Below are 103,345 nucleotides of genomic sequence, written 5' to 3'. Positions count from 1 at the left end.
CAGCAAAATACCCACATCAAGAAGGTAAACTGCAGAATTTCACTATCAGCTCCAGAAAAATAATGGCTGAGAATTATCCAGAGCATTTCTTAAATACATGAAGTAAAAATCATTGCCCAAGTAGTAGCTCCTTTTGTAAATCTCTGACACACATCTGCAAACACGATACGACCAGTTGTGAATGATCCTCTGACCCTATGTTTCCAACAGCAGCATAGTTGTCCCTGCTTACTTTTGTATTGTTTTGGTTTAGTCGTTAAGCTTCTGTCATCTATATATTAAGAAGTGGAAGAAAATTGTCTTGATGTTATCTCTCTGTATTTCTGCATAAAAATATATTCATTATCACAAACCTTAATATACTCTATACAGTTATTCTTGTTAAAATATGAAATTTTGGTAATCTTCTTCCCCAAAACTTTTTATGTGTTAATGTGTGCACAATTTGCAGTAGCTTTCTGCAACATAACTAAGACTGTTGTTTTTAATAACTGACATAGAGGGACTTTTCCCTCCCCTGTTTCTACTCTGTATGGTGAAAAGAACATATTGGACAACTTACTGCTTCCTTTCATATGCAGCAGTGATCCCCAAGCTGTTCAGCTTAATGGATCAGTCTTAAAATTTCCTGATGCCCATTGCCTGCTGTTACAGCTTTCTTATTTGATAACTATATAAACATTACTAAATACGATTTGGGAGGGCAGTTTGAGAAGCATTCATCTAGCACTGCCTTTCCTTGTGAATCCCTTCAGAGTAAACCACTCACAATGAATTTATATCAAGATAGATGATGGAACAGCTAAGCAGCTAAAACTGAGCCTTTGGGTCTTAAACACTGGCTCAGTTTTCAAACTGCATAGCAAACAAAGCAAAAATATTCAGGGAAGTAGTGGTCATAGAAGCAGAAACTAACAACTCTGCTTCCAGTTTTGCAGGCTTAACACTTGTTACAGTGGGATTATGAAACACTGTCACTTGTTGAGTAGCATAAAGGGCCCTTTAGACTGAGTGGAACTGAAATACCCCATTAATCACTGCTTTTTTTTCTGATATCTCTGTTCTCTGAGATATGCTTTGTGTTGATTTGCCAGCACTGATGTACTTCTTTCAGATCCAGCAGTCCTTAGGTTCTGTATGCAGAGCTTAGAAAATCAGATGCTTGTAAAGAGCAAAACCAGCCAAAATTTTGATAAGGAAACATCCTAAAGAGCTGTTCTTCCATCAACAAGTTTTTTTTAAAGGACTGGAAGCAGGATTTCTGCTTTTAAAACCTGGCCTCTGGAGGAGGTGCTGGTTGCAGACAGTCACCTTATTATTTGGCAGTTTACTGTTGAAGGCAGATCACTGTACAAAAAAGAACACAACTTTATGGAGCTGGGATGTACAACCGGAGCAGCTTTTGGATTGCACAAGGGTCCAGTGCTGGTCCCAGAAAACCCAACCAAAAACCAACCTAAGCTCACCCATTCCCATGCCTCAGCTGTTTACAGTCCTGTTTTCTATGTGCCCCCTCATGTCTAACAGTCCTTATTCAGCATTCCATTTTTCTCTTTATTAAAAACAATCTGAAGAATAGGAAAACAGTCCATTCTAACAAGCCTTTAAATGACAAATCACGCCTAACATTTAGTTAAAAACTTTCCCTCTAAACATTGTGACCTACTTCTGTATGTTTTCCTTTACTCTGAGCAAGACTTTCTTCCCATTTGCACTCTGGAGTCAGGCATGGTAAGAGTGGCATGCTACGGAAACGTACATGAGCTCTGTCTGATCAGTATACTCCTGATCAATGTCCTTGCATCTACTTTTGTGCATCTCTTCTGTTGTCTCTAGATGCCCAGCTTTGCAGAGCAGGACGTTTCCAGCATATATTGTTTTATTCAATACAGCGCTTTTTGCGTATAAAAGGGAAAGATGAAATCCAACTTTTCCACAACTGAATACATCTTGCAAGGGCTAGAGTCAGATGGTGCTATTCAAAGGAGTGAAGTTTGAGAAAAAGGTTTTTTTTTTGGTTGAGTGTGTTTTCATTCATGGATTACGCCTACTATAAATAAAAGTCACAGGATTCACTAACTTATCCTTTCTATTTTCTAGCTACTGGTGGGTGCAACTTACTCCAACAGCTGTGGGTTCATAAGAAACTGCACATGTTGTCTGGCTTCTCTGTTGAAATTTGGTAAATGCTGTACCTTACCACCAAATGTATTGTTGTACTGCTGAGTTCTTAGATACTGTTCTTGCTGCAGCTTTGAAAGCAATAAGAGATTTTCAACGTACATAGTTGCCATATGTTAAACAATTATTTTAAGCAGTTCCTTTTATATATGAATTGTGGATTTGATGATTTTGTTGTATGAACCAGAACTGTATAAAAGCTCATGAGAATGTTTGGGAGGTTGATCTACAAGAGGTGATGAGCTCCCTCAGTGCCACACCTTGGAGATGGCTGGTATCCCTGAGAATCAGGCAGTCTTGTATTTATGTTAACAGTATTTTACTAGTTCCAGGACTGGAAATACATACCACATGTATGAGGTATTGTGTACGCAAAGCTGCTAAATGCTGAATTTGTTGTTTGTTTTGATAGGGCATTAGTGATTTCAGAATGAAGAAAGGTATCTCGTGTTAGAATTATCACCGACTTCCAGATTTTTGAAAAAACTTTCTGTAGTCAGGATCATTCCTGGTTTCTGCTTTTACTCCAAAAACCTGTAACAATGTTGGAGCACCTTGGTGCACAAGTTGATTTATTATTTTTGTCTCTGTAACCAATTTAGTTGGATGTTAATAAACCATACTTGCAAAAGGTCCCAGAGCACCCTGACTTTTTCCCAAGGGTTGTAAGCATTTTCATCTTTTAAGTCTAGCTGCTGTAGTGATCTGTGCATTTTACACTTCCCAAAATGGCAAGTATGAAAGAACTTCCATCTGCTAGAAGCCTTGTTCATCACTCTCACAGTCTGTCCTGTAGTTGTGCAGTGTTCCAGTTTACCTGCACTCACTATACAGCACTGTCGCATGGCTGTTATGCCTGACACTGGGGCAGGGCAAAAGGGGTAAGCTGATGAAATTCATTTACAGCTAGAAGTTGATTTTTAAAAGCAGTTTTTAGTAGACAGATGTGTGCAGCATAAATGTTATGCTTTAGCATGAATATGGAAATCAGAAACCACATGTTCTCTATAAAACAACTTTAAAAAACATGGAAACAGAGTATTTACTGGATAAAATAAATCACTGGAAGGAAATGGTATCAGTGTGGTGTTTTCTCCCTTAGAGATGGTGATTCAGGACAGCTCTGCCAGTCAGATCTCAACTACGTCACACCATGCCACCATATGTATATAAGATGCAATACAGATGGATTAGGATCTTGAAAAACATGGGAGTACAGTGAGTGTAATTCCTGAGCAACCTATAATTCCTGACTGCAGTTCTGCAGCACTTCCTAAGCATAGCGTGTGCAAAGATTTGGTGGGAGGGAGCATGGAAGTTCCAGGAAGAGCTGGGAAAATTGGATCAATAAATCTGTTACCACACAAAATATCCTCAGCTGTTGTACATGGAGGAATAAGGATAGAGACTGAAAGAAAAAGTTTTTGTAGCAGGCAAGAATCAGCTTCTGGTTTTTGAAATCCAGCCATTTTGGTTCTATATTGGATGAAGAACTTTGGAACTTGTTCATCATGTCAGTGGGAATCACTTTGTTGCTGTTTAATTTCATAGAGATCTAATGTGCTTAAAATGGCACCTGAAATAACCAGCGTTTAGTTCAAGTTGCTGGGAAAACAGCAGTTTACGGAAGCAGTAATATTTTTGTCATACTCATAAAAGGGAGAGGAAGATGGCACAGTGTGTTCCTTATTGGTGCCTAATCACGAACACCTAGGGCAGTAGGAACTTCTCTTGCAGAGAAATGGGTATGGAGTCAGTTTCTCTGGATGGCCCCTTGAGCTAATGACATGCCAAGTACCAACAATGTGGTCAGCCATACTGAGACAAAACAGGCTGTTCTGCCCTATAGAAGAGTCAGGTAAGCTTAGCTGGTACAGACCTTGCATTCAATTTGTGTTTAAGGTCAGTTGTCTATTCATTTACAGTAACCTTTATTTTAAAGTCATTTTGTTTACTGCAGAGTGATTTACACCATCACAGCATGAGGAAAACCACTGACAGCTGAGCAAAGCTTACTCTGCATCGTAACGGACACGTCTTGCCTTCTTTTTCTTCTTTTTTATGCCTCTGTTACATTTATTTCCTCTTGCAAACATTGCTCCCCATGCTCAATTTGTTGATTTTTAAGTTAGACACGCTCTTGTGCAGGGGATGCATAACAATATGTAGGGTTATGCTGAGTTTTTGAATGGGGTTAAAAGCTGGCCAGCTACCCGATTCTGCTGGATACTTATGCATTTGCATCTTTGCTTACTCTGTACCAAAGGAAATATTTGAAATTGCTGTGTGCAAACCCTCATTTGAGGTAAATCAACATTGCTCTACTGAGCTGAGTATAATGGAGGCTTAAGTTAACTGCAAATTTGACTCTGTGGGCTCATTTATGGAAGTTTTTACAGGATCTTGGAACAATAATAAATTCCTGGGAGACGAAATGTTGTGTAAGAACATCAGCTGACGTTTCTGTCTGTAGTTTCACAGACCTCAGGAATCACTGTCTTTCTCTAAGTGTTAGGGCACTATTTCTCTTTGAGGATTTTCTGAGCTGATGTTTCGCTTGCTATTTTACTGAGACCAGAGAACCTGAAAATAAGATCTTTTTTGGCATAGTTAACATTGGTTTTCTTTATTAAAACTTCTTCAATAAAAAACTGCTTTCCTAAATTACAAATTTCTTACTTTCTAACTTGTGTTGGAAAAAAACAGGAAGCCATGGTAAAAGGCTGCAGTAAACCTAGTTTGAATTACTGCAGTACATGCCTTGAAAAATCCTTTCCTCCTTCGGTTTTATGAGGGTATGTGTGCAATGTCTAGATTGCTGCCTAGAGCAAGGAAGATTATGTAGATCTATCAATAGATGAGAACCTGTCTAATAGCTGAGAAAGATTTACTGTTTTGTTTACTCTTAGGTTTGTTATTATTTCAGTCATTGACAGACTGAAGATGGAGTGAACTCAAGAGATACTTGTATTCAGTGTTACTTGCAGTTCAGCCAATGAAACCCATCTTGTGAAAGCAACTAGAGCTATACAGGTATTTTGGATGAGACAATCAATTTTCTTATGAAGTTCAAAAACAGTGCACCAAATTTTTAAGTCCTTTCATGGCAGAAACTTCTACTGAGGAATTTGCTTGAGAAAAAGCACCACAAGCAGGTCAGTTAGAGCAAACTGAGTTCTCTAGTTATCAGAGGATGCCTGTTCTTAACTTCTTCCCTTTCATTTTGAAGAGAGAGTAAAACTTCAGCCAAAGTTGATGGAGGATAGGGAACTCACAGATATTATAGTCTCACCTTTTGTGAATAACAGAAACTGGAAGAGACCTGCAAGAGACATTGCAAGAAAGGCCGTAGTAGGAGCTTCACTGTATTTTATCTAGCTGCAGAGCTCCCTAAAGCTGATGCTCATGGGAATGCTTTGGTCTTGATACCATTGAGGATTGTTTGAAATGATGGGGGAAAGGAATGAGAGTAAAGAGTATACGTTGTTGAAATAAGATTCTCAGTATTGAGATGTGCTGTCACAAGGTCCTAGCTAAAAGAATGACTGCAGTTCATGCTTTCCCAGTACTGGTTGCTCACAGTTTCCTTTCATACAAACACTTCCTTTCAGGACACAGCTGGTCTTCCTTCTCTCTTAGAAATTGCACTCTCACACTGTGGTGTACTGGCAGTGGTGAGGCCTGACGGTAAGAACCAAATAAGCCCCAGCTCAAGCTGACTGTGACCAGTTCTGGAGAAGGAAGCACATTCCTGTCTCCTGGTTGCAAAGAGAGTAGTCCACACAAGGTTACTTGCATCACCCATTATAGATGCTACTTGCTCAAATCAGTGTGTCGTTCAGACAAACAAGGGCAGTGTAAGCAGCAAGAACACCAGTTTCAGTCTATGATAGAGGAAAATAGAACACACTTTTAATTGTCAGAGAACAGGCTTGTCTGCCAAGAGAGAACTGACCTTGCTGTCTTTTGGGGCAACACTTGCATATAATAAAAGAAACTCCCATGCAATGAGGAGCCCACAGAGTTTTCAGCCACTTGACAGCCCTTGCTCATTGTTTCAAAAAGAACTGTGTTCTTTTCATCCTGCTTCCCTTTAGTGGGGAAAAAACAGGTATGCTCTTACCCCAGTGTCTATAAGACACTGCAAAGAAAACCCTTCAAGTGCTGAAACTGGAGGGCAGCAATAGCAAGCTGAAAATTTAAATGGCTTTAAGAAGAAACATGGAGCCTTGGTTTTAATACCCATCTGGGCTGAACTGTCAGCCCTGTGAGAAATAGGGTCGGTTTTCCCTTTTGTCCTCCCTTGCAGCATGCATTTCCACAGCAGAAGGTGTAAAGAGCCCCTGGAAGCTCCTGCTGCAGAGACCTTGGGAAGCTGCCCTGACTCACTTGTAGTAGTAATGCAGCCTCTCAGGACCCTCTGGGGCCTGTGGCTTCTTTGCCACTTGTGGTCTTCTCAATGCATGTGCTACTTTCACAGGCTGTAGCCTGCTTCAAAGGTCTCCAGACAAAATTCTCAATCTCTTTGTGGGTACTTAAAAACACATTTACTTTGTTCTCCTGGAAAAAGCCCTTTCAAATTGCCCTGGAACAGGAACTGCAGTTGTTCAGTTCTGAAAGAGACAGAGCTGACAGCAGGTAATGAGAATGGGGGCTAAGGAGTTGCAAATTAACTGGGAAATAAAGGAGGCACAAAAAACAAAAGGGAGAGACAAAACTTGTTTTAAATCATAACAAAGCTATTGCTACAAATGTAATAGATGAAATGTGTTTGTTGTTATCCAATGAAATATTAAAGTTAGCTTCGGAACATGTTGTGAGGTTTGACTACAGCTGGGGCTCCAGTTCTGTGTCAGTGTATACAAACACCATCCAGCCGTCTGCCTCATGAGGAACATCAATCGCACGCTGCAGGTTCTTTGGAAACTTCTGCCCAAACCATTTGCTTCTGCAGTTGGATAGTGAGTGCTGTTGAGGGCATACACACCCATTGCAGGGATGCTAGAGGAATTGTGTGAACCAGAATAAACATAGGGAGCTGATCGAAGAAAACTGTTCTTACAGTCAGCTTTCCTCTCTCCAGGCAGCTGCAGTCACAGGCTCTTCCTTGCAGGCCATTTAACTCCTCTTGTTTTGCCAGTTTTGTCTTACACTCTACGTATTCTTTAGGTCAATGGCTCGATGTCCAGCTGGAGACTGGTAACGAGTGGTGTCCCTCAGGGATCGGTGTTGGGACCGGTCTTGTTCAACATCTTTGTTGGTGACATGGACAGTGGGATTGAGTGCGCCCTCAGCAAGTTTGCCGATGACACCAAGCTGTGTGGTTCAGTTGATACGCTGGAGGGAAGGGATGCCATCCAGAGGGACCTCAACACGCTTGTGAGGTGGGCTGATGCCAACCTGATGAAGTTTAACCATGCCAAGTGCAAGGTCCTACACCTGGGTCGGAGCAATCCCAGGCACAGCTACAGGTTGGGCAGAGAAGAGATTCAGAGCAGCCCTGCAGAGAAGGACTTGGGGGTGTTGGTCGATGAGAAAATGAACATGAGCCGGCTTCAGTTTGTGCTCACAGCCCAGAAAGCCAACCATATCCTGGGCTGCATCAAAAGGAGCGTGACCAGCAGGTCGAAGGAGGTGATCCTGCCCCTCTACTCTGCTCTCGTGAGACCTCACTTGCAGTGTTGTGTGCAGTTCTGCTGTCCTCAACATAAAAAGGACATGGAACTGTTGGAACAAGTCCAGAGGAGGGCCACGAGGATGATCAGGGGACTGGAGCACCTCCCATATGAAGACAGGCTGAGAAAGTTGGGGCTGTTCAGCCTGGAGAAGAGAAGGCTGCGTGGAGACCTCATAGCAGCCTTCCAGTATCTGAAGGGGGCCTACAAGGATGCTGGGAAGGGACTCTTCATCAGGGACTGTAGTGACAGGACAAGGGGTAACGGGTTCAAACTTAAACAGGGGAAGTTTAGATTGGATATAAGGAAGAAATTCTTTACTGAGAAGGTGGTGAGGCACTGGAACGGGTTGCCGAGGGAGGTTGTGAATGCTCCATCCCTGGCGGTGTTCAAGGCCAGGTCGGATGAGGCCTTGGGTGTCATGGTTTAGTGTGAGGTGTCCCTGCCCATGGCAGGGGGGTTGGAACTAGATGATCTTAAGGTCCTTTCCAACCCTAACTATTCTATGATTCTATATGCTTTTCTTAGTTCTTCCATTCTCCATAACTTTAACGATGTCTGTAAATAGCAACATTGATACAAACTGTGCTAACTTTAGGATCATGTGTTTTACTGACCTAAAAATGTGACAGGAGAGCAACTATGAGTGGAAGTACCATGTATTATATCAATGTGTATTGTGTAGTCATTTACGATCAGTTGTACCTAGCTGCCTGTAGTACTAGGCACTGTGCAACTACACTTTAAACAGTGCCATGTGCTGTATAGTCATATTTTAAAGAACCCTGCTACAGTGCTTACACTCCGAAAGGTGTATGTGTGCAGAGACACAGAGGTGAAGTGCCTCATTTTTTGGAGGCTCAGTGACAGGTATCCTCTGTTTGTAATGTTCCATTGAAAAATAAATCCTAATATTTGTTATTTTAATACAGTTTGACTCTAGGTCCTGTTCTGATCACCTGCTAATGGTCAGCTCCATCTCTCAGAACTGAACAACTGGAATTCCTGTTCCATTCCTTTTGGCTAATTTATGAGGAAGGCCTGCTACTGAATAGCTTGAACAATACAGCAGCCAGCTGGTTTTTGATAAAACATTAATGAGCCCAGATGGTTCATAATAAGCTATTATGGAAAAAGACTTTTGAGACATTCAAGAAATGTTATCTATTCCTAAGTCTTCGTTTATCATTACTGTAACAGAAATAATGTTCTGTGGCTGCCATCTAATCTACAGTTTAAAGTTAGAAGCACTTAGTTCATGCAGCTTCATGCAAACTGTCCTCCATGTTATTGTTGGAGAAACCACGAGATGACTCTTTAGGGAGCCACAATCTGTGAAACATGATCCCAGCCTACCCTTTCTGACTATTTTCTTAATATCATGGTGAAATCATCAACTAATCACAAGGCTTTCATAAATGTTTAGAAAGTTACAGCCACCGTACCCTAAACCACATCCATTAGCGATGAGAGCTTTCACAGTGACAGAAGGGAGCCCTGTGCCACAACACACATGCTACAGGAAGGCAGTTAGGACACTCTCCCATTAGTACTTAAAGCACCAAGATCTGGCTGAGTTACAGCAAAAAGGCTATGCTGATTTATACTGAACACATCTGCCTCCTTCTGCATCCCAGTGTGGCACACTCCAACTGTCCTTCAAAGGGATTAAAAGATCCAGACATTAACCATTTTTTTCCTCATATTGGTCCCTAAAGGTAGCAGAGATGAACCTGACACTATAAGATAGCCTCTAAACAGTGACCAAACTCATCTCACAAGCAAAATCTTCAAGTGGTTAAAGATGTCACCTTCCTATCACTGCTGCCAAGGGCCAAATGGGCTTGGCCCACGTAAACAGGTAAGGAAATGCAGCAGAACAGTGCTCTGGCTGCTATGAATTCACAGGGTCCCCCCTTGCTTCCTGCACCCTCCTCTGGTCTCCCCTGAGCAGGACACAGTCAGTCACTCTCTGTTTCCTAAGCCTGTCCCTAGCTGCTGGCAGCATGGCAGGGCTGATGACAGCCACAGCAGCAGGAGAGTCAGAAAGCTGTTGTGTGCAACGGGAAATGTTTTGGAGGACTGAATGCTACAGGCAAAAACTACAGATCATCCCACCAAAACAGCTGATGAATTTTAATGTGCAACACAAATGAGGTTGATCTGAAACAAACAAAAACTGCTGCTCAGATCTTTTATTCTTGCAGAATGAAACGGGGGGGGGGGGGGGGGGGGCGGGGGGAAGTTCATTCTTCGGCTGGTGATTTGGCTTATGCTGCTGGACACCTTTAAAAAGAGTCGCTACCCAAGTATTCTTTTTTCCTAAATAGAAGCCCAAAACAATTTCACACTTTCTTCCCATTTCCTCCACAGAATTGAAGCCAGCAGACCCCTCTCCAGCCAGTGTGAGGATTTAAAAAAGCCTAGCATGCAGCAGCAGGGAGCTCTGGACAACCTCCTGACACACCAATATACAGGCAGAATTTCAGTGAGCACTTTCCAGCCAGGCTGAATGCAGCCCAAACAACTCAGTGATGGCTACAAGGCATTATGTACCATTAGTACTGCTGTTAATAGTGGCCCTGTGAATGCACTTAGAAAAGCTTTTTAGGATAGAGCATGAGACAAAAAAAAATATTGCCATTAAGAAACCCTCCTTTGCAGCCAATTTTGGACTTACAGCCCTATGCCAATGGTTAAAAAAACAAGGCCATATTATGCCACGATACAAAACAAAAAAGTAATGCCAAACGCTGACATGATGCAAAGCCCTTTTCTGTACCTGGCAGAAATAACCATTCTGCAATGCTGACATCTTGTGGTGGCCCGCTCAATGTTTTCTTACCTTACTATTACACCTGGGGAATTTCACACACAACTATCGTGCTGGTTTTTTTCATTTCAGACTACTTTTCAGACTATCTTTTGTGTTGCTACTCACTTCTGTGTATTACTGATTTCTTTAGTTGTGGCTGTGAAGTTCTGATGTCAATTGTCTCACTTATTTACTTAAATGAAGTAGCCAAATCTTGTCCTATACCAAAAGCGAGTTGTCCAAGAAGTAAAAAGTTTCTGGTTTTCTCCTTCTGCTCTTTCTGCAAGATGCTCTTCTCATGCAGCAATAATGCAGAGAATCTTCTAATGCAGAAGTGACGTACTTCATGCTCAGGAGATGGAGTGTGTGGCAGACAGATCCCAACACAGACCACACTCAAATGTGTATTTCTCCAATACGATGTTCTCTCTGCTGGCATCCCATGAAGGCATGAGCTTTGACCGCACTACACCTGAAGGGCATTTCCACAAAGACTGAAGGCTCAAGGTGGGTGTTCAATCCCAAATGTCTCCCATTTGCAGCCAGTTTTGATAATAGTCTTCAAAGCCTCCAAGTTAATTGCTGCATAGCCCCAAAACTGTTTTATAACACACAGACACCTATGTTTCTCTTCTAATTAGAGAAGCATCTGAAAACTATCCTGTATTGGCTTGTGTCTTTCAAGTGGATAGATTCCTGCCCAAAACTTTTTCTTGAAAAGATGGAAATATTGCTGGTGTGGGCACCCTTTATTTGGTGTGCATGCAACAGACGGTAACATCCTTAAAATGACTAGCAAGTTTCACTGGTTTTATTTGTGTCCTCCTTCCCCAGTGAATATTTCCATGGCAATGTGGTTCAGTGCAACTTCCTGCCTCGACTTCTCAAAATATGCTTTAGCAGACACTCGCATCTGAAATGAATCACACGTTGCCACTCCCTGGAAAAACACATGATAGCTGATGAAATATGTGCTATTACTGGCCACTGTGGGAGATTATTGCTGGAGCTAGAGATTCTGCAGGTTGGTGCTGCTCCTAAAAAGAGTTCTCTTGAGGATGTGTGGGGGTGCTTTTCCTCAGGATGAGGCTCCAAGAGTGGAGCTTTATATATATAAATATATATATATTATATTTATTAGTCAATAAGAGTAAATTATCACAAATTCAGATACTTACTTCATTCCATTCAGGCTATTTGCAAGCAAGTGCAACCCCAGAAGGGAAATCTATTTATCATTAGTTCACTAAGGATGTCATCTATGGGAATCAGAAAGGGGCGATGGATTAAATCTGCTGAGATTAATTGGAAGTTTTGGATAATGAATGTAGTTAAACAGAATGGAAGAAATGGATGCTCTTTCACTGTATTACCTGCTACCTCTCACCTAGGACTGTTCATTTAAGGACATGCAACTTTCAACATCCATTTGTTCCAAAGCCCAGGTGTTACTCCATTAAGAGGTGGTGATGTGACACTCATGACTGTACCCTGCAGCTTTAAATGCTCTCTTCAAACCATAAGGGAAGTACCTGGCCTCTGGCACAGTTCGCTTGAACAAGATTTCTTTGATGTCTATTATCTTGATAAACTACTCCTTGCGTTTCTGCAGACTCATCTGTTTTTCACTGGCTCAGTCTTTTGGCATCACAAACAAGTTGTTTTATTCTCATGTTGCACTGCTTTCAGAGGGCTGTGATACAGTGAGGCAGGTCAGTACTTCATGCTGTGGCTCATGAACCTGACCCTATGCTTCACTGATCATATTGCTCATTCTCTGCAGTGCTCCTGTTCAGGGGCTCTGGGCTGGGGATTTTGGCTTCGAATCACAAAATCATAGAATGATTTGGGTTGGAAGCGACCTTAAAGCTCATCCAGTTCCAACCCCTGCCATGGGCAGGGACACCTTCCACTAGAGCAGGTTGCTCCAAGCCCCATCCAACCTGGCTTTGAACACTGCCAGGGATGGGGCAGCCACAGCTTCTCTGGGCACCCTGTGCCAGCGCCTCAGCACCCTCACAGGGAAGAACTTCTTTATAGCATCTAATCTAAATCTTCCCTCTTTCACTTTAAACCCCTTATCCCTTGTCCTACCTCTACATGCCCACGTAAAAAGTCCCTCTCCAATTTTCTTTAGGCCCCCTGGAGGCACTGGAAGCTGCTCCATGCTGAACAAGCCCAGCTCTCTCAGCCTGCCTCCATAGCAGAGGTGCTCCAGCCCTCCGAGTACCTTCATAGCCCTTCTCTGGACTCAGTCAAGTAGGTCCATGTCCCTCTTGTGTTGGGGGCCCCAGAGCTGGATGCAGCACTGCAATGGGGGGGGTCTCATAAAAGCCAGGTAGAGGGCGATAACCACCTCCCTTGACCTGCTGGTCACACTGCTGATGGTGCAGCTCAGAATGCAGTGGGTTTTGTGAGCTGCGAGCTCAACGCTGCCACCGGGAAGCTCCTGTTTGAACCAGGACAACTTTGCAAGGCCAAGAGTGCCAACCCTGAAGCTGCACACCTGCAGCCAGGGCTGTTGTTTCCAGCAGATTCTGCACACAGGCCACTGACCCTCTGCACCTGTGACCATGGGTGAAGTGAGCTAGGTTTGAGAGGACGTCTCAAGAATTTCCTTTATATTTGTGTCACAGAATATGTCAGTCAATTATAACTAAAGAGAAGAAGCTGCTTGTATTATTTGACAGGAAGCAGCCATACAAACCCAGCTTTCCATCGCCTTGGGGAGCTGATCGGCACAACCGAGCCCTCCACCTCAGCCCCTGGCAGACCACACAGCCACACTGGGCAACCCCTACACGGAGACCTCCAGCTGGACGCCCTGCGTGCAGCCACCTCACGGCAGCACATTCAGCCCGCCGAGATGATGAGGCACAGCCGGCGCAGGGAGGCACAAACCGCCGCGGGGTCTCGCAGCCACACAGCCGCGGTGCTCCTGCCCCTGCGCTGGACCATGTGCTGGGGCAGCAGCCCGGCGCGGCAACATGGCGGCCACGCCTCGACCAGTGCCCCGGGCGCCGCCACCGCGCCCTCCCGCGCGGCCTGAGCACAGGCGGGGCTTGCACGCCTCCCGCCTCACCACGCCGCAGCGCGGGCCGGAGCCCCCTCCGGGGTGCGGGGGCACCCGGCTACACCCGGAGCTTCTTCCCCGGTACCTCGTCTCTTCGCGCGAATCGGGTCGGTCAGACTGGGCACGCCCCGCGGGCGGAGCTCGCCGCATCCTCGGGGCCCGGCGGTGGGGGTCGCCGGGAGAGCTGTGAGTACGGAGCGGGCCCTGGGCCGCAGTGGAGGCCGGCGGGGTCTTGGTCCGCCGTGTGCCCCGACCGCACCAGGGCAGATGGGTACTCGGGAGGAACCGCCGCGGTCGCCTCGCTGTGTCGGAGCTCCACTCTTCTTCCCCGCCAGATCCTGCGTGCTCTCTGGCAGAACAAGGAGGAATGGCCGCAGTTCTCGCGTGGGGGTTTTGTGTGGGGTTTAAGCGTTAAAGGAGTGGTGAGGGGTCTCTCGCTGAGCTACCTCAGCGCAGGCCAGGACGAGGTGGTCAGTGCTTTGCTCATGAGGGACAAGGGCAGCTTTGCGCTGAGCCCAAGGTGCGCAGCTCGCGCCACAGGCCTCGCACCTCCACCTCGCAGGAGGCAGCTGCGTAAGGCTGCTGTGTCGCCCTTGGGTGCCATGAGCCACTGTGGTTCTGAGCAGCGTCGAGCCTCTGGAGGCACATGCTGTAAAGCCATCAAGACACAAAAGAGGGCTACCTCCAGCGCTGAAGTGTATTGGATGTGTTTGTAAGGCACCACAGACACTCAAGGACTGAAATTTCTTGTGTGAACATCGCTGCTAGGCTTTGCGAATTGGCTTTTGTGGCTGTTTTTTAATTTAAAATCCATAGAAAGAGGAGGTGAAAATAACCATGAGGTTTTGTAATCAAACATATGTCCTGCTTGTCATCACTTCCGTGCTTCAGTTGCCTTTTGGTGTAAACTCTGAGTTCACTGGGATTCAAAGGCTGTCACTTTTGCTGCACAGCACAGTTAACCCCCAGCAGCTGTCCTGGCACCGTAGCTCCTGCGTGGTCACCTTGGGCTTTCAGGGGCTGTGTTTCCTTACTGCTGGGATTGGCAAGGGATGTGTTGGCATTTCGTAGCCCAGTTGTCACCTTCTTCCCTAATTCCCTGTGTACTGTGCCCCTTGTGCTGGGTAGTGTTATGTTAAAGGGCGAGGGGGGGCGAGCTTTATTGTATTTTTTTAAAAGTCAGTGTATGTATATACAGAATGTAAGAAATGTCAGGCAACTGTTGAGAGCTTGCTTTTGTGCTGACAATGCTAAACACTGATTATTCATAAAATGTTTCTTTGGTTCTCATGTCTCACTATATTGAGTTAGGGAGCTCTGATAAAGAAAAGGGATATGATTTGTTTATAAGTAGACAATGAAGTTGCTGTAAATATCTTCACTTGATCTCATCCCTTTCACTGACTGCCCTCCCTGTAGCCCAGGTCCAGGCTAATTTTAAATTCCTTGGTAGCAAGGAAGGTGCTTCTCCTTTCTTTTCTGCTTGCATGTCTAGCTATCAATCTGCAAGAGTGAAATCACTCTGACAGGCTCTTCCTACCAGCTTTGATACCTTCCCTTTAATTCCACCAGACCAAGCACAGCTCTAGCAAAATTTCCAGAGGAAGAAGCACCAAAGGCAGAGTTTTCTTAATGCTGTGTCCATAACTGCTTCATGTCCGTTCAGTCAGGACTCTTCACATCCTGGTGGCTGTATTAACTCCCTGATGTCAGCTAATGCACATTCAGTTGCCCTGTGTCTTTTTTGTGTTGTGAACTAGTGAACAAGGTGTTGGGGTGCATTTTAGAGTTTATGTTAAAGGCACCATATCCAAAGAGACATAAACAGGAATTTCGATAGGATATTCTTGCTTTGCAGATATGGCTGCACCAGCAATTATGCTCCCTGCAAAGACATTCCCAGTCCAGCAAAGTGTGGGAGACACCAGCACTATCATTGTGAGGCAGAAGACAGTCCCATCTCTCCTGCCTGGTGAGTCTCAGCAGTCCTCATAAGCACTCTGGTGTTTCCAGGGTGTCCTTTTTGCTAATCAGAAGCACAGTGACTGGGAGTGAAGACAAACCAGCATGAAACAGGTTTGCGGAATGGTTAGTGGTTCTTCTCATGAAATTTAGTGAGTGTGTAACAACACCAAATCACAGGAACTGGTTTTTGCAATCTGTCTTATCGTAAACTCAGAAATTGGTAGGCTTTTATCTTTTCAGAGGCTATGCCTATGTGAATTGGGTATGTAGGAGTGAGGTCAGAATGAATGAACAGTCATGTAAAGCACAGAAATGTTAGAAGAAGGTTCTGCTAGGGAAGAGCAACTAGATGGTCCCTTCCATTACACATCGATCATCTGGCTGGTGGTGAAATATCGTTTCATGCAAAAGAAGTCCCAGGGAAAAAGAAAACTAGTTTCTGGGGCTGGTGGGGGATTGATTTGTTGGGGGGGTGGGGTGGGATTCTGCTGCAGTGAAGCTGCATTGCTCATTCTGTTAAAGTGTTCTCACTGAGGTTAGTGTCAGGGAAATTCAGGAGGATTAATTTAAGAATGAAAAAAATCAATCTCAGTTCAGAGTTTTGGAAAAGGTCAGAGAAAAGACTGCTGGGAATTTCTTTTCCACAAGAAAGCCATTAGGAATATTCTCAGTACATATAGCTGAGCCTGTGCTGCAGGTTTGTGGCAGCCACAATTACGGTGGAAGTCCCAGAAGGCTCTTCAGTGAAATGTTATTTGGCTTTGACATTGTTGAAATCCTTTCCATGCAGGTGTTGTTGGGAAATATCCTTTACTTGCTTATATAGAGAACTAAGTGTAGGCCACAGGGGTTTCGTGAGGAGGTAGACACTCAACATGAATTGGTAAATACTGTGTGCAGTGCTACCTGAAATGGGATTTGGGAAAAGCTAATGGAAAATAAATTTCCATCTACAAAAAGGCTTTTTTTTTCCTCTGTCCTCCAACTGATACTGCAACATGGAGCCTGTGGACCAACCACTAACAGTCTTTATTCAGTGTCCATTTTCTCTCAATAATCCTGAAATACCAGGTTTTGCTTGAAGTCTGTTCTAATTATTCTGGCTTGTGTTTGTAAATGACAAATCTAACATTTCTGTGAAGCAGGTAATTAATTACAAATGTGTGGATACCCAGCTGAGACATCTTATGATCTTAGTTAAATTTTCTAGTCAGTGTCAGATGGGGGATTCGAAGAAAATGCTGCCAACTTTAAAAGAAAATATTTAATTATGGAAATATGATTAGGTCAAATAACAGAGTTGAAATAAAAAAATAGATTTTTCAAAAAACATCAAAAATTATATTATTAGGATTGTGTGTTTAGCACTTGTGAGTAGTCATTTTTACCATTTCTCCTGTTTGTTTAGCCAGTGTCCCTTATTGAAAAGGTTCCTTGTAGATACAGCGGAGTGCATTGCTTGGGATAGAGAAACCCTTACACAATAAGAGGTGCCATCATTTCTTAATTCAAGGCATTTAAAAGCTAGAATAAGATAATGTATGTAGCAGTTTAGCAGACACAAATAACAGTTGCAAGTGCCATATGTTCAATTTAGCTGTAGTTATGCTAATGAAAAGCAGAAAATTGGGAAACACTGAATGTAGAAAGGTCCAGAAAGAACAAAACTAATTGGGACTTTCCAGGGGCAGAGTTCAGAAACAAAACTTAGGCACAAAGATGCCAGCACAATTATTTGTTGCTTTTTATAGAGAATTGTTATTACCCTTCCATGTGTTTACTTACTATTCAAAGGATCAAGATAATTTGTGTGAGTAATACCCCCTAATTACTGTATACAGAGTAAGATAACTTTGTTAGGTAGTAAAAGAAGGTTTTGTACGAGGAGGCAGAAATCCTCTGCCACCGGCCCAGTGCTCTCCTCATCCCAGCCAGTCTCTGTGGGGTGCTCATTAGCAGAAGTGTTTTCTTGGAATTTCAGGTAACCTGTGTTAAGTTTTTTCCTCCCCAGCTGATTAATTACCTGTAAGTGTTCTTTGAAGGAATTTTTCAGGTGTACAATGGAATATGTATGTTCTCACCCATTTGTTTTTTTAACTTTGTTGTCTGCATGACCATAAATTTAATGCATTATTATTGTAATGTTTAAGCCTCGCATTTTGTGTCTGCGTTGCATTATTCTTTGCTTATTCGCTGTTGCTTATTTCAAATTTTAATTAAAATTCTTTCATCTGTTCCTATGAAAACCTTTTTACTTTGGGATAAGTGGTTTCAACTGTTATGATTCCCAGTTCTAAGTAGAGAAGATGGGGTGAAAACATTAGCTGTTCCTGCATTATTATCTGTACTATGAAGAAAATCTTAAAGTGACAATATGCATATTTATACCTTCCAGCTGCAGTTATTGAAAAGCAGATGTATTCTTTCAGGCTTCAATTGATTCCCCAAGATGTTTGCAAAAGCAACAAAGAATTTTGTGAGAGAAGCTGACAGTGGAGGTGACTTAATCCCTGTCTCCCACTTGAACGCCTCAGACAAGCTGCAACTTATGAGCTTAGTTACGAAGAGAAAGAAGTTCTGGTGCTGGCAGAAGCCTAAGTATCATTTCTTGACAGTCACCCTGAATGATGTGCTTACTGAAGACAAACCAATCAAACCAGGTAAAGCCATACTCGGGCAGCAGTACTATTGCAGATAAAAAGAATGCAAAGCCTGATCTTTTTTGTTGGTATTCTCAGTCGTGTTACTAGGGGGCTCCTTTCAGAGGGGTGCTCTGAACTATTCTCCATCCATGGAAATGAGATGACTGGATCTTTTATCACTTGATTAGTCATTTAACTAAACCCAATAATAATAAGTGTTAAGAAAAAATAGGTAATCTTTTGCCTAGATAGACTACTGAAATTATGTGCCAAAGGTTGTCAAGCCATGCAGTCCTACTGTTTAACAACAGTGCTATCTGTAGGCACAGGGACTCTAGAATTGCTGGGGGATTCTAGTCTGTGATGATAGTGAAATTATACTGTGCTCCTGATCAAAAAGCACTGGATAAACAGCGTCTTGGTGGTGACAGTAGCCCAGGGAATGTTTGTACAGGCAAGGCCAAGCAAGTTTTATCTCTACTTCCTTTCTTCTTGTACATACTCTTAAAAACAGTTGACCCTTGTACTTCGTTCTTCATCCAGCAGCAGTGGTCCTAACCAGGTTTTAGGATTAACAATCTGGAATCCCATACTTCTAGGTGTGGCACAATTCCACACAAGGAAATAGATAAGTCCCTAAATTGAGATGTTAATTGTAGCTGGCTTGGAAGATTAGCTGGTGCTGAGTCAGTTATAAGTGCGTAAGATTCAGAGTTGTTTTAAGCCAGTTGGATGCTTCTGTTGGTTTTCAGTGAACTTTGGACAGCCCTGTAATGAGATATGTCAAGATAATGATAAGATACTAACCCTGCTGTACAAGCAGGTCTGCTTTGCAGTTTTTCTTTGTAGCTGAAATAAGTTTCAGTCATTCTTTATGACTTTTCTATAGTGTCTGAGGTTAGCATTTCAATCACTTTATGTTTTCCTAAAATGGCAAAATATAAAAAGTGGCAGAGTGAAGATGATGAAAACGTAGAGGAAGCAGGAGTTGCAGAGCTGTAAATTTCATTATTTACCTGCTCAGTACTGTTGGCCTTCACCAACTTGTATTTTCTGTAAGTTGCTGTTTTTCCAATCAATTCAGGACCATTTCAGCACTTCTCATCACAAGCAGAAATCACTTTTATTGCTTTCCTAGTAATCGTGGAGTCTGACTTTGCAAAATATGTGGGGAAGTTTGAAGATTCTGTTCAAGGGAGCATTGAAACTTCATTTGGAAAGATCAGCCTGGGAGCTGGAGGAAAGGACTATGTGGAAAACCAGTCCTCATTTGGAAACCTAAGGAAGCAAGAGATTGACTTGCAGCAGCTTATGAAAGACGTCAAGGACAGGTATGTTTTTAATATAGGTGCTGTAATGGCTGGGAAAGATTACTGAGCTGAAAAGGCTTGGGCTAGCTGTGATCACCAAACAATTGATTCTGCAGTGTTGCCATAACTTGAGAATTGTTTTTAATGTAAGCTCTCATTTTTAGGTGATAAATCATACATACAAAAATGAACATTCCCAGATTTGGAAAGCTTCATGGTCAGACCTTTCCCTTTCATTTTAAAAACATCTCTCTGCAATTTCGTCTTATGTATTTGCATGAATTGCCTTGTGGAACAAAAGCCAAATCCTCACTTTGTTGGGGGACTGTACTGAGGTAACAATCTAGGAAAAAAAATGGATTGGTTTCCCTATGTTAGTGGTGCAAATGCTATGGAAATTGAATTCAGTACTACTTATGTTATTGTAGCAGGTTTTATAATTGTGTGTGTGTGTGTGTGAGCAAGCCACTGTGCTAGAAAATTGGATGATTTGAAGTTGAAGGAATAGCAAAGGTGAGCCAGCATGGTCCACACGTGTTCTACTAGTTGAACAAAATGTAGTTTATAGATCTACATAAGAATTAGAATGGAGAACCACCCACTGTAGGAGAATATCAAGTTCAAGACCATCTACAGAACCTGAAGGTGCACGAGTTCATCGTGAACAAGACCTGATGAGGTGCATCCGTGGGTCCTGAGGGAACTGGTGAATGCAGTTGCTAAGCCATTATCCATCGTATCTGAGAAGTCATGGCAGTCTGGTGAAGTTCCTACTGATTGGAAAAAGGGAAATATGATCCCCATTTTTAAAAAGGAAGGAAAGGAAGACCCAGGGAACTACAGGCATGTCAGTCTCACCTTGGTGCCTGGCAAGATCATGGAGTAAATCATCCTGTAAACTGTGCTAAGGGACATGGGAAATAACAAGGTGATTGGTGACAGCCAGCTCATGGCTTCTTCACTCAAGGCAAATCATACCTGACAAATCTGGTGGCCTTCTATAACATAGTGACAGTTTTGGTGGTTAAGGGAAGAGTGACTGACATCATCTACCTGAACTTGTGCAAAGCAAAGTTTGACACTGTCCTGCATGGCATCCTTGTCTCTAAATTGAGGAGGCATGGATTTGATGGATGGACCACTCGGGGGATAAGGAATTGGCTGGATGGTCACAGTCAAAGAGTTGTGGTGAATGGCTCATTATCCAAGTGGAGATGATGATGAGTGATGGTCCTCAGGGAGCCTGAGGGTTGGGACCGATCCTGTTCAGCATCTTTGTCAGCAACATGGACAGTGGGATTGATGCACCCTCAGCAAGTTTGCTGTCGATACCAAGCTGTGTGGTTCAATTGACATGCTGGAGGGAAGGGATGACATCCAGAGGGACCTTGACAGGATCAAGAGGTCCTGTCAGTGCAAACCTCATGAAGTTCAACAAGGGCAAGTACAAAGTCCTAGGTCAGGGCAATCCCAAGCACAAATACTGACTGGGCAGAGACTGGATTGAGAGCAACTCTGAGGAGAAAGACTTGGGGATTTTGGTTGATGAGAAATTGAGCATGAGCCAGCAGTGCACGCTTGCAGCCCAGAAAGCCAACTGTATCCTGGGCATCATCAAAAGGAGTGTGACGAGCAGGTCAAGGGATGTAATTCACCCTCTCTGCTGTCATGAGACCCCAGTTCAGTTCTGCATCCAGCTTTCCAACACGAGGGATGTGAACCTGCTTGAGCAAGACCAGAGGAGGCCATGAAGATGATCAGAGAGCTGGAGAACCTCTATGGAGACAGGGTAAGAGAGCTGGGGTTATTCAGCCTGGAGAAGACTGCAGGGGGACCTTATATCAGCTTCCAGTGACTAAAAGGGGTCTTACAAGAAAAATTGGAGAGGGACTTTTTACAGGGGCATGTAAATGTAGGACAAGGGGGAATGGCTTTAAACTGAAAGAGAGATTTAGATTAGACGTTAAGAAGAAATTCTTCCCTGTGAGGGTGCTGAGGCGCTGGCACAGGGTGCCCAGAGAAGTTGTGGCTGCCCCATCCTTGGCAGTGTTCAAGGCCAGGTTGGACAGGGCTTGGAGCAACCTGCTCTAGTGGAAGGTGTCCCTGCCCATGGCAGGGGGCTGGAACTGGATGAGCTTTGAGGTCTCTTCCAACCCAAACCATTCTATGATTCTATGATCTATTGCTCATTGTTATACAGTAATATAGCTACAGTAGTAGCTGAGGGGAGCTATAATCTTAAACTTGAAAGATATGCAACACTTCCTGTACAACTCTGAAATTGTGTTTATTTAATCTTGCAGTAAGACAGTCATGGACCAAAGCCTACTTGGCAATCAGATGGTAAGTCAGGGATCTACTCTGTATTGCAGGTCTTGGCTAGTGGGAGATGAGAGTGGTTTGTTTGTTAATAGCCTTGTACCTTAGATCTGTAGCAGGTGCTGTAATGCATTTTAATAGCCTTTGCTGATGCTTTGAAGATAAAGATGATAGGTTTTTGTTATCAGTGCAAAACTTGTTAGGAGCATTGTAAATTTGCTTTAGATACACTGATGTTCTAGAAATAATCCATTTTCACAGGCACAAGTGACTGCTGTTGTTTGTATCGTGAGCATTCACAAGTCAACAGACTTATTCTAATAAGGCACCCTGCTATCTCTGCACTAAATGCTTTATTAAAAGCAGAAAATACTGGGCTAAATGTGCGTACCAGGCCTGTAAAGTTAGTATGCATGTAGTACCAGAAAAATGTCAGGATTTAGGTAGAGTCCTATAGAAGAACAAATAAGAACAACTTTGATTTGATCAGTAAGCTTTTATTTAGCTTCCTGCAGTGAGTTACCTTTCTGTTCAAACAAATAATCCTCCCATAGCAAACCAGATTTACTTCATCACATCTTGGGGTTATAATCCTGCATGTAACTACATACTTAGAAAAATAGCGTCTTTTTGTGTATGTGTAAAATCAGTAGCTCTGCACCGATCTGAATATAACGGTAGATGAGGTTAATGTATGTGCCTCCTAGCTACAAGGAGCTAGTTCTTAGTTCACAGAAAAGATGCTCATAGCTTATTAAAGCTTATTATGCAAAGTGTGTAATTGATACCCAGTCAGTCTGGCTTCTGCCAGGTCACTGGAAATGATGAGGATAGCAGAATGTAAATTTCTTTTCTTCAGCATAATGCTGGAGCTCACTGGAAATTGTGTTAATGCCTTACAAATGAAATCCCAGATACTCATTCATAAATATTCTGTGATTTATGGTGGATTCTGTCCAAGCTTCTAGTTTTTGTCTTGTTCATGGAGCATTGTGTGGAATACAGGAATTCAGCATTCTGGAGTGCTGGCGCCTACAAATTAGTGATTTTTGGATGCAAGGCATCCAAAGATAGATGTTTGCCCATCAGTACTTGTGAGAGGAGAGTCAAGTAGGTGTTTTTGTTGTCATCTAAGGACATACATTCCTTATGCTTGTTTGATCAGTTACTGTTCTGTTGATTATTCCTACACATATAGTGTAATTAAGTTGCATTTCAAATGTTGTTCTTGTATTAGGCTGTTTAAATGGAAGTTGCAGGTAAATAGCAGAAAATTCTAAAACAATGCAGCTGTGCCTTCTAAACTAAGTCATGTGAGTGTTCAAGGTTCAGCAAGCCAGAAGTCCTCAGTGGCAGCAAATCGGGCTCCTGTCACTTCTTAGGTGAACCTTGTGAAGGAGAGTACTACTGATCTTTTAATTAGATTCCAATGCCGCATTGCCTCCTGCTCTGAAAAGGAGTAACAGCTGAAGGGTGCAGGATGAAATCCTGCCTGGTTTGCAGAAGCAATGACATTGTAAATGCAGAACACACTTATTAACATAATACACAAGTTAAAAATCAAGTTGAATGGTACTTTTAGGTATATAAACTCAGCATATTTTATTTTACATTATTCTTTTTCATACTACAGTGTGGTTGCTAAATCACAGAGTACTGTAACATGCTGATTTTGGGTCAGAGTCATGTGCCTTTAACCTGGTGAGGTTGCTCTCGATTTAAGAGTATATTCCATCTTCTTTTTTAAGGCTTTCACCACTCCCTGCCGTAAGATTCTCATAGAGAAGCTGATAAAGTACGGGCTGGATGAGCAGACAGCTGGATTGAAAACTGGCTGAATGGCTGGGCCCAGAGCGTGTCGAGCAGTAGTACAAAGTCTAATTGGAGGCCAGTGACTAATGGTGTACTCCAGGAGACAAAACTGGGTGCAGTCCTGTCTTCATTAGTCATCTGGGTGATGGGATTGATGAATGTACTCTCAGCAAGTTTGCTGGTGGCAAAAAACTGGGAGTCCTCTGTGAACAGTCCAGTCAGAAATCCTGCGTCTGAAAGACCCTCAGTCTCTGCTGTAGAGTTTACAGCAGGCTCCTGCTCTCTCTTCTAACTGTGAGAACCTGCTCTGTTGCCAGATATTGTCTGTTTTCTCTTGCCTTCCATGGTTTCTGCCTTTCTTCCTACATTTCTTCTTCTAGCCTGCAGCAGATTGCATTTGTGCCTATTTTCCACTACTTTCCTCATGCTAGAAGAAAAAAGTTGAATAAAAGTGAAGAAAGATTTTGCATTATGGGAGAGTGGAAGTGTTCAATCCAATTACATGTGGAGAGACTGTGGTTGAAACTCAAAGAAATTCTTTTCTGTTCATATTTGACCTGTAGAGCTTCCAGTACAGTAAATCACTGACATCAGGAAGGTTATTTAAGCAGAACAGACAATAAAAAACCATAATCTTTATCTTTTAAATGATCTGTCTTTAGACAGGCACATACTCTGTGTGTTGATAATGGGACTTAGCAAACCAACATCTCATTGTATTTTATATTTTCTTAAGGTCCTTTCCAACCCTGACTATTCTATGATTCTGTGATTCTATATAGTAACTTTTGAGTACTTCAGCTCAACTTCTGAAGGCGGGAAGGAGTACAGTGATGTAGTACATCATGTAAGTCATGTAAGATCTGTGAGGGCTCCTGTACAATAGATGGTGAAAGAGATAATGAGAGTGATGATTGTAGAACAGAAATAAAAGCTCTGAAATGTGACCTGTGAAATAAAAAATATGCATGCAACTTGTGTGGCTGCATGCACGTATTCTCAGGGATTTAACTCAACCAGCTCTTGTTATTCAGATATGTTCTTGATATTCAGGGTGTAATGCTGGCAAATGAGCTCAGCTCTTGCAAAAATACACTCACAGATGCAGTGGCCATTACCCTGCAATACTTTAAGCCCTGTCAGACTTTAGCCCTGTTGCATTTTGCTCTTGACGATTTTCAGTGATAATTTAGATAAGCTGGGTATTTGTTTGCCTCATGTTGTCTCTTGTTTGAGTTGCTGAGAAGAGCAGAATGTTTTACCTTCCACAGGCTGTGCTGCAGTAATAACTTATGATGTGCCCACACACAATCCTGGAGTCCAAGGGTTTTATGGTAGAAAGTTCAGTGCCAGAAGACTAGAGGAGAGCGTCTAAGTGTTCTGTCCTAAAATAAAAAGTATCTGTAGCTGTGGTAGGGGTATGTGTTTTAAAGCTCTGAATCTCATACTCACTAAACCTAGTGGGAAGAGGAGAGCATTTCTATTGGCTTTACAGTTGAATATATCCCACTGAAGTAATTTGAATCTTGATGCTGAGTCAGTGGCTGTGTCTCTGACACACAATGCAGCTCTGTGTAGAGGACCCCAAAGGTACCTGTGAGATGTAGTACCTGTAGGAGCGCTACATCAGGGATGGAAGCGGGTAGCTCTGTACCCGTGTTTTAGTGTCTCTGAGTAGCCTCCAGTGCTGTGGCGGCTTATGCGGCATTGTCTCAGAAATTTCTTCAGCAGGCCTGTTTACCTGTCTCTGTCTTCTGACTGCTTCACTCTGCCACTCTGCTGTTAGTTCTGCATCTGAACCTCAAAGTCAGGAGCATGAGGGAGTCTGAGCCAGTCCTACCAGGGACATAATCTTAGAATGAGCTAGGTAGGAAAAGACCTTTGGGATCATGAAGTCCAACCATTACCCCAGGACTGGCAAGTCCACCGCTTAATCATATCACTGAGGGCTTCATCTACACAGTTTTTGAACACTTCCAGGGATAGTGATTTCACCACCTCCCTGGGCAGCCTGTTACAATACCTGACTACCCTTTCACTGGAGACATTTTCCCTAATACCCAGTTTGAACCTCCCCTGGCGCAGCTTGAGGCCATTTCCTGCTGTCTTACCATTTGTTACTTGGAAGAAGAGACCAGCCACCTTCTCTCTCCATTCTCCTTTCATGTAGTTGTAGAAAGCAATAAGGTCCCCCCTGAGCCTTCTATTCTCCAGACTAAACACCTCAGTTCCCTGATGTAAGAAAAGGTCTCTTGAATTGTTTTGGTCCTTCATTTTGATAGATTGAAATCATAATCTATACACTTACATTAATGCTCCATCAAACCCAGCAAATCTCAATTTAATCTGCATTTTTCAACTTTTGATTATTTTGTTTCTTCTGCTGGAACTTTCAGGAATATCTGGTGAGTTTGTCTTCCTTTAAAGCAGGCAAAAAATGTATCATATGAAAGCAAATGACAAATTGCTTTCGTGCTTCTTCATTGCATTTCTTCTCCTGTGGTTTCTTAGGTCAAATGTTAAAACTGCAAGTTCTTCGTGCATTAGTTTGTATTTTCAAGATGCTTAGCATACCTCTTCAGAATCATAAATAATTACTGTGAAGCGCATGATAGGCTTGATGGTCTGTTATGGTGATAACTAATAGCTCTGGCTTGGCAGACACACTTAAGAGCAACGGTGTTCGTGATTGCTTGACATTTCTTCCATTTTTGCTTAATCCAAAGATTCATTGCATTCCAAGCATAAAGCATGGCTCTGCACCAAAAGAGAAAACATCATATTAATAAGCTCAGGAATTTTTGAGGTTTTTTTTCTGGTGGCTGTTGCATTGCTTCAGAGGTATTTTCTTTCCCTTGGTTAAACAATCAACTTTAAGGTTTCCAGACAGTTCATTCCAACTGATTGAACTTTTATATAAGCATTAAGTCTCCAAAGATCAAAAATTGCCTCAGGATATTTTTAATTTAATAAAGACCCAAGCTGACTTCAGACTTATGCAGACTGCATAAATCCAAACCTCTAGAATCTAATAAATCTAAAACTTTTTAATTAAATATGAAGATATCTCTATTTAAACAAGGCCGAGTCAGGCATTTCTTTGTCACATTTTTGGGGAATTGCCATTTAGGTCCATGAATAAATGCCATTTACAGTAATAGGGAGGAGAAAAGACTGAATAACTTGAGCCAGGGATAGGAATCTTTTAATCTTCCAAATGTCTTGCTCAAGTTACCTGTTTCATAGAAAATCTGACATCTCATCTGAGGACCTCCACTGAATATTTTGCAAAAGAATACTATAATTGACACATTTTAGTGAATTAGATACAGTTAAGAAGTTGCTTTAACTGTTAACCAGGAAGCCTGTTAACACCTGGAAGCCAAGGTAGTGAATTTTGTCATCTTTGCTTAGAAAATAATCCTTTCTCATTGTTTCTGGGAGTTCACTTTCTTAGATGGAGCATAAGAACCTAACTTTAAGAAGATCTCCTGCAGCATCTAAACACACACTGAATTATGGTGTGACGTACGGATGACATGTTAAGTTGGAGGCAGCAGCTAGAGACTTGAGGTCCCTCCAACAGTTAATTTTTCTTTTGACTGTGACAGTCCCAGTCATTAACTGCAAATTGTGAGGTTACACTGGGGAATAGCACAGGAGTTTATAGCGGGTGGTGGTTTTTTTCCAATCATCTTTTCCAGTTCCAAAAATCCATGAAATCTCTTCTGTTTTCTCATCCAGCCCTTTGAAGTACTTGGTCAGTGCTGATCTGACTCAGCCAGCTCAGGGTCTACGTGAACACTGAAACAGATCCATGGCAAGGTGTGAGGGTTGGCACTGAGGTGATCACTCTCCTAGTGTGCTGTTCATCCCTCAAGGAGGAATTCTGGTGACTTGGAATTTGGTGGTAGCGTGTCAGGGCACTCCTTTGCCTGCACAAGGGCCTTCAGATGCCAAACCAGCAATTCCTAGTGGTGGTCACCCCAAGCTGTCCTAGTCCAGGTGAGTCTGGACGTCAGCTCTTGGGCATTAGGCCCATATCACCTCCTGTGCTGAGAAGCACTTGATGGCATGCCTGTGACAGGTAGAAGTATGTACAAAGACAGGAGTGATGGGAATGACTGGTGACAAGGACATAAATGAGACTGAGTTTGGCCACATGGCTGGGAAGTGGTACTAATAAACTGTGAGAAGGAGGGGAGACAAAGGGTGGGAGCCATGAACAGCTGGTGTCATCTGAGGATAAAAGAAGAGAAATTACACGAGGTGGGGCTGGTGAGCTGGCTGTGGCACAAAGCTGAGCTGAATGAGGGGTGAGGAATGGGACTCAGCCTGGTCAGGTAAGAGAGAGAAAACCAAGAACTATTGTAAGGGAAAATAGGGCTTGATTACAGAAAGAGAAACTAACTGGACTGGGAGATTGCTTGCTATTTATTTCCTAACTTCAAGTAGCTTGACTGCAACTTCAGTCTTTTTAAGCAGAGCTTTGTGGTGTGTGGATAATACTATTATATTGTGTGCTTATGTATTACACTGTTGTAGGTATTTTCATTATGTGTGTGCATGCATAATGTATCCAGTAGTGTGCTAGGCTGCAGGGAGTTCATAATACAGACCATGGGCCTTTTTTCTTTTGTTTGTGTTCCCCAGTAGCCTTTCGGGTAGAAATAATTCTTTGGAGTAAAAACTGCAGGGTGAGAGCCATTGACTTACTGGCACTGTTTGTGCTAACATGAGATTGAAGGGAATGGTTAGCCAGCATCCCCTGCCATGGCATTGTTAATGTCAGTGTGAGTTCACTCTACCAGAGGATTCAGTCCGGTGTCTATGAGCCTGGCTGGTTGTTTTCATAGTACACTGGAAGCTTAAACTTACCAGGCTTACTGTAGTTCTCCCTTTCTTTTTTTTTGCTTAAAAAGTAGCCAGGCAACTGCCATTTTTGCTCAGAGTGAGGAATCAAGAATTCAATACATGTGTTAGGACTTCCTGTGGAATACAGATATCTACTGCTACCGAATAACAAAAGAGGGCATACTGATTTTGAGGAGGCTGCTCATACAGAAGCCATTGTTATTTTTACAATAAAAGCTTCTTCAAGCAATTAAGCAAATGTTTTGTTCTCAATTCAGTATTTATGTTGTTAATGGCATCTTTTCTTTTCAGAACAATAAATCTAAACAGTAGTTTACTGCAACAAGTAATGGAAAGGAAACGTGAAGTGCTGTGCATCTTGAGAGAAAAGATAATAACAACTCAGAAGTGTACGATAACTGAACACATCCAGACAGAAGAAAAAATCAGTGGTGTGGTGGGATGCAGCACAAAAATAGTAAAGGTAAAATTCTGCCAGGACCAGAACATTTGCTGATTATCTGAGAAGAAATTATGCTTTCTCCAAATAGACTTCTGAGTATTTTTCATGCTTCCATAGTATCTTGAACTCACTGCACTGCTTATTTGTGATACGTCAGAAAAGTAACACGTTTTCCCATTGCAGTGGCAAAAGATACCATCTTTTAGTATGAGCCTGAAACGTGGTTTCCATCAATACCGTCAAATTGTGATTCAGTTTCTATGTAGATTCCTGCCTAGAGCAGAACATGAACCAAACATATAACAATTCAGTGAAAGCTGAAGAGTAAAAAGCAGTGCTGAAGCAAATTTATTTGATAAGCCGAGTAATCATTCATCAAAAATGTTTGCTGTGTCTACTGAGTTTTAATATTTATAGAGAAGCTATTTGGTTTTGATCATGGAAGCAGAGATTAACTGCATTATAAGGGTATCTGAAAAATTGCCTATGAATTGAAAAGGAATTACCAAAGTCAAAACATATGCTCATTCGTAGTAAGTTTATTTTAAGTTGCAGATTAATCACTTCTGTATACAGGGTGTCTCTAGTAGCAGAGATCTGGGAGTTGCAGTTCAACAACCCTCTGTGCAAGTGCAATCTTCCTGGTACGAGGCTCCAGTGGGGTAAAAGGGGTGTCAGGATAAAAAAGGGCAGGGTGGGATAGTGAAGTCCGTTTCCTAGTGACACAGTGTAGCAAAACCTGCACCTGGAACTCAACTTTGCCCTAGGAGAGGGTAGCTAAGAGTTTGAGAGCTGCTCTTAGCATTGTGCTTCTCTCGCTGCTCATGTAATTCCTTTCATAGATGTCAAATATAACATGTGCTTTAGTTAGACATCATGGAGAATGGCACAAGTTCTTTCTCTGTATTTTTTCCCCTTTATTAATTCTGTGTTTAAGCTACATAATAACTGAATAAGATAAACAGTGAATAAATCTGTCCTCTAGGTTTCAGTGAGTGAAAGTGGAAGTATGATGAAAGATTCTAGTGTGATTCTTGAAATTCCTCCTGCAACCACTATTGCCTACGGTGTAATTGAACTGTTTATAAAGCACAGTGGCCAGTTTGGTAAGTATAAAGGTCATTTTCTATGGTACACCGTTCAACAGAGCTATCTGTTGGGCAATGATTTTTACATTTCCCTGTGGTTGAAGGTGATGATGTTGTTTGGCTTCCATTGCATTGACAGTTATTTGTGCTGTGAAATGCTGCTTTCTAAGTTAGTAATGCCTTTTCACCTGTTTGGATAAATCATAAACTTGGAATAACTTAGGTTTCAGGGGACCACAGGAGGTCACCATCTAGCTCAAGCCCCAGCTCAAGGCAGAGCCAAGTTCTGAAATCTGATCTAAGTTCAAAGTTAGATCAGATCTCATATCCTTGTCTATTCAAGTTTTGATTATCTCTAGAGACAGAGATTCCACCACCCCTCTGGGCAGCTTGTTCTCATGTTTGACACCATCATAGTGAGCTTTTTTTATCCCTTAATAGGGATGAGACTTTCTCTTGCTTTAATTTGTGTCTGTTGCCTTTTGTCATCATGCAGCAGTCTGGCGCTGTCCTCTTTTCATGCTTCCATTGGGTAGTTGTAGATAGCAGTAAGGTTCTCCCTTAGCAGTATTTTCTCCAGGCTCAACAAACCCTGTCTGTCAAGCCTTTTTTCACACATGATGATCTCCAGCCCCTTGGTAGCTGTTTGCTGCATTGCTGCAGTATGTGAATGTCTTTTACTGGGGAGTCAAAAACTGAACACAACACTTTGAATGCAGTCTCGCAGATTGAAACATCACTGTCATCGATCCGCTGGCTATGCTCTTGCCAGCACAGCCCAGTATGCATCAAACTTCAATAGCTGCAAGGGCACGCTGCTCAACGTCTTGAATTTGCTGTCCAGGTCATCTTCTGCAGTTTTGCTTCTAGCTACCTGGCCCTCAGCCCATGCTGTTGCCTTCCCCTGTTGGCAGGGAGAGAGAACTGAATATAAATCAAGTCAACTAGGAATGTTGAGACGACAGTCATGCTAAGAAAAGAATTATTCATAAACTGTAGGACTGGAATTTAATCTTTTCTGTCTATTTTACATTTTCATGTGTATTCATATATATTCTCAGAATGGTTACAGAAATGTCCTTGTCGTGTTTTCTGATCACGCTTTACTTACTTCAGTAAGTAATGAAATTTACTTACTTATTTACTTATTTCAGTAAGTAATTTTCAGGTGTCAAGTCAAAACAATGTTGAAGTTGGCTTTGGGGGGAAGTAGTAACTCTGCTTTGTAGAATCGCTTGGGGTTTTCTTTCTTGTCTGCCCTCAGTTAAACTCTCTGACCTAAAGAAGGTTTCAGGGGATGTTATGCAAGAAGGAAGGAAATCAGATGGACTGTGTAAAGCTGGAAGTTGAAAAGGACTGATGTGGAGAAAAACAAGAGATACATTGAAGAAATACTTGAATTGCAGTTGAGATTTCAATCCAGGATGCACTTTATTTGCATAAGAAATGTAGAAGGTACTCTCCATCATTTTCCTTTAACTGACTTCTGATATTAAGGAGTCTGTAGGTTCCAGAATATAAGTAAATACCATGTAACCTGTAAAAAAATTCTCTGAGATTTGGAATGTCTGTGATGTAGACTGAGCACAGAGATAGAGCAGAGGGCATTGACTTCATGATCATAATAAAAGTGTAATTCAGAGTAATCAGGTGCAGTTAAGGCTATCTGACTACACAGGTGTGGAGCTGATAACCTGCTTATGTCATTTCTGGATAGAAATCTAGAATCCTTCTTTTTCCTTTTTTTTATGTTTAATATATGTCTTCTAAGCTTCAAAACCAGCCCAGCATTGTTTTATGTCAAGCAACCTATTGCTTGCCTCTTTTTTTAATATGCTATCTTCCCTTGCTTGAGCATCATTGAGAACATAGAATCATAGAATAGTTAGGGTTGGAAAGGACCTTAAGATCATCTAGTTCCAACCCCCCTGCCATGGGCAGGGACACCTCACACTAAACCATGCCACCCAGGGCCTCATCCGACCTGGCCTTGATGACCGCCAAGGATGGAGCATTCACAACCTCCCTGGGCAACCCATTCCAGTGCCTCACCACCCTCTCAGTAAAGAATTTCTTCCTTAGATCCAATCTAAACTTCCCCTGTTTAAGTTTGAACCCGTTACCCCTTGTCCTGTCACTACAGTCCCTGATGAAGAGTCCCTCCCCAGCATCCTTGTAGGCCCCCCACAGATACTGGAAGGCTGCTATGAGGTCTCCACGCAGCCTTCTCTTCTCCAGGCTGAACAGCCCCAACTTTCTCAGCCTGTCTCCATACGGGAGGTGCTCCAGTTCCCTGAGCATCCTCGTGGCCCTCCTCTGGACTTGTTCCAACAGTTCCATGTCCTTCTTGTGTTGAGGACACCAGAACTGCACACAATGCTCCAAGTGAGGTCTCACGAGAGCAGAGTTAGAGGGGCAGGATCACCTCCTTCGACCTGCTGGTCACGCTTCTTTTGATGCAGCCCAGGATACGGTTGGCTTTCTGGGCTGCGAGCGCACACTGAAGCCGGCTCATGTTCATTTTCTCATCGACCAACACTAACAACGAAATTAGGGATTTTAAGTACGGTGGAGCCAAACTTTCAACTTCTTAATGTCTGAGCAGTGATCAGCATCCGTTTATGGAAATAAAAATAGCCTTTGAAGTTGAATCCAGAGACTAATGTAGTCCTTTCACATGAGACTGGAAGTGACCAGTTGCACGTCGTAGCATAACGTGATTCTCTTCTCAGATAATTACAGAGTAAGGTGCATTAAGGTGCTTTTTTTGCTTCTTTTCATTTGCCGCTGACAGCATGTGGGTTATCCTGTAAGAAAAGTGGTATATAAAAATATAAGGCTAATGTGACTGGACATGCCTGGACATTTTTATAAAGAAATGAAAAAGAAATAAAAAGGAGTGTAATCCTTTTCTGATCCCTTTACCTTAAGTTTTTCCTGTAATCATTCCGTTTTATTTCTGCAGCTAATTTTCCACTACATGTAAAAGCTGTTCATGTTACAGGCTTTGCAGTTTTGTGTCCCTGGAGTCTTACTAGAAATCCTTTTGTTCTTACTTTACAAAACAGAAGGTAGAGCAGTACCCCCTGATTTGCTTTGTTCTGTTCATTGCTGTAAATGCGATTTGCTTCCTCTTAAATGACTATAAATTGAACAGTCCTAATCTTTTCAGCTTCTCCAAGCAAAGGAGTCTCTTTGCCTTTGATTGTTTGCATTGATCATCTCTGGTTTTCTTCCATTTTTGTTAATGTTTCTGAATAACTAACAAGATCTAACTGCGCTGCTGGAGGTTGGTCATCGATGGGTATAACAGAATTCAAGAGAGAAGACATCACAGTAGTGTGTATATTTTTTCATCTGCTTATTTTCGCTTTTTTTTAAGAGTATGACAAAATTAATGAGCTAGAAAATTAATTAACAGCCCTACTAGTACAAAACATTCACAGTCCTGTATTTTCTTCTGAATTGAGTCCTGTCTGAGATTTAACAGGGTCTGTGTCTTCTAAAACTTTTCATGATGCTGTGTATTGATTTCCCTTACTAGCATCAATCTGCCTTAGGAGGGCAGGTAGTTTATTAGCACTATCTTCTGTCTTCGGGTGTCGTGTGAAAGCCTTGTTATTATCAATGGAAGTAACATGAGCTTGTTCACCATACAGGGCCTTAGCTGCTGTCTGGGGTCTCATTGCTTTGGGAAGTTGTTTGAGTTGTGTTAATTGCTTTCTGCTCCTCTAGCTCATTCTTCTCTGTGAATGGTTATGCAGGCATAAAGGCCTCTGTCGTGTTTCTTTCTCTGTGGTAGAGATTTCTTTGTGTACTCTCCCTTTGAAAAGCTTTTTGCTGATGGAGTGCTCTCTGTGCTTTCTCGTCTGCTTTGAATGTCCTTAATTTGGTGAGACAGACTCTTGCAACTGCAGGAAGGTTATATTTGGGTTTTGTGCCTGCTATGTGTGAGCACTGTGCTTGATTAGTTACTTCTTTCCCCTCCCCTTTGCTGTCAGGTGTTACTCTAAAATTGAGTTTCTCTTGTTAGCCTCTGCAATTTCCTCAGGCCTGCTACAGAGGGCCAGGGGTACAGTTTCAGGTCTTGCATTTGAGATGATAAAAGGTGATCAAAATATGCGTAGGGCTTTGATTGTACTCTACATCTTTGGGGCACAATATTGGACACATGAGCACAGAACTCGATATTCCTGATTTCTCAGCATAACTTTCACAAAGGCTTCCTGTATACCTGAGGAGTCCCTTGGCCTCATCAGGTTGGACATTGGGGTGGCAGGAAATGAGGAGTCCTGTGTGGATCAGGTAGTCCAGGACATCATGAAGACGAGGCAGGAAGGGTAATCCAGCCATGTGTGATGTTTTTTCCATGAAGCTACTGTAAAGTGACAGTATATTTCAGAGTGAACATGCCTGGGGAAGTCCTTTAAAATCTCTGTAAAGCCCCCTATTTTCCACTCATCTGGAGAATTTGAGGGTGGACCTGTAGCTTGGCTGAGAAAGGGGAATCCATAAGTGCCATGACCAGAAGAAGCTCTGTGAGGGACTCTCAGAGTTCATATAAAACTCAGAAAGTGCTTTCACGTCTCCATCATGAGTGGCCCCTTTAGCCAGCATTTCAGCACATTTCTTACTTGGCAGAAACGTGAATAATACCTGAATCTCTTGTAAGCAGCATTCAGGTTTACAGTGTCAGTGAGAAGTTTTCATGTTATTTGCTGTCTGCATTACCTTAATTCCCATGAGCTGGAGTCACATTTTGGAGCTGCACCACAAGATCTGTCTGTGCACATTATACCAAACATCAGGGCTGCAGTAATGCTCAATAATTCACATTCATAGCAGCCACTGGCATTTTTTCTATCTACAAGAGATGAGCCATGGAGAAATCACGTACAGGAACACTAGGCAATACAAGCTAGCACCTCACTCAGGAATTACTTATGCATTTTATTAATTTTGTTGTTTCAATTGAATTTCTAATTACAGAATTCTGTCTGCTGGATGAACAGCAAGGAGGTTTTGAAAAAGAAAGCACAGAAGGCTCAACTTGTCCTCATTCAGCACTGTTCAGAGATGCTTTGTTTCTCTATCAGCCAGATGCTGTTGATAATGAGATGTACTCTGGGGCAAAAAACCTCATTCCCAGTGATGCTTCTTTAAGTGTATTGAAACAAGGTATTACCAGAAATGCTTTACATTATTATATTACAGTGAGTTAAGTGACGTGATAGGAGAAAATAATCTGGTACAATAGTGGGTAAGAAATTATGTTAGTTCATTTTAATAGCTCTTATCAGGAACTCTAAAGGGAATGCACTGAAAGAATGGAAGAATTTACTGCTGCAGTAGGTATATACAGTGGACTGTTCCCGAGGAACATCCTGAATCCCTTTGTCATAAATATGATCTTACCAAATCAGGTGTTAATGGCAGTTCTGTTACATTCCAGATGAACTCTGTAAGAATAGCAATGATTTATGCTTTCATTCAGGAAGGGCTACGGAAAATACTCCTTCATCATTTTGAAAATACCTCAGTAAAGCTGCTCAGTTAAAGGTTATTTTAAGTCTCAAAAATCACAAAGGCATCTCCCCCCTTCACTTAGCCTCATTGTTTTCTGAGATGTTTTATAGAGATCTTTGGTATCAACTACAGCTGATGAAATGAAAATGTGATTTAAATGCAATTGGCCAACTGGTATAACGGGCCAGGCACAACTTGTTTATTGTAGGCATGGAGGAGGAAGAGGCAAGTTTGTCACCAGAGGACTGACAAAAGGGGAAACAAATCAAGGCTTCAACACAGTTTACTATTCTTCAGTTCTTGGCAGAGTTCTTACAGCTGGTTCTAATGATGAACATCACTTTTGTTGTCTCTACATTTCACCCTTTGGCTGTTCAGTGGTCTAACTGTGACCAAAATAGGTATTTTAAGATGGTTCGAGACCATCTTAAAAACCTAAACGTACGCAAGTCCGTGGGACCTGATGAAATTCATCCGCGGGTCCTGAAGGAGCTGGCGGATAAAGTTGCTAAGCCACTGTCCATCATATTTGAAAAATCATGGCAGTCAGGTGAAGTTTCCGATAACTGGAAAAAGGGAAATATAACACACATTTTCAAGAAGGGGAAAATGGATGATCCATGGAATTACAGACCAGTCAGTCTCACCTCCGTGCCTGGCAAACTCTTGGAGCAGATTCTCCTGGAAGGCATGCTAAGGCACATGAAAAACAACAAGGTGCTTGGTGACAGCCAGCATGGCTTCACTAAGGGGAAATCCTGCCTGACCAATTTGGTGGCCTTCTACGATGGGGCTACGAAACTGATGGACAGGGGCAGAACAGTTGACGTCATTTACCTGGACTTGTGCAAAGTGTTCGACACTGTCCCATATGATATCCTTGTCTCTAAATTGGAGAGACATCAATTTGATGGGTGGACCACTCGGTGGATAAAGAACTGGCTGGATGGCCGCACGCAAAGAGTTGTGGTCAATGGCTCGATGTCCAGCTGGAGACTGGTAACGAGTGGTGTCCCTCAGGGATCGGTGTTGGGACCGGTCTTGTTCAACATCTTTGTCGGTGACATGGACAGTGGGATTGAGTGCGCCCTCAGCAAGTTTGCCGATGACACCAAGCTGTGTGGTTCGGTTGATACGCCGGAGGGAAGGGATGCCATCCAGAGGGACCTCGACACACTTGTGAGGTGGGCTGATGCCAACCTGATGAAGTTTAACCATGCCAAGTGCAAGGTCCTACACCTGGGTCGGAGCAATCCCAGGCACAGCTACAGGTTGGGCAGAGAAGAGATTCAGAGCAGCCCTGCAGAGAAGGACTTGGGGGTGTTGGTCGATGAAAAAATGAACATGAGCCGGCTTCAGTGTGCGCTCGCAGCCCAGAAAGCCAACCATATCCTGGGCTGCATCAAAAGGAGCGTGACCAGCAGGTCGAAGGAGGTGATCCTGCCCCTCTACTCTGCTCTCGTGAGACCTCACTTGGAGTATTGTGTGCAGTTCTGGTGTCCTCAACCTAAAAAGGACCTGGAACTGTTGGAACAAGTCCAGAGGAGGCCACGAGGATGATCAGGGGACTGGAGCACCTCCCGTATGGAGACAGGCTGAGAAAGTTGGGGCTGTTCAGCCTGGAGAAGAGAAGGCTGCGTGGAGACCTCATAGCAGCCTTCCAGTATCTGAGGGGGGCCTACAGGGATGCTGGGGAGGGACTCTTCATCAGGGACTGTAGTGACAGGACAAGGGGTAACGGGTTAAAACTTAAACAGGGGAAGTTTAGATTGGATATATGGAAGAAATTCTTTACTGAGAGGGTGGTGAGGCACTGGAATGGGTTGCCCAGAGAGGTTGTGAATGCTCCATCCTTGGTGGTGTTCAAGGCCAGGTCGGATGAGGCCTTGGGTGCCATGGTTTAGTGTGGGGTGTCCCTGCCCATGGCAGGGGGGTTGGAACTAGATGATCTTAAGGTCCTTTCCAACCCTAACTATTCTATGATTCTATGATTTGTTGTCCTGAAATAAACTCTGTCTTTCTCTCATGGAGAATGGAAAGGAATAACTGTGTCTGCATGTGTATATAAAAACCAGTTATTTGTGAAAGAATGCACTGTTTGGTTTGGTTTAGCTTGACATATGTTTGCACCTTTCCTGCGTACAAGGCTTGGAGGTTTCTTTTCATTAATTAACCTGAGCTGTCTCCTGGAAAAACCCTAAAAATACTGTTTCTACTAAAGATATTTAAAGTAGGTTTCCTCTTCTGTTTTTTGTACAGGCAGTCGTATGATTGCATCAGGTACAGCAAGTATCTGCCTGAGGCTGGGTCGGTTTTTCTTTTTTCAGTAAAGTAATTTTGGGGTACCAAAGGCATCTTTAAAGAGTGCGTATTTCTTGACCAGAGTGACACGAAGGGAGATTTCTATGAAACAAGGTTAACAATGCCTGTGTGTCCATGTTTTTGAAATGCAGGAAAACACATCCCAACCTTCCAGTTGGCATTATTCACTTGAAAACTTATTTTCTGTCAGCAAAGCTGTAATTTGATGTCACAAAACATTTTGTTTCAGTGTCATAGTTGAGCTGTGGGGAAAGAAGTGAACTCTTTTGTGCTTCTGTTGTATCTATTGTCATGGATTCAGTTTTTCAATCAACAAGAGATTTTTGTCCTGATTTTTGTAATAATGACAGGGTCAGGGGTGAAGAGTTGTAATTCTTTGATGTACCTGATGAAATACAAGGACAGTAGCAACTGAGGATCGCAATGGGAACTTTTAGTTCTGTGGCTGAACTTGTACCTTTGACTTCGTAATTGATATTAACCCACAGATTAAGAAGTGAAGAGCAGAACTTTTCATTCTGCCTTATAAATGGACATTTGCTGGAGATGAACTTTCAAGTGAAAAACTTAATATATGGTTAGTTCAGTTAACATTAAGATACTGAATTCTAAAATCTTGATCCTTCGTAGCTGCTCCTCTTTCTTAGAATTTTCATTGATGCTTCATTGGCTTGGTTAGGAAATAGAATCGGCTGTGTTTCAGCCTTGCCTTATAACTTGTGCTGATGGAAATCAGGATGTCAGGATGTGGTGATAAATGAGCTTATGAAACACACAGCAGAAATGCTAACTGTTTTCACTGGCACTTGTGCAGAAATACTTAGTTTTACTTTTTACTGCTTTCTTGGGAAAGATCTGTCACGGCTGAAGGCTCAGTTCCAGCCCTTTGTGAAGCTGCCGGAAGACAAGCGAAGAGCTTTATATAAAACCCTTTGTGAGCTCTTGGTCTGTGAAGAAATGGTGACTGCCCTGGAGGACGTGGTAAGACAAAATTCCGTTTGTTCCCTAAAAGCAGTTTCCAAATAGAGCTGGCATTCTCCTTTGCTGGAACTTTTCTCTCTTGAAGAAGTTTACTTACTCTTTTGCTTCCAGGTAGATGATATCTGCATGGGAGACAAGCCAGACCTGAAGGAGTTAAAACCTGCACAACAACAAGACCTCCTGGACTTCTTACAGCTCATAGGGTGCAGGTTGCAGAAGGAGCTGTTGTTGCAGAAATGCCAGCCTCAGGATGAAGAACTCTTCTCAGCTGCTCACCTTCTCATCAGTGCTATCTCTGGTATGTTGTGAATGAAGAGAAGGGCCATTTTTTAAACGTAGTTTACTTTTAGAAGCTCCCTCTGTGTTAAAGCATTTATGGCTCCTTTTGAGCAGTTGATGAGCTGAGTGGCTGTCATTTGTTCCCTTCCCTTTTTATGAGTTTGGTGTACCATGCTTAGCATTCTTGGCTGGCACTTAAATTCAGCCCTCAATCACTGACAGATTTTGCTTGTAAAATACACATTCCTCCAGGATTGCTTAACTCTGTTTTCCTCTGAGTGCAGGCACTTCCAGTTTGGCAGCTAATTCCTGTTCCTACAGCATACGGAGCTCTTCCCGCCTAAATGCAGAGAAATATAAATTAGGAGTTGTCTTCTGTGTCACAGTGTATATTGGTGAGGTGCAAACTATATTTAGCAGAAATGCATTTAACGTGAGACACTGCAATTAGAGGGTTGTTTTGCAGCTGCTGGAACAGGAGATTAAACATAAATGTCAAACAAATGCCATCCTCACAATCTCATTGGCACCACAGTGTTAATTAAAAGCTACCTGCAAAGTCCAAACAGACTTTCCTGGCTTTTTCTCCTCTCTCTCATATATAAAGAATTTCCTGACATTAAGATAACGAAGGGAAGTCCAGTGTGCTATTAGTTAGATGTGGTAGTGTGCAGCAAAATGTCAGTGTGCATCCATTTATGCACTGAACCCAGGTAGAAAAGCTTAACTCATTTGTGGAGACAGAAAAGAAATAGAAAACAGAAACCTGCTGATGTGGTAACACTTGTCAGATGCTATTAACAGAAGGGGGCAGTTAACTGAGCGTGTTGTATTATCACCTGGCTTTGGACATAATGTCTGCTGCTGAAGTCCAAGCATTGTTAATGTGGCTTGATCAGGAATCAAAGCTGGTTTATGCCTATTGCTTCTAGTAGGATTTACAGCTTCTAGTTGAAGGGCATCACAGGGATCACTTAGTCTGTCTCCGTGCCCCAGCAGAATCTCAGCTGTGTAATTTCTTCTCAAATGTGTTTTTGCTGAAGTCAGCATCTCATACAGAGTTTGAGAGCAGAGGTTCTTGTTTTATTCAAGGCCTAAATAATTCATCCAGCCTGCAGGCTTGGAGTGAAACACTGGGAGATGCTTATGGACGAGACAAGAATGATGGGGAGGAAATCCCCTTTCCTACAAGCTGCCCTTTCTGAAGGGCAGAGATAGTCGGTGTGGGCTTGTACCTACCCATCCCCCATCCCATTTTATTCCGCAGTCTTGGAAGCTGGCAGGAAAGGGCTGGATCAGCTTCTTCCAAGCATCCAGCAGAGCAGTTATGACAGCTGTCCTCAGCATTGAATCGCTTTGCTCTCCAGCATCCATTTCACAAGGTGCTGTATGTGCAGATGGGCCCCAAAAATGTAGCTCACCTGTCTTTGCTCAGCAGGAAAACTCCATCTCAGAGCTCACTGTTAAGAAAACCCTTTCCAGCAGCCAGCCTGGTGCAGTGTTCACTGGAGACAGTCCTCCTCTTGTATTGTTTCCTCCACAGAGCTGCCTGATAGCACTCTTGTCCTGCTGCGTGCCTGCTGTGATCTTCAGGTGGTTCCAGCGTTGTGTTGTTTGGTGAGTAATCAAACTGTGACTCTGTAGCATGTGGGCCCCAGCAGCAGTAATGACTCTGTCCTCTGCCTTTATCATGTTTGTCGCCCAATAAAAAAGACGTTAAGCTCCAGTGTGGATTTCAGCTGTAAGCATTGCTTTGGCAAGGTCAGAGTCTGACAGTGGCAAATGATGCAGGTTATTTACTGCAGATGGATCCCAAACCTCTGAAATGTTTCTGTATTTGGGAGATTTCATGGGCTGTGAGCAAAAGAAAATTGTAACTTAAGCTCAACTTTTAATTTACTAATAGTGTCACTAGGTTGCTTTAAAGTCTTGGTGACACTAATCACCTGCCCTTGGAAAACAGGAATTTTCCATTGATAGCGTCAGTGCTTGGGCCACGGCAAATTCTGAAGTTCCTAAACTCTGAGGCCATTCATTGGAACTGCTGAAAGAACAGTGCAGGGGTTTTCTTTAAGCTTTTTAAGCACACTGACAAAAATAATAGTAAACACCAGTAAATATGCATGTGCAGGAGGAGTGCTGCTGTTTGCTCAGAGCAAGAGTGAGAGCTCGATGTGATTGATCTTCAGTGATTAAGGGCTGGGGGGGGGGGAATGTTTGTGTCTTTAAGGAAATCAAGGCCAGGTTGGACAGGGCTTGGGGCAACCTGGTCCAGTGGAAGGTGTCCCTGCCCATGGCAGGGGGTTGGAACTGGATGAGCTTTAAGGTCCCTTCCAAACCATTCTGGGACCTGCAGTGAGAGGTTGAACTGGAGAAACGGCACTGTAGGAGAGATGTTTCTCCTTAAAGGGTGCCATAGAGCTTTGGTTCCGGATGAGTACATTGTACTTGTCAAGGCTAACGGTAAAGGGAATCTTGCCCTTTTCCTGCTGCCTTGTAAGCTCTTCCGTGAGCTGTGTAATGGCAGAAGCAGCCCTACTTGGAAAACGTTTTTGATGTTTCTGTGTTTTGCTCTCTCTCATAAACACAGCCGAACATCACTGCAGCTGATGGCACTGTGGCACTGAGCAGTCCTTTGGTGGCAACTTTCACTGACAAAAGAAGATTTGACATGGTGCAACGGCTGTTTACTTCATCAAACATTCATTTGGAAGTGACAGAGTCTTCTATGAAAGCTGTAACTATGAAAGAACCTAGATTCTTCCCACTGGTTCTTTATGTTGCACTGCATGGATTTTCTGCTTTAAGTGGAAATGTGTAGGAGTTTTGCTGCATTATTGCTCTAGCCTGTTCTTCTGTAGCTCTGCAGTGTAGTGTTGGTGTGTTTGAGCTAAGAGTAGAGCCACTGGGTTGAGTGCATAGGACAGTCCAGGCAGGAGTTATGGTGGCCAGGCTGGGCTCTGCAGGCCCGGGGTGAGCACTCTGCAGTGCCTCAGCGCTGCTGCTGCTCTGCAGCTTCACTGAGACCTGTGGCTGCAGTGGGAAATGCAGAAATAAGGGGTGAAGGGGGGAATCAGAAAAGACAAGCCTGGAACAGGAATTGAATGTAGCTGTTTTGGTCATTGTCACATCTGTGGGGCTTTAGAACCTGATTGTTTGCATTTATATGCATGGGCGAAAACTGTGAGGTACAAACTGCTTTGTGTAAGTAAGCAAACCAGCAGGCTGTGGAAGGCCAGGGTCTGCAATGCAGCAGCTGCTTTGCTCACTTAGGACTTGATGTAGGGAATGCCTTCACTCTGGAGCAAGCAGAGTGGAGGGCTCTCGAAGAGGTACTTGATTAGGGTTTCAGTTGTTCAGTGTAGTTTGGCTTTACAGATGTGAATTGCACTACAGGAAATAAACCATTTTCTTTTTCCAAAAGAAAGAGCACTTTGGGGCTTTGTGCCTCTGTTCAGCATTTCAGTTTTCCCAGAAGTTTTTACCTCAGCAAGTTTCTGCTGTTTAAATTGTGTCCTGAACATTCTCTTTGAGGCACAGCGATGCCTTTCAGTGTGTGCAAACGCCACAGAAATGATCATTCTACCTGTGTGACATTTTAAGTGCAGATGTTTTGATTGTGTGGCTAAAAGCGAAGTGTTGGTAAAGCTGCCCAGGGCTGTGGGGCTTGGAGCTGTTTTGCCCCTTTTTTTTGTTGTAATTTTTTTGTAATCATGTGGATAGGACAAATGCACCCGTGACCACTGTAAATATGGGCTAAAGTAAAGTAAAAATAAAATAAGTAAAAATGGAAGGTGATGTTCTAGGTAAGTGGAATGTCAGTGCTTCTAGGCAAGACAGACAAGCAGGCAGCTGTGTGTGCACGGAGGTGACCAGTAACCAGCCCCTGCAGCTGAGTTGGAGGCTTAAGTCCTGCCTTCAGCTTTCTGCTCTATTCCCACATGCTCTGGAGCAGATTGTCTAAGCCTGACCCCTGTCAGTTCAGCTTTCCCTGGGGAAGTGACTTTGCAAAAAAGCCCTATAGTCCCTTGCCATACCCTGAGAGTGCCTGATCCCTGGCATGCTGGGCTGCTGCAGGTCCTGTGTCTCATCTGGTCAATGAAGCGGATGGTGTTGCCCAAACCTTGCACTGGTGTTATCTATCTGGAAGCAGCTTTCAGGAGCGTGGAAGCACATTACTCTGCTTCCAGGAGGATTTGTGTTTGTGTGAATGCCTTTTGCTAACCACTTCTCAAAAGTTGCCTCTGTAACTGATATATCAACGTTATATCAAAACAATAGAATAACTTACAACCTCATGCACGTAATTTTGTTGTTCTTTTGGGGATTTCAGTCATGCCCTTGCCCTTGAATGGAGGTGGCAGATGGGTATGTGGGCATCCATGTAATGCTTTGATCTTCCTTAAAGAGCTTGATGTGCACTGTATGACATAACTGCTTTCAGGGTGTGCATGCTGTGGTGTGTGGGTAACAGAGGGGATTTGTGTGAAGATAAAAAAACCCCAAAATGCTAGGTGTTCTATGGAAACATCATTGAACGGAGAGGTTGTGTTGCTTTCAGATGCAGATTAGTCTCTTGCTTCACCTAAATCCACGGAACAGGTTGAGGCTGAAGGGTATGAAGGTTGCTGACAAAGCAGAGGTGAGAGGGGCTGGTGTTGGTTCTGGGGCTCAGGAGCCCTCACAGCTGCAGCCAAGGAGGCTGCTGTGCTCTGTCACAGGGTAACAGAGCTGCTGCAGCCCTTAGACAGACAGGAGCTTGGGGAGATGTTGTGTGAGCCAGTTTTCATCAGTAAAGGAGGAGATGCAGATAAAAGGCAGATGTGTGCATACTGCCTCTTGATGGCTTATTTGGCTCCAATTCAGATTATGACAAAAAACAGTCATCAGAAAAAAGCCAATTATGGATGTGTTTTTTTTTTTTAATATTAAATCTTTATTATATACAAAAATATTTGTTGGGAGTTAACAGAATCTCATAATTTGTACATTAACATTTTTATGTTTGGCTGTGTTGTGAAAATATTAGCTGTGAAAAAGACAGGGGGGTTAGAAAACAAATCCCAATTTAAAAATGCCCTACGCAGTAGCTGACTCTGGCACATGAGGTCAGAATGCAAATGCGTGCCCATGGCCTGCTCCACACTATGGACTCAAAACACACTCAGGTGCTACATCAGTGTCAGGTTTACATTAGAAAGTTTAGCTAATAGCAAAGGGGTTTATTTTCTGTAGGATGTTTTCAGCTAAAGAAGGTATTTTCTATCCAGCAGAGTAGTTTTTAAAGTTTAACAAGTGTCTAATCCAGTTTAATGTGCTGCAGAAAGAGAACAAAACACAACAGGAGAGCTTCCACCAGGCAAAGCCAGGTGGGAGAAGAAGAGGCGTGGTAAGGAAAATTGGTGACAGACTGCTAATAGCCATGGAAATCCAAACACTGCCCTGGGATTTTACAGCTCTTGGCCCAGTGTGGAGCAGGAGAGATGTCCTTGGACCACATGGCACAAATGTGACCCACAGGCAAGCTGTGGCGTGGCAGGAGGGAGCGGAAGGAATGCCAATTGGCATTTTCAAAGGGGGAAAAATACATTTCAGCAGTTCCCTCCATCTGTAGTTGTGTACAAGACCTAAACCACAATCCATTTTTTTGCAGGCAACAATACTACTGCACACCTCTGTGTGCCCCCCCTCCCTCCCCAGCACTGCACGAAGCATTTTGCTCTATGCTCAGTATCATATAAGAGGTCAAATAATGGAAAAGTAATTTGAACTTCTGGAAGCAATTTTCCTGTATTCCAGGTAAATGTTGGCTACTTATGGAGTAATAATTGGATGAGTATGAGGTCAAAGCTGGACAAGCTCGTGATACTACAAGGACAAGGCTAAATGGGAGGTGTGTTGCCAAGACAGTGTTAGCCTGGCATGTCTGTCAAGTAACCATAGCCAACCATTGCCCTAGCAGCAATGGGATCTCCATACCAAGTAGCATGAGAAAAGGGTTCTGATACCAAAATTCCCCTATACTTCAAGTGTAATTTATTCTGTAAAATAAAAACATTGCTGCAAACGTGCTGGGAAAAAAAACCAAATTACATGTGGATGTGAAACTGCTGAACAGCCTTCACTGAGCTGGAGTTTGTTTCTAAGCCCCTACAGGTAAATTCCAGCTGTAGCATTGACCGCAAATGAATTGAGAGGTCAGCAGCTTAGAATGTGACAGTCTGAGGAGAAGCACCCCACCATGGAGGATTAAGGTTAATTTGCAGGTGCTCCCTGAAGTACTGGTGGTACTTACCCCTACATTTTATTTATGTATGTTTTTGTGCACGTGCACATAAACACAGCTGTAATGTCAGGAAGCCAGAGCTGCCTCTGAAAATTGATTTAGGTGTGCTTTCACTCTACTTAAGAATTAACAGTAAGTTAAGTAATAACTTACTTAATAGAGTAAGTTACTTAGCAATAAGTTATACCAGTCTTAAATATCAATGTTCATTTTGACTGCTATTTCCTCTACAAGATACAGATTGAGAATCCCAGACTATTCCCAGCGGTGAACTATTAAATATACAGAAAAGCAAGAAGACTAGGCCTAAAGACTAGGTCTATAAGAGAAACCTAGGAAGAAAAATCAGTTGGTGACTGTCAGCTGGAGGGGTATTTAAGGCAAGAGGCTGAGCAAGCTACCAGCCCCTCGGTCCAACAACCACTACCTCAGCATCAGTAACTAATCCCACCACTCGTGCACAAGTGGCATCATAAATTTGGCAATAACAATAACTGCACTAACTCTTGAGAGTCTGGGTGAGGCAAGAAACCCTGCATGAAACAAAGGGCCTGTATATATCTACATGGTAGGTGCAGATGACCTCCACCTGTAGTTGGTCTGAGAGCTGCACCTAAAGGTGCAGCGAGTGGCAGGGAGTCTGCTGTGGTAGGCACGATGGATGTACCAAGAAACAGCAGCTGCCTCGAAGCTAGTCTGAGTGAAGCTGCAAGCTCGTGCATAAGAACAGACAATAACCCACATCTCTCCCCTTTCTGCAGTGGGGCTTTCTGTGTGATCATTCTCCACTGCTCCTTAAGCACAGCTGAGAGGCAAGCTTGGCTCTAAGGGGAACCTAGCCAGGAGTGGTCTGCGTTTCAGAGAGAAAAAGAACCTTTCTGATTTCTTCTCTGAATCAGCCTCCTCAAAATAAAACCAAACCAAACTGAGATGACTTCCTGAATACTGAGGCAATCTGTACAGCAAGTATTTAGGTAAGATTTCAAAAGATGCAATGAATTAAAATTGTAACAGAAGCTCAGGAAAAAAGTGTCACATTTTGAGTCTATCCAAGATGTGACAGTTTAGTATAAATAAAGGTTCAGAAGTGATGAGCTGATCTGCCATCCTGCCTCACAAAGCTTTTGTATGTCCAAGTACACAGAGCTGCCCTGATGGGAGAACACGGCACAAATTAAGGATACTTCGCGGGTTACAAATCCGATTTCCCTTGCCTCTGTTGAGTTCTGTGGTTCTGCTCGGATTTTACCTTCATTTGCTGTTTGCAGAACTTCTCCAAAGACAAGACCCTTAGAAATCTGTGAAAGATGCCACATGCCATTATAGCCATCCCACTAAACTTCAACTGACTGCATCTTGCCAGATGATGTAGAACCTAAAGCAGACCTGTAAGTGTAACCTTTAGAGACAGCAAGGAAATCACTTGGGTACACATGCATCAAAGTATTTACATCGAAGCTGGGATTGGTGCACACTTGAGGGAAATTTTGATGCATTTAAGGAAATAACTTAGGGCTCTCGGCATACCGACTGTACTTTTATGTGAAACTCTTCGTTTACAGGGCAACTATCAGCATTTCTTCTATCAGTCTATATGTACAGAATTTTACAGCACCTCATGCACTGTCCAAAACAGATAGAAATTACAGATAAATATAGAATTTTTAGATTGAAATATCTGTATATTTAGAAAAATATGCATTAGTAAACACAATAAACCAGGTAGAGAAGTGTACCTCTTCTAAAGTCTCACATGCAGGTAACATTTCTGGGTTAAGTCATGGTAGCTTTGTAATGTGGTAACAGACATGAGCATTTTTTGTTTTACCATCCACATACATACATATACACAGACAACTATTTGATAATTTACGTCTCTAAACTATTTAAATATTTATCTTGTGATACATACCACATATCTTAAACATTTAGCAGCATCTTCACCTCGCTCAGACACACCTAGTGTTATCATTAACAGTCAACCTAAAAAGGTCTCCTGCTTAGCATCTGGAAAATGAATGTTTATGCGGAATGATATACATGAAATTATTTTAACTCCTCCAAAACACTTCAAACAGCTCTTACATGAAATAATTGTCCTTTGCTCAAAACCAGCCTTTCAGTCTTTCTCTCTTAATTGCACAATGCACAGATCTCTAACACCTGCTCTGGCATACCCTGACTGTTGTCTAGATGCCTGAAACAGCACCAGCATTCTAAGAAACACCAAGAATGCTCTATTTTTAACTAATTCTCATTCTAGTCATCCCACCAGGTAGTGACAAAGGAAGCAGAATACCTGATGAAAATCTGATTTTGCTGAAAACCAAACCAAACCACAACCCACCACCACAAGAAAACCAACCCCCTTCCCCCCCCAACATTATAAACCTGCCAATGTGAACTCCCACTTTTCAAGATTTAATGGATACATCTAAGGAATGTGATGTTTAGGTGAGGATTTTCCCCTTACCACCTGCATGTGGGCATCCAATTAAAACCTGCAGACACTTGGATACACTAAGTAACAAACTATAACCTAAGCAAGCCATCTTCTCCTATTGCTTCAGAATTGCACTTCCCAGTAGCATCTACACTACCACCACCAAATGGTCAGCCACTAGGCTCCACTCTGCTAACTGCTGGATTTTGAAACACTGGGAACCTGCAGCAAAAGCTAAAGCTTTAGCTTTTAACAAATACATGGCTGGTTGGAGATGGCTGCCTAGGGAGGCTCTTGTGACAATATTCTCCCTGGGATGGAAACAGAAGGAGCAGAGGAGTTTTCCTAACTAAACCTTGGTGCCCATGTTTCATGTGTTTCATCTGGTTAAGTAAATTTATGGAAAAAAGGATGAAAATAAGTGATAGTTGCGATACAAGCTACTATGGTGTGGAAACAGAAGAATCTTCTCATTCTGTTCATTAGGGAAGAGTAAGCTCAGCCCACTTTTGGCATCACATATAGATTATTTTCTAACTTTGTTTTACTAACGTAAAAGGCATCGTATCTGACCAGATAGCACATCCAATTTACAGCATATGTAGCTCTCCTATTGTACAGTAAGTAAACACAGTTTAGTCACGCCCAGCATGTAGTGCCAAGAGTAAATCATTAGTCACGCAATGGCTTTGCTGTTGTTGCTGCTACATACAACACTCAATCCATTTCTCAAAGCAGCCTCTGAGTGATAGGATCACAGAACATATCTCCTGGGAAAGGAAAAGTCTCATGCTCGTGCCACATTTAAAAGCTTTGCCCAACTTAAACAAAACCAGAGGAAAACAGATCCTGAAAAATGTAACAATAAACCAAAGTAGTGGTCCAAATTTTCCTCAGAGAATTGCAGATTCAGTCTGAAAGACCAAGATCTCAGTACCAGGAGCCACAAGGATTACCTGTGCTATAAACAGCTTCAGCTAACGGTTTCCACACACATTAGGATCTCAAGCTCTCCTTGCCCCTTTTACCCCACAGCGACCAACTTCATAGGCTTTGCAAAAATCACCTGTAGTATATGGGTGTTTGTTCAGAGGGGTGTTTGAGATTTACACTTCTCCAATACTGCATCAACTCCATTTTTCTTTTCCTTGTGCACATAAGTCTTGAAGAGCCCCAGGAAGCAACACTGCTTTACAATGTCTAAGCCTCTTTTCCTTCAGAAATAGTTCTGATGAAGTTGCCTTTCAATAACATTCCATGTCACACTTTGGTGTTGAGAAAGAAGTCAGAAGCCAGGTGCCTGTCACCAGATGGAAGATAAATTAAAACAGATGACTTCAGTTCAGACACCTAATCTGGTAAGTGATGGTGAATGTTACTATATACAACAGCTGACATTACAGTATAAAATAGGGTCACAAAAAGAGCTAGTCTTAGCAAGGAGCTGCATTTTCATTTTGTTCTTATTAAGCAGAAATTTACATCAGCATAAGTTTTGATCAATGAACTTGAACCTAATGCGAATTATATCAATGAGCCTACTAAGGGAAGAACTGTCATTAACAAAAGGAAGTATGTTGTAAAACAAAAAGGTACAAACAACATCATTGCTTTTTAGCAGTAAGCTTCCAATTCACAAACTAGCTCATTAAAAATGCAATTAAAACCAATGCAACAGAAAGCACAGAAACTCTACTACATCACGCTCCTAAAAATACAGCAGTTGATCACATACAAATATTCCAAAATACAGAACCCAGCTAGCTAGCACAGAAAATTAAGCCAAAGATCACCATACAAATATCAAACAATGCCCTAAGGAAAGAAAATGCCCCTTTTTTTTTTCCTTTTTTTTAAGCAATGTGTTGTCACAATGTGAATGAATACTCCTAAATGTTAAGCTTCATTCTACAAGGCTCCACGTTACCAAGTTCTCTCCCAGGCTACTTCCCCATTATTCCAATTGCATGGAGTTACCCTGTGTACCAGCTTTCTAACGTCAGTCCTTCAGCCATAACAGGCTAACAGATTGGCTCTCCAAAACAGCCTCATAAGCAGCATGCAAGGTATTGCTTTACGTTATTTGAAGAGACACGTGTAAGGGAACCCACACAACAGTTGCTGAAATCAAGAGACACAAAGAATTTGTGAAACATCAAGAATGCACCAACATTAAGTGGAAAGAAGCTGGAGCAATGGAGCTGTGTGTTTGTTGCTGCTTTTAATACTTAACATTCTGCTCCCATGAAGTTATTATTTTATAAGGAAAAAAAAAAAAGGAAAGAAATTAAGAGTTCTTTCCTAATAACAGCTATAGACTTTTGACTGGTTGAACACTGACGTTAACAAGGTTTACAAAATATTATTTCAAGTATCTTTTTTAATCACAGTGAAAATGTAAGACCAAGATGTAAGTGTTGAAGTGAATGACTGAAAGTTTCTTAGATGAAAAAGGCAAAGGTATGAAATCAAAACATAGAAAAATGCTTAAACGCATTTCCTTCATGTGATATGAATAGAAAGGTTACCTGTAAAAAGTTAGAAAAATTAAAATAAATTACATATTTAAGTACACTTTCCCTTCAGCATTTCTATAAAAATTCAGAACAGTGTACTTTGGAATATACACAGAGTAAAAATGCACAGGTGCCGTAGTCATCGCCAGTATCTACACAACGTCACATCAGCGTCTTGCTGCAGCTGAATTTGTTACTTGAGCTCCTCCTGGGAAACCTCAATATACCCAACTAATTGGGACCCACTGCGGTTCCAGCCTCAGCCTCTCGATAGCAGTCTGCAGCTTCTCGAAGGCTTTGTCTAGGTTGTCATTTACAATGGTCAGATCAAAATAGTGGTTGTATGCTCTCTGGATCCGTGCACTTTCATCCACTGTTTTCTTCAAATCAGTGTCCTGGTGAAGAGATCAGAGAATTCACCCAAGTTGGAAAAGACCTCCAGGATCATCAAGTAGGTTTTACAAGTTACTGAGAACATAAACCTTGGTGAATCCTTATAAACATGCAAGAAGTATCCCTTCATTACCTATAACTAACTACTTAAAGAATATATTTAAAAAATAATGTTTTCATTTACAGTAAATCCACATAGAACTTCAGCTAAAACATATTGAAAGGGTTGAAAAAGTTATGAGCTGTGCCAATAATGTTAAATATGACAACCAAATGTTTGCAAATCTGGCAATTCTTTAGAACATCAATAGACACACATGAACCAATGCCCATCAGTTTGTATCTGCAACTGACATTCCAATCAGAATGAAAGCGATGCTTTAGGAATGACTGAGTCAATCACTTATGTAAATATATTTGTGCATTTTATTTCCACAGAAAGCACAAAAAAGGTCAAGAATTTAAATTAGTGGGAAGTTAAAAGACAATGAAAGATACATTTCTAGTAGAAAAAATCTCCAGGATACTTATTGCTTTTAGAGGCTACATTTCAGCCTTGCTCACCTGATGTCAGATCCTGATTTGTGAACTACTGCTGCATTAAGTTCTGATATGAGCTACAAAATACATAGGGAATTTATATCCCTACATTACAAAGCCTTCATGAAGTGCTGTCACTGAACACTTTTTTATGTTCCATTAGTCCTACATTCTTAGAAAATCCCTCTCCACCTCTGCACAAAAGCCATTTTTTCCTAAGCTGTTCTGAGATTTGTCCCCTTGACAGTATTTCTTTTAAAATGTTCATGTCCTGATACAGTTGTAAACAGAAAAGGCAAAATGAAAAAGTAAGCTTCTGAATAGCCTCTCCTTCCCAGTAAATGAAGGAGATGAGCAAATGTATCATCGCAACAGCCACAATTTTTGCAATAGAATAGTTTAGGATGCTAGAAATAATGTAGACAGATCCACTAGCAAGCAGAACATAATACTTAATGTAATAACATATACTTAACATAATAATACAAATGACATTTGTTTTTCACTTGTTCAGGAAGTACACGAAGATGAAATGGGAAATCCTACTCTTTATATATATGAGTACAGATACAATCTAGAATGCATAAAGATACATAAATGTACATTTAAAATGTAACTATACTCTTTATTATTCATAAGGACAAGTAAAAGAGAGGCAAGCATGTGCCTTAGGGAATCAAATATTAGGAAGTGTAGGGAATTATTTTTTATACTTGTCTGGACAGTTTTAACCTTGCCTTCTTAACACAGAATCACAGAACAGTTTGGTTTGGAAGGAACCTCAAAAATCATCCAGTTCCAACACCCTGCCACGGGCAGGGACACCTTTCACTACAGCAGGTTGCTCAAAACCCTGTCCAACCTGGCCTTGAACACTGCCAGGGATGGGGCAGCCACAGCTTCTCTGGGCACCCTGTGCCAGCGCCTCACCACCCTCACAGTAAAGAGCTTCTTCCTAATGTCTAATCTAAACCTACCCTCTGTCAGTTTAAAACCATTCCCCCTTGTACTATCACTACATGCTCCTATAAAAAGCCCCTCTCCATATCTCTTGTAGGCCCCTTTTAGGTACCAGAATTTTCTCTAAGGTCTCCTTGGAGCCTTCTCTTCTCCAGACTGAACCATGCCAACTCTCTCAGCCTGTCTCCATAGCAGAGGTGCTCCAGCCCTCTATCATCGTTCTTGTAGATGCATTGCAAAATTCAGGGTTCATACGGAGCAGAGAGGAGGAAAGGCAGAGCATCCACATAAATACTAGAATCTGTAATTGCCAGAATCCACAACTAGGAGTGACAATCTCTGATGTGGTTAAGAGAATGGGATCTCACAGGTTTGAAAAGAAGGAAAGAAGAAATTAAGAAAAAAAAAAAAAAAAAGAAATAAAGAAGACTAAAAATCCCATATTCATTTAGTGGAAATTAAACCCCCAGCTTGGTTTTATTGCTCTGAATGCATTGTCAGCATTATACAAGATATTGTTACTAAGCTGCAGCAATATTGTTGTGAGTTGCCAGCTAACCATGGCTTTTCTCAGCTGGGGAAGCTGTACTACTCCTTAACTGCTCAATCTGGCTTTTTTGCTTTGGTCCTGCAGCTGGTAAAGTTCACGTCCATATAGAGGATTTATAATTTGCTGCACTGAGGAAGCATGTCTCATTTCTCTCTACTACACACGGTGTCTCAGAAAAGGAGAGAAGATCTAAGGAATAAAACATGCCACTTCACTTTATATAACAAATCCAAGGAACTTAAAGGGAAGAGAAGCTGTTCAACACTTCCTATTCCAGCAGCTCTCAGGCATTCTCAGTGCAGCATGTGCTGCTGCGGCAGTGGAAACAAGGCCTAGTTGCGTTCTGTTGTTTGTTGGTTTGGTTTTTGTTTGTGTGTGTTTGTTTTCTTTACATAGGCTGCAGTATCTTTCCTAAGGATTACAGATTCCATTTTTAAAGCACACTTATATTACAAGACAAACCCAAAGAAAACTTTTTTTGGGGAAAAGATGTGGAAAGTAAAGGACAGACATTTACATAAAAGAACAACTCCCACCATCAAATATCTCCCATTTGCTGCAAATAATCAAAGGTGACACTTCACAAAGAACACATTATGAGTAATTTGTGTAATCAACGCTTTTCTGTAAGAGGTCTATTTTTAAGAAAGAAGCAATCTGCTTTACACATAGTACTTGATTAACTTCTACTAAGTAATCAGCAAAAAGCCTTGCCTTACTTTTCTTAAAGACATTCATTGCAGAACAAATTCTATCTCAAATGAAAGGTAAAATCCAAAAATAATAATATCAGAACATCCTGTTCAGAGCAAACTAAATGTGAAGTAATCTGCTTACAGTGAGAAGTTTGGTTGTAATTCCAGCATCTACCACAGCCTTGTGCATAGCACGCAGAGTCTCCAACTCCGGAGCAGCAATAAACACCACATAGGGCATGAATTCAGAAGTCCTCAGTATTTTCAGGGCCTAGAAGCAAAGAAGAATTAAAAAAAATCCCAAAGTCTGAGAATGACTCACCACATGTCACCGTTACTTAAGGGGCACTGCAGAACTAGTCTGTTACAATAGGCAGAAACACGTAAGTGAAGATTCCTATTTCAGAAACTCCTACATTGCTTTTTGAAATGCTCAACATCATTCTTTCCTTGGCTAAAAAGATTATTTATGACTCTGTAAGCTTCCCCTTCTACGCAGAATCCTTGTTGGCTTCTTTCCATCTAACTCATTCCAACTAAGTGCCACAAACGCAAGAATCCAGTTGATACTGTAATCTTCAAACCACATAAGACGACTTCAAATTCAAAGGCACACCACTTCAACATTATACTCCTACACTTCTAGAGTAGCATTATGAACGATATACCTGTGGATTCACATCCAAGATGCAGGTTCTTCCTGTCTGAACAACTTCAAGGATGGAATCAATTTTGGTGCCATAAAGATTTCCTTCATATTCTCCATGCTCTAAATATCTGCCAGCTTTAATATCCATCTCCATTTCAGCTCGTGACACGAATCTGTACGCTTGCCCATCTTTTTCATCATCTCTGGGCTTTCGTGAGGTAACTAAACAACAAATTTAAAATACAAATTGAATTTCTTTTTGCATTTGGAATACAAATATGAGGCTGAATTGCCTGTGAGGGAAAGTAAAATACATATTAACATACAATTATAATTGTTCCATATACAATTAATTATTCTAATGTAAGTTTCAAAACTGAGCACAGCCCCTCCTGTTCCCTTTATTTCTCTTCTTTCCTATATGTTGCTTACCATTTGCCTATTTCCTTTGTATTACTCCTTCACACCATATACAGTACTCATTAATGTCATCTTTTTAATTATTCACTTAATATAATATTAAAGTGACTTCGAATCAAATGAAAGTTTAACTCTCAAATGCCAAATATGCTTCTGAAAATAACTGAGCACACATCAAAATCTGCACTGTCCTGCCCCCCAAGCCTCAGCAATACTTTGCTCGCTGTATTTGCCCTGTTACTCAGGGCAGAATTACCTGAGCTAGCTATAAAGAAAGTTAACTTAAATATCAGAAGAAACTCAGACACTGCAGCAGAAAATGAATGGAGGCCAGCTAATGTTGTTTTCCGGGACAACTTTCCCTTTGAAGGAAGGTGAATTCACTGCAGAGATTAAAGCCAATTTTGAAGTAAAACATTAGCAGCTCTCTTAGGTATTAGCCATACTGTGCAGTGCAGGCATTATTTAAGCAAGAAAGTGAAAATAAAGTAAATAAAATAGAAGTATCAGGTTATTACCGACTTCACTGTCCTAACACCATATTATTTATCCATTCTTTGCATTTAATCAGATTTGAACTCTAAAATATATTAAGTGCTTCAGTGAGTGGTTCCCTTTGTAATACTTGTATCATCACGAGGTGACAATCATCACTTGGTGCAACTTGGTGATACAAGTGGAAAGCATTTGCCCCCTTCCAGTAATTCCTATCAACTTTGTTATTATTGAGAACTTGGGTGAAATGATCTTCTGAAGCTGCTAGCAATAAAGCAATAAACATATTACTAGAACATCTAGGCTTTAGCCAAGATTCTACACAAAGATTAATACTGGAATGGTTAATACAATTAAAAAATCATAGCAGTTTGAGACAAATTTTGAAGAATGAGCTTTAACAGTTTATAGCATACAACAGTATATATATATTTAGATATAACATATATATATGGGAGGAGAAAGACAGAGAGAGGATATATATAGCGAAGACTCCATATACAATAAACTGTGTACTGCATGTGCATGATTAGATTGTCAGATTGCTAAGTTGAAATTTTTTTTAATGCCTTTGAAGGGTGCTCAAGAGCTCCAAGTAAAAGCATTCTAACACTGTGTTGCTTTACTTACATATATTTAAATATCTATATAGTATTTTAGGGAAAACAATAATTCTGAGGGCTTTCTAAAAAGGGAATAAGGAATTTTATAAGTAATGAAAAGTTTCTTCCTATTTTGCCAGTATGAAATAATGAGATTCCCAGAGGAGGATTTCTTTTACAAAATTAACACTTAGAAGTCAGCCTTGTTGTCAGTTACACATAGCAATTCTAAGTGCCAGTTTTGGCATTAAAGATTCAGCAAATGAGAGAGACCGGTTCTCTCATGTCGCACAGTATATCTTTCAGACCTCTCCCTCCTCCCCCTATTATCAGATCTACTTGTTGCCCACTGAGAACTGAAGGGAAAAGAGTGGGTTTGAAATGCTGAAAAGCAGCTGGAAGGAGGAGAATAATAATGAGGCTTGGGTGGACGTCTCTGGACAGCAAACAGGAGGGGGCATTAAAGAAATAAAGATCTTGTGAATCAGCAAAGTAACCCTCTGGAAAGAAAGCAAGAAAACAACGCTTCAGTAAGAGAGGAGGGTTTTTTCTGAAGTTGATAGGGAGAGAAAAAAAAAAGAAAGACCGTGGGCTTGAGGCTAGATGTATTAAGACATAATAGTATCATACAAATCTTGGAGATCACACACGCTTCAGTTTTATTGGAAGTGTGTTGCTTTTCCCTACATTTCTGATACTAAAGAAACAATTTATAATGCCAAGGATGCTTCTACAGATGGAAAACTCCACGGCACACCTGAGAAACTCCACCGGCTGTTCATTACAGAAGAGTGTTAGGAACTTCTAGAATCCTCTCAGTAACTGATGGTGACCAGCACTGAAGAAACCTAGCAGACTGAAACACTGCACATACAAAGTTGTTTTACTGCACCATCAGCAACATTTAACTGGTAGTGACAAATATTTTCACTGTCATCATATGTTAGTTCTGTTGCCTGAGAAGATGAAGAACCTTTTGTTTTCCCATGCTACATAATTTTTATATTCTGACAAAATTTCTCCTACCCTGAATCACTGGGATAAACATCAGGTATTTTCCAGATAATCAGAGACTCATAGTACGATACTACGATAGAAGTGCTGGCAACTTACATGGCACTGTGGTTCCAAACCTAGTAGGATTCAGTACTATAAACCTGTTCTTCAAACTTCTTCGCCCCACTCCTTGGGCCCCAATTAAGACCAACGTTTTCCTCTGAAAAGGAGGCATTTTGGCTACTTCCTCATAGATCTGGATTTCATGACGATCAAATTCTGCATTGAGAAATGTACAAAACCAGTTAACACCCAGACAGTACTGTAAGAAAAAAATTAAGCAGTCACGCTATATATAAACAGACCATATGTGAATATAAATAGTATTCCAAGGGCATTAATTCTGACGCAAGCTTTCTTACTTTACATTGGCATGGGAATAAAATAGTTACCCTTTCATGGACAGCGTAAGTCACATTATTACTTTTACTTCCAGTGACAAAATCTGAGATTGACCACAATGGGAAAACTGATTAACTATTAGTGAGGTTTCACAGCATCACAGAATTCTTAAGGTTGGAAGGTATCTCTGGATGGCATCTGGTCCAACCCACTGCTCAAGTAGGGCTACCTGGAAATGACACTCAGGACCATGTCCAGGCAGCTGTCAATTATCTTCAATAGAGGGAGTCACAACAACCTCTCTGGGCAAATCCAGTCACCATCCCAGTGGAAAAAGTGTTTCTTGATGTTCAGAGGGATTATCCTGTGTTGCTGCTTGTTGCCTCTGGTCCTGTCACTGGACTTCTCTGAAAAGAGCCTAGCTATGTCCTCTTTGCACCCTCACTTCAGGTATTTATACCCACTGATGAGATCCCCCTGAGCCTTTTCCAGGCTGAACAGGCCCAGCTCTTCCAGCCTCTCCAGTCCCTTCATAATCTTTGTACATCCATATTTCTCTTGCATTGAGGAGGAGCTCAGACCATGTGAGGTGTGGCCTCATCAGTGCTGAGTAGAGAGGAAGGATCACATTCCCTCAACCTACTGGCAGCAAACCTTTCACTTTTTTTTCCTCTTTGTAACACACATTTCTTTTCTGACCCTCACCTACCAAAAGGTATACTCAGCACCATCATATCCTCACTGGTCATTACTGCTTTTAAATCATAAAAACTATCTATCAAACAAATTTATAATCAAATACTTTACTGCAATTCTTTCAGCTTTGGATCCTCTAGACTCTGCAAGTTCAGAAGGCTAAAGTACTCTGATGTCTATGTAATATTAAGAGATACCTGCATTTCTTGTAGTGAGATACATCATCTTTTTCTTTTTTTTGCTGCTTATTGTTCCACAGAAAGGCCCTAGAAATAAAAAAAGGAGACAAACTCATAATTTTAGCTGAATGTCTTTTTCCAAAGCTTATTTACATGAACATATGCAGGATTAGATTAATTAAATGTACAAGGACTAGTTTAGATTTTTATATATTCTAGGGCAGGAGATCACATGTATTTTCATTCACATCAAATGGTATAGTAAGAATTGAAGATAGAACAAATAAATTTTCTTAGAAAGCTTTGTAAATACCAGCAGAAAAATCTGTCAAGCATGTTTAATTTATTAACTTTCAGGTTATGCTACAAAAACAGAATAAAGAGCTTTTAAAAAAATAATAAAAATTGCCTTTCCCACCTAACTTAGCTTTTCATCAGCAAGTGGTAAAATTGATTCATGTATCTATGAAGATTAAGCATAGACTTCAGCTTTTGTCCTTCAGTCAAAGCCAAAATTCAATAATTAACATTTCGCAACATTCTGTGTATTCTCACACAGCAGTTTTCTAGTCTCTATGAAGGCAGAAAAAGCATAACAGATGGAGCAAAATCTACCCCTGAAATTCATTAAATCTCACCTGAATTATCCCAGTCCCTCCTCACAAAGGCCTTTCTCTTCTCTTCCAGGAACTGGCTGGGAATAAGCCCTGCGCTTCCTCCTTCTTTGACATGACTAGCCTGGGGGAAAACAAGAAAAATCACCGGTAAGCTGGGAGAAGCATATTTCTCATTGACATAGTGATGTCTGACTTTCACACTTCCAATGTTTCCCAAAGATGGTATCTATACATTTACTACTGAGACTTGGAAAATATAAAAACTCAGATTTGAGTATTAAAATTCTGTCTTACAGTAACAGTGTTCTCCTATTGAGTATTAAAATTCAGTAAACAAATAAAATAGATACATTTCATTACTGGTTCCATTAAGTTAGTAAGCTCCTATAGCCATAAACCTTTGGCATCAAAATGGAATTCTCCAGATATTGAATTCTCAAGTGACAAACCCCAAGACTTTCTAGTACACTGTAGACTTATTTTGTACTCTTGAGCTGCTCCAAACAGGAGCAGTGCAGCTTATTAACGGTCATTTCACAAACAGTCAATGTCATTAATACACGCCTAATCAGGCCTTAAGCTTTTTGCACTAACTAGAGAATTAAAATCTTAGTAACTGAAGTATTCCTAGTAATGAATGTTTGGCTAAAATTCTGTACAAAGTAATTTCATGGCTAGCTCAATTCTCAGCAAGCTTAACACATACAAACACACAATTATGAAATGTACACTTTTCTCCTCCATAACTGGTCAGCCTGCCTCTTGCTATCAGGAACAGTTTCCTTTTACCTACGACTGACTGATATTTTACAGTTAGCAAGTGTTCAGTAACAGTCTGGCATTTCTAGAAAACACAAGGAAAAACGATTTTTTTTCTCTCCAGTGGCGCAATCTGCATAGCAGGACTTGCAACACACTATACTGGTTTAACACATTTCATGTTTGCTACCCATAGAGTATTTATTTCTCGTGGGCTCCCACAAGTTACAACTGGAGGACTTGAAAAGCAATACAGAACACAGCATGCAAGCTAAATGTCAAACTACTACAGAGTTAATTGAAACTAATGAACTTGGCAGTAAGAAATTTTTTGCCTTCCCTCATACTTCTTAGTCTTTCTGTTGTTACCGTCACTGACAATCAACAGAATTCAGCAACAGTTGTTGATGTATATTCAGATATTTTTGTAGCTCTTAAAGAAGTCATACATCTATTGCTCTCAAGTAACATTTGGCTTGTTATCTAGCAAAGGGTGAGCAATTAAGGGGTAGAAAGGGAAATGAGTAATGCTAAACTTTGCCTAGATTGCCACTGCCACTTGCAATTCTGAGTATCTTGGTTGAGAAGAGTGTCAAAGGTTCACTCATCCCACTTTCAATGGCACTGATGATGTTTAATTGTATGTATAGTGTCTTGGAAAAAATAAAACCAGCATAAATACTAGATTACATTTCTACTGAAGGATTGAATGAGGAAGCACAACCTTAAAGCAGGATGAACTGTTAATATTTGAAATAGTGCCAAACATTTTTGATTATGAACATGCATGTTACAGCTCACATACACTGACCACCACTGTAGAAATAAAAGGTACAGCTTCTCCAAATAGCTATTCTCACCCCTCTTCAAATCCACAGGGTTAATTTCCCTCTCTCTCCTCAACTCTGAGCACTCAGGAAGGGGTTCTGTCAATGTCAGGGAAGGCTTACTACAATTAACATAGTCAACCTAACACTTTTAGCTAGAAATTATCCACTTAAAACCAACTGTGGAATGTCTAGGCTTTTGATACATGAACAAAGAGAAATAAATAGCAGTAATAGCAAAATGAGTGTTACAATTTATACCGTTCAATTTTCTCTAGTATTTCAACTGTTAATACCTTGATATTACCTTGAAATTGGATTGCAATGTAAGTATTTTTTCTTATATCTAGTTTTAAAGGGAAGCAAATCATCATTTAAAGAGTTTACTATTACAGCAACTACTGAAGATTTTAGGGGTTTCTTATTTTATTTTTTAATCTTTTTACAAACCTGCCACCAATTTGGATCTTCCCGGTTTACAATCTGAAGAATTTCTCCTTTAGAAAATTTCAAGCCTGCTTCTTTGCATGGGATGAGGTTGTCATTATATGGATTATAATCAAAATGACACTTCACAAAAACCTGAAATGGGTAAAAATTTACAAAGCTTAAACATTATAAAATGCATTCTGATTTCTTTGTTAAACTGAAATAATGTCTTTACCTACAGTTAGACATGATCAAAGTTGCATTTGGCAAGTAAAATACAATCTGTGGAAAAAAATGGCACATACCGGCTGAGAGAGTAGAATAATCAGCAGTGCAAGCCTTGGATGAAAGAGCTTCATGATAAAAATAAAACCCCCAACTGTTCTATTTGGACAGTGTATTCCAAAACACTCATTTCTGCATCTCAGTATATACAACTAAATTAGTATTCTGACTTTAAATTACTTAAAAATATTAAAAAAACTCTCAGAATGTTAGCACTGTATTCAAGGCTTGTGGAATCTTAAGAATTAATTTGGCCATTATATCAGTGTTTTAAACCAAGCAAGATATGTGACTGCTTAAGACTCAAATTTGACGCAGACGAAGAAATAATCAAGTTGCATCAATAGACTGGAAACATCTTTTGACTTTTTCCTACCAGGCTGGGGAACAAAGGAAGCAGTGCACCTGCTTCGAATACAGCATATTCCCTCAGCATCTACTTAGTGCTGGCATAGTCTGTTACAGTCACACAAGCACTAGATCCACTACTCGAAGGAGTGTCTTATAAGATGTTTCAGAGGCTTAGAGGACTTGTTTTGGAGGAACAAGTCACCTCTGCAGTGGAGAAATCTACAGCAACAACAGAAGGATAAGGAATTGCCACCATCCAAACTCCTACTTAAGTTGGGGAGTTCAAGCTCAGCTGTTGAATTCAGTATGTTCCTGAATACTATATGAAAGAGATTACTTGGACACTGACCATGTTATAAACACATGCAGTTCACTGCATGTTCAGTGTGATTGTGGCTAGATCAGCAGAGGTCACTGGATGTCAAAGAAACACGATTTATATGTAGTATACAAATGCTCATCAATTTTAGATACTAATAAAGTTTTTTTATGCAGGGATATTAGGTGTGGTATTAGTCTACAGCGTAAACTCACTTCCAAAATGTAATTAAAGGTGAATACAGGTATACACAGTTTAGACTTCTTGCCAGGATTAAATACATAAAATAATCAAAAGATCTAAAAATAATCTTTTGACAGGAACTTTAGAAATGTGCTACTGACCTGTTGAGGAATAACAGTGTCTCTGTAGCTGGGGAGAATCTTCAGAGTGACACTGCCACTAATATTTTTCAGCAGTTCCTGCAATTCTTTCGGATTGTTTCCAACCTCATGGCCATTCACCTCTTTAATAATGTCACCTACATGCAGAAGACCTTGTCGATCTATCATTCCACCATGTAGAATTCGTGCTATTACCAGATCATTGTTCTCAACTCTAAATGTAACACCCTGAAAGAGGTATGTGACAGCTAGTTTACCACCATTTGAATTTCATTTTACCATTATCTCAAGAAAACCATGTGATTTTCTACCTACCCCAATACAACAAGACAGTAACAGTTACTACAGTGTAAGAGTGCCTAATACACAGATAAGCATCAGGTGACACAAAAGGGCTTTCAAACAAGCTTTTCAGATGACTGAACTCTTCTTTACTACATGCAATCCTGTCATTTTGTACCAGGACCAAAAGGGACTCTGTGTTAGTCAGTCATGCTAGCAAGTCATTCAGCCTTGTGACTGCTTGTTCACCATCCCATAATTTCTTAAAAAGAACAAATATAGTCTTGCATCAACCTCTCAATAATGATCTTATCACCCATTAAATTACACAACATAATAATGGAAACAATTAAAACATAATGCTAGAAATCAGGCACATGAAAACATTTTCACTCAGACTTTCAAGACACACATATCTTCAGTGACTTACCAGCGGTTCTCCTGCTCTTTTGTGAATTCCAAGGATACGAATAGCATCTACTGGAACAATCTGGTTGTTCACTGAAGAATTATTGACTTCTGGGCTAGAAGGAGGGGAATCATAACATTTTGAAGCCACAATATCATGTGCTTCTAAGAGTGACTGCAAAGGAACAGAAAAAAAAACTTTTTTTTAAACCATGATATAACCATTTCCAAAAGGATTTAGTGCTGAATAACCACTGAGTCTGCACTTTTGGGATCAGACCATAAAACTCTTAGTTCACATGGAATGGAGCAAAAATTGACATACAAGTACTCACATGGACTGATAAGCCTATTATCTTGGTAAATAGGCTCTCTTTTGGAAATACGAATGCTTCTTCTTAAGGAAGCATAGAAGAAATGCAGTGAATTTGGGAGGAATATGTGATCTTGCAGAGAAGACTGAAAAAGGAGTATCTAAAATAGCTTTCCACCTAATGAGACAGTATCTGCAAATGGTTAAAGTAAACGAACAACCTTCTGCAAAAAAAATGAAGATAACTCATCATTAGATACTTGTGCTTAATGTAATAAAATTTTCCTCCACAGTAATTTGGATAATTACAGGTATGCAAGGATTTCTAGCAATCTGCAGAATGAGTTTTTTCTGCTTGCATAAAGCCAAGGCAGAATTCTAGCACCAAATGAATCCAAGTTGACAGAATTCACTTTCTGGAAGACAAGAACTCAGCCCTTGTAGTTAATGGTGTTTTCCCCAGTCCCTATACATAAATACAAAGCAAAAGGAGGAGATCCAAATAATCCAAAATATCTTTGGAAAACAACGCAATTTAGACTTGATTTTTTCGTAAGAGATACTTTAAAATTTAAAGAAAATATTTATAAGACAATACATACAGGTAAAGCAATATCAGACAGTTTCTGTCTAGAAGAGGAAAAGAGACTCCTATAGCCACCATCTATGATAGTTGTAGATAGATTCCTATAGTGCAGAATTCTCACTGACAGATGCAGAAAGAGGAAAAGAAGCAAGTGGAAGAGATGTCTACTAGGCTTCAAACAACATAGTTTTGTCTCAAACAGTGACCTGATAAGATACAGTCTTAAGTCATATCACTGACTGCTATCAAATAAGTAGCTAAAATGAGAAGACACAATTAGGGACAATCACAGATATCACAGTCCAACCTAAAAGTTATGCAACCATATTAGTTTAGTGCTAACCTCAACATGCAAGCCCTCAAAACATCACAAACCTGAACAGTCATTGTCATCTGCCCATCACACAATGACCCTGCTGATACTTGAACTTGAGGTTAGAAGGAGAATTCACTGATTCTGCCTCTGCCATTAAGACTGTAAAGACAGTCTTTTGCTTATAGTGGCAGCTCTGATACTGTGGACAAACCAAATCAAATTAAACATGAAAAACAATCATTTATTTAAATCAAGCAGCTGTCAGATGGTAGCAATTTCGAATTCTTCGTTATCCAAGACACATCCAATCCAGAAACCATGAGAACAGATCTCTATTTGCCAATGTTTGCAATAAACATTTCTTATCTTTCTACATTTCCAACATGAAACCAACTCACATCAAGCACACATTTTAACGCAGTGCCACTGACAAAACAGGTAGATACACCAGTATGATACTACCAGTATTCTCTTTTAATCACATGCTAGAACAAGTTGTTCCCAAACTTTCTGGCCACAAACCAATAGATTCCTTGTGGAACCTTACACCTAACCATGCCTCTAGAGCTCCCTGCCTTTGTGGTCATATAATTTATGGATTATAATCTGATCCACAGTCAAAACAGACTACTAAACTAACAGTCTCTGTCATCCTGTTAAAATTAACATGCTCTGTGAGATTCTTCAGTTCTTAAATCTAATCCCATTCAGTATTCTGATCCTATTGATTCACTCAGTTTTACGGACAAGCACAAATTCTTTCAATTACTACTTAACAATCTCTCAATCACAAAATCTTTACCCTGCTATTTACACAACAGCTGAGTCACAGAAAGACTATCAAAGACCCTACACTGCTGCCCACAATTATAAAATGGTTTCTTTAAGTAAAATAGCTCATTGGTTTCCTTAAAGCAAGACATAGGTAAATTCTTACCATCCCATACCTAACTCTCAGTTCTGAAATTCAAGGATACCATACCAGTGTTACGAGACTATTTCTAGCCTGCCAGGTCACAGCATAGAGTCCTGAAGGACACTGAAACAAAGTCACCTGGCAACAAGGGCTATGTGTCTCTATCTGCTGCTGGACTGCTCTCCAATGTTTTACCTCACTCAGTACTTCTTTCAGGAATATGGCTGAGTGATCTGAGAAATACAGTTGCATAAGCTTCACTTGTTTCTTTCTTATGGTATTGGTAAAAGTGATATCCTGTGCTCCTGCAGCTCCAGAGCTCCTCTGGCATCTGACCTTTCTCATACTGGTGCTGGAACACTTATAAAACCACTGCCAAAATCTGCAAAACAACAGGGACTGAATAATGAACAACCATAAAACAGTTCAAAGTTTCTTCTATGCTGCACATGTAAACAGGATCAGCTGACTATCCAAAACTGAGTAACTGCAGAAAGATTCTCATGATAAAAATAGCAATATTGCCAGGACACGACATTTAGGAGAACTCTCTGTGTATCACAAGAGATACTGCACAACAGACATGCAGTCCTGTGGCAGACAGCATGGCTCCTTTCTGCAAGATATGGTCATAAAAGTCATTTATAAACTTAAAACCTGTCAACTTCTTTACAGTAGTTTTCTGTGGCTATACTTATTTGACAGGTAAAAAAATAATTAAGAAGCAACCATTCTATGATTCTGTGAATTCAAATTCAGTAAAGAAAGAACCATTAAACATCCAAAGCTCTCTACAGCGTTGAAGCCAAGTTCAAATTCAGAATCTCTTTTTCCTAAAAAGATTCTCAGCTCCATCTCTACATGTTCTGAAGCACTGTCTGCCCTACATCATAATTATTTCCCCAACAGTAATGGTTCTGTGATCCATCAGAACAAATAAAATACAAATTGGGGGCTCGGGTGGGGGAAATACACAAGAGCAGAACAACTCTATGGTCAGGACTCCTTTCGTAACACTTCCAGCCTCAGAGGTACTTAAAATATTTCTGTTCTTCCATTATGCACTAAATATGGGCTTGTCTTATTTGATAACACTGTTTAAATATCAGAATTTAATAAATCGACAGCAGGCCCCTAACGTACATGTGAAAAGATGACATTTTTAAAGGTTTTTCTGAAAAAGTGAGGAAATCATTTAAGATCTTAGAGAAATCTGGGGGACTGGTAAGGAGGCACGAATATGTGCAGAAAATGACCCTATAAATTAAGATCTGTCCAGGAGGCAACTTAAAATCACTCTGCTAAATGGAACTTCTTAACAGGTATGATGAGCCATTATAAAGCTCACTATTAGCAGAAAATACTGGCTTCTTTTTCAGATGAAGTAGATTCAGCAGCATCTATTGCTTAGGATGAATGGCTTGTATAATTCTTGGGAAGGTGAAAGTAACTGAACAAGTTCTTTCATAAGCAGCAGAAATTATTCCTCTGCAGGTTTAACCACTCAAACAGTGCTCCTCCCTCTTCTCTCAAGGCAACGTCTTTTGCCACTCCTCTCTCCTGCTTTTCAGCTACTGGCTGGTAAGACTTGCTATACCCCTTCTATGCACTGCATGTGCCAGTGAGCCCTTAATACATACTGTCATGAAGACAAGACATAAATACTGTGAAACTCATAAGAACTTATCGTCTTCCAACACTTTGACCTCTGAGAAGTTCAGTTAAAACTAAAAAGGATAAGAAGTGGAAGGGAAGAAAAAGGAATGAAATGAGTCAAGGGAGGAACAGTCAGTCAAATACAACAGTATAACCATACATGCTCTGTACTCCAGAAGCCAGCCTCTCTCCAATGTTCCATAATTCAGTATTTTCAGCACTAAATTACATATTCAGATAAACTGTTGCAGTCATTACTTGTATACCACATTCGATACTTGTATGCTGAGGTGGGTTATAACTGTGACACTGTAATAAAGTGGTACCATTCATTTGGAAAATACAGAATTAGCCTCTAACCCAGTTACACAATAGCATCTGTAAAATTTTAAAAGAAGTCAAGGTGGCTTCTTTATACAGTTATTGAACTGGAGAAAGGATGCAAGCTACACTTTCTATAATTACAAGCGACACTGTATTTTTTCTTTCTTCCTTACAGGTCTCTCTTGCAGAATTTGGAACATGCCTCCTTGCACCAAATGAGGAAGAAAGGGTAACACTTAATTCTAGAGTATTTAATTCATTTTCTGTTTCCTTTTCAGAGACAGACATATAGCCTCCCCAAGCCTTAGAAAGAATATTGTATCCACATTTTGGTCTGCAAATTGTCCTAGAAGCTCTTCCAGAGTGGTCGTAACTATGGTATCAGTTAAATAAAAACAATCACAACACTGCTACTTTGGCCTGAGTTATGTTTGCTGCCTGCTTCCAGGTGGAGAATAGAAGCACAAAAGTACACCTTAACTTTAGGCTTCAGAACTGAATCACCTAAGATCTAGTTTCAAAAAGCAAGCAGATAGCTGCTTTTTGCCTGTACACAGTGGCCGAAACTGCTGTTTTTGCAAATGAGACTAAAGGCCTCATAACAGGCACTTACAAAATAATAATTAAAAAGAACCCCAAAACCAAAGTTAAAGCTGCTTCAGACCTTTTTTTTAATGAATTCTAATTCTGACAGAGTGAAGGTTAGGTTAGTTCTCCAAGGCAGCATATAACCATCAAATAGGCTTTTCCTTTTGTAACCAATTCTTTCTGTTCCATCCAGATTTTGCAGCAAATTAAGTAGGAAGCTCTAGAAATAGCTTCTTTTTCTTACATACCAATGACTTACCCAACAGGATAGTGAAAGAAGCAGCATGCAATCTTGTTTATAGCATGCAATAATCATGACATGAATTTTTAAACTGGTTTCCAAGGAAGAGTCAACAAACTGTGAACCAGTAAGTCTGATGTTGATACTAAACAAATGAGAAGTTGTTTTCATAAAAACAGAATGATTGGACAAAATGTATCATGGGGAAGCACCAACATGCTTTATAAAAGAAAGTCATGCTTCTCACATCTAGTTAAGTTCCTTGAAAGAGTCACCAAGCATAGCGACAAGGCAGTTACAGTTGATAATACAGATCAATTTCCAAAAGGCCTTTGACAGACTCCTTTATCAAAATCTTTTAAGGAAGCAAAGCTACTACTGGATAAGCAGTAAGGCTCTCAAGTGGTTAAAAGACAGAAAAATTAGGGCCAGGAATAGAGTATTATTAGTTTTCAAAATTCATGTCACCAGGGGATTTCCCACAGGCATCTGGGCTCAGTTCTACACCTGCCAATTCACTGACATGTCAGGTAAGTGATCTAGGAAATGAGGATGAGAAGTGAAATGACAGGGTTTGCTGAGGCTGCTAAACTATTCACTGTAATCTGCAGGACTGTAACCTGCAGGAGCACCTCATGAGCAATGGAGTGAGAACAAGGCAAATGAAATTCAACACGGGCTGCAAGGGAAAACACCATCCTAATTTAACCTATTAACTGACAGACTGAGAAGTGGTATCTCAAGAGGTGTAAACAGTACAAAACAAAACCTAAAAAGCAACCCACCTCTATGTTTACTGAGCCTAAAGGTACCTCTACTTTCCTGAGAGGGTGGTCGAACACTGGAACAGGCTTCCAAGAGAGGTGGTTGATGCCCCATACCTGTCAGTGTTTAACATACATCTGGACAGTGCCCTCAATAATATCCTTTAATTTTTGGTCAGCCCTGAAATGGTCAGGCAGTTGGATAATCATTGTAGGTCACTTCCAACTTGAACTACGCTATTCTATTTCTATTCACTAGCTGTTAAAGGGCAAACCAACTACCAGGAATTTTTAGGCAATGAGTAGGAGATGCAGTGGAAATTATACCATTTCATAAATCCATGCTGCTGTGAATGACTTGGGAAAACTTTATACAGCTTTGCTTCCCTTCTTTTTACTTGAGACAGACACACATATACAATGAGGACTCTGAAATCACAAGTAACATGAAAAAGCTGGCTAGGAAAAACTGTTCATTTACTTTCTACACAGGAACAAAGGGCTATGAAGTAAAACTGAGAGTAAACAGTCTCAAAAACAAAACAGCCACTTTGATGGCAGATGTTGTGAATACCAGATTTTCACAGAGGTTCAAAAAACAACTGAACAAGCTGATGGAACAGATCACCACGGGTCGATGATGCTATTTCCCACTCAGAAGTCTGAGCAACAAATCACTAAACTCTCACAACACATTTCGGAAGGTATCACTGCTGGCTTATCCTAGCCTTACAGCGCTCACTAGATGCCTACTGCTGGGGACAGAGAAGGAAAACAGAAGAGATATTTGTTAAATGGGCCTTTAAGATGCAATTAAGAAGCACTATCAAAAGATCAGAATAGAACTGTAAAGCTAATGTAGCATGTATGCAATTCCAAGTATGTTCTCTATAAATCAAGCAACAAAAAATGTGCAAGAAACAGCATAAATACTGTGACTTCTGCTCACCAGCTACTTTGTAACTTTCAAATTAAACGTGTAAGTTGCTTAAGCCTGAACTAATGGAACAACTGACACCAGCAGCATGTTGTGCATTTCATATTGTGCCTCCTTGTTAATATGACCACTGAACAGGAATGAATGCTGGGTTTGCCTCAGTATTGACCACTCAGCCTAATTAAAATTCTTATTTGATCTCAGTCTCCAGTCTCCACCACAAAGATTCTTTGCACAGTTGGTTTCTGGTCTTTGCCATTTCTCTCCAGAGATCATTGCTACAGTGTCCTTCAAAGTCAGTCTACTCCAGCACTTCGCTTATTAAATTCTTTTTCCTCTTTCAATTCACCCTCTGACTTGTCAGCTTTAGTTCATTTAGTGCTATGATTCTATTTAACACAATGAATCTTTGTCAGATCTGTCACTGCACCAGCTGGCCCTCAATTTCAATCTTTTTGCATTGTAACTACAAACTCCTCCAAACTCGTCCTTTCCCTTTCCAGTACCAATTTCTGCTACAGGATCAAAGACTTGATTAGCAGGTTTATCTACCAGTTAAGTCTCCAAAGGGTCTTTGAACCAATAGCTATGATGCCCTTCTGGGCAAATAAGAGCACAAGGGAGACCAAGGCACTGCTCTTCAAAAGAGGCAAAGGAACTATCAGCACTGAGAAGAGCTACCACCTCAGAAGCTGAGCTCTTAAAAATGTTCCTCTTCCAGCAGGCCACAACACAGCTTGACAGCATTTTCAGTGTCTATGTTAAACAGTAGTGCATCTCACTGTTACGTTTGTATAATGCATAACTAAAAATTTACAAAAAAATTGTGTATTTAAACCCATATACAAATAAATAAATCTATGATTCTATACCTGTTTGTCAGAAGCAGCACATTTATACTCTGGCAAAAGGTTTGCTTATGTTCTTCTATAGTATACCTAGAGCTAAATATTAAAGTCCCGAAGCCTGCCTAGAAAGTCCAGAATCTACCAAGGATTTACAAACCCTAATCTTCAAGGGACAGTACGGAAGCTGGTAGCTACGGCAGCTATAGAGAAACATCTGCTTCTGACAAGCATATGTCAAAACTCCACTGAAGCAGAGCAACAGTGAGAGGGATGCAGAGTCTCAAGCTGCACCGCAGATCACATCATAGAAGAATCATGCTCATTCACTCTGCAGACTGTACATCTCACACGAGTACGAATGCCAGCAGCTGAACTGGAATGCAGAATGGTCATTACCAGGAACTGAGCCCACCTGGAAATGCTAAGGGAATTGTTATGGGAACACCAGTCATATAGGAAGTAAATGTTTCTCCAAGATTTGTAACAGAAACTCCAGCGGATTTTAATACAATGGGTGAAGATATTCTAGAAGTAACATCAAAGAATAAAATCATGCTCACTCTTAACCCCACACGGCTTCTGCTTTGCCTTTCATTTGGAGTAAAATCACATATATTAAAGTTTGCTACAGATCAGGTTTTGCCTCATTATTATTCTTAGACTCATATGTGGACACAGATACAGTAAGTTGGAAATATACAGTAAAAAGGTGTCACCTGAAAATGAGGCTCCTTGAGTATTCCAACCAATTCCGCAATATTTTCATCTTTATTTACTAAAGGACTGATGTCTTCAAGAATTTCATTCACCAACTCCAGGTTGTTGTCACTGACAGCCTCAAGTTTAGAATCTTCCAGTCGCTCATGAGCCTGTAAGATTAAATATATGAGACTACGCTGTAAATAAGTTTCAAGTAGTTCCAATTTTTACACCTTTAAAATAATTTCTCGGTGCAACCTTTATCAGAGAAGCCATAAAATTCACATATATATCCGTGTATTTTATTTTTATAACTGCCAAGGATTTTGCATGTTTAATTATGTGACCCAAGAAACTTTTAAGCAGCCACTGTTACAGATGCTTGTATGTCCTGAGTTCCTATCACTTTTATGCTATATACACCAACTGAAAAGTACAGCACCTCAGATCTTTTCTGCTTCAGAACCCAGTCCAAGTACACCTTCTAGAATGACGACAAAAAAGGAACTATGGGGTCTGCTCAGAAAAAATAGAGTCCACTAGAGCAGCATTTACCCCAGCGTCTTCTCATTCAAACATCTTAAAAACAGCCAATTCTAAAGGAAAGTGTTGCACAGACAGAGGAAATGCTAAAGAAAAGTCTATAGCAAGTGGCTAACAATATCCTGGGCTGCAATAAGAATGCTGTTGTCAGAAGGTTGAGCTCTACTCAGCACTCTTGAGGCCACACTGGAGTACCGTGTACAGTTCTAGACATACTGCAGAGAGTTCAGTGAAGGGCCACAAAATGGCAAAGGGACTGGAGCACCTCATTTTAGAAAGGCTGAGAGTGCTGGGCCTGTGTAGCCTGGAGAAGAGAAGGCTCAGGTGGGATCTCATCAATGTGTAAACACCTGTGGGGAGGGTGCAATGAGGACAGAGCCAGGCTCTTTTCAGTGGTACCCAGTGACAGGACAAGATGCAGTTGGCACAAACTGAAACACAGAAGGCTCTGGATGAACATCAGGAAATGCTTTTTCCAAAGTGAGGGTCACTGAGCATTGACACAGGTTCGTCCAGACAGGTTGGAGTCTCCCTCCTTGGAGATCCAAAAGCTGTCTGGCCATGGTCCCAGACAACCATCTCCAGGTGACCCTGCTTGAGCAAGGGAGTGGGACCAGATGCCGTCCAGAGGGGCCTTCCAACCTCAACCATTCTGGGATTCTGTGATAGCTTTAAATCTCTTTCTAGAGCTACTGCTGCAGACATAATCCTTTCCTAAACACTGCAGATACTTCAATTCACTGAAAGGTAGGAGCTTTGAGAAACAAGAGAAATATCTCATAAAGCTTATTTATTGTGTTGTATCATAAAATTTACAGTGCTGTAATCATAAAATTAGGGAACAAGAGGAGGCCAAAAATAACTAAGATTTTCAATGCACTCAATTAAGAGTGCAACACCGTAGCAACAAGAAGTTCAAAAACGAACAATTGCTTTGCATGTGAAAACACAGAAAAATAACAATATATGTGGGATTCATGTACCTATACTTCCCATATCTATGATTTGAAGGCATGTGCGCACATGTATTTCTTATTAGTGCATTAAAACATGTTAAAATAAAATTTTGCTAAAACCAGAAACCTTTTTTTCCTGAAATCATCTGAGTATTAAATTCTACTTCATGTCTACAAAATGGTATTTCTGCAGGACTGATGATCAAACACTTGGAGGCTAACTTAACATAGAGAGAGACATTTCCAACATTCCCCAACACCAACACGCACAAACCAAATGACCATGATTACAAAGTCATGGGAAGCTTGGCACCTACACACATTCTCCTTAATAAGGGAATGCTATTTTGCACATAATACATACAGTAAACAATACTCTTCTATTAAAGTTAACTTCTTTTACAGAAAGTCAAAACGCAAACCTATTGAATTTTAAACATATTCCAACTGCAAAACCTTTGTAAGATTAGAGAATATGGGTCACCTTTTTTCTCACTCACTTTCTTTAAAATACTACCACTAACAGAATATAATCTAAATTCAAATATCCTCACCCCCCATTCCAAAATCAAGGCCATGTATATACCGGGGAACTGAAAGTTTAACAATGAACAACCTTGGGATATGTTGGAGTAGCAGGATATGGAATGGTATGAATAATTAAGAAAAAGGGAAAAGAAAAAAAAGAATACCTAACAGTACCATTATTTTTCATTTCAGAAATAGTGATCCTGAATTGAGTCTTTTGATGCATTCAGTATTTATTATACTTGCCAAATGTTCAAATAGTAAGGCTTTTGCCTCCAACAATCCGACATCCTAAATACTGGACTAAATGTTTATAGATTACTCCTAAGATGCTTTCTTGATCTGGGTTAGGCACCCACCTGGTATGCTGCAGGCTACACTACACTACTAAAAGCAAGTGTGACTGCAGAAAAGAAGATAAAAGTTTTGAGGTCAAAAGAATAATTAACATTCCAGATGAGAATTTTGAGAAGGCAGCTCAGTACCAAAACTGAGTAAAAGTCACACATGTTCCAAATTCAACAACTGTTTTCAGAAGAGCATAACAATTCTAAAGGCTAGTTTAAGATCAAACATAAATCTCACCACAGAAAAGACATGGACCTGTTGGAGCGGGTTCAGACAAGGGCCACGAAGATGACCAGGGGGCTGAGCACCTTCTCCCATGGAGACAGGCTGAGAGAGTTGGGCTTGTTCAGCCTGGAGAAGAAAAGGCTTCAGGGAGACCTTACAACAGCTTGCAGGCTGAAGGGGGCTTATAAGAAAGATGGCGACAAACTTTTTAGTAGGGCCTGTAGTGAATAGAGCATGGGGTAACTGTTTTACACTGAAAGAGGGTAGATTTAGACTGATACAAGGAAGACATCTTTTACAATGAGGGTGGTGAAACATGGGAACAGGTTGCCCAGAGAGGTGGGAGATGCCTCATCCATGGAAACACGCAAGGCCAGGTTGAATGGGGCTCTGAGCAGCCTATCTAGTAGTAGAAGGTGCTCCTGCTTACTGCAGGGGACTTGGACTAGATGATCTCTAGAGGTCCATTTCCAACCCAGACTATTCTATGATTCTATAAATGCCAGTAAATGACAGGCAAATCATTCATTTTACAGTGATCACAATTTCCTCTACCACCTCATGAAAAGTAGAATGGTACAGTGAAAGAATCATATCCACAAAGTCCGTAATTTCTACCATGATGCCTTTACTCCAGACAGAAAAAAGCGTGAAATGAACTTAAGACAGTTTTAAAAGATTAGCCAAATTTTGCATTGCAAAGTATTATAGACTTACTACTATGCTTATTGCTTGGCTGTATATCTTTAACGACTAAAAAGAAAAAAATAAGCTTGTATGGCTCATGGCACGTTTCCCCAAGATTCTTTTTAGCCTTTTTTGGAATACTTTACATAATGATTAGTCTTAATAACTCACTAGTAAAGGAAAATAAAAACCATTTGCGTTTCTGGCCTGGTCCGAAATGAATCTGCTTAAATAAGCTGACCATCTCAGCGTCCTGAGAATTGCCTATTCTGTTAAAACTAGGTCTTCTAATAGGAAAACAAGTTTTACAAATTTCTGGGGACAAACGGATGTATATGAAAGATAAACACTTCATGAAATGTGCTATCATTTTGATCTTGTCCTTATTTAGCTCTGCTGGTTGGGACCGAGATTTTGGGTATGATTCCAAAATAATTACAAAAGAAAATATGAGTGTGGTCATGCCACATGAACACAATTAAAACCTTTCAGCATTCTAGATTAAGCAAGTTTATAGTTAAGAACCTATTTCCATTACAAGCACTTTTTTACATCTGCTAGTCATTAAATTCCATAAAATTGTATTTGGCCATTAAAGCAAAAATTATTGATATAAAAAACCAAATGCTTTGCGATGAACTTTTTCTTCATGATAAATATTAAATTAAAGATGTCCTATGCAGCAGATACCAAAGATGGAAACAATTCTAAGAAAGAAAATGCTTTAACTTACTCTGGCCAATTTAGTACACAAATCTTTCCCTCTGCAGTCATCACACTAGCAGATGAGACACTTCCATTATTTCTAAGTTTATTACTATGCAATGTCTTCCACTTACAACCGATTTTTTGAACAGCTAAATAGAACTAAAAATTGTTATATGAATTCTTTGTGAGAGGTTTTCCTTTCCAGAGTTTTATACTGAGCAAAATCGCTGCACAACAATCCTTTAGCTTTACAGAGCATTTCATGCCTGCCTAGAGGGCATTGCTTTCAGATGTCTATTCATATTAAAGAGACAGCTATATTTAAGTGAACTGGGTTTTCCTCATGAAAGGATCTTATTTTTATGAAGATTAAAAATATAAGTTCTGAGCAATAGTGACTGCATCTCCTACTGGTAAGATCAGCTTCTGTAATTTGAATTACAGAATCCAAAGATTTTTTGTAAATATCTGTTGTGGTGACAATATCACCTTACATACTCATAATTGATGACTACCATCTATAAATACAAGATTTGCATAATGCAAGACAAAATCTAAGGATAGCCTATGTCTCAGAGAGCTGACAAGGTATCAGTGTGACTTTCTCAGATCCAGGATAGGGCATGGAAAGACTATTTCACTGGGCTGATCAGAAAGTCATTTTGAGCCAAAAACAAAAAGAAAACTTGCTTATGCCATGGAAGAAAGAAAGTTATTGGTCTCATTTTTGGCAAAAATCCTAAGTCAGGAAGGGTATGGGTTTTGCACACAACAGTGGTCACAAGACTATATTAAAACCAACTGCTTCTAATTTCAAGTATTTTGACATTTTCTTCATAAATAACATTACCACGTTATTTCTGGAGTCTCTGAATTTTTCTTCTTCCTCGAGAATCTTCCATCTAAAAATACATTAGCGTGCACAGAAATTGCATTATACCAAATCTTCACCTTCAAGTTTTTTAATAAGATGCACCATACATAAAGGCCATTTTTAACATGTATGAGTATGCCAATCCATACTCAGTGTTCAACACAGTAATTTAAGAGTTAAAGTATTTCCAGATTCTACTCGAAGCAGCAAGTTTAAATACCTTAGCAAGTGATCTTACAATAGGGTTTTCCATAATTCCTTTAAGAAAAATCAGGTCTATTTCTTCAGCGCCCGTGGATGTTGGCAGATCAGTAAGGTTATCCAGGACCTGCTGCATGGCTGCTGACAAGACAAAAAAAAAAAGTAAGTACTGGCCAAAGTAGACTTGCATAAATAATAAAAACTCTGGGCACCACCACAACATTAACTTTAGATATGTTAAGCAACCAACTATGTCTACTGAGAACAAGTGGACAGACTGGAAAAATAACCTTTTTTTGTTGGAAAGATGGAAATAAAGGATCTATCCAAATCTTTATCACCACAATCAACTTTAATCCAGGCCCAGCACATTCCTTTCAAGTCTTGCTACTACTTCAAGATTTAAAAAACCCAAACAAGTATAAACTATAAGGTAATCTTTCCAATACAATACAAACAACTCATTCATGATTCTTCATTTCATCTCTCTTTCAGAGGAAGTTTTCAGCCCTCATACATACACCAACCAACTGCAAATTTTACAATGCTTGTATAAGCAGATGCCACTTTTTAAAATGAACACGTAGTTCCTTGTTGTTTTTTTTTTTTTAACCAAAAATTTACTTTCAAGACACCTCTTACCTTGGGGACACTTCTGTCCATCCCCAGCAGTCCTTTACAACCAGTTCTGACGTACTACACTCCAGCACTAAGTGTAGACAGTGCAGTTGCTAACATCAACCTGGTAACACAACGTACTGCAATGGGAAGTTTATCCTACAATGCAAAATATATCATGCCTGTTCAGTACCCTCAGTGGAGATTTTCCTGGCTATCTACAGCCTTACAGATAGAGATGCAGCAACTCGGGTGGGAGTGAACAATGCTGACTAGAAGTAGTCAGATAATCCCACCATCCTAGCTGTCTTGTCCTGTGAAGTCACTGAGGCAAGTGATGAGAATTTGTTTATAACTGTGTGCTTCAATCCTCTCATTTAAAATAGAGCTGAACAAAGCAGATCTTTCATTAGGCAATAGGATCAGTATATTTATGCATTACAGAGTTCTTATGCATCTGGGCTCATGTGCAGCAGCCCTTACCTGAGATTACGTCAGCTAGGCCCAAGCTTGCAGAGGTGGATGTGAGCCAGCTTAGGCTGCACAAAAGGAGGCACCATTGATGAGTTATGATGTCCTTCACAAGGTAAATGGTCATTCTTTCCTTGTTTTCCAGTGTTTGACTATACATTCTTACCTTGTAGTGTTATCTTAGTAGTGAAAAACCTGTACTGTTCTTGTTTTTAACTGTATTCCTTTAAACTTCTCCTGAGTTACAAATCCATGCTTAGACACATACACAGGTGTACTAAAACAACCCTTCTGTTGAAATCCCCTAATAAGCTGAAAACATTAGAACAAGCCCCGTGTACTGCAATGTTCTTCATGTTGCATAGCAGCATATATCAAGTGAATTAGAAAGTCTATATGCCCCTTCTCCCACACAGGAATTTACCCTTAACTTTCCTCATTCCTTTATAATGAAAGCTATTATGAAACACTGCACAGTAACAGAACAAACAGCATTTCTCAACACCTACTTTCTAATTTCAATTCTTCCTAGAAATTCCATCCCAAGAAAAAAAATTCTGGCCATTCTGTTAAGTGGAGCTGACTTTTGAACAAGCAAATCCTCTTGTGTGCCACATTTTAACTACAGCAGTGTATGTCAAATAACTGCATTTTTTAAAAAAATCTGGTTTAACCATACATCTCACTTTCAAGAAGTGAATCTTCTGTGGAACCATGAGTAGGAGGGAAAATGACACCTTATACTTTCAGATTTTGAGGCAATATTTTTTTCTATTTTATAGCAGATAATGTGTTTTTAGCAATCATACATTACACAAAGTCACCAAATCAACCTGTAAATAGATCACATCTTCCTCTGATCAGGTATGTCCTGTACCTTGACTAGATCAGCTGCAGAGGCAACTGCCTTCTTTTATGTTTTCTCAATTCCCAATTACAGATTCATGACCCTTAATGCAGTCATGCAAGCAATAGTATTTGCAGAAGTAGATGTATTTCCAGCCAATGGTGCTGCATAAATACTGTGTTATAATAATAAGCTTTTTTTACATTTTTAACAGTTATGTAAATTGTTTTCAAGCGACATCAGGTTAGCACTTCAGTTGTCATAAATAATCTGACTAAAAATATAAAGCTTCCTTCAGGTCAAAGCATGCATCTCAACTACCAGTTGCAATTTCAGCACTTGATGCTGACAGAGGCGTGCATAAAAGACATTCCTTATATATCTCCATTTTAATAAGCTGTTTCTTATGTAACCCTTTCAGAAGTTTGCCTATCTTAGAATGATCTAATGAAAAAATAAAACCCTTACTTAAACTTCACCATCAAGGAGAAACCGCAAGGAGCAACATTACAACATCAAGCTTCACAAGAACTACTTTCAAGCTTCTTGCAACTAGACAGGGTATTTTCAAATTCACAAATTCTAGCATAAAAAATGCTTGAGCACATTTTAGCATTCTTGGAAAGTAGCAAACATCTTTATCAACATGCAGAATTTAAAAAAATCACAAAGGCAGGCTCGGATCCCAAGTGATCAGCTGCCTTCAGAAAACAGCTTCCTATTGCTGTGCATCTGACGGCTGCCTTCTCTCATGGCACAGCCATCATGGCAGGAGTCTTCTTAGCTATAAATAGCATAGACTCAATATTAGAAAGAAAACCAAAAAGGCATATGTAAGTTAGGATAAGGTACCTTTACTAGCCCTGGATTCTTTATGTTTGAACACAGTGTGGATCTCTGTATTGCCGCAGTGTAGCCAGTGCCCCACCTTAAAGGGAAGAGGTTTCTAAGTAGCTGAATAAATAAGCAACATATTGACCTACATACACCTTACATATTCATACGTGCACTTTCAAACAGTACAATTTATTCAAAGACAATTTAAAGCGGAGGGGAAAACACTTTGGTAAATGTATTACAGACCCTATTTTTGTTTATCCAATCAGCTTTTGGTTATTCATTTGTAGGGGAAACAAAAAAAAGAAAAAGAAAGAAAAAAAAGAAAAAGAAGAAAAAAAGAAAAAGAAGAAAAAGGAAAAAGAAAAAGGAAAAGAAAAAAGAAAAAGAAAAAGAAAAAGAAGGTTCAGGGGAGACCCTAGCACCATGTTTCAGTATTTAAAGGGTGACTGGAAAGATGGACGCTCTCTTTTTCCAAAGAGTCACATGGAAAAGACAAGGAGGGTAATGGGTAAAAGCTACTCCAAGGAGATTCCAACTGGACACAAGAGGAAAATTTTTCACAACAAGCAAAATCAGCCATTGGAATAATCTCAGGGAAGTGGTGGATTCCCCAGTGTTGGACACTTTCAAGATTCAGCTGAGAAGGTGCTGGGCCATCTTGTCTAGACTGTGCTTTTGCCAAGAAAAGTTGGACCAGCTGATCCTTGAGGTCCCTTCCAACCTGGTAGTCTGTGGTTTGATGAAAAAAGCAGGAGATACATTGTTTCCAGGCTTAATTCTAATTATCTTTCAGAATAATGTAGATACACACGGAATTTCAAGTAGCAATCTTTAAAACAATTTCACTTTTTTCTTTCCTGGGGCAAAGCCACCTTAGCTCTTTTAGACAGCTATTTTATATTTGAACAGCAGGAATAAAAGCTGAAGATGTTAAATGCTCACTTAGGAAAGTTTTACTTAAAAGATCAGGTTCTATCAAACAAGAAAAAGATGGAATGAAGGAGTTTGGAGACTGCCCAATCTAAATACTCAATCAAATATTGCCTTTTGAGCCTCCCATCTCCTCTCTGGCAAATCTGCCCTGGAAATGTTGATAGAGGTTATGGGGGTAGGAAGGGAGGGAGTGGCGGAAGACCTGTATAACTTAGATTTAATTGAGGCAATACAAGAACTAAGGACTAGAGTGAACAAACTGCATAAACCAGGTTGTCAGGAGTGCTCCTTATTGTTGAATACTTTAGTGCCCAATAAAAAGCAAATATGTGCTTCTCCTTCAGTGGAAAATTAATTGGGTCTCTTGCCTCTCTCATCCCATCTTTTAGAGAAAACTGGTAAGAACATACTAACTTTAAAGAGCTCTACTGTGCACCTCCTTCTCTTTCAGAAGACAAACCTTTTTCAATATTCAAAGCCTCATCTGGGTAAAATTTCAAATTATCATCACAACACAAAACGATCTGCTTTTGTAAGGACAGCAAGAGATGGGCATGGCTGACTACGGCAGTTAACAAAAGCCATCTAAGAACACACACATGACAAGAAACACACACTGACTACAGCCTCCAGACAGAACAGGAGGAACTGAGCAGCAGCAGCAGGCTCTCAGTTGAGGCAAGGTGTTGAAATAAAGGGATTCTTATGAAAAAGTGACAACAGAACTGAGTCTGAGCTGGGACTCCTAACAGAAAATGAGATTACAACGAGCCACCCTCCACTCCAGCCCCTGGCTTTGGTGACAGGGATTGTACATGCACATAGAATTAATTTCCACAGTCAATTTTCAAAGAACATCTCCATAACCATAGGAAGCTTACAGCCTCAAGCAAGAGTCAGCAGGAGCAGCCTGGTCTGCTGTGTACATGCATTGAACAATTTAATCCAACTATGCTTATGACCCCATACTCAGAGGAACTAGCTTGTCATTTGAATTTCATATCAAAAAGGGAAAGTGGGGGAAAACATGTCAATTGATCTCTGTGGCAAACACCATGCATCCTGAGGCATAAGAATGCAGAAATTCCACTTCCTAATGCAAATTGACTAACCAGAATTAATATCTCCCAATTCACATGTAGTTCTTTAGACAGTCAAAGGATGCTTCAAAGGTTTAATCTACATACTGTATTTTACAACAGTAAATTCAGATCAACTAGAAGTAAAAGATACTATGATAACTCTTCTCTTCTTGTATTTGTAAGAAAAAGACAGGTTTTCATAAAGCTCTCAACTGTGACTCTTCTGTCAAATTTGAATTTACTCTTTCTTTCAGTGCCTAATTCTTGTCTACATTAATTCTATCTAAAGGAAGGAGGAAGCATACATTTAAATAAATTTTCCAGACAGAAGACAAACGTGTCACTCACTGGGGACAAGCAGAGCTTTCTAGAGTGAATGCCTGGCACTTTTTTTAGGGTTTTTTTAGCTCTATTTCATTCTATTAGTCTCCAAGCTTACAAACTAACAGGAAATAAAAGAAAATTATGTATAATATATTTAAATAAACATATGCATATTTATTTCCACATAGCCTACTCATCTGGATAGGAAGGTATAATAAATACTTCAAGGACTACTGGTGAGGCTGGTGCTTCACTCGAAGTTTAGAAACTTAGATTAAAATCTCATCACATAGGCAAACTTTGGAAACAATTTCTTCTGTGATCTAGAACCTTTTCAAGAGGGATATACTCAAAAGAAAAGTTTCACAAGACACCCAATATACATAGACAAAAGATTAATTTGTAACTCATACAGCCCTAAGCCAATGACAACTGCATCCATTTCATCCATTTGTATTCATGTGATTTGTGGGGTTTCGGGGTTTTCTTGGTTGGTGGGGTTTTTTGTTGTTGTTGGGTTTTATTTTTTTTAATTGATTTCTGATTTAATATAAGGTGAAAAAGAAGAAATTATTTTGTATTGGCCACTTTTCTCCCCAGTTACAAATTACATTTTTGGCAGCCCAGGAGTGAGAAAAGGAGTACCTAGGAACAAGTTAACATTTTGAGCTAGAACAAAGAAGTTCATTCAATAACAGACTATTTCCAAGAATATATGAAACACTGACACAGCCCTCTGTTACTACTCTTAGAGTAAGTTTCAAAAAACAGGTTTTAAGACAAAAGTCTCTGGGAAAGCATTATGCAGTGAGCACATATAACATTATGTTTGCATTTTCACAGCCAACAACTGTATTTACTGAGCAGAGATCACATTTAGAAATACCTCCAGAGAAACACTATAAAAGTGATGTACAATTGTAGTTTAGCTCCTCTGCTCCTCTACGCCAGGCTACAAATCAGTTACATAACCCCATACAAGGTATGCCTATGTTGCTTATCGTAGAATGACACAACGCTACTTGGGCTCTTAAGCACCCAGAGAGTTTGCATCTACATCAGACAGCGGTTTTATCCAGGTTATTTGACAACTGCCAAGCAGGAAGTGTTAGGCCAATGCAGCTATAGCCCTTATTGATAGCCACCTTAACTCAAGTATTTCTGGGTGGCAGTTCACTGTAACATCATGGAGGCACATTTCCTAACCAGGACCCCTTCCTTGTTAAATAAATACAACGGATCTCCTCTCAAAAGACTGTAAGACTGCTTAATGAAGGAAGCTGTTGTCTACAGCATGCATACTTTATTGACTGCAGAAGCAGAGAAATTAATAGCACATATGGCAGTGAATTAGTGAAGGAAGGAGGAAAAGATAAGAATGAATGCTCCTCTGGATATTCAAATTCTACTCACTGAATTTTTGCATGTTGAAAGGAATTAATGTAAATGCTTAGAAATGTTAACTGATTTTTTTACTTCATTTTCTCAAAGTCTCCCGGCAAGCCAAGACTGAGCTATTTTAGCATAACTATAAATAGAAGCTCAAGCAGTCCCTACCCTTATCAAACCTAGCTCAACTACATCTTACATGCCCATTTTTCATGAGTCTTAAGGTCACAAAAACTATGGGGAAGAGCGAACAGCCCCTCCCCATCCCAAGCACTGTAGCCATACTTCTTTCAGGCTGTGAAGTTTGTCTAAAAAAAGATGAAGCACAAGTTTTCTGATGAACAGATGGACCACACAGCTGCATCTTTTGGAAAGGAAAGCACTATTTTAAAATTAATTCAGCAAAGATAAAAAGGGAACAAAGCATCACAGTTCCAAAACCAGCGGAATTAAAAGGTTAAGTCTTATTTGAATATACATATCATGACCAACTTTAAAGATATTGATAAGAGATACACTAAAATTATTACTGAGGAAATTGTGATAGGCGTCTCTTTATTAAAGGATTGTAAAGAAAAAGACTGTAAAGTACAAAGGCAATTGACTGAATTTGATGTTCACTAACTAAGCTTGATGCTTCGAAAATAAACCTATACATGTGTTAAATATTACCAAGTTTTCTGACTTTATTTTAATTAGAGAAAGACTGATGCAAGCTTCAGCCACAGATGATGATTAACTGATGAAGCACACACGTGCACACAGACAAATATGCTGAATATGCCTTTTCTGACAGTTTAAAGTTCTCTGCAGCAAACAAATGGTAGGACCTACAATGGCAACTCCTCTACTGTAGTCTGAGCCACCTACTGAATTTGCTTCTTCATTATGGTATTTGTGCCACACTGAAAGAGGCAGGAGAGCTTAAGATGCTTTATGAAAGGGTCATGTGTGCAATTATTTAAAAAGAGAATTCACTTTCCCATTTTTCTGCTTAAACAGTTTTCATGCCCCACTAAGAAAAATAGCATTTCTTACTGAATCACAGCATATGCAGCTGTTTGAGGCTAATCGGTTAAAACAAATGATTACTAAAAAGTAAACATTTTCCTCCCATAAATACATTCATGAAAATAACTGGATCAAGTTATGAAAGCTTAACTTAAGTGGGAAGGGTTCCCACAATGTCTCTAATCCCACTTCATGCTCTAAGAAGGGACAGCTATGAGAGAATACCACACTGCTCAGGCCTTTAGCCAGTAGTCGTGAAAACCTCTGAGCAAAAACCTCTCTTGGCAAATGCTTCCAACTATTTCCTAATGATTAAAAAGGTTTTCCTTATCTACAGCCTGCATTTCTCTTGATTTCACTCATGTCATCTGTCTCTCATCCTCAACGGAACAGGTCGCCCACAGAAGTCGTCGAGTCACCATCCCTGGAGACCCTCAAAATCCAAGGGACACAGGCCTGGACAACCTGCTTCAGTTGATCCTGTTTGAGCAGGGAGGTTGGGCAACATGATCTTAAGAAGCCCCTTCCAACCTCATTGATTCTGTGATTCTGTAATTATTTCCCAGCATCTTTCATTCAGATAGAAAGCTTTGCTCACTATTACTGTTTGTGAACTTTGCTCTTTCACACCATGTAAATATTACCTTTAAATAAATACTGGAAACTCACAATACTATACTGAAAGACAGAAATCTCCACTCTTTTGGTAATACAAAAGGCCTTAGTTTAAACCCATAAACACCATCAGTTCTGTTATGGATGCCCTGCACTTCTCCAGGGCAACTAAGGCAACACTGAAAAAATTATGCTACCCTGGTCATTTTGAGCAAAACAACAGATTTATGTCTCCAAATAATTACTTTGTGAATTGATTTTAAGTTGCTAATATGCTGTTTTACAGCTTCTAAATACTATTCATCAGAAACTTAATAACTACAGTAAATCTTTGCTGAACATTCGAACATCACTGCTGGCTGCCAACAAATAAATTTACTTCTAAAGTTTCTGAAAACTTTATACATTGCCCTGAATATATGAAGCCCTTGCTCTAGCTATTTGGATTAATCTTCCAAAAAGGTAGTACTAAGGAGACAAATTTTGAAACCAGTTCCATTTGCCCTCTAAATTGTATATTGCAGTTATTATAAAGAACAGCTTAAAGGAAAACACTACTTTTCCTCCTGCTATTACAAATGTTCGTATATTGCCGCTTGGAAGGAAAGAAGTATTTGAGCAGATCTTTGAGAAAACATCAAAGCATCAGCATTTCGATTCACCTGCCAAGCTGCACAAATATGAAGACCAAATATTCCAGAAAATGAAGAAATTATTAAAGAGCATTTAACTAATCTCTTGGTGGCAGTGGAGGTCGGTGATAATAGGAGATATTCTAGACTTTTGAAAGCCTTTACCTATAGCCCAGACAAGTAAGGCTGCACATGTAAATGCATCCATTGTAGGAAAAAACCGAAGTGTTCCAAGAGAAGACAAACTGAAAACAGTATTGTGCCTCAAATCACAAGCAGCAGATGTGTCTGAAATAAAATACAGAAGGAATTTAATGCAAAATCTTCAACCACCACACAGCACAAACGGGAACATGTAAAAGCAAGTCAACTAAAAACTTTTAAAAAAAGCCAAATTAAATTATTTCTTTTTGTAGTGTTCTTACTTTTCAGCTATAGATGTTAGGGAAGTATGTATTGATGTCACACACAGACTACTGTACTTTAAATGAATACTAGCATATACCCCAGATGAAATTTCAATTTTGATGAACAAAGACTGTACTCCCTCAGTTCTTCAACTACTTTAGTACTTCAGCTACTAGAGGATATTTTAAAAATTATTTTTAAATGAAGGCAAAATGCCTTCAGTGGATATGCAGTCTAATATACTACTTTGCACCCAAAGCTTCAGTATAAATTCAACAAATTTCAGGATGCATCCTCCACTGCACTCAACTGCCCTGGGTTCAGCAGTAGCAGTCATTTTTCTCCTTCTTAGTGGCTGGTGCAGTGATGTGCTCAGCCTGAAAACAGCGCTGATAACACCAATGTTTTTGGTTGCTGCTCAGTAATGTTTACTCTGACCAAGGACTTTGTGAGTCTCATGCTCTGTCAGGGAGGAGGGGAAGCCGGGAGGAAGCAGGGACAGGACACCTGACCCAAACTAGCCGAAGAGGCATTCCATACCACAACACGTCATGACCACTATATAAACTGGAGGCAGTTACCCAGAAGGGCTAGATCACTGCTTGGGTCTGGCTGGGTATCGGTCTGTGGGTGGTGAGCAGTTGTATTCTCTTCCCTTGTTATTTCCCTTATCATTATTATTATTGGTGGTAGCAGTAGTGGTTTGTGTTATACCTTAGTTACTGGAGTGTTCTTATCTTGACCTGTGGGAGTTACATTCTTTCGATTCTCCTCCCCATCCCTCTGGGAGCGGGGGGAGGAAGGGGGAGAGTGAGCGAGCTGCCACATGGCTCTTGTTGCCGGCTGGGCTTAAACCATGACACCAACTTAGAGAACAGGCTGAACTTAATGGATCAAATCTATCATCTTCTGGTATTTTGCAAAAAACAGCTGCATGAAGAAACTTGTATTCTCTGCAGTCACACAGGCAATTAATGCTAGTATTTATGAAGTCCAAAATGCCAGCAGAACAGATGCAACAAAGTACGTGCAGCTTTTGAAGTATGCCTTTTTCTGTATCTTAATTTTTCAACTCTAATGTGCATCCTTCCAATGAAACAAAGCTTTGTACCTCTGTATTTTTGTCACAGGACTCAACATTATTTATCTGTTGCAGGGTGACAGCCTGAAGACAGCATAACTGTCTGACAAAATACTAACAACATTAAGTAAAGATCATAGTCATATACAGACAGAAGCAAGTTACGTGTAACAAAAAAATAATTCAGTTTATTGCAGCACATTTCTTGGTGGAAAAGCTGAGGTGAAGTCCTGCAGAACCATCAATGCAGTTTTATCCCACTGATAACGTCATCCTATGGCCAACTGGAAATCAATGAAGAGATCTCCATAAATCAGATCCCTTCTTGACACAAAATTTAGACCTGAATGAGAAATAGCAAACACCTTCCCAAAGGGAAATGAGAATTCCACTTTCAATGTTACATGCTTCCATCTTGTTACTGGCCTTCAAACAACACTGACATAGCAGATGAAGGTGACATAGCAGACAAACATAAAACTTCTGAGCTGTATGAGGTCCCCCACTTCTAAGAACAGGCACCGCAGCAGCAACAAAGAACCAAGAAGTTCAAGTTCTGCTATGAACATGTTTCTTCAACCATTTGCACTTCCATCCAGGCACACTGTACAGGCATATTTTCAAAGAAGAAAGCTAAAATGTACAAGGATTGTAAGGTATTCTACTGTCAGTGCAATGGCTCAGACCAATACTTAGCTATTTTGTAATGTGGCTTGGGTTCATCTGCAAACAAGACAAAGTGCTTCTAACACACAAAACTGGATGCTCTGCTGCACAGCAAATTAACAACACTGTGCACCTCCAGAAACCCATGATGAATCTGATCACTAGCAGAAGATGTTGCTGGTTCCGCTGGAGTTTCCATCTCAGGGGTGCTTGCATCCTTCCATCTGAAAGCACCTGATCACTCAAAAGAATAGCAGTAGGAAATCATTAAAAAGAAAAATTCCACATTTCAGATAACTGTGTGTTTCCTTAATCTTGGTTAATAAGGAATTTTGGTTTAAACAATTCTTTCTGCCTCCTGTTCTTAACCCAGGTTTTTTTACATCTAGCAAACAATGCTCAGTTTTCATTGTTCTAACCTAAAGAGGGCAATCTGCTGCCCTACAGAGGGCAATTTCTCCTCCTCTATATTGAGTGGGAAAGCAGCAAGACCAGCATAATTCCCCCATACCTCTCCCAGTCTGCACCTTTTTCAATATGGATGGTCAGATTTGTGCAAAGAGTATCAGACAAGAGTCTCATGAGAGCCTTGCACAACACCATTAATACTTCCCTTTCCACTGATAAAGACAGATCAGAAGATCTATTCTGACTTCTCTCACAGTTAAATTATACTGTTAGCTCAATCTACTGGTCTGTCATAAAAGAATACAAAAGATCATTTTGAACCTCCATCTCCTCTAAACCTTAAATTTCTGGCTGACCAAACTGTCCTCTTTCTTAAGTGCAGAATACTACATGTATATTTCACCCCACTGCTATTACTCTAGGCTTCAAATCAGGTTTTGGCACTTTGGTTTTTATCCTCTTCTGCTTCAGTGAAGATGCTCAAGACAATGAATTTCACGAGAAACCACCTTTCATCCAGATATTACTTCTGCTTTTAATACTACCTCCTTCTATAGGTTTAAGTGTAGGAGACACTAAGGAATTCTAACAGTTAAGAATTTCATGATGAAGAGTTCTGATACTGAGTGAAGGCTGCATTAAAACATTCTCAGACTTTTTTCGTAACAACAGCAGAATGCCTTTTCAAATGAAGGCATCCAAACACAGCACTTTCAAAATCAGATTGCTCCGTTATGATGCAGTCACTTCAAAAATACACCTATGCCCTTTATACATCACACCCATATATTAACATTTCATACATGCCCTGTTTCAGATTTCCATTATTGTGAAGTATTTGTTGAATTATCTCTTCCAACCTAAAACACTGGAGTATGTAAATTAGATCTGCATCAATGCAGACATTAAAATATTTTTATTTGGGTTCTATTATAGATGTTAACAAGCATTTGAAAATGGCTCAGTAAATTCATATCAGAAAACAAATGCAAGACAGCTTTTTAGAGGGCAAAATAAAGCACTTTAGGAAATATTTATACTACCGTAACACATTCTTTAATAAAAAATGAAAGTTAATCTAATTTAAAATAGCAAATATATTTTATTATTATATGATTATTATATATACTTTTTTTTTCTAGGAGGAAAAAGACCCACTGTGTAAAACTTCCCAGGGATGTTTTCAGTTCAGAGACTACTTAATCTCACTGAAGGTCTTCCTCTGCATCGCACTTTGCAGGTAAAAAGTTTAAGACAGGAGTGAAACTGGAAAAATTATAGAATTTAAGTGAAATTTATCTCTGGTCCAGGACCTCAGTTTTTACTTCTACAGCATCACCTAGTACGTTTTCCAGAAGTTTCATCTGTAGTTCATTCCTTAACTCTAACGCTGCCACTTTCACTAAAATAAAGCCTCTCATGGAAGCACCAATATCTGCCCAAACACAGGTACTAGGAAGCTGTAAAAGCAAGTTGCTAAATTAACAAGGTTACAGTTTAGGGTGACTTGCAACAGGGGAAGAAGTTTTCTTTACTACCTTTGTCATATGATGCAGGTTCTTGTTTATTCTAAGCACACAAGATGAAGCCTTAACTACGAAGAAAAATCACCAAAACACACTCAGAATTTAGTAGCAATGCAGTGAACAGAAAATGGCTTTTCTAAATCTGTTTGTAGAACAACACTGCTCATGTTTTTAAATGGTGAAAAACACCACATAAAACCTTTGTACCTTAATAGAGATGGCAAAAACATGATGGCATATTAAATGCTTATCTGACCTGCAAGAACACCCAAAATGCATCTCAATCACTCATCTAGTTAAAGGGACTCTATCCTAAACTTTTCATTTAATGCAGTCAAGATTTACACTTTTATCCTCAACAGTTACCTTCCTTTAGTCCTTTGAAGGGTATTTTTAAGAACCCTGGAAAAAGATCACCTTGACACTCGGACTTTGAAGCGAAATGCAAAACTCCGTGGACTAAGTCATGCTGCACTTAGCCATATGTTTCACCTCCCAGACTACTTCCCAGCAATATGCTGTCAGGACTTATTTAGGAATACAAACGTTTAGTTAAAAGTGGGAAACTTACTTTCAATTTAAGAATATGCAAGTACAAGAAGAGGGGAAAGTTATTTTTAATAGTCTTGGAACAGCTTGCATCAAGACCTATATGTTTTTAACGAAATTACCATCTCAAATATTCACTTTGAATGTTCACCACCTTCACTTCCAATTCAGTTTCCAACTTACTGCTGTGAACACTGAATGACAGTGTTCTATGTCTTATATGACAGACACAGGCACAGAAATTGCATTTTCAAAATAGTATTTTACAATTCTACCTGTGCTGCATATTAACAAGTTTGAAATTTTCTACTCTATTTCCCTAGAATACCAAGTTGGATTCATCAAGTTTTGCTTAAGAAGTTCTGAATTCTCCGTCATGTACTCTGTCACCCTAGCTGAAGCAAAACCATAGAACTTTCAAGTAAAGGCTGACAGTGCGTAGTTACAAGTTTTCTGATTACACAGTAAGTTTTAAACACCTTTCCACTCAACTCTTCCTTTGGAATGTGGGATACTAGATGACAAAAGCTCAAGGACCTAACTGAAAATTCAGAGTAGTGGAAGGGCTGCAGTAAAAGACAAAGGAATAGAGGTCATGCTCAGAAATATAATGATCAGCTTCATACATATATAAAAATTTTGCTTCCATTCCACTTATGGTGAAACAGTAGAAGTCACAGACTCTCTCGGTTTTGACCCAAGTTGTTTGTTCTTTTGCCCACGGCTTAGGGGTCTCAGAGAAAAGGGTGGGAGGAGAGAAGAAGCTGTTAGTATAAGCAGTACCTGACTGAGCCAAGAACCTCGTTGGATTTTGGTAACAGAACCACTCAGATCTATGCCATTTTCAAGGCCCAGTTACTTGGGGATCAGTAGAATCAGTTACTAATACCATCAACAAAAAAGAAGTGGAGAGGACTCTGAAAGCAGACTATTAAAGTACTCCCATGTACAATGAGAAATGGCAAGTTAAGGACCATGACTCATTTCCATCCCCAGCCTTGGAATTCCACTGCAATAGATAAAATAAATCCACGTTTCAGCTTTTCCACAAGAAGGTTTTATGAAGTCTGGGTCCTGAGCTGAAAGAGTAATTGCTTTGCCAACCATCTTCAGCATGGCAGTTGAGAGGACTGTTTCATCACACTAAATGAGTTCTCAGAGCAGTCAGTCCCATCCATAGCAGTTTCTGCTTATTATACTCCCCATTAAATTTCTCTTTACCAGAAAAATATTGGCCTGAGATATATATAAAAAGAGAGCAATGTACCCTCCTATAGGTAAATTTGTTCTTTGGTCACAACTAGCTTTAAGTGAACTTAAAAGGGCAATGATGTCTTTTTTCATAATGCTAAGATACCAAACCTTTTCTGGGTGTTGCAAGGTCAAAAAAAAACAAAAAAAACCCCAGTCATTCATGACACCCAGAAGTACTGGCAACAAAGAAAACAAGTACTATCTCAGCAGACAGGACATACAGCACATACAAAGCAGTAAGAATCAAATAGATGGAGTAGTCATTGTCTCATGCAAACTCAGCACTAAAGTTAAATGGCCATATTCTTCCGCATAATTTTGAAAGGTCTGAAAAAAAACATAGTCCAAGAATGCGTTTTCAGAAAATGCATATTCCTTTTCATATAAAGGAAATCAACTTCTGTTATTTTTCAAATAATCAGCTGTATTTCTTTCATTTTCTACTACACAGTTCCCGGAGACATGCCCAAAACCTAAATGAAATCTTGATTCTGCGTCAACTTTTCAGATACCCTGTTATTGTGGCCCTCAGCATACCTGCACACATTTCACTTGTCATGTGGTGCAAGAGCAAGTCCTATACTCGGGACAGAATTTGGTTGGCTGTCTCTACTCAAAAAGCAGACTGTATTTTTAAATAACCCAGGCTTGCATTTCTCTCTCTAAACAAAGAGATCCCGATAGATCAGCTACAAGCATCCTACATGACAGCTACATGGACATGCAAAGCTGCAAGGTAGCATGCTGGGCTTCAGCTTGCTTTCTAGCCCAGTTGGCAGGGGGAAATATTTGAGGAAAGAGATTGAAGGTAACGCACACGCAGGTGGACTGCCATAGCACCAATCTCTGGAGAGATCCAACAGCATGCTGACAAAAGCACAAACCCAGCAGCCTATACATAGCCAGGCAAGTGCTCACTGGATTGCCAGTCCATCTACTATCATTAGTCTCCACGTAGAGAAGCATCACAACTTCATCTTCAAACTTCCTTCGGAATACTCAATTTGGAAGAGTCATTAGCAATAGTAATAGCAGACTGCTTGGAAAGGTGTCATTATTATCATTAATATAATATCCTTTCCATAAATCGAGCTTACCGATGGCACTATTTCTCTACTGAAACTTGCCACGGTAGCAAATAGCAGTAACACTTGATCCCACAAGAAGGAATTTGTGTTCAATGACTGAAGCAGATGAAACATGAAAGAAGCTTTCTCAGTTTCAGAAACACTGGCAGAGTTTCTGTTTTTCCAAACACAGCGTCAGGATTTAAATACTGCACCACTTCTTAGCATAAGTTTACAGACCCAGACAAGCCAACTTTCACACAAAAGAAATCAACACTTCCTTTTTAATACCAGAGAGACTGGTTTGAATGGGCTGCTGCCAGTAGTTCAAAAAGAAGCCAAGTCTCTGTATTTAAAAATTCTTTCTTTCAAATTAATTATCATCCCCCTGTCCTGAACAATGGACATCAACGGCTATGAAGGAAAAAGATATAATCAAGCATGCATCATGTTGGCTCAACATAGGATTAAGTTATGGCTGAAAGGGTAGAGAATTAAATAGTCAAATGATTTTCGGCTTGTTTTTTTTTTTTAATATCAATTCCAAGTACTTGAAATTCACAATGCAATTATGTAAATTTCACATGTGCTCAAACCAGTGATTTTCCTGTGCTTAATAGATGAATTGTTAGCATACTGAGCAAGTTTAAGCACAGTACACCAAGAAGCATTGTAATTTCCTGGTGTCCTGTGCCCGTTACACTTTTCTTGCTCTGACAATACCTGTAAAACCATACTCTGGCTCCATGTAACACCTCTTGACCTGTATTATGCATACATACTTGACTACAAGAAGGGGAAGAAGTGTAGGAAGCAAGTGAACGTGCAGATAGCCAAACTTAAGACTGAGCGTGTTAACTATGATTTAGAAGCAGCAATTCAGATTTTCACCACTGGCCATAAACTGAGTTTTGTACCAAAGGATTTTACACCTCTTTAGACTTGCAAGGTGTCAGTCATCTTTGTTCCTACAGGCAGTGAGCCCAAATAAAATTAAGCACTACCAAATCCACCTACTGCCTCTAGACAAAAACAGAGTTCAATTACTCATATACTATTGCTGTGTATGACAAATGTCAAATGAGAGTCCCAAGACAGTTACTCGATCTTAGAAGCAAAAGTAGTCACTGGCCCATATTCAGTAGCATAACACAGAGCAAGAGTCTAAACTTAAGTACAAATGGATAAATATTTTCATCCATTCTGAAGACAACATTGACTAACAGCAGGGAATTGTAGAACCCTTCCCTTACAGGATTTTCACAAACAACTTACAGATAAAGGACTGTCTGTTAGCTTTCCTAACACTCCTTCAACCAAGTCCATCACTCAGCAAACAGTTCTGATCTATTCAAATACCTAAAACCTAAACAGGCATCTTTTGTGAGAAAGGAACTTCCATAAAATGCCGTATGAGCACGTGTCAGATCTCTCTTGATTTAAAGTATCAGGAAAACTATATGAAGTTCAAGTCTTAAAAAAAAAAATAAATAGGTACGGTAGTTTTACTAGTCTTGCTCTTCAGTGACGAGGCTAAGAACAGGAGGATACAGGTTTTTCTGTATGATAGATACAAAAAAACAGTGCAAAGACTGACAAGAAGAGAAACGCATAGTACAGCACAGATTTTCTAGTTCAGCAGAGCTGCAAGACTCTACCATAAATCTGAAGCGTGGAAATAACACTGCAACTGCATCTAGGACATTCTCGTTTTCCCTAGAAGTTTCTGCTTGAGTCTACAGTGCTAACAGCAAAGGCAATTCAGCATACAGCGTCTGAAGAAGATAAATAGATTACATCGAAGACGCACACTCCAGTAAGAGCATCCCAAACAAACTTACAGACATAGCATTTCTGAGGCCTTGTTCAAAGATGCCTTTGTAAAAGAGCTATCTGATTTTAATCCCTTGAAGGTTTTAGTTGGATTACATTTTTGGGAAGGGCGGAAATATATATTTTGCTGAGTTGAATCACCCCGAGATACAGAAATTCAACATCATCTCAGTGTCAGATTATCTCTCATGAGTTTTTTGTAGTGGTCTGGTTTGCACATTTTCAAATTATACCAGCCAGCATAACACATGCATATGCACACATACCCCAACATCAGTGTTTACAACATTTAGTCAAAACTTAAACCTTACCATACACAGAAAAGCTGGTCATCTCTCCAACACAGAAACAAGAGTAAAATTTTCTCTGAGGCCCAAAAGTCCTGAAAGCCTGTTTAATAGCAAATTATTTAGAAATTTATTTAATAAAAGGCAAGTAGGCAATATATTATGGTAAAGTTAGAAAAAATAGGTCCAGGAAAAGGAGTGGCTCAAAAATGAAAAAATTTATGATGGCTTACAGCAAGTTCGAGCTGATGGCTCAGGAACCACATCTGGTCTATCATTTCTGCTCACTGCTCCACTTGTCTTAATGTACATACCATGGCACGTCTACCTGGAAGACGGCATTACGCTTGTAACTCCCTCCTTCAGTGAAGGGAAAGGGAGGGGGGGGTCCCAAAGGTTCAACTTGACACTCACTGTGCTCCTTTTTCAGCCTACTGCCTTAAAAAACAGTTCATTAGACAGTAATACGGAGAAATGGGATTTGCTAAAATATTACTCAAATATTTAAGTATATGTTCAGCTGCAAACAGGTAAGTAATCCCAGTGACTTCAAAGTTAATACAACTGTTAAAGTTCTTTTGGGGAATTAGGCCAGAGAAAAAGAGCAAAAAGGAAGGAAATGACCTACTTGAATGAAAGACTCATTCTGAGGTTTGTATGTTCAGATCCCCTCCAAAGAGGCTGACAAAAGGTGTTTGCATATATTTCCTTAAGTACAAACTGTGAAATGTCAACATAGCATAACTCTCGATTAACCTACTCAGTTCACAGAGGCTATTCATACTTACATACACTCAAGATTTTTTCCCCACTATCCTTCCATTCACTGCCTATTTCTGCTCACGCAAAAAAAGTACTCCTCCTGTTTCCTAAGTACATCCAAATGCTTAAAAGAGTAGAGATCAAAACCAAAATGGTGGCTTAGCTGCATTAACACGATGTGTAGTTTGATTAAAAACAATCTGTGCTATAGACATTTAGAAATCTTTCTAACATGTTTAAATTATATTTTAAAATATAGCCAGGATCTACAGTCCTGATGACCCCACTTCTTTTGCCTTTCTTTGTCATATTAACTCAGTCAGAAGCTGCCAATGAACTCTAAAACTATGTCACAAAAGCTTTAGCAGGATTCTAATTTTGGTCACAGATAACCAAATGTAGTAACTCTAGGTAATATTAGCTGAGATTTATGATGCATTCAACATCTTCAGATGCACAAGAGTATTTTTGGGCATCACTTGAACAGACAATATTCAATGTGCAGCTGGTAAATTTTACTCCTCTTTTTTCTCCTATTTCTATACAAGAAATACGAGTGCTGCAGCAATAGAAAGAATAGGTTTAGTTAAGCCTCACTTTCAAGACACCAGAAAATCAAACTATGGCTGGTTTTGAGAATGGAAGTTAGATATACCATCACCACTTCTCTGAGCAAGACATACCAGTAGTTAGAGAAGACCTGCCCTCCTGGTGCAGCTTGGGATAAGAAAAGCTGGTAATTTTTTTCTGGACTCTTCTGTTGCATTATTTCTAAACTGCAAATCAAGTTCTTGGTAATGAAGCTGCTCTTACTTCTATACACTTCCCAACTTAACATTGAGCCTGAGAACTTATACATTACACTTATTTGAAACTAGGGGTTTGCCACTAACTATACTTCTTGTTCACGGCTTCTTTAACACCTCTTCAACTGACTGATGAAACGATCAAACACAAGAACCTTGACTTTTACTAGCAAGTATGAAAAGATGACATATTGAAAAGCAAAGAAGAAAGAGCTCTTTACATCTTTTTGGGTCCTTTTCATCACATTTCCAACAGGTAGCAGTACCCATTTCTATAGCACTGCACCTGTATTCTGTATGCCTGGATTAGGCAGAGCAGAGCAATGACCAATCAAGGAACAATCTGTGGGTATCCTTGACAGTCTGACATGCTTTCTAAACTACATATATGGTTAATCATTAATGTGCTGCAAACTTGCCACCAGTTCTATTACCAAAACAAGAACTAGTACTGGCTCAATCTTCACAGTAGGCTATCATGATACACATATCACATCTCAGTTATCAAGCACTTCAGAGAAAATCCATGTCAATTATTTAAAGAAACTAAAGAGTAATACAATCCAAGGATAAGAGAGTTTCTCACGTTTAATCAAACAGATCCCCAGTGCACAGTAGCAATTTATATATGAATACCAGCACATGAAGAAATTTAGACTAGTTTTGAAATGAAAGCATCCTGAATATCAAAAGCATACAATACAAATTACATAAACAACCCACAAACCTCATTTGGTTCAAAAAGTCTTCAAGTTAAACATTAGTTGGATTCTGGGAGATTGCCTGGGGAAAATACCATGTACATTTGCTTTGGTTTTATACTTCCCTAGACAGCTTACGGATGCTGGGTTTTTTGTTTACAGACAAGCGTGCTGGGTTTTTTTTAAGATATATGTGTGTATATATATACACACATACAGTACTACGCTTTCTTAAGAAAGTCCTCTTTTCATGTACGTATACATAGATGTATACAGTCACATGCACACATACAAACATTTTTTAAAGAGCATTTAACGAACTGACAGCTCCAGCTCATTGCTGAGAACAACCCCATTCAGTTTCAGGTAATATCTCAACAAAGAGCAAGACCACAGTGAACAGGAGAAAGGTCCTAATGCAGGGTCTTTCTTCAGGGAAGCAAAGAGTAAAATCTTACTTTTACACGTAGCCATACTCAGAGCTACCTGTGCCTGGTATTTTAGATCATCCTCTTGCATTCATACTAGTTCCCTAATGACTTGTAGAAAAGCAGAGAAAGCAAAAGGGTGGCAAATGTGTTATGCTTTTTCTCTACCAGCGGACAGACTTTCTGCAGACCTCCAGACAGATCTCTTTAGCATTATCAGTCATTCTGCTGTCTTAGTTTTCAATCCTGTCTACACAGAGACTGGATCTTTTTGGAAGCTGTTAATGTGCAGGGTGAGGGCAATTACGTAAGATGTTATTTTAGTCATGAGCAACACATTAAATTTTGGATTCTGATACTTCTGCAGATTAGCACAATTAAATTCTTCACTAGTTTTTGGCTAATGATGTCTAGGTGTTTGAGAACCATGATATGCTGATTTAGCCTTAAATTCAGGTAGAAAGGGATATCTAGACACTAAATTTCCTGGTCCCAGCTCCTTCCGAAGAGACATGCATGTCTTCCATCTTCCTGAAAATCTGCTCAGAGATAAAGTTAGTAGGAGCTCCTGAGATTCTGAACGGTTCCAGAAGTTGCACTGCATGTCGGAAAAAGGAGTCGGATGGACTTTCAGTCTGACCCAATGGCAGCTCTTATTATTTGAAAACTTACTGTATTAAAGAGCACTCAAATGCTTTCAGGTTTGGAATGGACTCAAGTGCTACACAGCTAGGCTATACGACTTCACTGACAATGCAAGTAACAAGTTTTACCCAATAATACTGCATTTAACAAACAAATCTTGCATTAGTATGTAACACTCCAGCACTGTGCTATCAAATGCCCACTACAGAAATAAAATTAACTGTCTCTAAAGATATCCTAGTGCTGCATTCAACATTAACAGGAAGTCATGTCCTGAGACCTCAAAACACCAAGGATTTCCTTCTGCCCATTTCAAAACAGCGCTATATTCCCAAACAATGACGTTCACTTGCAAATACATCTTTGTATATTTCTCTGATCTAATGCTTAAGTGCATAGCTAGTTCTTACAGAATGTAAAATCCAAACAGGACTTTACAGAAATTGGATTTTACAGAATGTAAACTCCAATAAAAGGCCATTCATATAAAAGCATTTGCATTTTGGAATTAGTGTCCCACTGTGGTTCACAATCATCTATCCAGAGAATTGCCCTTCCTGCTAAGTCCATGAATTAAAATGAGAAAAACATTTTCTTGACTATAGTATCTCCCAAGACTAACTCTGCTCCTGTGTTTATTTCATCCCGATTAGCAGTCCCAAGAATTTTGTAAGAGGCAAAATGTAGGAACTTGCTTTATTTATGCAACTTACTGACAAACTACTTGAAAGGTTTGTAAACCCAGAACTTTGGAAATACAGATTTAACAAAAACATTGCTCTAGCTAGACTTACTTATATGTCACAACTGAAAGATTTAGTGTGCTTAGTTTTTGCTTATTAAATAAATATTTCCAGTATTTCTAAGTAAGAAACTCTACAACTAAGACTAAATGTATATAAAATAAGCTCCAGGAGTAGAGCACATATGTACCTGGAAAAAATAAAGTTACAGGTAAAAAAGAAAGTGAAGTTAACCTTTAAAGTGCTAGTACTTTTAGCTATCCCAGTCAAGTTATAAGGAAGAACAAAAAGCATTAAAAGTTACCTGAATTTTTAAGTAATCACAGAAAAATAAAACTCAATGTATTAATTCACCCTGAAGGAAATAAACGGAGTAATCTAATTCAAACTACTCTATGGCTGTCCAGAGAGATTACCTTCTGGAAGTACGGTAATTATATTTGTAAAGTAAAATCACTGCCTGGGGTGGCATAAAAGCTTCATAGTGGCATTCATACTGAGAAAATTATTTGTGTACGAAAGCACACAGTCTGTGTAATGGTCTTTTTCAGTGGTGGCAAACAGTTATGTGTAACTGGTAAGACTGTGGAACACGAGCCATCAAGTATGAACGCACGTATAGTTCCACTTTTCCATATAATGCCTATACATTCTTAGCTAAGTAGAACAGTGTTTTGGAACTTCTTGCAAAAGCATTTATTGCCTAATTTGTAGCTAGGCTAGTTCTTATAACTCCAAAGAAAATATTCCTACTGGTTTCACTGAAAGTTTCTCTATAGTTTTTTGCCAGTAGCTTACGGGATTACTTTCAAAAAATAAATCACTATATTTTTGAGAGCCCTAACTTATTTAACAGCCCACATAAAGTGTTTTAATTGAATCTCCAGGTAATAAGCAAGACCTAAAGCACCATTCCGACAGTCTCACCACAGTATCAAACTGTCTTAAAACAGTTTTGGTGGCTTTATGGAGAAATAAGATATGTAGTCAAATAAGACCTAACCTTACATCTTGTCTTCTTGTCCTTACATCTTGTCTTCTTATATCTCGTCATCTGTCTAAAGAATAATTTTACCAGGAACCAGAAGCTCAAGTTTCAAACAGTTAAATAGAAACAAAGTGAATCAATACCTGAAGCTTGGAATCAGGTGTGAAGCATTCAATTATCTTGGAAATTTCAAATTACTTACGATAATACATGTTGAGACCTTCCATTTTATTAGGAGTTCAGCTGCTGAACAGCCTGCCCTTCTGTTCCATTTCCTATTCATCAGCACCAATGAAGCACTTCCTTCTGAAGACCCCTGTTCAACAGTTTTAATGTTGCTGCTTACAGGCTTTCTGCACTGTAATAGCATGGAATCTGACCTAAGACTGAGAACTGTATGGCAAGAACTATGTATTTCATTCCGCTGCTGTGTAGTTGGTCTGTGCTGTTTGCAGAGCTATTTGCCAAGATTTGGCAGTTTAATGGACACCCTTCAATGCATAGCTAATAAATTCTGTTCATCAGTAAACCTGCATGCTTCTAGGTGACAGCACAAAAAATCCCAGCAAACAGCCTGCAGTGACTTCTCCAAGCAGTAGGCTACAGGATGGGAGACTGTCCAAGATTTCTAGATGTATGAATTTTTGGCTATAGTGGATTTTTTTTAATATATTTATGTACTTGTTAAGTAGCACCGGCTTATTTATCACAGTACTCAGCTAAGCAAGCAGGCTCTCATTCAAAAATAGTTGGCTCCTGTCACTCAACCAAAGCAGTAACTGCGGCTCCCCGAGCGCTTCCCCGACGCAGATGTTTCAGTGAAACCACGAGAGGGAGCGTTCGAGCTACATTTCGATTGAGAAACAGGAAGGGCTCTGCTGCACGCTTTCTTACTTGACACTCAGAACTTCGAAATGAAAAAAAACCAGCTTTCTACACCTTTTAACAGTACCCAAGGCGTCTTAACCTTCTCGCTAATGCATACATCCATTTACTCTCCCATCCCAATAGCAAGAATTCTAACAATGTCTTGATCCCTAGGACCTAGATCTTGAGAGCCAGAAGCGGGGATGGGACACCACCACACACACGGATGGATGGATGGATTTTTTTCCTACCTAATTATGTGTCAAGAGACAATTCAACTGCCAGCTTTTCAGTGCTCTCCTACCCCTTTCCTAATGTTTCTTTTAGGGTGCTTATTACCTGCCCTCAGAACTGCCCAAAAAGCAATGGTAACATGAAATGGACATGATCCCTGTGGGCAGCAGAGCAAGAATGAGGATGCTCAACCACCAGTCAGGCAACTCAAGCACAGTCATTATATGACCAGCTAATGTTACAGAAGTGTTGTTTAACACCCAGTAACACTGATGTATCAGCTTATCTTGTTTCTCAAAGAACAGTGACTCAAGGGTAGTTTGTCCATTTTATCACTCTTGAGACAAGATACCTATGAGATTATCACAGAGCTAATGAGGGACAACTCCTCTCATACAGGTTCATGCCAAGGTTAAATTTTATCTCTGCAGCAAGTGGGCCACCCCAGAAAAACCTATGAAAGAATGAAACAAAAATCAGAGAGCCAGCTCAAATATTATTAGCATTTTGCTTCACTTGAACAGTACTTTAAATATCACACACAGCAATGTACAAAAGGAGTTTGTCTTCAGATAGAAAATCACATATGACAAATGCAAATGACACCAAGCAACATGCTTCTGGAAGTTGCTCAAACATTACGTAGATTAAATCTGTATAAAAGAGCTTCACTGATCAGAACTGACCAAATCACGCACTGCTCATCCCATTCTGCTACTGCTTACCAAATCTAGTGTAAGCAGCAAAACTGTACTAGTTCTGAGAAGGGCGACTGAGTATCTGTATGTTTTGCATCCACATGACTGCCTTACAGTCATACACTCTATAAACATTAAGTTTCACTTAACAATTTCTCCCTACCCACATGTTCTTTACCAATGAATGCACAAACTGAACTTTCAATTTTTAATTACACTCCTGCACTTCTACTGACCCCGAAAATGCAAGTGAAGCTGTAAGTAGTATGACTATTGTAAATTTAGTATCATTCAAGCAATTTCTGCCCAGCAACACTGTGCTTTGCTACAGCACAGTCATTCACAATATAGAAAGCCAGAATGCTTGGAAAGGCAGAATAAACTTTTCACTAATTTTATTCACTAGACTGCAGTTTGCCTTCCCAGTTTCATTTTCCCAAAAAGACTTCTGTAAACTCCAGCAGTGGGTCAGGAAAGGCATGGGGTGGAATTTTAATAAGGTGATATGTAGAGGTTGGCTTACCAATTGGCCCACTGACTTGTTAAAAAAAATGAATGTCATATAAAAAGTTGCTAAGATGTTTTACATACAAAACTTCTCACATGACAGTTGGATGCATGTCTCTAAACATAGCATTGGTAACTAATGAATGAAGGACTCAATTTTTTTTTTTTAATGTATCAAGGAAATGTAATAACACAAGTCAGAATGGCTCATATATTTTCCTTTCATTCCCCTTCAGATTTACTTGAGTGCTCCCCTACATTGTTATTAGTCTTAAGAAAAAGCTTTACCCTACCTTTTTACCGTCAGTCTATTTACCTTATCTATTTACCCTTATCTACTTTCCTCCATCCTGTATTTAGGTATTTAAAATTGTATCACTTTAACTTTTCATTAATGCACATTTGACCAGTGGGTGGAGATAAGGCTTTAAATACAAAACTAAAACCAAACTATTTGAATAGCCGCTGTTACTACAGAAATACTATCTGAATGCAATCATTACCTCAGCAAAGAGACTCAAATGAACTATCTTAAAATAAAAATATAAAACCATTTTTCTTACCTCCTAATTTTCATTTACTTGAATAGTGTCTTGACAAAATATTTGGAATCAAAAAGCAAAGGCTTAATCTTATTTAAACTCAACAGTTGTGTCTCCACCTACTGGAAAACTGTATTTAACTGAAACAGTAATCTGATCCTCTGAGATTTGGGTAAGCAAGAGCTGCAAGAGCCATGTTTCTGTGCAAGATGCAAAGAATTTGATTTCCCCTTCCCCCAAACTCCCCAAAAAAATGTTTGCAGAAACTACTGATGTTCCCCATAGTCAGCACGAATTTCACAAGGTTTCTACTCTCAAACAGTTGCTTATCAGAAGACAAAACTAGGCAATACTCTTAAAATAACATATCCAAGTAATTTCTTAAATAACAGTTGTTGCCAGTAAATCTGAAATGTCATCTAATTTCAATACGGCTAATTTTCCTCCATGCTTTCATGAGACCTGGATATTAACATTAGAATAAATTCTTTAAATAACTGAAGTGTAAACCCCACAGAATGGTTGCTAATATGAAGCATTCTTAATACGCAACACTTTTTTTTTAAGCCAGAAACCTTGAAAATAATTAAACATGAGGTTAAAGTAGAGAACCTCCCATTTTCAATTTTTTTTTTTTTTTATTATTATTTAATACAGGTTGTGAAATTGCTTGGCATCATTTTATAGACCAATTAACACAAAATAGGATTGTAAATGTTACAGAATACAGAAAACCAGTTCTCCTAACCTCTCTTTTTCTCTTTTGTCTTCATTAGTCTAGTAAGAATGACATCAGCCATAACTAAATAATTTAGCCTTGCTTTATTCTGAAAAAAAGCAACAGAATAGCACATTAACATCACAATGCTTTGTTTGTCCCACTGCAAAAGACAACGGTTTTGCTGTAGTAAGACCTGAGATCCAACTGCAGATGGTTATTTATGACCAAGTAATCAGACAGAATAATATCTTAGATCAGTTTTAAGCTCTGAAACTAGATCATCTACTAGACAATCTATTCTGTGATTAAAAAAATCACTTTGGCACCTTCCTATGAATGAAGCCAAACCACTACATTCCTCTAACAGTATCTGTGACCAGCACATCTGTATTATTTCAGCCTGTCTCTCACGTATCAGCCTGAACTAAACTCACTTTTCTCCAAGACGCTTTATGAGCTTCTTCTACTGCGGAGGGCAGAAAAACCACTATCCTTCTCACACATGAGTTCTTACCCCTGCCATCACATTCTACTTCGTATTTCCACACAAATAACTCCAATAGTGTCTGCACCACTCCAGCTGCAGTATGTTTCTAAAAAGTCAAGCTTTTTACCAAATGTAAGGCCAAACCCATTCCAGTTTGCCTCAGCAATGAATATACAGAACAGTTACTGTACATGTCCTACTGGTACAGGAACTTACTTGGCTTGTTAAGAAGAGTTTCTCCCTACACCTCAACTCCTCTATTGGCTCTATTTTTTCAAAAGAACAAATATGAACATCTCATTCAAGGACAGCCCCCCAAAAAGACAGCGAGAAACAAAAACCAGAAAAAAATCAAGCTCAAGTGTATGT

At 40.1% G+C, this 103,345-nt stretch overlaps 2 protein-coding genes across 2 annotated transcripts; one reads left to right on the top strand and one right to left on the bottom strand.

The window, feature by feature from the left end:
* Positions 1-13,861: 13,861 nt before the first annotated feature.
* Positions 13,862-42,126, top strand: GSDME (gasdermin E; the record flags this gene model as incomplete). Its single annotated transcript, XM_080610535.1, has 11 exons — positions 13,862-13,930; positions 15,603-15,716; positions 18,172-18,369; positions 19,490-19,682; positions 28,959-29,130; positions 30,095-30,215; positions 35,187-35,375; positions 38,899-39,026; positions 39,138-39,324; positions 40,849-40,922; positions 41,896-42,126. The coding sequence occupies exons 2-11, from the start codon at positions 15,605-15,607 to the stop codon at positions 42,124-42,126; spliced, it is 1,605 nt and encodes a 534-aa protein (XP_080466661.1). The 5' UTR covers positions 13,862-13,930; positions 15,603-15,604.
* An 8,642-nt stretch (positions 42,127-50,768) lies between these two features.
* On the bottom strand, positions 50,769-76,263 carry PALS2 (protein associated with LIN7 2, MAGUK p55 family member; the record flags this gene model as incomplete). The annotated part of the gene is made up of 11 exons (XM_080611193.1): positions 76,026-76,263; positions 70,954-71,106; positions 62,771-62,923; positions 62,059-62,286; positions 60,781-60,912; positions 58,766-58,865; positions 58,146-58,214; positions 56,968-57,129; positions 54,357-54,559; positions 53,831-53,959; positions 50,769-50,945 (listed from the first exon to the last, which is right to left on the bottom strand). Exons 1-11 carry the CDS (start codon positions 76,227-76,229, stop codon positions 50,769-50,771), a joined length of 1,710 nt encoding a protein of 569 aa, XP_080467319.1. The 5' UTR covers positions 76,230-76,263.
* Positions 76,264-103,345: the final 27,082 nt, after the last annotated feature.

Source organism: Psittacula echo (genome assembly GCF_963264785.1).
Source record: "Psittacula echo genome assembly, chromosome: 2".
In the NCBI taxonomy this organism is placed as follows: Eukaryota; Metazoa; Chordata; class Aves; order Psittaciformes; family Psittacidae; genus Psittacula; species Psittacula echo.
The sequence above is the reverse complement of the archived record's forward strand: the minus strand, read 5'-3'. Positions and strand labels throughout refer to the sequence as shown.